The 143,180-nt window shown below is 45.8% G+C and overlaps 1 protein-coding gene across 1 annotated transcript; it reads left to right on the forward strand.

Moving 5' to 3' along the window:
- The first annotated feature begins 61,523 nt into the window (after positions 1-61,523).
- Positions 61,524-118,122, forward strand: PLCL1 (phospholipase C like 1 (inactive)). Its single transcript, XM_037398186.1, has 6 exons — positions 61,524-61,640; positions 74,140-76,611; positions 78,820-79,023; positions 89,689-89,764; positions 93,619-93,728; positions 116,385-118,122. Exons 2-6 carry the CDS (start codon positions 74,191-74,193, stop codon positions 116,565-116,567), a joined length of 2,994 nt encoding a protein of 997 aa, XP_037254083.1. The 5' UTR covers positions 61,524-61,640; positions 74,140-74,190; the 3' UTR covers positions 116,568-118,122.
- Positions 118,123-143,180: the final 25,058 nt, after the last annotated feature.

Below are 143,180 nucleotides of genomic sequence, written 5' to 3' on the forward strand. Positions count from 1 at the left end.
ACACATATGAACATGTAGGTGCCTTGGTTTCTTATAGCACCTACAGTATTCTCTCATTCTTCTAGTTCAAGACAGAGGTATACACCAAGTAAACTGGAAACAATGGTAAGAGAGATTTTCACCTTCTGGCTGCAGAAAAGCAGTCTGGTTTGGAGTGAGGACAATGAAAAGACTTCCTGAAAAATCAACAGAGGAGGTAGCATAGTGTGCTATGTGTGGGCAGTTAATTGAGTGCTTTGAACACAGAAAGGGAAGCTCTGAATGCATGATGACTCCTAGAAGGAATGGAATCGGTCCCACAGGTTTCCAAGGGGTTCAATGTCTTTGGTTATCAAGTTGAAGAAGTTGGTCAGCCCCTTAATAAATCGGGAATGATCGGTAAATTTGGTGGGACTGAAGGTAGAGCATGCAAGAAGCAAGTGATCAGCCCCAGCTCTGGAAAAGAACTGTGTGGGTTCAGTGCCTGTGAGAATGATGGAGCCTTAATTATGAACTATAAAATAAATCTTGCAGGCCACCGAAGGACGGAAAACCAGTTGTAAGGGATGTACTCACATTTACTTACAAAGATGTGCAAGAAAGTTCATTGTATTCAAGCTTTAATTTTAAGACATGCTAATAAAAATGAATTATTTATGGAAAATATTTCTATCTGTAAGTGAATCTTCTTTTTATTATGTGTGTGTTTCCACATGTGCATCTCACATACCAATAAGTACAGTCTATTCGCATGTACCCCTTCATGTGTTATAACTCACAGCAACATACAATTTGAAAAAAATATTGAAGATGTGATTTGCTACATAAATAAGCCTTTTGTCACAGTAACTACTTTTTTCAAGTTTAAAAGGATGGGTTGTTTTAATAGAGCATCTTGATTCAGAATGATTGTTTTGCACAGCTAAGGTGTAAATGTGCTCAGACTGTGGCTAGTAATTAGTGTTTCTTATTATCAGGTAATAAATTTGCCTAGGGACCTGAGACACTAAATTGACATAATTGCCTTGTGATATGGAGATGGATATTTGTTTTTCCACAGACTTACCTTTCATGTTGTTGAAATGTATTATTGATCCATTCTCAAAGAGAGAACAGTAGGAAGAGCAGAGAAATTGGCCAGTATGGGGCTCTACAAGCAGGTAATAAAAGGCTCAGGTCAAAGAGTTTGAACTCTAAATACTGTTTGTTTTCATTGAGTGTCTACCCCAGGGTCATGATGCAGGATGGTGGCAGGAAAAGAGGAAGAAAGAGTAAGATCTTATGTGGAATTGCAGCGATGTATGTTTGTATTTGGTGTAAGCAGATGAAGTGAAGAGGGCTGTAAAGCTGCTGTATACGTGGCCATTACATTTTACTCAGAGATGCCAAGCAGAGCTGCGGTGCAGAAGGCTGTGAAATGATTAAAATTCTCAAATGGTGGTTAACATGCTTATCATCGGTACCCTTATTTGAGCTTTATGACTGTTAATCACAGGAGGCTGCATTGTGATTAAGCCCACTGCACTGGTTGTGAATAGCTCTCCAGCTTGAAACGGGAGGAGATGGAACGGCATGAAAGCATAGCTGGCTGGCAAACATAGCTAGCAGAGGGATGAGGTGACAGTTGAAGAGTCAAACTCTTCTTTAATCCAAGCAGGCACAGAATTAGATTGCAGTCCTGGAAAAAGTCAAGTAGACTGTTAGCATGGCTGGGTGCCAGGCTCTTTCTTTTCTACTTGCTTCAAAAAACATGGTAAAGTTTGAGTTGTTAGTGAAATGTTAAGACCTGTGAATACAATCTCATTCTGTTAGTCCCTGTATAGCTGGTATTTCCCATCTGGGATCAGAATGAATGGGTGTATGGTTATTAATATGTAATGAGATCTTACAGAAACAATAGCATTGCAAGCAAAGGAAGAGAGGGATTTAGCGAAAGGAATTGTTCATGTGGAAGTTAGGCTTGCTATGCTGGCACGTAAGTGATAGTAGGGCAGGCATGGTCCTGAAGGCTTGTGCCAGTGTTTTAAAAGGTGAAAATAGCAGGATGCTTGGTCCATGAAAGCAGGTGCCCTCCTGACATTATGCTGTATCAATTCTTTTGTTCTACTTTCCTGCCTTTTACCACATTTTCTCATTCCACTGTGAAGTGTTTGGGGCAGGGACCATGCCTTTCATTTGTCTAGAAGGTGCTGCTACTTGTGAGGGACATTTTGTTGATTGCTAGGGGACCAAGAGCATCAATAATAGGGCAAAATTCTTTTAAGTATCTGCGAAGATGCATTTTCCCCAATATGTGTGGGAGCCTGTAATCACTGGTTTTCTAAAATCTGAAGTTGCACACTAGATAAGGGTTCAGTCTGTACTCAGACCAAGATGTGTGCTGCTGATTGTCCCGTATCTGGGCTGGATGGGTGTTGAGTCTGACCCAGTTGTTGCCCTTGTGCTGTCTCACATTGTCAGAGCAACCCCATTAGAGCTTGTGTCTCTCCTGGGCGAGGAAAATGCCAGAAAACCTCCTGCCTCCATAGGACATCACTCTTTTAATGATTACAGTGTGTTCAGTGCATGCCGTGTGTTGTACTGTACTATTTATCAAACAGTTCCACAACTTCAGCTTGATCACCAAGGAGTTCAGAGGCTGATCGCTTCTGATTGAGCTCACCCTTACTGTAGCAACAGACACCTTGCACTCCAGTTCACAAACAACAATACATTGTGGCTTTTCTTATTGGAAGATGGAGAATGAATATTTTTTAATGCAGTTTAGCACATTTTTTCCAAAGCTTTTATCACCCAGAAACTGTACAGTGATAGAACCTGAACCTGCTGTGCCCAGTCTTAAAATGATACAATTTCCTATTAGTGGCCAAAGAATATCAAAGTGGTCAAGCATCCATCACAACAAATAATAAATCAAACAAGAAAATTTAAAATGCACCTTATGTAAAAACAAATAGTAGGCTATCAATGTAGGTAGTTACAGGTCAGTATTTACACACAACAGTAAAAAATGCACCTGGTCACACTGGGTTTTCAAGCCAGGGTAAAAGGAAGAGCAGCAGCTGTAGGAGAGAGGCTGCAATGAGGCATGAAATGATGTTCTGGGCCTGCCTTTCCTGTAGGTTTGGAGAGGTTCAGAGGTGGTATTTTGTCACAAAACTGAAAAGTTTGAGGCCCTCTGACGACCCACTGTGGAGGCATCCATAATGAGTCATGAGTAGTGCCTCAAGGAAAACACCCAAGAGCTTTTGCAGCCTCTTCGCACTTGTGTTTCAGTCACCAGATAAACATGGTGTTCCTTGGCATGCCACGGTGCTGGCTTGTGTACAGACATGTCCAAGCGAAAATCTGTCGTGTGAGGAAGATGCAAAGAGTAAGCAAATGAGGAAAAGGCAAATAAAATTGTTAGGTATTAAGCTTAGGATATAAAAGGGATAGAGTTCTTAGTTTGCTACACAAACTTTTCTGGTGCTATTTCAGCAGCAGCATTGCACAGCATCTGGGCTATTTGCACATGGTGTTAAATTTGTTTCCCAAACAACTTTTGCTGATCCATTACGGACACAAATAGCCAACTAATATATACCTGGGAGAATACATTGATGGTACTCTTAATAGCCTCTCGCAATACATTGCTGCGTTACTTGTGTGATATCTTTAATTCTTCTAGAGCTTTTGTGGGCATCTGCCCCATTCCTCATCTGCAAGGTGGCATTTCCCTTGCACAACTGAACCGTGTGCATGTAAGAAAGGGCACTGGAGGCTGAGCAGAGCCTCAGGTAGACAGGCACTCTGAATACATGGCCAAATAGGAAAGGTAGAAAACAGGCACAAATATTCATTTTTTTTTAAAAAAAATACTCTTTTGATACAGCTCTTGGATTTCAGCTTCCCTGCCCTCCATCCCTCGATGTGTTACCTTTCAAGTTTTCATGAGCTTCCAGGGTAGTTTCTCCTTCTAAGATCAAAAAGCTTTTCACAGTTGCACAGGTGAAGCTATGGTGGATTTGGGGTAGTTCAGAAAAGCCTTATGAAACGGAATTTCAAGAGCTGGATCATAAATATAACTGAGCAAAACAGATACGAAGGTGGTAGGCTAGTTCTTCAAAGTGTTGATGTGTGTGTCTCACACCCAGACCAACAAGTGAAACAGATTCAAGAATTAAAATGCACAATGTGTGCTCAGAAGCAGAGGAAATATAGATGCATAACCACGTAATGAGGACTGCTTCTTGTAAACAGTGCGGCATGAGGGCAGAGATGCTAATTAAGCATGTAAAACGAATTTGCAAGGATTTCAGAGCAGGGAAGAAATCTGAAAGCAGGCCTTGATTTTCTAGAGGATAGCATGAATGACTTGCCTTTATTAGTTATCAGGAAGACTCTAGGAATTCAGATTGAGCAGAGTTCAGAGCTCTTTAGGATCAGGAGGGGGACGTTCCAGGGATAGAGCAACAGTCTTGGCCCTTTCTGAAAAGGCAGATCTGTCCTATGTAATCAGAGTTCAAAAAAGAAAAAACCCCAAACCAAACCAAAATAATTTTTTTAACAATTATTTATTTTTTATTATTATTTAAATGAAACACTTATGACTTAGTTGGTGATTGACCTTCTAGCTCTCTCACCCTGATCAGTGCTTTGCCAAACTGTTAAAGGATCTTTGCTCAGCTGAGAGCTACTTGCATGAAGCTGTAATTGTGGGTTCTAAGATCTTTGCTCAGCTGAGAGCTACTTGCATGAAGCTGTAATTGTGGGTTCTAACTAGAGCCAGGGATGCTGACATGCCTCACCTGGGGGTTAAAGAAATCACAGTGTTTATAACTTTCCAAAGGCCAGTGGCAACTAAGAGAGTCTCAGCCGCAGTGATCTGTCACTGTCGTTGTCTTCCCATTTGTACAGAGCTGGGAGAGAGGGCTATTAATCATCCTGCCCGAGACCCGGGCGTGTGTGGAAGTGCACAGAGAATTACCATAGCTTCTGAACAGCCAACACGGCAGGCTCTGACAGTTGCTCCCTGATTTAGGTCTGAAGTAATGACAAATTCATCAGAGTCCGTGTTTTCTTTCTCTGGCCTCCTTTTTCCTTCTAGGCTGGTGTCAGAGCTTCCACCTTTTCTCCCCTTGAGAAGAGAACAGTCAATTTTTTGCTGAATCCCGCCCCCCCCCCCCCCCCCCCCCCCCCAAGCAGTCTGTGGCACAGCAACTAGTTTGGCAGGAGAGAATATAGGGCAGGGGTCCTCAAACCTTTAACCAGGGGGCCGGCGCGGATGCAGTGGCAGGCAGTCATCTGCGGCTGCTTGGTTTCCCCCCACAACCCCGGGCGGGGGGGGTTCTGTAAATACGGGGGGCCGGATTGAGGACCCTGGGGGGCCGTAGTTTGAGGACCCCTGCAACAGGGTATTTAGGTTTGTTGTATGTGTGAGCATTGAATTGAGGCAGTGGTGGTGGGGAAAGGGAGAGGAAAGAGCAGAGGTCCCTTTCTTCCTATATTCCTATATATTCTTTAAGGAACCAGCGGTGTGGGATGAGGGCTGGCGCTGGGCTGAATGTGCCACCTGACCTTCAACACAGCTGCTGGTGATCTGAGGGCCTTAAGGCTGGAGGTAGGGTTTGTTAAGGTTAAGTTTTGAAAACACAAGAGTGAGATTTTGTGTTTCTTGCTAAATCTGTGGTTCTCAGCTTTAGGACAGAGGTTGAATTGGGAAGAAGAGTTGTGCTAAACTTTGTGAGTGAAGTCAGCCACAGGCTGCAGGATTAGGAAAAACCTTTTTGTTGTCAAAAGCATGTAGGTAATGATTAATTCTGTTGCAGGTTTTGCTTCATCTAATTAATGGAAAGGCAACAGAGTCCATGATGGAAGTCTCAATTTTTAAAACCTACCAAGTGCATTGTGTTCACTGCACAGTATGAACAGGATTTCACCATTCTTGGGAGAAGTGAAGAGATATAAACTACTATGAAACAGTAGAAACTGTAATGTAAATAGAACAAACTGTAGATTAAAGGTCTCAGAAATATAAAGAATTAATATTAAACTTTAGCATATTTATGTTTCTGTCTGTCCTGAATTGTTATTCATATGGCTTGGTATCCTTGAAGCTCTGTAATTCATATAAAGTTTTGCTGTAAATTACTTTTTCATAAACAGTTTTCATTCCTGGCAACCAAGGATACATCAGAAGCTTTCTCATAAAAACAAATTTATTACTTATCGTACTGCTGGATTGGTTTAAAGAGATTAAGAAGTGAGTACGTGACATGATTAACAATTTAATTGAGTGTAATAGGAAGCCTGATGCTTTCTAGTTTCCAGCCTCATTGCTGCTTGCTCTTGTGCTTTACAAGGCTTTTTAGTTATTATTTTAAAGATCGAATTCAGCTATTGTTTCAGCAATATCCATTAATTTTGCTTTTATGAAAGCTTAAAAACATCTATTAATTTTGCTTTTATGAAAGCTTAAAACCACCTTGGAGCTTTAATGAATGTGTTGAGGTGAAATACTGTGGACTACTTTTAGGCTAGTGCTGAAAATATTACTCATCTTTTTTTTTAATGCAGCGGATTTTTGCAGCAGTACTGTACAATAATTTGTGCTCTGTTGGTGTAGATAGGATATTTGTGTGTATGTGGTATCTTACTTCCCGGAGGTAGCACATGACCACCATCGACTATGACTTGAGTTTCTTTAACATCTACAAATCAGAGGACAATATCCCTCATGCGCTGGAGGGTTTCAGAAGAGGAAAAAACAGACTTTCCCCTGTGTCCTTCAGAAAGTTTCCTTCTGTCAACTAGTCTCCTTTTCCAGTTTTTCTGAAAAAATCATATTGATTTGCTACTAAGGAATTCACCTTAAAGTACTAGAAATGTGTAAAGTTTGGCAAGTCTTTCAAAATTCCCGTACCAGTCTGATGAGCTGGGAGCTCCAGTCGTCTTCCCCAGTTTTGGGGATGTTTCCGCTCCAGCGTTAAATTTGGCTGCAATACCCACGCTTCCGCAGGATGCTCAGTGAGCTGTTCCTAAATCTTTGGATGGTGAGAAACCGGAGTTGTACTAAGCCATAGTGAAACCTGCCTGTGCACATGCCTTTGCATTCTCATGTCATTTTTCTACAGAGAGTAACAGCACGTTTCATCTTGACGTTGCTAGAACAACAGTTTTCTTTCTCTTGCACAATGTAATTTTGTAATATTCAAGACCTCAGTCTGCTCTGTAATGAAGTAAAGGCATGTAAAACGGTCTTTCAGCATTCCTGTCGTACAGCATGATATACGGTGCACAGTAAGAGGGGCTTTGTCTCTACAGAGCCTTTGGCACTTTTTTTTTTTTTTTATAAAGTAACAAAATCTATGTGCTGGATTGGAAAACTGCTAAGAATGATGGCAGTTTTTCCTCTGGCTGAGTCATGCTTTTTGGCATCTTCATTGTTAAGGGATAGGCAAGTGCTGGCTGAAAATGCAGAAAAAACATCACAACTTATCTTCACAAAATGCGTGAAGCCTTGGGCTTTCTGGGTGACTCCGGCTGCAGAGCTGAAAGTTCATGTGTCCCTGCAGAGCGCACAGGTAGTGCCAAAGGTTTATGTGCAGCATGTGGTCTTTTTTGTATATTCTGGTTAGTCTGTAGAGCAACAGCAGAGAAGGGAAGGTGGGTATGTATGTGTGTTAGTACAACAAATTGGATTATGGCTGTAGAGAGATGAGTTGGATTACTTTGCATCTTCCATTGAAGAAGCAATCAATTTTATCCTCTTGAATGCAGATCTTATTTAATGGTATTTTTGGTTGACATGTCTCAATTTTTGTCTCATGGGAGGTGAAGGAGCCAAAAGACTGTCTGCTCTGGTCACAGGCAGGGCAGAAAAACTTTTTTTCTAAGATGATGCTGGATTTCACCGTTGGGGACTGGGCAGAGTAAACTCTGGCAGGACACTTCACACCCCTCTGGCACCTTCTGAAGCACTGATGGCTAATGGACATCTGCTGTTCATTCAGCAGGTCTTGCAGGTTAGTGTGAGGTGATGTGGGGAAGATAGTTACAGGTGGTAGGTGCCTTCTCAAAGAGGCTTCAGATTTCTCTGGTGGAAGGTGTTGGGTATTTATCTCTACACACACAGTACCTCCGGGCTTCTGCAACACCTTCTACAAAGCCTACCTGTTAATTCCAGAGAAGCTCTAACTGGTTTTTGCTCATCGTTAGTCTCCAAAACAGAAATTAGCAGACAGAGCTTTTGAAAAGGAAGCTTTGGAAAGAAAGTCCTTTTGTTTTATGAAGTGTGCAGTAGCATTTCTTCTCATATTAAACCAGCCTAGGATTTTGGGATCACATTGAAATGCAGCGTGGTATGAATCGATGCTTCTTTCTGTGTTGTAGCTCTCCATTGTGCGTCCTCCTCCACAGAGTGGCTTAAGTGTTATATATGTGGGTTTGTCTTGTAAAGCTGGTAGAGTGTGATATCCTCCTGGTGATATTCTGCTTTCCTCCTGTGTGCATATTTTGGTTTTGTTTTTAATGAGGGTTGTTGATTTTGAAATTTATGGTGCCAGAGTAATTTCTGTTTAAGAGAAGTAAGGCAGGGTATTGGCATATCTGACCATCACATCTAGATGCTTAAAAGAGAAGCATGTTGGAGGCTGTAGAAAGAGAGTTGCATCCATTTAAAAATGGGAATGGCTATAAAATGCCACAGGTATCAGAATTACTTGTGTGATAAGTTTGAACTGTCTACTGGATCTGGTGCAGAAGATCTGACTTTAATTGTCTGTTTGAATTTGACAACCAACAGTGATTAAAGTTTTCCTAATAAATTTAGGAGGGAAATAATGAACAAGTAAACCATTTGAAAGACTGAAGTTCTCTTAGAGTTGCAAATGTCCTTGCAAAGTTGCTTTATAAATGGCCTTCGTTTGGTGTCACTAATGATGAAAATGCTTATTGTAGGTGTTCCTGAATTATATTCTTCCTAAAATATGGTCTCATTTTAAACTAAATTAAAAGATGGCTTAAATGAGAAAGCAGCTGTGTGTGCAACTAGAAAGTGGTAGGGGCCTGAGCAATTTGGAAGGTGAATATATTTAAGTTCTGGTCTCTGCTTTGTTGCAAAGCAACTCATGTAATTTCACCGATGCTTCCTAGCTTATGAAAGAGCAAATGAAACAGAGAAGATAATCAATATTTTTCTGACTACCCAGGTATAAGAATGTTGATTGAGTGAATGTGTGGGAAGTCACTGAGACGGAAAGCATGTGGAAGTGACTGTGTTATTTGGGTTGTCATTATTAATAAGACTGTTGACTAGAACTGCCCTTTTTGATGACCTGCTCCTTAATCCAAAGAGAAGGTTTTAACTGGGAAGAGTGAAGAGAACTGGAATTTATATCCACAGAAGCATAATACTAGCAACTTTAAAGAACTATTGTCAGATTCTGGGCAGGCAGTGCTGCCTGCATACACAGCCTGTTTGGGGAACATAAGGACATTAAATTCTGCAATTAATGCAGAGATCATTTTGCAGAGATAATGTTCAGCTTCCATAGAGCATCTATCATAGCTAGAATTAATAGGGGAAAAAAAGAAGTCTTGCTGTCTCCGAGTTATTATGGAAATTGTGTAAGGGGAGGAGTTGTGCTGCTGACAAGTTCTTCCTGGACCAAGTCCTGCAGCACTCACTCAGGCAAAGATCCCTCCCAAGACAGGATGAAATAATGATCAGAGTCAGTGGCAGATTTCCCACCAGTACTGCTGGAAGCAAGATTTCACCCTGCGGCTGTTGGAGAAGTATTTGGAAATTTCTGCAGGGAAATGTAGGAAGTAGGAAAGGAAGGAACAGTGCTTGTAAATCAGAAGTTGTACTGGTTGGAAGATAGTAATGCTTACGTGTTTTCTGTGCAGAAAGTCTCTGTTACCAATAGGTGTAACTGTAATGGAGGGGTTTTTTTGTGCGATTTTCTCTTACGTGCTGCAGTACCTACTTTTTCCCTGATAATGCAGGTGACTACTTAGCAATATTATGTGGTCTCAGCTCTGGGTAATTTCATGCAGACATGGTAAAACATGGAACAGGTTTTCAATCCTTTTTAGTTTGCAGACCTGTAACAGCTCTGCAGTGGAGAGGCAGATGTGGGTAGCGATGGTGAGCTTCCTGCATCAGGTGTTTTCTTAGTAACCTCTTGTGGACTCACAAGAAGTAGTCCGTGAGGTCTGCAGAGGATGCACGGTGCAGAGCACCGAGCTTCCACAGCTACTCCCTCATGTGCCAAGCATGCCCCTAAAATGATCATCAGACATTAAGGCCCAAAGCCTGCAAACACCAAACCTGAATAAAGGAGGGGCGAGTTTGTTAGCATTGCCCCTTTTGAGACAGAATTTAAAAGTACTTCTATGCAATTCTTAAATTCAGGTTTTCCCTCCTTTGTACAAGCAGGAAACTGTTCAAATAGTTGCCTAAATTGGACATGTATGTTACTCGATGTATACATGATTTAACAGTGTTAGCATGCCATCAAGTAACTGAAGTGTAAAAGAATTATTTTTATGCCACTCTGAATATTTTTAATTTGAATAGGAAAGCATTATTTTGAAAGATAAGTAATAGCCTTATGTAACCCAGCTATTAAAAGAGAAAATAAACCGGTGGCAAGGTTACATTCACACTGCATGACCATACCAAGCAGTGGCCTGTCTTCCTAGTGTGTCCTTTTATTTAGAAGCAACAACTAACACAAAACCCTAGAGAAATGTACACTTTAAATGGTTCCTCTTTGCTATGGAGGGCATGATTTAATTTTTGTTTTTAAATGACAGTTATTTGTCAGCGTCAGTGCCTAGAGGAAGGTGACAAGACTAACATTTTGATTCTGGATGCTGTCATAGAAGTATTGATGGTAGCCCTGTGTCTTGCACATTGCCATGTGAACGTTTTCTGCTGGGATAAGTAAGTGTAATGCAAGTGTAGCTCAGGTGGTTTGGGGGAATCAAAGGAGCTTATTCAAGGACCTTGGTGTCTCATGCTTGAATCTGCTCTGACCACAGCCATCCACAGGCCCTGTAATAGCGAACTGCACACTCAGTAGTTTCTAAATAGTTTCCTTGGCCAGCTGCAGTTTTTCTGGCATGACACTTCATCACAACCTTGAATCTGTCCCCATTATAACTGTTAAAGCTGTTTTATCCAGTGGAAGTTTCAAAGGAAAACTAAGAACTGCAGTTGTTCCACCCCACAAACATCTGTTGGGAAGCTCGAGCTGATGGATTTGGTTGGGTTTTCTTTATGCTTGCTGGGCCAAATCCTCAGCTGTTGTTTAAATTTTATGTCTAAAACCAGAACCTTTCCTCCTTTATGGGTACCACCGGCTTTAATTTGCTCCAGATGTGCTTTATTATACCCCAGGGTTCGTTGGCATTAATTGCAGCACGATTATTACCCTGCAAGAGCTATTATAAAGCTACTGTGTTGTGCAGGCCAATGGGCTAGATAACTTCCGAAGGAAAAGCAAGAGCACTGGGTTTAGTTTATTTCAAGGGCAGCGCCTCTCTGGAAACTGGCTCTGTACAAGTGACACAGCAGCATACTAGGACCGTGTCCTCGCTGCCAGCTTGATTCAAATGCATTGTACGGACAGGTCACCTGCAACCTCTGCAGCAGCCTGTCAGGCCAGTTCCGTGTCATCATCCTCGCCCTTTTTTCTTTCTTGTTTTCTGCTGGCTTGGCCATTTTCAGCAGTAATAGAGCTTTGGCCAGCCCTTGCAGACCTGTGCCATCAGTATGGCAGGTGGCAGTGGCTGGCAGTGGTGAACAGCTGCCTGTGTTGCAGCTGGCCCCGTTAGACACAGACAAGGTGCTCCAAGGGGTGGCACCGGGCCTGAGCTGCCAGGGCCAAAGTAGAAGGAGCAGCCATGGGGCCAGTCTCGTGGAGAAAGCTGAAATGTGCATTAAGTTCATCTAGGTATACTCAGCATAGAATTGTTTAGGTGGGAGAAGACCTTTAAGATAATCAAGTCCAACCATTAACCCAGCACTGCCAAGCCCACCGCTAAACCATGTCCCTAAGTGCCATGTCTGTGTGTTTTTGGAACACTTCCAGGTGTGGTGACTCCACCACCTCCCTGGGCAGCCTGTCCCAGTACTTGACCAATAATTTTTGCAGTTGGCTTGCTTTTGTTGCTGTAAGTCATTGTTGGTTCAGTTTCTTTCTATCACGTGGAGAGGTTAAAGAATGTGTGAAGACCTATGTGGGTGTCCTTCCAGCAACAGCGGCCTGTACTGGCTGTGTCCTCTTTTAGGACTGACAACGCAGGGAGTTAATTTACAGGAGATACTTGGTGCGTTGCACTGTTAGCTTCTTTGGCCTGTGTCCCGTAACAGACAGGAGATGGGAAAACATCAGAGGCTGGACGGGGCCTATAGTTCCTTACCTCTTACGCAGCCCAAGCTGTCTATTTTGGCTGTTTACCTTCAGGGATAGAGCTACCACTTGTGCAGATCCCTTCAGCTCATCACTCAGCTTGTCTATACGGCTGCGACTACAAAGGCCAGCGGATTGCCTTTAAAAGTATGCCAGAGTGAAAACAGATATTCCTAAAGGCCGAGGTCTGGTTTTCTTTGGTGAAAGGAAGGAGCAGATTTCTGTGTTTTGTGACACTAGGTTAGTACCTGGAGTCACATTCCCAGTGCTTGTTCTCACGTGCACTCGGCAGTGTCCACGTGCATTTCGTTGTAGTGAGTTCTCACTAGAAGCTGAGAAAGACCTGGGTCAGTGCCTTTTGCCATAGGTGTCTTGTCCCCCCCAGCCATGTTACACACATCATGTGGCTCCTGGTAAAACTGGCAAAATTCCTATTGATTTTCATGGAAATACGATTAGGCCCAGGTGAGTGAAGTCCTCGTTCCAGACATACAGCAGAACGCTGCCTATCTGGACCACTCTCCTTGTCCTGAATACCATTTCTGAAATGAAGGCTTTTGTTATGTATATGCTTTTGTAAATTGGCCTCTCAGTATTTTTATCTTTTTTTATTTAATCCAAGAAAATCCCAGTGAATTCAGCTGAATGGGAATTAGTGGGTGGTGCTGAAGGAGACTGGGGCACTGCCCTGAGGAGGTGATAGAGACGAAGTTGGCCAGCTCCACAGGGTCAGGCTGCAGGTGGGGCTGTGAGAAGAACCCACTGCTTGTGTCAGTAGGACTTTCTGTTTTAAATCTAGTAGAAGGATTAATTTCTGTGAATGAAATAGTATTCTAAAAAACTGCTTTAAAAACTTCCAGTGTTTGATGGAGAGTGTTGCTCTTCCAGCTGTTGAGTACAGTGTTGTAGAGCTCGGCTGGCTGGCTTAGATTTTCTTTAAAACTTCTCTTAGAAGGGTTATCATGCACTGTTAAATTCTGCAGGATTTTTCTGTTGCAGGAGGGCTGCAGATTTTGGTCCAGTCTTCATTAAAAGGAAGTCTGATAGTTCACAACTTGGAACTGGTCATGTATTTCCATAGCAATAAAAGCATCCAAATAGCATGCAACTGAAATAAAAAGCCATGGAAGGACAGATTCAACCAGCTTATTTTCCTGAACATATTTGGAAAAACAGAGGGAAGGGATCTGTGAATTTTTAAATTTGAAGCAATATAAAAAGAATCTTGAACTTTCAACCAAACAGGCATGTAATTAAATTTCTCCCTGCTCCATAATTTTCTATTGTACCCTTGTTACCTTTTTTTGTCATATCTATTTGCATCTTCACAAATCCAAAATATCTTAATTTGAATAAAACAAAAGCCTATTCATGCTTGTCCTATTCATGTGGTTTACAAAGTACAAATGTTCTTTGAAAAAAACAGATTTCATTTCAAGAGTCTGATAGTTGTCTGTCATATGTGGTCCTTCTGTCACAAAGAAGAAGCAACAGAACTAGACATAAATGGGCTTGCTTCGGCTTGCTTTGGTTTCGCTCCTGTTTTGGCTGAGCTCTCGCTGTTGCTCAGTGAATAATACAGTAGGAAAATATTCTTAGGGTTGTAGCTAATTGCACAAACGAAAATAGTTTTCCACATGTTAAGTTTAAATGGAGAACTGAAAATACTTCTCAAAATCTCCACTTTCCCATTGTAGGTAATATCAGCATGACCTTAAAGACTGCAAAATTTATTATGCTCTTGGAAAACGTGGGCAGGCTGTATTACAGTGATAGAAGTAATAGTGATGTACAGCAATGTCAGTCGGGTTAGAATGAGGTTCCAGTTTATTTTGATTTTTATGTGATGCGTGAGAGTGAGTAGCTGGCAAAAGGTAGTATGTTCTTGCATTCCAAATTAATTATATTTAATTAAATTTGAATTGAATTAAAAGTAAGAATTAGTTGAGGTTGTTTTCTGATATTTCATATGGAATAATCTCTTCAGTAATGACTTGTTAACATGGACCAAGATTTTTCACCCCATGGCTCTCAGTGAAGGCCAGGTGGAGCGGGGGATCCAGGCGATCGGTGGGCAGGCACCCCTGTTGCTCTGTGGTGATCGGGGAGGTGCTGCGGTGCTCACCTGTGCTCACAGGCAGGATCTGTGCTGGGTGACCGCTGGAGGAGCAAAGACTTTGCAGGATTAAGCTTCAAGTCAGTAGGGCTAATGAAAACTGAGTTTGAAAATCTGAGCAGATAAATAACTCCTTGTCTAGGTGTGTGTTTCTGTTTAAGAACACCACAGTCTTCAGGTGCATCTGAATATCAGCACTGCAGACATCTTCAGTGATCCCACTGCAGATGTGCTCCCGGTGGAGGGGAACTCTTACCCCTCAGAACATACTTCTTGGCCAGCCCCAGTGCGTCTCACCGTGCGGTGACCCTGCAGTCAGGTGCTGAGCCTTTGCCTTGGTCCCCAGGCATCATGTCCACACGCTGGGCCTTCTCTGGAAGGTGAGAAGAAATTCCCCTCACTGTGCCTGCCCTGGTTATCCGACACGGAACTCTGCAGTATCTTTTCTGCAGCTGCAGGTGTGGGAGCAACAGCTCTCTGTGTCTTCCCGTAACAGCTCTTCCTCAGCCAGAAGAGGAAAATGTTCTTGCTCTTGGTCTGTGCTCCCAGCTGAACAGTCACTTCTTGGGGTACCTGGGAAAGGAAAGGGAGGCAGCCCTGCAGGCTTTTCTGTCGAGGGAGGGACCTTCTAGCAGTAGCTGTATAATAGGAATAGGGCAATGCAGCACAGGCTGAACACCGGAGTGTGTAGGATGTCCGGTACATTTTGAATAACAATGAGTTATTGTAGAAAACTGTTAGTGAACTTACCTAAACTGACCGGGGGTTATCTGGAGAATTACATCCTCTTCTGAAGGAAGAACAAAAAACTGTTCTGCATTTTTATAGTATGGGTAGTTATTGGTCTATTTGTATTTGTTATGTGTTCTCCAGTGCCACCGTGCAGGGAACATCCGCTGAATGACACACACATTGTCTTTGGGGCGCACCTGAGAGTGTGGGAATACATGCAGGGTATTTCAGGGAGGCTGCCTGCCACAGAGGCGTCTTCAGTGGTGTCAGCTCCTCAGCTATGTGCCTGCATGAGACTGTACTCAACATTTACAGGCTAAACTTAGCAAGGGAAACACAGGGAGCTGTCAGTCATGTCTCTCTAGCTGTCAATATAATTTATGTTTAAGCACAGACTGAAGGGCACAAGAAGGAGCGTTACTGGCAAAGTAATACAAATCATGGTTGGCAACAGGTTGCAAATGCGGGAGAGAACTGAGAATGGATGAGCAATGGAATTACAAAGTAGAGGGAGGCCTCTGAAGGATACAGAGATCATAAAAATGGAAAATATTGGTTACTGGCAGCAATAATCTGAACCCATACTGTGTAACCTCAATGGGAAAGTACTTACATGTCGAAAGAAAGTTTTATGCACAGCCTAATGTGCTGGTAATAGGAAAAAATAAAAATATATTTGCACTGTCAGTTGTTGCTCTGTATCTCCATGAGTTCTGAGGCTACTTTAAAGAAAATATTACCTCTATTGAACTGCAGATTAATTAGTCAAGCTAATGAATAATTAAAGTCTTGAATTTAGCCAAAGCATCCCTTCTCAGTTTATATACTTTGCTAATAGGAAAAGCAAAGATGACTTTCTTGTTGCAATTTAAAGTTTTTCAAAGCAAAAGCCTCAGTTTATGCTTTGGTATGACGAACTAGATCAGGAATTCATGGTAATGGATTTAGCAACCTGCTGAAGAGGCAACCATTTACCATCTAGTGCTTTTGTTGTACAAGAGGTTCATTAGCTGAATCTCATTTAAGGCATTTATCTCTTGACTTCTACAGAAGAAAAAAAGATGTAACAACAAATATTTTTTATTTTGTTTTTAGTTGCCATGTAAAGAGGCTTACTTCACCTTTTCTCTTTTTATACAAAGCAGAAATCAACCTCGAATACCTGATCAGTATAGATTACAGAAATGTTTTATAGTGATGGAAGTAGAGTGGCTTACTTTATATTTACTGATGGTAGGAAGAGCTGATGGCATCTGGTCATCTTCATGGGTATAATAAATACTGCGTATGCCTACGGGAGAAGTGGAAGGGAGCAGGTCTGTACCCAGCCCCATGATGCTAAGGAAGCTCTGCATTATGCAGCTGCTGTCAGCTGCTGGTTATCTCCGAGCTCCTTTGTGTCCATTTTCCCTTCATCTGCTGCTAACTCACATGAACATAAGAGGCAGTGAGTCAGGGGCAAGTGCTTTGGGGCTGAGTCAGCCTGCCCGCCTGCCCCTGGGGGCTGACCTTGGGACACGTCCCTCTCCTTGACACCAGCACACTTCAGTACCTTGTGAGAAAAGGGCTCTGTCAGGGTTCTTCTCTTGTGGTTGTGAGTGAGGCTGCTGTGCCTTTTGGGGAGAAAAGGCAATGGGCCAGGTAGGTGGGGGAAAAAGCCAGATTCTGCGCAAGTACTGTGGCTGCTGAAGAGGAGCCAGTATCACATCTAGGACTTTGTTGAGCTGTGGAGGTTTTGATGACCTCAACCTTTGCTGCTTTGTATACAGATTACCTTCTGAGTGAGGTAATGAGTGTAATTAGTAATTTATGCAATCAAATAATTCTGTCCCTGCCTGGATCGCTTCTGTGCCATCTCTTCTGCAGAATGAGAAACTTCAGAGCCTGCTGTGTGACTGGAGCCAGCTGCTGCACAAGTTCATCCTGCATAGGATGGGGATGGCTGGCACTGACAGGATGACCTCGGCCTTAAGTATTGATCTGGAAGGGTAAATCTTGCTTCTGAAATTCTGGTAACCACCCTTGTTTCTTGATAACTTGGTGAGCACTGCTTTTTGGGGGAGGAGGGAGGACTTTGGTGGTTGGAGAGGGCTGGTGAAAAGCCGTGTCTCTCTGCCACATCTCTGAATGTGGCATATACGGAGTAGTGCCCTGCAGAGCAGAGAGGAATAATTTTTGCACATCTGAATTCAATTTGATCACTGCCAATGAAAAATAAGACTGTTCAGAGCCAGCTTTCAGACATCTTCTAAAAGCCTTTTTCTGGTGCAGGCAGATTTGCAGGAACATAGGATATTCTTGTTCCCTAAAGGTTTTCCTCCACCTGCTTAGATATAGTCCTCTGATGTTATACAGTTGCTATGGAAATAAATGACATCACCAGCTGGGGAACATGGCTTCATATGAGAAATCAATAAACTGGAGCAAATGACTTGTCAGACAGCTGTGTTTCCTCCCTGCCTTACTAACATGGAAAAAAGAAGGTGGATGGATAATGAGAAGGTGATAAATAATATTTTTTTCCACCAAGGAAGCGTGTTTTCTAAGCCAAATGCCTGTCAGTTCTTTTAGACTTTAGAAGAACTATCAGTAATCCCCTTAAAGATGTACAAGGAATTCAAGTCAGGGAGTTGGTACTTTCCCACTAGTTGCATCATATCTTGTGTTCCAGTTACATCCATTTAATTTTCTGGTTTTGGTACCAGTTGGACAGTAGAATACCATAAAAGGAGCTGGGACAGATGTAGTCAACTGACTCTGCAAGATAATAGGAACAGACTCCTGCAAATACACCATTGCCTCCATCTCTCAGCCTGCCTCCCAACCCCTTGTTCGCTATCCTCCCCCTCGCTAGGTGCCTCCGTTACTGCCTCTGCCGCTGGGCTGCAGGCAGCGTGCTCAGGGCGTGCACAGGTGCTGGGAACACGTGAGAGCAGGTAAAGTCTGTGCTGCAGTGTCATCTAGGTAGTAGCAGTGCAGTAGCCCTCAGGAAGAACACAACCAAATGAAGGTCCGAACATAAAGCATGTGTCCTAAATAACTATTTCTGACACAGTTCATAAATTAAGGAAATTAAATTGCAAGTGATTTAACTACTAGAAAAAAGCCTCTAGAGTAAATCTTCTGTAGTTAAAATAAAACACTGAACTGTTTAAAAGCTTAGATAAATTAAAGTCTATTTTATGTGTCAAGTGTATGAAAACAGCTATTACCATCAGAAGTGACTAATGTTTTGCAGATGACAACTTTTTTTATTGTTATGGCACTGATCCTTTAATAGCTGACACATGGTGGACAGTCTTAAAAGGATTAAAAGGAAATTCACTCCTTCCCAGGAAAGCTGAGCAGGGAGACTGTCCTGTCTAGTGGATTTGCTGTCACTTTCTGAGGAATTAGCCAGCTCTTGTTGTGACTGGAGCACATTTGAATCCTTGGATAATTTCTGAATGAATCAGCCATGCAAGGACAGCACTTTAAGAGGTGAAGTATACCCGTGTTGTACATACCCATCTGTGCAGCAGTGGGCTGATTTCCAATATCTGCCTGAACAAAAAAGCAGGCCTGGACTGAAGTACATGTAGAGAGGGAGTCCAGCTCCGACGGGCTGTGGCCTTACGGCTGAGTTGTCAGTGTAGGACTGCTGTGGTTTATGGCTGAATGGAGGAGTTCTGCACTGCCTGCTGTGGTCTTAATCTCTTTGTTTGTAAGCATTAGATTTATCACTTAGGAGTTGTACAAATGCAAGGGAAGCAGTAAGAATATTATTACTCAGGTGTATCCATTGTGGCAGCCTAGCTGGCAGGAGAAATATGTTGCATATATGTGGTTTTGAACTAAGATATTTGAAAAGCTGGCAGGTGTTACTTCTATGTTTGAAGTCATGCATCTGTGCAAGACACAATGGCATGAGGGTTTGGTGTAAAACCTGGTTTTTGAAATACCCCTTAAGAGACCGCAGATTTCCCAGCTGATGTGATTGGGCTCGCCTTACAGTTTCCCTTTTGGGGTAACTTCCCACCCCACGTCCCAGCACAGCACAGCAATGACTGCTGTTCACCAGCCTCAGACTGGTATTGGGAACCCCACGTGAGAGGGGTGAGTTTGTAACATTTGCCTATTTTAAGCACTGGGAAGAAAAACAGTATTAGGAGAAATTTATCTATGCAAAACAGGCATTGAAATGTGACAGACAAATTTTGGAAAGAAAAAGGTCTTACGCTTTATTGTCTGCTATTCTCTTGTGACTGTTGTCTTTAGAGTTGCATATGCTAGCAGGAACTTGTTTTCCGTAGTGTGTTTCTGTTTAAACTACTGTACTTTAAAACTTCAGGGTGTGGGATCACCAAAGTGTCAAGAGCAACCTGCAGGGACATGGCACGTAGTTACTGGCAGAGGTCAAGGCCTGTCTGCTTCGCACAAATAGTTCTATTGAAGTCAATAAAACTATTTGTGTGACCAAGGCAAGCAAGATTTGGCTCGCTTGGGAGCTAGCTTTTAATAGCAGATGCTCACTTAAGAAGCAATGATCCTGTTGTCTACAAATGTCCTTAGTAATAAAGAAGAGAATGGAAACAAGAAAGGTCTCGAGGAGCAGAATAGCTCCCAAAGTGTATGTTTTTCATGAAATACCAATTATTTATGAGGGTCTTTTTCTGTACCGTCCAGATGAGGAGTGCTCATGCAAATATGATCAGTGAGTTCAGAGAAACTGCCTAAATAAGTAAAACTGGCAGAGTTTTGCTTACTAAATATTGCCTGATTTTCAGCTTTTCTCCAACACATCATGGAGTTTGAGTGTGCTCCTCCAAGTGAGAGGAAGGAAAATAATAGACGAGGGTGGAATGTGAGAAGTATCAGATGGCACAGATTTAGGTAATGATAGCAGTGGGTGCAGGTTGCTTGCCATCTTGGAAATGACAGATACCAATATCCCTAAGTTTGTCGGCGAGAGCAAAGATTTAGAAATTTTGTGCTGCAGCTCTTCACATTTAATTGTGTACTTCTTGCTATTTTGGAGCATGGAAGAGAGACTGGAAGTTTTCTGGAACAAGAAAGGAGTATTGTTGCTTACATAATACAAAAGATGGGTCTGAAATGTGATACATGATTTGCTGTTTATTCCTATGCCTCTAAAACTAGCAGAAAGGTGTCTGTCACCCCTTTTAGCTGCCTGTAAAACTTTTTTTAGACCACAAATGACCAATGAAGGCTTCAGGCAACATCTGGGAGTGTATACAGCAGTAGCTAGTGCAGCCGTACCCAGGGGAGGGGGCACACTCCACTCAAAACAGGTGAGCGGGCAGCTCACACTTGGCTGGTCAAGGTGCCCCGTCACCTACAGGAGATCAGTCCCCAGCCCTGCACTGGGTCTGCTCTGCTTGGTGACACCCCACCAAGTACCCGGTGAGGCAGCACAAACAGACCTGGCAAAGGTGCAGCCATTGCCGTGATCGCAGTGCAGTGGCTTCATGTCCTTTATCAAGTTACCTGATAAGCTGTGCAAATTGTTCTGCAGGATGTTTGTGTACACACACACATGTGCGTGCTTAGAGATTAAAGCTATCTTGTGCAAAGAGCAGCTTTCTGATGTGATAGCAAGAAGTGGTGGTGCATGGGATGTTAATTAAATGTCACGTTTTGGAAAAAATAGATGCCAGACCACTGAGTCAAAATGCTGGTGCTGCGTAAAACAGAAAACATGAGCCTTGAGATTATTTCTAGAAACATTATCTTTATAATTTATTTATATTCTGCTAGTGTCTGGAAGCCCCACTCAGGATTCAAACAGCATTATGTTAAGTATGTTTGTGAAGTACTTCAAAGCAGTCTCTTATTTAACGAGCCTGGGGTTAATCTCTCTTGCATATCCGTATGTGAGAAGCCACAATTGCCTGTTCATGTATGCACAGGACTGTATATACACTCACAGATTTATGTGCCTACACGAGAGGATAATGTGCCAGTACACAAGTAGCTGTATCTGTGAGGTAGTATTTATAAAAATTACATACTGAAAACTATTTTGTCTTCTGTATATGTGAGTAGACACAAGATGGAGATGAGGGTTTGTTATAGGCCACTCTGTCTCAGGAGAGAACAGGCTCAATGGCACTTTCTGGAGTGCTAATTAACATGTAAGGGGCGATGCTTGGTATAGTTAGGTAATAATAATAATGATACAGAAGCAGCGAAGATGCTCAGGGGTTATTTCTCTTGGGCACTTGAGCTGAAGGGCAGGATGTCTCCCCTTGTGTGGTGGGATGCATGGAAAGGGAAGGTGGTTTCACACGGAGCAGAGGGGGGGGGCAGTGTCTGCTCAGGTGGTTTGAAATCCTCTGGTGCTCAGAAGTGATGCCCAGGAGAGCTCAGGAAGCTGGCTGCAGCACTCTCTGAAACACAGTAATGTTGGTTTTTAACAAGTGTTGGAAAACTGGGGAGATTCTGAAGGCTTGCGGGACTCTTGGGCCCTTCTGGTGTTTAAAAAGGGCCAGAAAGCATAACCCTAGTGAGCAGGTCAGGTTGATTTGATGTTAGCTACAGGCTGGTGGGGTATTAAAGGCTAAAAATATAACTCCTACTTAGTATGGTTTAACCACTGGTAGATTTGTCAACTTGTTTTTCTTCTGATAGGGTTATATGCTTTCATGATAAAAAATAATAGCAATTTATAATATGCTTGGATTTCTCTAAATCATTTGAACTAAGTAATATTTTTGATTAAAATCAAAATCCAGAAAACTCACATTGTATTGAAATAACCTGTGAAGTGGATTTAAAACATGAGATTTTGAAACGAATTTTTTAACATGTACACATGAACAAGGAGACCCATTCCTGTCTTCCCATACCTATTGTTGATAGTGCAGGGGTTTGCTGGTAGAGTTTGCCTACAGAAGTGCGAGCAAGTAATGAGGATGCCAGCTTACAGAACTATGTAAATGACTTTTGTTTCCATTCAGCCAAAATGAAGGTAATGTAACAAGGAACTAAGAGCCCCGCTTACATAAATTAGGTAAGAAGTTCTGTAACTGTTATTGATATTCACCAAGCAGGTTTTAGGTCTAGCTTGAGCTATTATAAAAAATCTGCTCCAAGCAATCCAGCAAGTGAAGCCAGAAGCACAAACCAAAACAGAGGGAGAGAGGTGCTGAGGTAGAAAAGGAATCACATCTGTACCATATGGAAATGCACAAGTCAATCCTAATGTGCAAGTGGTTCAATTTTATACCCCTTCCTGAGAGCAGCAACTGAACTGCAAAGAGCATAGCAGCACAGGCAGCGTGGTCTCACAGTGCACAGAAGCTAATGGTTGGCAGCATGGTAGTGATTGAGGAGGTCAAGATTGCTTCAGTTCCCCACTGTGGCTCCGAAGGCATGCTGACCAACACGGGTGCATGTTTTGTGAACAAAACAGCTGTGAGGGAGTGCAAAGTACATTGTTCTTTAGCTCAACAGACTCAGCTTCCATGGGTTGAAATGCTTCTCATTGCACAAATTCTGGAGAAGGTGTTTAGAAAACAGGTTGTCATTTCAATGGCCATTTCTTAAGCCCTGCTAGCAGCCCTCACCTTCTTGGAAGGGCAGCATCCTTTTGTGCCACCTTTAATTAAGCACTTCCCTCTTCCCCCATTTCCTCTCTGACTTCTTATGTGAGGGAATTTCTGCTTGCTGTCCTGGAGCAAAATTGTCTTTCTTACTTTCAACAACTCTCTTACTTTCTTGGGTTCAATATTTTTTATTTTTTTAGTAAATCTCCTGGCTTTGTTGGCTGGGGACATCCATGATGAGTGTGTATTAGTGTCTGCTCCAGAGTAGCTCTGTGTACCAGTTAGCAGGGCAGCGGGGAGATGTTTGGCAGGCTCTTCCCATCCCGCCTGCCTGGTTTGGCAGCTGTATGGACAGCAATGGGCTTTCAGTTGTGGGAAGCCGATTTAACAGAGCGAGGAGCCCAGCATGCTGCTAGGCAGCCATGGATGCACTTGCAGCTCGGTGGGTGCCTGGTTGGGAAATAAAATCTTCCATTCCATGGCTCAGCACTGATGTCAAAATTAAAAAAGAGAGAGAGAGAAGAACGAAGTGGTAATTCCACCCTGTCATGACAGCCACATTGGGCCCTGAAGTACTAAGATGTGCAAACGCTGTGCCTCTGCATGCTCTTTGCAGGAGTGAAGGTTTAGTCAATAGACTTCTAAGAAATTGTTAAACAGAACAAGCCAGACTGTCATGGGTGTAATTTTATTAAGTCAGCTGGAACTTTAGATTGGTAGAGGAAGTGGCCCTCAGGTGCGGGTGGGCACTGATTGCTTCCAACTATTAGTAATGGCCACAAGGCATTTGTTAATGTTGCTCTGAGGGGTGTGAAGTTGTCAGCTCTCACTGTGCTTTAAAATCTTCCTAAGCAGGGATTCAGCCTGTGACCGTAGCTGGCCATCTCATCTCAGCCAGGTTGGACTGGTCTTAGTGGTACTAGAGGTGCACAGTGCAGGGTGACAGGAATGGTCCCAGGTACAGGATGACTTCTAAACAGCTACAGACTTCCAAGATGAAGGTTTTTTGTGCCAGCAAAGAGAATACAGAAAGGAGATGCCGAGCTCTACAAACTGTGAGCATCATGAACAAAAAAGATTGGAAACAACTGCTTATTTTTGCCCATAATAAAGCTCAGGTACCTCAAATGACACTGCCAGGTGGCAGTTTCAGGACCAAAGGGTATACATTTCTCGTACACAGACTACTTAAGCCTAAATATATTGCTAAATATATTTTGATAAGAATGTCAAAATCAGAGCTTGTTCCAAAAAAAGCAAAATCATGATATAAAAATTGATTGGGAGCAATTAAACACAAAAATGCTGTTGTTGGCCGGGGAGTCTCAGAGTCATAGATATCCAGAACTTGTCTGGAGAGCCTGTGGCAGGAGGGCGTCACCTAACGCTCTCCTATAAGTCTCCCACGATAGCAGCTGTCAAAGAAAGCATAGCAGGGAGATGGACCTTTTGTGTAACCTACATTGGCCACTGTGTTGTGAGATTTCTGGGTGCTTGGGAAGCTTAAGTGGAACTTCTATTTTTTTGGTATTGATACTTCTCTCCTGGATGTGCACTGTCATTAGAGAAGATTGTACTCCATTTGCTTGTGTGGGCCTCATGGACATGAAAAATGAAATTTAATCCAAGGTGTAAGCATCCTGCCCTCAGGAGAAAGGGAGCATCCTTCTCTCTTGTGAGTTCTCCCACTGACTTCAGTGAGATGATCGTCATTGCGATCAAACTAGGTGATGCACAGATGCTGGAGCTTGAAAGGGATGCATCTGCGCAAAACACATTCTGGTTTTTCCCCTAACAGCAGGGTTAGTACAAATATTTTGGTTAACTACAGGGGCCTGAAAAAAGACCCTAATTCTAGGAGGTGAGCATTTAGATCATTGAAGAAGGAAAACAGAAAGCATGACACCAGAGAAACTTGGTGTGGCGGTTCTTTTTTTAATACTGACTTTTTTTTTCCCCTCTTTTTTTGTCTCCTGGCTGCATACTTTGAGAGGAATATTTTCTCCCCTGTTGTGGAGCTGTATTAGTTTTTCAACAAAAGGCACAAGGGGCCTGACAACACACAGATAAAATCATACTGAACTGTTCTTCCTGGAATGTGGCACATCAAACAGGGCTTTGTTGGGTGGTTAAAGAGCCGGTTCTGTTTGGACGTTATTTTGACAGAATGCATTGTTGTCAAAGACCCTGGGAATTATGCCCATAAAATGCATTCAGTGGCTACATTTATGAGGCTCAGTTCAGCACTGGTATGGGCGTTGTCTGGGGACCTTTAGAGGCCAGACATGAAAGCAGCGCCGTAATCCTCACGTGGAATCCCATCTGTTGTACCGCGCCGTCTCTCCCAGCGCGGCACGTCCACCACTGTGCAAAGAGGGCTGCGGGTCCCGGAGTCCCCCTTCCCCTCCTGCTGTCGGAGGGAGGGAGCTTGTCTTCTGTTGGGCGGGTTGGCCGGGGGCTTAGGGGTGGTGGGTTGTGCCGGACACCCATCCAGAGGAGAGGCGGCGGTGGTGGGGAGGGGTAGAGGCCCTTTGTGTCCTCCCGAGCACAGGGCAAGCTGATGCGCAAGGCACCAACCAGGACTGCAGCCCTCTGCCTTGGCCAGTGCCCCAGGCACAGTGCCTGGGGTCTGTGGCTAAAGACAACGGGTCTCTCCAAACACCCCCAGGGCTCAGAGCTGCAGCCTCCAGGGCTTCTCGTCAGCTGGCTGTGTGTCTGGTCGGGCGCATGGTGGTAGACCTGACCAGCAAGGCCAGGGCCTGGGCAGGAGAGAGGGGGAAGGTCGGTCTTACATTTAATTCGGAGTAGGCTCTCCCTTTATGGATGGTATTTTCCATAGAAATCCTCTCTGATGTCCTTGCTGCTGCCTTCTCTAGCCTGTGGTGAGACGTGGTTGAGGGTACCAGTTCACAATTTCTATGTAACACTTTATAACAACATTTATAATTATCTAAGCCATGTTTAGTTGTGCAGCGTGGCATAAACACTGTATAGCATTGCACATGTTCTATGTAACGGTCTTAAATCCTTCCTCATGCATTTTGCTGACTGGCTCTGCTGAAATGAGGGCCACAGAGCGCTATGCAGGCAGATTTTCTTTTATGTTCCTCGGTACTAATTCTTGAAAGATGAGAATAACAGTGTTTGACAGATTTAGGGAAGGACTGTCATCTAATCTGTTGATAAATACTGGCGATGTGTTTTGTGAGTATTAGTAAGTAGGAAGATATGTTAAATACAGATGAACAATTCATGAAACTCCTAGAGAAGTTCTGTGGGGTAAAGTGTCCCCTGATACTCCTTCAGGGATGTTGCTGACTCTTACATGCAAGTTTGCACCATCAGTAATTTATGTGTATTTTATCACATACTAAAAGTGCATGTGGAAGGGTTTGGTTTGGGGCTGGGAGCACGTGAGCATGGGAACACCCTGTGCGGGGGAAGTTTGGGCTTGGGTCCAGTTTAAGCCACCCATGGAACTGCACCCTCTGCCTCTATGGTGTGACCACCCCTGTGGGGCAGCGCCAGCTGTTGAGAGGCTGGGGAGAATAAAGCCTTTCCCTTCCTCTCTGCAACATTTCAGAGCCTCGGATACCTGGGGAAGCTCTGAGCTGAAGAGCAACACAGGCCTCTGAAATGACTTCATGCTTTCCAGGGTTATGAGCTAAACAGAAAACTAGCAGTACGTGCTGATGTATTTCTTACAAGATTTTAATTATATGAGTCTGGTTGTACCAGATGCAGATGTGCAAACCCTTGCTGTGTTAAATTTGCCCTATTGCAGCTCTAAGTTGCATATATGATTGTTTTCTTTTTACTTTTGACACTTTGAGTTCGAAATTGTCCCCCAAAATATTTTTTTTAGCTGGAATGGAGTTATACTTTCAAAGAAAAAATAAAATTGTTTTGTTTCTGGCCTAGCTTTTTTCATTACCTGAACCGATGTGTGCCACACTACTTGTTTGAAGCTGTACACCGGATCTCCAGCCAGCACTGCTTCAGTGGTGCCCCTGCCTAGAGGTATTTCCCTAGTGTGCACAGAGTATCAGTGTTCCTTACTCTGTGTCTGTGCAGTCTGCCCACGTGATTTGACTAAAATCCAGGTTTTCCTGCTTGCATTTCTTAGGGCTGTTTTTTATTTTTGGGGGTTTTTTTCTAGGATTTTTTTTGTAGGCAGGTGTTGTAGTATAAAACCTCAGGGTTTCAGATCTGTACAGCCAATTCCTTTAGCAGTGGTGAGAAATGCAGCTTACGCTCTCGGCAAAGGTGGGTGCCCTTTGGGCTTGGGGACCTGGACATGCTATGTCCATAGTGTTCCTACCCAGTCTACGCTATGGAAGGCTGCAGCCTGCAAACTGGCTGTTGTCTTGTAAATACTGAGGACGTAGTGTTTGTGCTCCAGCAGAAAGAGGAGGAGAGCTCTCTGGATGCCACAAGCTGGAGGAAAGGTAGGCATGTCATGTGGTACAGGGAGCCAGCTTCCATGCTCAGAAACACGCAGCTGGGAAGGAAACGAGTTGGTTGGGATTTGAAGATGAGCGCTGGCTACATGGGGTGTTTGGCGTAGTGCAGCCTGTGCTCTCCAGCATGACCCGCGGTTCTGGCTGGCTGGGGGAGCTGCAGCAGGAAGGGGTCTCCTGGGGAGAGCACGAGTGGCGGGTACTTCATGAAAATCAGGCCCCTCTGGGGGGTGGCAGGGAAGGTGTCCTAAAAAGCCCAAACTTGCCCGTCACTTTTGAAGTTAAGGAAACTAATTGGTTTATATTAATTTGGCCCCACTTCTTAAAACGCGTAAGCATGTGCATAAATAGATTGTAATGAGAAGCCTTAAAGCTAAAAGTAGGCACCATGTTCTGTAGCGCTAATTGTTGAATGGTAGGGCGGAAGGGCCGTGTCTTGTCTCCAGCACACATCTTAATTCTGGTTTGACAGTACAGTCTCCTTCCTTTTCTGCTGGTCACCTTACTTTCTTCAGATAGTGTGTGCGGGGGGAAATACCTCCTTCTCCTACCTGATGCCAGTCTGATGGATTTGAGATCAAGCTTGAGGTATGCCTCCTTTGGGTGGGAATTAGGTCTTGGAGCTGCCTGGAGCTTGCAGAGTGACCTGGAGGTGCTAAGCACTGTTACAGCACTTGGCCTATCACGATATGAACATGGATAGAATTATTGAAGTTCTTCTAATTGCTTCCTCATGGCACTGTTGTTAGCACCACCACACTAACTGACCTCTCTACATAGAAATCCTGTAAAATTACCAGCTACAAAATACTTCAAAACTTTGCAGTCTCTTCATTACCAGTGGCCCAATACAGTGCTTCTGTCTGTCTGTCTTGAGCTGGGAAGTAAAAGGCTATATAGTAAGATGGAATCTTTTAAACTATAGCAAGTAGGTGGTAGGGAAAATGAGTGATGAAGTCTATAGAAATCCTGAATGAAAACAGTGACAGCGTGTGTTTACCACTGAAGCTGTAATGGGCCAAACAGATTACAAGTCATGTTCATAACTTGCTTTCTAGAGGACCTTAGTTGCTGAATTCTTCCTTCTCCGGGTTTTTGTTTCAGTGCTGCACTCGGATGTAGTGTTGCTTCATATTAAGTATGTAATTTACATCTTCTCAGCTGTTTGTTGTGTCCTTTCAGCTAATAGAAATAAAATGAATCAGCTTTATCTATTTTAGCAATGCTTTCTCTATGCTAGCTAATGAGATTTCTGGGTAGATAATTCTTGAATTAGTTAGCAGTGTTTATAAACCACAGACCTGGGTTGGATACCTGAGAAGATAATGAGGGGAAAAGAAAAAAACCCAATGTACTGAAAGGTGGATTAAACAGCTCCATGTATTTTGCAACACATGCATAAAATGGGCTGGAAAAATGTTGGCGCTGCACAGCAAAGCATCCTGTGGGTAATGAGGGCCTGTGTAACTACAATTCACCACCTCTGCAGTTACACAGTGTGGTATTGTCATCCATTCCATAGTTACACTCTCTTTTTCTTTTTATTTCCGGTTGGAATCTTGCTTTTTCTTTTTCCTACCTTATAGTTTTATGTTGATTCCTGTTGCTTTAATACTTTACTGTCTGCTGTGATAGTAATGATGGTACAAGCAGTAATCTGATGACTTTGGATAAACAAATTTGTTTCTCTCTGGCTCAGTTAATTTATCTGTAAGAGAAGTTAATTGTGTTTCTCAGTAATGTGATGCAGTTTACTTGAAAGGGCTCTCTTGGAGGGATTGCCACGAGCTTGCTGTCACCTGTGAGTGGAATGTGGACATCTGGAGCAGCATTAGACATCAACCTGTGCACAAAGCCTCCCAGGTTTGTTGAGGGGAAGTGAGAGGTGGACCACAGTCAGATTTGCTTTGCTGGAGGAACTTAAATTGCATAAAGAGATGGTGATGCTTTGTGCCTGCATATGAGAGGCTTTTTTTTAATTAAAAGTAGAATCTATTAGCATAGGGATGCCAGGAGAAAGCAAAGTTATTTTTAAAGCTTCCTTTCATTCAGAAACTATTTTAGAAATGCTAATGGTGGTGGTGTATTTGCCTTGTGCTGCTGTATCATAAGCAAAATATGCAAATGTTTAAATGCTGTCCTATTTTGACACTTGGCAACTTCAGCTCAAATTCTGCTGACATGTTTTTACAGCTTGTTACTACATGTATTGAAGCTCCAGCCTGGATAAATACTTAGCATTGTGAATGCACAGGCATTTAGTGTGTGAAGTGTCTCTTCAGAGCCCAACAGAATGGTTCAGTTGTCACTGATGCGAGATGCCTGTGGTCTGCAAGTTGGAGTTTTAGCAGAGGACCGTTGGACTGTGCCCTGTGGTGTTTGTTCTGAGAGCAACTAAAAGGCCTTACGTTGAATTTTAGTCTGGAAGAAGAGTTATAAAGATGTACTGATTATTTTAAGAGGGTTTTGTGCTTTGCTGATTCTGGGCTGATTGGAGAAGCCACTCTGAACTAGAACCACCCATGTCCTCGTGGACTTGCGCATGCCTCGCAGTGGGCTGTTCTGCCAGGGTGATGACTTCTGTACCAGGGGATGAGAAGTCCTCAAAAGGGAAGTTTTGTTGCCTGATTTAATGTCTTTATTGGAGAATCTTTCCCTGGTAAAACCAGGAAGTTTTCAGTCTCTATAGAGCTGAGCAAGCGGCAGATTTGCTCCCGCTTCACTCTGGAAGTTAAAGGCTGTTTCTGGGGAAGCATTAACTTTTAGAAGAGCAGGCAGCCCACTGAATCACAAGATGATGAATGCACAAGTACTTTACTGAGTTGGGGCTTAAATAGCCCTGACTTGGAAACCAAGGTACGTTGGCTCTCTTACCTACAGTTGCTGCAGCCTGGTGATTATGAATTTGCAAAGCTGAGGCTTCTGCCTGAATGGCAAGAAAATTGCGAGAGCTTTCAGCATCCTATCAATCTCTGAACACTGGCAAGGAAATGTCTTGTCTTTTGCACTGCCCTCTGCTGAGTCCACAGTAATTTTTATGACATTACTGCCAACATTTAAGCCTTTCTCACCAGGAAAATGTATAGACAGATGTGTTATAAGGCACTTGATGTTCTCCCAGCTGTCATGGCCTTCTTCACCACCAGGGAGCTGAAGTCCTGCAAAGAGTATAAGCAGTAGTGTAGCTAAAAATGCTGACAACTTGATGATAGTAAGAATCTCTCTTTCAATTCTATATTGCAGATCAGAGTTAACTGAAGGAGAAGAATCTGGCCTAATCTCTCTGATAGTAACAGGAAGTTTTTCCTGACAGGGACCATTTCGGCCACGTGTATCTGTCGCGAATGGTGCAGGTACTTCCAGTGAACAGAGATACATCTGGGCTGCTGCTCCACCTTTACCTGGCAGCCCAGGTATCTACCATCTTTGGCTATTGTTGGGCTCTGCTAGTTAGTTCAGTGACAGTAATGCTGGAAAAACTTGCGTGTGGAGCTGAGGGGTGGCATGGTGATGGGGAACCCGAGTGGCTTTTGAAGAACCATCTCTGCATGGCTCAGCTGATAGAGCAGTGCTGTAGTTACAGGGACTTTTATTGTATAAACCAGTCAGGTTGTCTTCATACCCTTTAAGGAGCAGCTGCTGAACTCATCCTGTATCTGCCTCAGGGATCTCGGCTGCAAGGTGTTTGTATAGTGTTCATGGGTCATTCCAGCCCCTCTCTCACTGTGGTGGCAGGTTAAAACTCTGTGAAATGTTCTTCTGTGCAGTGCTTTTGCACGTAAGCAATGCTGAGCATTTTGCAGACATGAAAAGCTAAAGCAGGTGAGGGGAATGGTCTTGAGCATTCATGAGTTGAGGTTAAAAAGGGCCCACAGGAGATTTTGTATGTTAAACTGCAGTCACTTCCATGGAAAATGGGGAGAGCCAGGCTGTGTAACTGTGGGCCAGTGGATGTGGAAAAGTCAGAGGAGTATCAAGTGGGGTGCAGAGAGGAACAAAGAGAGTTAAGTGCTTGCTGGTGAGTTATTTCCGAATATGTGTAAGATCTAAGGAAAAGGGTGGTACCAAGAATGTGATGGGGAGGCAAGGGGAGATAAAAAAACCTCTCAAGCCTTTGTTGAAATGGTACCGCGCTGTGGAAAACCAAAGGTTTCTTATCTTCTTACTTAGTTAAAATATGTAGTTGTTCAAAATTCACACCGTCACTGGAGGGTGAGTCATAAGATAATTGCAGTTGATCCACAGGATGGCTAGCATTTTAATATAAGAAAAGGATTCTGGTATCCTTTAAAAATGCTGCTTTCCAGTACACTGAAATGTACAACTCGCACAGTGTGGCCAGCCTTCCAACAGTAACGAGGAATATGTACTTCTCATATAAACGTGTGGGGACCATTCGAAGGCAGCTGTCCTTTGGCATTGCATCTCCCTGGGTGGGCTCCCTGCCATGAACAGAGGCAGTGCAGTTCCCCCAAGGAGCAAGGGGCAGGGAGCAGCACAAAAAGGAGCAGCAATTTCTGTAGTGACTACTTGTTCTGAAAAGCTTTTCCCACCTACATGCTAAAGTAAAAATAGCTCACTCTTCTACTGAGCACGGTAGCGTCTGCCTGCCGCAGATAGACAGTGCCAGCATCTGAATTATTGTGAATGCTCGTTTGTTGGGCTGGAAGAATAATTTAGAATGTTCTTAACGTACATAATGTAAATATGGAGGAACGTTTGTGGATGATCAGGAGAGTACAGGACTGCTAGGGGTGACAGTTTGAAAAATGTGGCTTTGTGTAGGGGTTTACTGAGGTTCTGGAGCCAAGCTCTGTTTGTAATAAACTGCAAAGTGAAAAGCTCAGGAAAGGGCGAATGTGAAGCGTTTAGCATCGGGATGCTTTGTCAGTGATTAATGGAACTTGGCTACTTTTGCTGCTTGGCAGTTCTACTTCTGCGCAGTGCCTGTTATCCTGTGGACCATCTATAATCACACTGTCTGTAGCCATTTGGACCCACAGCACAAACCAGGACAGAGCAAACAATTCTGGTGGCCTGCTGGTTGGTCAGCTTTTTAATTGAGTACGTATTCACTGTGACAAAGCAGCAGACATTTTCAGCAGTTTTATATGACTTAAAAAGGCATATTTTTGGAGGTGCAACATCCTTTTGGACGGTTATTAATCACTGCATGGATCTTGGATGAAATGAGTTTTTTGGAGTTCAGCTGCATCCCCCTGAAGGTCACCATTTATTTATTGTTATCCTGAAGCTTGTCTCCATTGGTAGCCTGGTGTCAGTCCTGGCGTAAATACGGGGAACTGCAGTGGCTTCATTCAAGTAGGGCAAGCCTCCAGGGAAGCGTTTTGAAGAAGCCTGCAGCAGGACACGTGAGCTGCAGGGTGCTTGCCATGGCTGTGGCTGTAGGAGCATGCTGGCTGCACAAGGAGGATGTGCTTGGGTGCTGGCCGAGAGCAGCAAGAAAACTTGTGGAGGCCTGAAAGCTTGGCTGCACCGCTGGGGGGGCACAGGCTCACCATGCCGAGGGACCTGCCTACCCTTCTTCGGTAAAGGGAGGAGCGCACTGGCTACGAGCTGGCTGGGGAGGCTTTGGATGAAGCAGCAGGGAGCCTGACAGGAGCAACAGTCAGCTGGAGCCACAGCAATGTCACCTGCCAGAAATTTATATCCCTGGGGAATAGGGATTCCCCAGCAATGTTGATGGGGTGGTCCCACACTTCCACATCCCCAGCCAGTCATGGGGGCTTTCCTGAGTTTCGTCATTATCATTTAGTCTTTGCCAGTCATGACTGGTAAGTACAGGTGAAGCCCGATTTTGCCATCCTTTCTTGACAAATTTCCAGGTTGTAAAAGAATTGCTCTTTTCTCAGGATTTCTGGCCGTGGTTACCAAAAGCAGTGGCAGTGTGTGGAGGACCACTCGGTTTTCACGCTCCTGCTTGAAACAAAAGCCACATTTTTAGCAGGTGTGTGTCTGTGGAAACAGCTGTATTTGTGCTAGGAGAGAACACTTTTCCTCCTTGCCTGCTTCCCCCAGCAAAGCACTCTGCGGCTCTGCCAGCTAGGCTCCTCGTGCCACCTCTGGAGCTTGTGGGGATGCTTCTGCTGTCAAGGGGAGCAGGAGGGTGGCTGGGAACCAAACGTGTCACTGTTGGTTGTTTTCCTAGTATGTGCCGGAGTAAGTCCCTCTGCAAGTTTGGGGCTTCTTGTTTTCTGTGGCTTTGAAAACTTTGTGTTTCCTCTGGACTACAGAAGGCATGTGTAATGAGGAAAACCAGAGGAGAAAAAATTAACTGCCCATCATGCTACCTTGCAAGATGGCTGATCAGTCATGCTTATGTTGAGAGCACCTGGAACTGGAGAGGACAGGCATCCACATCTCCCAACACACCTCAGCCCCAGCTGGGTGACCAAAACCATCAGCATTGCATTGTCCTTGCCAAACAGCAGAGTGTTGTCCAGGTGCTGGAGGTGGACAGCTGGTGTCTCGGGCATTGCAGTCCTTTAGGGGAAGTTTGTGTCTGTCATGCCCACCCTGTGTCTGTCTTACTTGCCTGGGAGCTACATTTTGCATTCTCCTTATTTGACATGTATAATGACAGAGTTCAAATAGCATCTCAGATAATTAGCTGTGAATGCATAATGTAAAGCCACTGCTATGACTATGGGAAAGTGCCTTGCCCTTGCTTAATTTCATAGGTGAAAGGCAACATATTAAACTCAGCATGGTGAAATCAACGTCGTTGTTTTAGTTGACGTTCATATGAATCTTCCTCAGAACTTGCTCTGCTGTCATCTGCTGGTTTGTACCATAGTGGTTATAGTAGATGTTGGTACAAAAGGAATAGCAGATCAAAGTCCCGGTTAGGGCTCGGTGGTTCCAGCTCCTGCCTGTAGTGGTCTGAATGTCAGTAATGGCAATAGATGTGTCGGCATGCATAAATGGCAAAGGACCATCATGCAGCGTGGAATGGTTTGTCTAGGAGTGTGCGCTGGCATAGTGCCAGGTGTATGCGGGGTGTCTGTGCGTGGGGCACTGGGGTGGTGGAGCCCAAAGGTGAGGCTACGGGCTCTGCTGACCGCCTGCAGGGCAGCTTGGCGAGCATGGCCTCCTCTGGCCCTGGCGACCAAAGGGTTTCCTGTGGCATCATTTGGTTTGCAATGAAGGTGTTACTGTTTGTTCAGCGATGCAAGACGGTGAGAAAATACTCCTGTGTTTTGTTTCTAAGCTGATTAAAAATGTGTGGGAGAGGCTATTCCCTGCTGATTTTGGCAGTTCCAGAAATAACTGTGATTGAAATCTGCATGGCTTTCATGTTGCCTCTTTGAGGTTTGGTTGTCTCAAGCAGTGGAGTGCCAGGGTGTAAGCCTGACTGAATACGAATAGCTGTGCTTTCCAACCACGGTGGCATGTCTCCTTTCTGAAGAGACACACAGCTATTATACAACATAGCGCTTCACTTGCGTTTTTTCAAGCCAGGTTTATTTTTGCTCCTAAGCTCTGGACATGTGAAGTCCTCTTGGCTGGTCTACCAGCTTAGAGGTAGCAGTTTAATTTGCTTCCATTTGAGTCAAAAGCCATCCCGACCTCAGTGGGAAGGGGATGCTGTTCTGTACAGCTTTGTACGTCAGTGGGATAAATACAACGTTTAGGCACTTGCGGACCGTACAAATCCTATCACTTTTCTTTATGACTGAACAACATGCTTGTTCTTTGATTCAGGGCCGCAGTAGCTGAAATAGCATTTATTGTATTTAGAAGGAGCTGTGCTGTCTTCATCAGCAATAACAAGTTACCATTTACTGCTCTAGGCAGCAATTTTCTCATTAGGTGTTTTAATGAACACAGAAAGGTTTAAATTTATTCTTATTTCCAGCATTCTTGTGGTAAGTGCAGCTTCTAGGTATACAAGAACCATGGCTTCTAGAGCAGGTTTTGGATTTGAATGTAGGCTGCATTAATGAGTGGAGGAAATGCAATACCAGGCTCATCAGCTGAACTAAAATACCATGTAGACCAAATGGAAAAGGTCTTTATTTCTAAAGCTTCTTAAAAAAAAAGTTGCGTAGCTAAGCACTGTTGTGGGGATTTGTGGTTAACAGAGTGATTACAGTATCAGAACAGACTTGGCATCTGCTCTGCTGCCATGCTAAAAAAAATGCTGTTGGCTGTTGCCTCACCATGCCTGCAGGAGAGATCTTTTGGGGATGTGCTTTAGGTCATAGGGAAGACCCCTTCCTATTGTTTTCCACAAATTTAGCTCCTTTCCATTTAAGTTCAATTTAAGGAAGTTGTCTCCCATATTTTTGTTAAAAATCTTCCTTTCTTTCCGTATTCGGTCTTTCCCTGTCTTCCATATTGGAGCTGGAACTAAAGGAGAAATTTTTCTGAGGCAAATTAATGGAAATCCCTTAAATGTTGAGATTTCCTGAAGAATAAATTGCTGTCTTCCAACCCCCTGGTGTTTTTCATGCCCCTGAGCCAGAGGGAGGTGTCAGGCTTCCCCAGATGACACCCCCAGAAGGAGCTATGGGAGGGACCTCCACAGCACTGTCCCTTCGCCTGTGATTTTGGGGTGTTTTTTTTTTTGTACCAGGCAGATTCTTGTGTAGTTTAACCCAGTTAGTGGCTGGTTGTCCTTTCCCCTGGCTCACTCGCTGCAGCCCTTTGGTAGCCAGCTTTGTCCTCTAGCAACACTGCAATTCTCCTTCCACTTTTCCAGTTCTGCCTTCTCTGACTGCTGCTCCTTTGCTTCCCTCCCACCACTGTGGGACCTGGGCACTGCTGAGGTGGACGTGGGAGGGTGGAGGTGTAGGGTTAGATACCTGATGTGCTTGTGGGCTGTAGCAGGGAGTGGGATTTCATGACTCAAGGGAACCTGTCGAGGCTCTGTGTTAACATCACCCAATGTGTGGGGAGAAACACTGAAGAAAGTGCCCTGAAGATTAATTTCTTTCCACCCGTGTACAGTATCTGTTAATCTTTTTTTTTTCCGGAAAAAACTAAGCTACATTGTGTTGACCAGAACGTAACTCTGTGGTGTTTTGTACAGGTTAGTCTTCATACAGTCTTTGTTTGTGGTCTGATGTTCCAGTACTGTTGTCTGCTGTGCCATGTGATGGGACTAGTGATGTTGAATTATTTTGGTTCTCCCAACTGAAACGTGTGCTTTTTCTTAATCTTTGTTTAAACACCTCGGTGCCTAATGCAACTTACTCTTAATCAGCCAGCTTCATTCCGTTACTCTTAATCCAACTCAAATGCTTTTGAACACTGCAATTTCGCTTCATTTCTGCAAGAGACGAACAGATTGCTCTTACTGCTTGTCAGCTGGGTAAACTGAAAACATAGATCACATCGACCCTCTGCACTCCAGCGAGGGCTTCCCTGGCCTTTCAGTACAGCATCAAACTTGTCCTGGTTTGCGAAGGTGTGTGCAACTTCATTCTGTCCTACCTCTGCTCACATGCCTCCTCGGTGCTTCTGTCTCTGCACCACTGTCATCCACCAGAGCAAGAGCCATCCCTGTGCCACTTCTGCCATCAGGAAGGTGATTTCTGTGTCACAGAGAACTTGATTGCAAACTGTGTTGTCTATGCGGCAGTGCTTAACCATAATGTGCCAACTTCCCTGCTGCACCAGGAACAGCAGGGAGAGCAGAGGGCTGCGGTCCCCCAGTTTGCATCCCTCTGGCTGCTGTGTCCCTGATGCCTGCCTGATGTCTGCCGGGCTGCATGGGCATGAGTGGCCTTTGTCCTTTGTGATCTTCACTGCTGAGACCCAAGTCAGCCACAGTTTGGCCAAAATGAGCTTTGAGACTTGATTGCTGAAGCAGTGCCGTAGCTCTGCCGGGGCACGGCTTGCTTTCAGTGCAGAGCTGCTGACATCAGGGTGTTGCAGGTTGATTGGGGAAGAGATTGGTCCTTTCTGTGTTTGGCATCTGTAATTTTTCATGTGTATCAAATAAAAATAAAGGTTGCTGACAGCAAAAGGAGGTGGACCAGCAAAGAGTGGCTTTATTGCAATTTCACACCCTTTCTTTTTCCTGATTCAGAGTGGTGGAAGGAAGGAAGGGGAGGTTGCATGGCTTTATTTCTGCTGAAGAGTAATAGGAACATTGCAGGCAATGGCTGCTAAACACAGGGGTCACACTTCAGGTATAACCTTGGTACTTTCATATTGCTAAGCATTTTCCTGTAGCAATTTCAACACCAATGTACCCAGAATTAGTAATGTATATTCATTTCCTGTTGTTTTTTACAGAATACGTTCTAAAAGGTCTGATACTGTACTTGTGAAACGTCTAATACAGCACCATAAAAAAGTATGGCCATCCCTTCTGTTGCCACTCGCTCACCGTGGCGAGGGGGGCTCATTTAATCAGCATTGCTCAGGAGCCTGATGGTGTAATGGGCCTTCAAGGGTAATACTGTCATTATTTATTCTAAATTTTTGTGGGTTTTTTAGGAGGGGGAGGCGATAGTCAGTGAACAGGAGCCTCATTATGCCTCTGGTAATGAAAACTCAGTGATACTTAGTAAGTGAAAACAGAGGGGTTTAGAAGAGGTGCAGATAATGAGAATTCACCTTTTCAAGAGACCACATCAGAAATAAAGTTAGTGTCACCACTGCTGCTTCACAGGTCCTACTGAGGAAGACATACCTCAAGGATGTCCTGAAATCCACTGCGAATCTCCCATGGGTTTCAGTGAGGTCAGAGCCACACCTCAGTGCTAATGGAAATTTCTACCATAATCAGGTGTGCGATTTGTGAGTCATCTTTAAAGACAAGGTTCAGTCTTAGCTGTTTGTCACCATTCCTGCCTTTGCTGTGGTTGCAGAGGGTGGCTGGATCAGAACTGAGCTCTGTAGATTCAGATAATTGCTATGTTTCCAGCTTATTTGCCTGAAGTCTTTTTCTTTAGGCCAGAAGAAAGCATCAGGTACCTGTCAACTGCAGAATTGCTTACTGGTAGCTATTTAATAGCAAAACAAATTTTTGTTTACCAAGTGGTACCATAGAGAGCATTGCTATAAAAAGCAAACATGTTTTAAATCATTCCTCTCTGTTGACATGGGCTTTTGTTTCCTTCCAGCAGCTGCCTGAGCAGAGGCTCTCAGCCTTGGTGGCTGGTTAGGGCTGCAGGTATGAATTATCTTCGGGCTGTTCAAGTAAGAACTGGCTTTGCAGGTTGCTCTTGGGAGTGTGATACCCAAAGGAGCCTCCTTAGCAGGAATAGGTGAGGTGCTATGTTGGTTCTTAGGCAGATGCATGGCTTTAATGGGTTATTAAAAGTGGTTTGAAAGGCTTCAACTGAGGGAGGGAGAGGGGAAACATGATAGCACATCTTGAGGGTGGAGAGGTTGCTGCAGCATGATACCTTTCTTGTGGTGTGCAGGAGACAAAGGACATCAGCAGTATTAACCTCCCCTTTTTTGCCTTATGGAGCTCTCCTTTAGCCAAAGGTATTAAAGCTTCTATAGATAAAGCCTCTGTGAGGCCCTAATAGGTGACGATTTGTGTGGGTAGCTGCGCGGAGGAACAGAGATGTTTCTGTAGTTTAAGGTGACCATGTAACAATAAGCTGGGAGGACAGTGAATATGGAGCAAAACCTGTGACACCAAATTGTGTCTGTCTCTGCAGCCAGGTTTATTTCAGGGGGGTCTTGCTGCCGCTGGCTGTGAGTACAAAGCACAGTCACCATTTGTTTTCAGAGAATTTCTAGGTTACATTCAACTTTCAGAGTCACTTACACATTCAGCGTGTCTGAACTGTGGTGTTTCTTGGCTGTTGTCAAAGGTCTGTTTTTTCTAGAGCCTCAAAACACTTCTAAATCTCTCAAGGTTTTCGTCCTCTTTTAAGATATCTGTGCTCTGCTTTCAACCAGAGGGGAACCAGTTTTCATGGCTTCTGCTGTGCAGCAATCAGTTTTGGTATCGGAGAGGCTTGGAGGTTGCTGTGCTGTGAGGGATGACTCTCATTATTTCAAAACAATGTCAGGGAAAATTTAGGAATGCTGAAAGAAGCAAAGAAATACTGGCAGTCTTCCCTATGGCAAAAATTAGAAACCAGTCCACTGGCATTTCAGAAATGTCAGCTTCATGTTACAACTAGAATGTGTGGTGGTTTTTTTTCTTTTGCATATGCTGAAAATCAGATACTTAACCTCAAATGAAATTTGGAAGAAATTCTTTACTTGGGCATCAATCACCATGCTACCTCAGATACGGCTTATAAATTAGAAGAAATGCTTTATGCCAGAGTGTAATTATCTCATGCTTCTGAACATGTTGACCATAGGATGGACAAATTTTGAATTGTTCTGTAGTCTTAAGTATGTGAGCAGAGTCTGAAGTCAAATCTAATGTTAGCTGAACCAGTTTTTTTTAAACAAGTTCTGAAGTGTTGTACAACCTTGGTAAACCACTTAAAAAGGAGTTTTAGAATATGAAAATGTGAAAATTTGGCTCTGTGAATAAGGGACCTGATTTCTTAAGCCTCTCAGTATTTGCAGCTCCAGCTGTGGACTGTGGTTTCAATATGGGCTTATAATATAAACTAAGATGCATGGCTTTGGCTTTCCAGATGTGAACATGTCCATCTTAAATCTTTTTCCACATTTGTGTAAAAACAAAGCAAACCTCACCTAAAACTAATTTTGGTGGGTTTTTTTTTTTGTTGTTCTGTTGGTTTTTCCTTTCCCCAAAGCTGCAGTATGCTATGTAATGGACTGCCTGGTTTACCTACATGTAAGTTCTCCAGAAGCTGAGTTAGGCAAGTATTTGTAGTCGTGGTGTTCCTTGTTAACTGAAACAGGGGTTTTGTTCCTTTCTGTTTCTAAACGGATGGGGTCAAAAGACTAATTTCCTGCCAGGAGGTCGCATGAATGAGCATGGGAGAAGAAGCTTTTTCTAGTCTTCCTTTTTTCCTCGGTGTGTGTGTTTATCTGTTTTAGTAGCAGCCCAATAAACAGATCATTTTCCTCATCTGCTCAAGATACAAGTTGTAGCTGTCTGGGAGGTCTCATCCATCCCAGCCCTGGTGCAGAGCCTGGTGCTGGCAGCTGCCTATCTGAGAGCACAGCTGGCTGGATGCTGGTGACCCTGAAGACAAGACACCTGTTAATGTGCTGAGAGCTGCACTTAACCTTGTATTTATTCTGTGCGCTGCCACGTCTGGGTTTGCCTGCAACTAAGCCCTCTGTGGTGGCTGGTGCTTATGACCCTTTGTCTGTCTTTCATAGCAGACACTTGGCTAAATTTACACAAACTTTTCTTACTCATCCGTTAACCTCTCAGGAAGTTCCTACAGATCTAAACTAGAAAAAAAAAAACAAAAAAAAAACCCACATACAAAATGAGCGGCGTTTAGCTAACCAACACCTCCATGCAAGATTTTACACCAAGCACACTTCCCCAGAAATCATGTATTTGCAAGCAATGAAATTCTTGGAAAGAAATACTAATGGCGTACTAACCACAGGAAGCTCTGTGTGTGTGTGTGTGTGCCTTGAAAAGTGAGAACAGTCTTTCTATAAATCTTCCTTTCCTTGGAAATTAAAACCATTTTAATGCCTCACAACTTGAGCTCAAGCAGAATTTAAGTAGGTGAATGTGTTCTCAGAGACGGCAGCGGTGAGAAGGAATAAAAGAGCAAGGGAGATGAATCTGTGAAGTGTAGTTCTGAGCAAATGGAGACTCAAGGAATGGATGCCAACCCCGTTAACATAAAGAAAAGCTTTTCTTTCTTTCTTCTACAAATGCATCCTGGAGGGCACTTGCAGTGAACAAGAGGAACCTGCAACCATGGTAGCACCCAAGGAGACTGTTGTAGCCTAGAGAAAACACTAGGTTGTTGGTTTCTGTAAGAATAAAAATGGAGGGAGAATATGCCACGGGAGCAGGGGGGAAGAAACCCAAACTATATTTAAGTGAAGTGTTCCCCCCCAAATTAATTTTCAATTTCTTAAGTTTTGGGTTCAAGACTACTTTAATACTTCATATTCTGCCCTTGAGAAGGAGGCTAGCAGAGCAAGTTCACTTTAGTAACTAAACATCTGGAAAATGATCCTATGAATAGATAGTTTAAGGGTAGTACAATGACATCAAGCAGTGTAGCTATTGGCAAGAATTGGCTAAAATAATTTTAAAACTTATGCTGCTTGGAAGGAGAAAGCCCTGATTCATGTGGTATCTCTGTTGTCCGCCATGTGGATGTGGAGTAGAAGGACACACGTGGTAGAAGATTCAGACTGAGGGACTTCTGCTTTCATCCTGCTGCAGCAGCATAAGGAGAGGAAGGGGAGCAGCAGCCGCCTGCCCAGGTGGAAGCCCTCGAGGGCAGGAGCCCAGATGAGAGGGTGGGGGAAGGGGCCTCCTTCCAGGTAGCTAGAGGAGCAACGTGAGCGAGCTGAGCTCTGGAGGGAACTGCAGTTTCTTCTTTCTGGCTCCAAAGAAGGTTTCTTTGACATAAGGGCTGAAGATATGCATAGGAGGGGAAAACATGATCCTAAGCAGAAATGCCTTGAATCTTTATTTTCCATGAGATATTGAGTGAAGGTCAGAGGTTCTGGGAAGAAATGTCCAGCGTTTTGACCATTTGTGGGCTTCTGTTTCATTTCCTGTTTGATTACTAAGGGATTTGCAGTTAGGAGATGCATATTCCAGCTCATTTTGTGACTCTAGACCCTTGGTGCTGGAGGTAGGCTCTGTTTACAGAGCTGCAGTTGACCTTTTCTGAATAAAGTAAAAGCACTGGAAATTTATTTCTGGCTTAATAGAGTTCAGGATGACCCATCTATAATATAGAGTCACTTGAGTAGCCCAAGCTGTAGTAGTAGCTGTCATTTTTCAGCTTCCAGCAGACATGTTCTTTTGAGAAGGGTTTTTGAGGGAAGCTGGGCCTATATAATCTCTTACAACAACAAAAAACCTGACCAAAAAAACCCAGCAAACCATGACTTGCAAAGTTTACACTTCAAACCCGAGTGCCCTGATGTGGGAGGGGTTGGGGACAGATGTCAGGTTTGCATCCTCCTCTAGCCTGTGTGCAGGTGTCCAGGACCTGTAGCTCCCACTCCTGGGCCGAGAGCACCCTTCTCACAAGGCTGTAGTGTCCTTCCCAAGGAAGGGCCCTGGGGTGGAGGTCTTAAAGGTATTTTCCAGCCTAAACAATTTATGACTTTATGTCTTGTTCCTTTGCAAAATGAGGAACTAGAGTAAGGTCCTTGAGAAGATGTGCTGCCTCCACGGTGCTGGCCCTGCCCTGTGTGGTCAAAACTGCATTTATAGATAGCATCAGCCGTGTCTCAGCAGAGTTTGCAGATGTGCCCTGTGAGCGCTGAAGGTCCCTGCTGTGTTTTGAACTAAGGGGACCGCAGCAGTAAGGGAGACGCATCCCAGAGCATCTGCGTGGGGAAGAAGGTCACGGCTGTGCTAACCAAAGCAGACCCTTTGGCAGGGTGGAGGAAGGCCCATGTGAAGCTGCAGGGTCCCTGGTGGAGTGCTGGTGGCTCCTGTCCAGCGGCCAGCGCTACAGAAGCGTGCTGGGCAGTGCTCCTGCCCGGAGCCCCAGCTCACAGAGTGCCCTCAGGCCTCCCTGCCCCCGGCCCCGGGGGGGCTGAGGTAGCAGGCTCTTTTTGATGTTGGCTCCTTGGGCAGGCCCTCTTCCAGTGCAACCCTAATGAAATTTGTCAGGGACGTTTTCCTCCTGTGTGGCTCTTTCTTTTTTAACAGTGTGTGCCAGAAAGTAGTTTGCGGTAAAGACAACCAGTTTGCTGTTTTGGTTGATGCTGTCTTCCCAGCTCTCCTGTTCCCTCCGTGCTGGTCAGAGGTACAAGAAACTGGCCAGTTTGAACAGCATTCAGAGAGTGGACTTTAGGTTTCTGTAACTGGTAGGGATTACCTCTTTAGCAAATTATCAAGAAATGGGTGTATAGTTCATTGAGATATTTGAGTGCCCCTTCCCTGAAATGTTCCTAAACAAAAAAAAAAAAATTTGTAGAAAGTTGTAAAAATAATAGTAAGTCACCTGGCAGGAATTATTTGTTAGAGGAATGTGAGTGGTGGATTTTATTATGCTAGAAGAAAACAAATAATTTTGACTGTCATGGGCTTTCTGAGGCTGCTGCTGCCCTTGCATCTTAGGGTGTGTTTTTTTTTAGCAAAACTCCTGAGAGTTAAGTGTGAACAGAGTAATTTTCATGCAAACTATGAAATAAAGGACTTGAAAACATGTTTTTAACTGACTTTTTTTCCACTTCAAAGTATTTGTGTTGTATGCTGGTCAGATCTATGAAGAGTTGCAGCAGCTTAGAGACAACATTTTCTCAATGCATTTTTAATTGCAAACTCTCAAAATTATATGTACTTTTTTTTAAAGGAAAGGAACCTTTCATTTCAAGGTGTATGCAAAGACTTTGTGTGGATAGTTAAATAATCTGAAGTCCCCTGGAATTTCTTTCCTAGTGACATTTTGCTCTAACAACTTTCCACATTTTAGAGAAAAATGATGTGTTGCCTGCAGATGAACAATCTCTTTCCGCTCCCATTAAATTCTATGTGGAGGTGTGAATATATATAATTAGAGACTTGGGGACGGGCTGTGAAACAGAAAATGAGAGAGGAAGACTTTTACGCTTCCAAAACCATCTCTGTGTCATCTGCTAATTAAATCGACCTTCTTGTTCATGGAATGTTTTGTGGCTGTGGTAGCACTGCAGCAGCTCCAGATCAGCACGGGCCAGAAACAGCTTAGAGGGAAGCCTCTGCTTTTGGCTCTCGCAGGAATGGAGTGCTGAAAGATGCATGATTCAGGAGTTGCTGTGGCTGGTTTCAGCGAATCTGAAATATATTAACTATAATAAGAATATTAATAACACTGTAGTTCTTCCCAGAAGGTGCAGCTGAAGATGAGGTGCATGCCAAAGCAGGCGATGGTGTTAGGCAGAGGCTAGGGTACACCAGCTCTTGGTTATTGTGGGGTGAGGCCAAATCCATTGGGCCCCACGTGTGCAGCTCAGCAGGAGTTACTTTTATAAGTGTTTGCCCGCAGACTCTGTTAATCTTAAGCATACTTCTGCTGGTTTGAAATTAACAGACAAAATAAAACTCAAATGGCTACTTGACAGTTGAGAAAGGCTCCTCTGTTGTATTTTTAATTGTTTGTGTAGACTCCTGCTGGAAGCTGATGCTTTCTGTTATGCATTGTTTTGAAATAAACTTTAATAATCTGACCTCGGGGCCCAGATGTTGTACTTAACTGTTGTGTGGTAGAAGCCTGAATCAGATTGAGAGATTAAAGTTGCTTTACAGAGAACAAAATTCAGAATTACAATCTGTAAAGAACTTAGCAGTAAATGCAAAACCAGGTGTAAATATACTGGGGCACTGTGCAGGGGTATAGTAAGCAGCAGTTACAATGGAGATGCTGTAGATAGGAGTATGTAGCTGCTTTATCTTGCGGTTCTCTTGAGACTCTTGGTACAGTAACAGAAACCTCAGACTGCGCTAAAGGGAGAAGGGGTTCTTTGGGACTACGCAGCAAATATTTTCAGTGCCTTCGAGGTGTTAAGCTATCATCTATTCAGCTTGGAAAAACAAACTGAAAGTTTTTGAAGAGGTTCCTGTAATCCCTTCTTGGGGAAGATGGGGATGCTGACATGACAGATGACCATCCCTGAAGCTTGGGTGGGTCATGGCTGTCCTTGGAGGAAGGCAGCATTATTATTGTGGCAGAGTCTCCATCTGTTCTCACTTTTCAGCTGTGTCTTCTGGCTTCTTCGTTGCATTATTGACAAAGTGTAACAGGGCCTGTCGCTACTGCTTGTCTTGTGCTCCCTTGTCCCTCAAAGCGGTGTTTGCAAGGAGCAGAGGACATCTCCCAGTCTGATGGACCTCCGCAGTCAGTCTGGGTGGAGTCTCTAAATGGCATGGGAATGACTGTTTAGTTGTGTGACAACTAAATGCTTTATTTTTATAATCACTCATTTACATTTGCATTGCAGTTTGTGTCTGTGTCCCTGCCGCAGCAGGAAGCACACTTACCCTGTAGGAATGGTCGGGTGCTGGGAGGATGGGAGTGGGGGGGCAGGGGGGGAGCACAGGGCGACCCTGGCTGTGCCCTTCTCCATTCTGGCTGTGGCCTTCCCATGCCTCCCGCCTGGGCTCCATGGCCTCCCCATCAGGACCAATTTACAGCCTTCTCCACTGAGCGGAGGAAGGCAGAAATTAATCCAGAGGGGAAATTGTTCTGCCTGAGTGGGCAAGTAGAAGGAAACTGTCTCACTGACTGTGTTGCTTTAATCTCTCTTTCTGCACTACCTGGAGTGCAGAGCTCTTCATCTGACCCACCGTCAGGGCTGGCAGGGGGCCCAGCAGGATCTCTGCTAGCTTGGGCTGAAGGATATACTGGCTTTTGCCAGCTGCCTTCCCCTTGGCACATCTCCCCGTGAGCAGAACCAAGAGCAGGGTGTCTCGGTGCGTGCAGCTGGATGCAGCCCTGGGAAGCCTGGCAGCAGCTGTTACCTGAGAGCTGCACGCCGGCACGGTCAGGCTCCTGCTTCTCCTGCTGGTCTTTGAAGGCCCTGTGCACTCCACAGCAGATGGGTGGGAGCGATGCCCGCGTTTCCCGGAGGTGCAATCCTGGGGGCCGAGCGCTGCCTTCCCCTCGTCACACACTGGCGGTACGCCTGGTGAAACTCCGCTTTGCATGTGGGCTGCGTTTAGTCCCCCATGGAGAGGGATGCGCATGCTTGTCTGCCTTCCGCCTCCCGTGCTCTCCCTGCAATTGCTCCCTCATCGCGCTGAGCTGCAGCCCTCGGGCTGGGCTGGCCGTCACTCTGGCGGGGTGTTCCTGCTGCGGCACCACTAGGTGCCGAGGTCTCCATCCCTGCCTTAGCCCCACTGGGCTGACAGGCTCCCTACTCCTTCCCTTGTCTCTTCAAGGCATGGGAAGAGGCTTGGATGTCCTTTCTTAAAATATTCACCTTGTTGTCCTTGACCGTAAGCCCTTATTTGCAGCGTGTGCCTAAGCTGTACCTCTTGATCTCCACGTGTGGCTGGGTAAAGGCCTTCTGTCCACCAAAGAGACTGGCTGTGGGCGCACTCAGCGTGCTGAAGATACTGAGGTTTAGTTTGTAATAGAACAGGTGGTGCACAAAAAGATTAAAATGGCCTAATGGAAAATCAATTATGGGTCAATGATCATAGCCAAATTCGTGATTTAATCCTTTGCATTTTGTATCTTGCAAATGAATACAAAAATTTGCATGTAGCAATCAGTTTAAAAGGAGATACTGAACAACCTAGTACAAATGTTAAATTTAGCATGAACAGCATCTAGGGAGACTGCTGTGAACGGTCACGTTAAACACCCTCCTGCTGGGATGAGCCGCCCGCAGCGCGAGGGCCTGAGCTGCGCAGCTGTATGGCAGGGGACCTCGCTCCCACAGCCACAGCACTGAGCGCGGGGCGGCGTCCCTGGGAAAGCTGAGGACACGCACCCTTCGTCAGCTCCTGGTGGGTTTGTGACTCTTCCCGCAGAAACCTTGAACCCTTTGTTTAGAGTACATCAGTGGGAAGCTTAAAGGCACTTGAAACTGCTTCCCACCCACTTTCCATTTTTGTTGCTGGTGAGAAATACAGATGAATCGAGCCTGATAAGATTAGTTGATTTAGTGCACATCTTGAGTTCATTTTGCAATTAAATATACTTTCATTTTTCACAAATTGTTTTCCAGTTCAATTTAAAAATTACTCCCAGATAACATGGGAAATGTCTTAAACCCTCCACCCCGTTCAACAAAGAGTGCACGTGTGGTAATGTGGACAAGGAAACTACTGCTATGATTAGGCTTTTTCTCAAAGTATGTAATTTATTGTTACTGCTCTAAGTAATTTGTATTTATTATTAATGCAGTATTTATTTTTAATTATTATTAACACAGTTACTCTGTGTTGATAGCCTAACTGATGAGCTAATGTGTTTTCTTAGTACCTTTTAAATTTTCCTTCTCAGTGAGATTCACACACACACACATCCCCACACCCCCAACAGGAATAATGCAAGCAATATTCACAGTTAACCCTTTAGGCCAACTGTTGCCACTTTTTATTCATACGGTACCTACCCAGTGCTGTCCAACATCTCGTTGTGATATGGATGCTGCCATCACACAAGTATTTACTAACCACTAATTAAAGCAGTAAGCAATAGGAAAGAAAATTTTAAGCAGACTCAGTTGGCATTTGTAAGGGTAACTAGCTGTTTTTGTTTCCTGCTGCTCCTGTAGCTGCATGTTAGCTAGCTTGCACACCAGTGTGTTCTGCCAGAGGTTGTTTGTTTCTCCCATGCTGATGTCTTGTCACTCTGTGCTTAATGTTATGTTTCTGAAGGCAGGGCTATAAATTCATTTTGAATTGGACAGCTCTAGCAGACAAAAACCCCACGTGTAAACAGTGGTCCATAGATGGGTGAAGATTTGGGGTTTGAACATTGACAAGTATTTGTTTGCAGTTTTGTTTTTAATTTAATAAAACCAAAACAGAACAGGGTTGAGCGTCATGCCTCTGAAAAGGAGACAAGTTTCAGCACAGGTGGGTTACTTGGGACACAGGAGGTTCCCAACCTGAGGAAGCAAAATCTCTCAGATTAGCCCTAAAACCTGCTGGGCTGCCACTGGGGAGGGCTGGCAGTGCGCAGCTGGGGGATGTGCGATCTTGGTGTCTTAAGAGCACATCTGTGCTAACCAAGTCATGCGTTTTTTTCATATCAAGGGTTTGCCGGTCCATCCTCACACCAGTGTGCTGAGCTGTGCGCTCACGTGAGGGACTGGTGTGGTTTTGTCAGCTTTTGCACCAAGACGCTGGCAGGCAGGTTAGCATGCAGCGCTGGGGCTCACCCCTGGCTGGAATCTGGCATATGCCATTTCTGCGATGCTTCCCTTCCCCTTTCTGCATGGAGCAGTGAAGTCACACATTGAAATCCATTTTGTATTACTGTCAAATTTTTGTAGGAGCCAAGGGCTCATTAAAAACAGAATACTCCATCCCCATACAGCACCCCCCCCAAAATCCTTAGAGGCCTCAGAAACATAAAGGTGAGATTTGCATGGGACCTGTTCAGCATCAGCTTGACTTACACAATGCAAAGAGGGTGTTCATGTGCCGGTACCGCTGATTAGGGAGTTGCTTTGGTAGGTGGGGTTTCCTTACTGCCGAGATAATGGGTATCACGAAGGTTTCAGAGGGGTTCTGTGGTTGGCCCTGGAAGCCCAGGTGTGAGCGCCGACCTTTCCAGTGGTGACCTGTTGATTGCCAACACACTGTTAACTGTGAGCGCTCTGGCAAAAAGTGCCTGTGAGGCAGCAGCAGTCCTGCTGCGGTCCCCGGAGGGGAGCAGATCAACCGTGGTTTCTAGCAGCGGCCACTACAGCGGCGTTACATTGCGGTGGTTTGCCCAACCCTGTACCTGTAGACCCGGAGGGAACCTGCCTGTGAAAGGGGAATGGCACAGGCCTGTGCCTGAGTCCTGGGCTGCCGTGTCTCACTCTTTCATCTTTTTTCTTAGTATTTTTATAGAAGAGAAGGACTTGCCAGAAACATCTTCCCTACAAAGGGGACTTGTGAGGAACATTATGTGCTTTCAAATAAGGCATAAAATGTACTGACTGATCATTTTCTGTCCTCATTAAGTCTCTCAGAGGTGAGTTCAAGGGAAAGAATAAAGATGGGAAGAGCTTGGAAATGAGGTCTCTTTAGAAAGAAAAAAAAAAAAAAGAGAACTCAAGAATACTGAAAAAAGCCGAAACGCAGTGGCTTGAGAGGTGGAAGACAGACTCAATTACCATAATGTTGTGCAGCTGTATTATTACCACATGTATCATTTTAGTTTTACTATCAGATATCTAATGTATGTGGGTAGCCAGTGTTCTCTTTTTGTTTGTTCGAAGTATTTCATATGTGTGATTCAGCAGAAGATGTAGTTCCCAGTTGTTACAACAAAACAGAGGTTGACAGAGCCAAAACACCCATCAGTGTTTGCACACACTACAAATTTAATGACAGATACAGAGTAAAAATAGAGTTTTTTTCCTGTAATAAAGGGAAGAAAAAGCAACCAAACTCATACCTTGAATCTGTAACTACAGTTTAAGAAAAAAACCCAACCTGTAATAGCAATCCACTTCAAGTAATTAGTTGTTTGGACTTCTATCTAAATTTGCATAAAATGTGAAAGGTGAGTAATTTTCTGTTGTTCCTAGATACACATGTGAGATTATTTCTGTATCACGTACCTGGAAGTGACGGGGCTGCACAGAAGAGCATCTTTCTGGCTTCTAGCATGCAGGAAGGCATCTGTAGCCAGCAAGCTCCTGGCTTCTCTGGTGTCCCAGAGGTTCAGAGCTGAAGCTCTGAAACTCAGTTTTTCACCATACGGGGTACCCTGCTGTGGGGCCCAGGGTGTTGCATGAGATTTGGGTCTTGGAGGTTAAGTGACATTGTTCCCTGTTTGAGGTGAGGTTTGTTTTCTGGATTTGAGCTCGTGGTGAGACCGGCAGAAATAGCCTTAATGCATGGCTGTATATCGTCAGTACGTGTTTCCCATTCACCTGACAGATGAAGCTACACTGGTGGAGTTTAGTGAACTAATGTATTAATCATGCATTATCCTGTGATGTAGTCCTTACAAGAAAGAGAAGTACATAAATCTATAAACTGCATGAAAGAGGGAAGGTGAGGGAAAGCACTCGGATTATTCTGCTGGTTTTCCAGCGGTGCGCTCTTTGCTATTTTATTCTTCCCTAGTAATGTTAAATTTAAAGAAATATCCTTTGTTAAAAAAATTCTTCTTCCATTAGCAGTTTCTTATGTTTGCTGGTGTTTCGGAAGACATGTAAGATAATCATAATTTTTGAGTTTAGGGGTAAACAGTTTACTTTCTCCTAGTGTATTGTCTATGTTTTGACAGATGCGCTGTACATTCATTTCACTGTTCCTTCTTGCTTAGGATTTTCACAGAGCAAGAGGGGAAAAAAGAAAATGGGGTAAAACATCCTTTATAATGTTTGCTGTTGGGGGGGAATAAAAGAAGGATTCAGTATAAAAAGCCCTGATTAGGTGCATACTGTTGCACGAGCAATTTGGTTTTAGTTGATGGTTTCCATGAGGAGGTATCTCCAGTACTTCTCAGGTTTTGCAGGGAGAAGGCAGCGGTTAACGTGCCAGTCCTCGGGGCCTGGGAAGCAGGAGGACTGTGCGCCGCTTTCCACCTGGTCTGCTGAGTGCATGCAGACATTCGGAGATGAGTTTAGGTTACGTGCGTCCCTGAGATTGTCTCAACCATGGCTGGGATGAGAACAAGACTTGGCCACCTCCAGGACCCAGAAGGAATTTAAGATGATGCACAGTCAACGTTTGCTCGCTTGCTCTTTATCAAGCCCAGTTCTCCCTAATCTTGACAATGGCACCTTGAAATAACAGGTTACAGGTTAGGCCCACTCAGCAGTGGTGTTTTTTCTTTGTCAGTCAGCATCGGGGAGGTGAGGGTCAATTGGATCGATCCTTAAGCTCTGTGTGCAGTGAAAGGTCTACACCTTCCTTTGTCTTCCTCCTCTCAGTAGGCCTGTGGGTCAGTGTCTGTGTTAGGGGGCAGTGGGACTTTTTATGAGGGGAGAGCAGTGGTGTTAGGGCAGAGTGGGAAGGTGAATGCCACCCGACGCCTGGCTCCTTGCTGCATGTTCTTTGTTTGGACTTAGCAGTTTGGTCTGTGGGATGTCTGCATGCGAATGTACACTGGAAGGTGTACGCCAGAACCCATTTGCATTGGGAAGGCAATTACAGGTTGAACACCCTAATTTTTTCGTATGCTTTGTTGTGGATATGCGCAGAACAACACTTACTGCTTTTACATAGGCTGCTTTTTGATTACAGTAAGTGTCTCGACGTTTCTTGGGGCTCAAGAGCTAAGCAATTTTAAACAGTGGTTAAAATCACAGCCGAAACTATTTAACTTGTGGATTGTGATATGGCCTCTCCACGATCTTTGTCTTCTCGCCTAGTTTTATCCATTGCAGCGTGGCAGACGAAGGGCTGATGTGCGCTGTGCTGTCTTTGTCTCGGCCCTGAGGATGCTGACTTCCTCTCTTATGTTTCAGGAGGTCATTAGTGCTGATGAGATTAGAGGTTCATAAATTTAGGTCCAAGTCATTATTCCTAATTTAATCAATGCATTTGAAAATGTTTCCTCTAATAAAACTGTAATGACTTTATGCGATTTGTCATGCTTATCAAAAACATGGTTTTAACATTTTCATATTTAGAGGCACTGAGCTTCTGGAGAGGAGTATACATTAGTACATCAGTGCGGGGCCAATTTCCTGCCTCTCCGTCTCTCTCTCCGGTAAATCAGAATAACCTAGTCAGGGTAATCACAGTGATGTACAGCCAGCATGGCACTGGAGTCAGGCCTCCACAAACAACTTAAAATCCTGGGAGAGGTCCCTTGTGTGAGCAGGATTGCTTTTCTGCCACCGCCGTCATCGTTCAGCTGTGTGCTTTGCCTCCACATGAAATAGACTATTAGTGGGCTTATGATAAAGGAGAAAATAACCATCTATAATGTAGAGGTTTGACTGGAGAAATGGCTTTTATGTTGCAAGGGGAATGAAATAGATAGCCCCCCACAGTGGGAACTGAATTACTGAGGTGAGAGCAGCAGTGGTACAGCAGAGCTGGTGTTTGTTCACAGGCTTTTGAATAAAATTAATGCAAATGCTTAGTTTTCAGGAATGCTTGCAGAATGTGTTAGGACTACTATTTCATTCAAATTACCTCTGTTTTTAAACAGTCTGCTGTACACATTTGGGTTCAGGCAGGTGAGGAAGGAGCAGGGACATGAACTTACTGCGTGCCTGGCGTATTAGCTGGCTGTTTGCACACACAGCCCCCGGTTGAACACGCAGCCACTGCTGTTTCATGTGCTGCTCCCCCAGCTCTGCTTCTGCGGGGCGAGGCAGGGATGGAAATTGCGTGAGTGATTTTGGCCTTGCAGGTGATGAACTGATGCAAAGAGGCAGAATTTGACTGTGCTTAGGGTCAGGTGAGGGGTCAGTGGGAGGGCTGATATTTTTATTAGCTTTCAGGGGTCTTGCTCAGTGTCCAAAAAGCAGGGCAGAGGAGATGCCGAGGTGGATGCAGTCATGACAGAGGGGCTGGTGCCAGGCAGTATCTGCAATGCTAGCAGAGAGATGTCTGTCAGCTCGTTGGGATTCCCTGCTTGGACTTTGGTGGTGGTGGTGCTCCTTTGCCTCTTCCAGAGAGGAAGAGCCTACCTGTATGGCAACGCCTGGGATATAAATGACTGAGCCCTCCTGCTCTAAGCCACTTGCTCCTTCTCAGGCAACAGCCCAAAAGCAGCATGTGGGTGAAAACAAGAAGAGAGGGTTTTGTCTGTGTTATAGCAGCGTGGCGGCAGCAGCACGATGGCTGGTGTACCGCAGCGTAACTGGCAAATTGCAGTAGGCAGATGGCAGGTCTCACACTAAAAGAGAGGATGTGTAAACGACCAAAGATAGGTTTTAGCAGTCTTTTTCTAAGCCAGAAGTTTGTCACTGTATGAGCTCTCAGTCTAAACATCCCTGTGAAATTTCAAGCCTGAAGTCTACTACTGGTTTATTAAATGGTTTTGGCCACTGAAATGAATGCTGTGAATCACCGTGTGCATGCCTGAGTGCAGGGTGTCCTGGCTGTCTAGGGCGGGCCAGCCAGGCTGTGCCCGCTGCCTCTGTGCTGGCCGCTGGGCTCCCCCCGGCTGGCCAGCCCCCCTGGGTCTGCAGGGGACGAGCAGTAGAGCCGGCCTCCGAAGCAGTTTGGGTCTGACAGCCTAGGGCAGAGCCATCGCTGGTGAAGTGGTGGGATGCTGGGTGTCACTGTGCTGCTGGTGGGTCTCTTGCGGGGGGAGGTCCGCCAGGGCCACGTGCCTCTGCCGCTGCCAGAAGGGTTGGTTCATTCTGGCCTTTGGTCTCAAGAATGAGAACTGCTGATTGCCTTCTGCATCTTCTGCCTTTGCTGGGCACAGCTGCGTGCTGCGTGCACCAGGGGTTAGCGGGGACGTGCCCGTGCTCTGCAGGCAGCTGAAAAGAGCAGGTTGGCTTTTCTTCCATTCCCACCTCTATTCTTTCCTTTTTTTCTTTTTTTCCTGGCTGATCTGTTGTTGTTTTTTTAACAGCGACGCTCAGTTAAAGAGAAGATTTCCTGCACAGCGCAAATTGCCATGTGCAAATATGTAATGTCATTCAGCCCAGTGGAACTGCTGTATCCTGTACGAACAGCAGCGCTGGAGCTGCCCGCTAGTAATACCCATTTTCTTTTTTCAGCCTTTTTAATACTGCAGGGAAATAATTTTCAGTTCCCAGCACCTGACAGGTACAGTGACATTAGATACTTCAGCAGCAAGGAAGGGGTGATAGATGCAGTCACTGAGAACACAGAAACAAATTGTCAGAAAATCAGGCTGCAAGTATTAGTAGCTTGAGCAGCAGATCCTCATTGAGTCGGTAGGAACCCAAAACCAGCTCTGGTGATTAAACTGCCCTCCTTTTATCAATGTCATCAGTGCAGCTCTCCGTAATGTTTGTTGAGAATTAAATGTGCTCCCCCAAGAACAGAGATTTCCTTTTTCAGGTGCTCTTTTAATGAGGATGGAGAGTTGAACTGCGCGAGGTGTCAGAAGCTCTTCAGCTTGTCCACTTCTGAAGTGTGCTGCCCATGCCTGAGAGCCACTTCTACATGGGCCACTGTTTATGACTTTTCTCTTGTATTTAAAATTTCTTCACCTCCTTCATATATTAGTATTTTTTTCCTTTTTTTTTTTTTCCTTTGACTTGCTCTCTGTGACTCATGCCTTAATTTTGTTCATGTTTGCATTCTGCTTAAGGGCTTTCCATTCACTGTAAGAGTACATTGCAATATGCAACATTTTATTGTCTCTCTTATTTAATTTGTAGCCAGAAAATGAAGTTAAGCCATGGAATGGGCTTTATTTGGGGAATCAGAGAAAGTGTTTCTGCAAATGGTCAGCAGCAGCAGTGGAGCATGGTTGTGTGAGGTGCTGGGCTGAGCCAAACCGTGTGTGAACTTAGACATTCAAGCTGAAGCTGGTGGTTTGAGGCAGATGAGCAAAGTTTGTAACTCTGAGTCCACTGAACCACACAGAAGAACCTCTGAAAGCATCGGAAGAAGCAGCTTTGGAGAAAAGAGCTGCACATCTCACTTCATGCCAGCGATCCCATGGACTTTGGATATAGATGGAACATTCTGTTGATTGAAATAGTTGTGAGTTCGGTGGTTGTAGCAGGGCCAAAAGGGACCTCGGGGAGCGCCCCTTGGAAGCTGTTGGTGCGTCAGTGCTGGTGTGTCAGACCATGTTAGCTTGTTCGAAGCAACTAGCAGTCAGAAGAATCATAGAACGATTTAGGTTGGAAAAGACCTTTAAGATCATCAGATCCAACTGTTAGCCCAGGATGGCCAACTCCACCACTAAGCCATATTAGGCTTCATTAGAGCAGCAGCCCTGGGAAATGGATGTCGCACTCTGTGGCTCTGCCATTATCACCTCTCCCAGCGAAACTCACGGTCAAGTATTTTTTGCGAGGCAGAAGGTAGTGTTCAGCCATTGCATTGGAGTCTCACCCCGTGCAGGTCTGCAGTGCCTTGGCTGCGGGGAAGCCGAGGCAGATGAGCACGCACCTGCCTGTGTCTGCGTGGGGTGATGTACCAGTGCTGGAGTTCAAGGCTTTGGTTTTGCTTCAGGGCCATCTCTTGTCTGATGAGCGAAAAAGCTGTTTGGAGTTTCCCAAGACTTGCGTTAGGCACACCCCACACTGATACACTGTGTTGAGCAGCTGTTTGCTTTTATATTCCCCTGCTATCTGAATGCTAGAGTTCAGCTGGGTAGTCCCTGATCCTGCAAGCATGTAACTGGCAGCAAGACATAGGTTTAGACAGAAAATACAACCCTAGGACTTAATTCAGTGGTGCTCAGTCCCAGACACTTGCTGAGCAGAGTATTGCTCGAAAGTCTCACTCTTAGGTATTTCCTCTTTTCTTTTCTTTTTTTTTTTTTAATTTACGTTAGGGGGAATATAAATCTGTTCAGCAGCATCTGTGCATCACCGCTGACATTTTAATTTTCAGTTAAAAGATTTTAATTAAAACCTGACATCGTTTTCTGTGAAAAATGAGAGTGAGTTGAAATTATACATGCAGACTGAACTAATGTCAATTTATGTATCAGTTTCAAGAACAGCTCTGTGTGATTAATCCAGAATGTATGCTGGAAGGGGCTCTAGCTGCTCCTTTTGTATAACTCTGCCATTGTTCCACCAAGGCAATAATAAGGAGAGAAGTTTTATGCTGGTTTTCCCAGTTACTCTCTGCTGGAGTTCTTCCTGCCTCTCATTCCCCTTCTAGATGCTGCGTAATCATCACAGCAAGACATGACTGCTCTCTGGGCTTCAGCGAGGTATTTGTGGGGGAGAAAAATGTTTGCTCTTGAAATGGCTCAGAATGTACCAAGATTTTTATAATTTTCCAGGTTTCACTTGGAAAGGGGGTGGTGAGGTCCCTTCCCAGCTCTGCCTTAGGTGTGCGTCAGTGCGTGTGTGCTTGCCCAGCTGCACACTCCGCTTGTGCCTCGGTGCTCCTACCCGCGTGTCCTGTCTCGAGCCCCTTTATGCAGCTTTATTCCAATTCATGCAGCTTTATTCCAATTGCCTATGTTCTTTGCAAATGGAGTATAAACATGTCCAGGATGTGTATTTAAAATACATTTATTTGCCAAACATCGTATGTCTCTGCACAGGCTTGAGCAGGAAAACAAGAGACAATTTTCCAGGCCTTTTAGTCCCATTCTTCCCTGTAGCATAAACCCTTGAACCTCACAGGCTTAAGAGACATTTTCTGTCTGAAAATTCTTGTTGAACTGTAGACACTGTGTCATTTTCTTAGCGAGGATGTGCTTATAGACTGCTTGTGAACCTGCTTTTGGTTTTGCATTGGACCAGCTCTGCACAAAGCTGCTGAAATAAACATTTTTTTGTGTCATCACTGCTAAAGTGTATAAAAAGGAAATGGAGAGGTAATGGGGTGCTTCTGTGTATCTTTTCTGGTATTGCAGGAACAAGAAGGCTCAAATACAAAAAGGAAAAACAATTACACTGAAACTTTTTAACTAAGAAAACAACATTTGCTTTTATCCAAACTGAACCATTTATTACATCTCGTTAATTACTCATGGTCAAAGGGATATGGTTTAGGTTAGGAGGTTTCAAGCCCATTTCTCCTACCTGCCCTGCAGATCATATTTTTTGATCAGAAATAAAACAGATTATCTTTCAGATATGTAGTCTGGGTTATTGTAAAGGTATCCCAAGCAAACCAGTTGAAAAAACATTCACATTCAGGAATGATGTGCAGTGTCTTTTCTGCACTTGCAAAGAAAGGCCTTATTTTACGAAGACAACTGTTTGACTTATTTTTACTGCATGCTATGTTCCTACCATGAAAATGCGATTCACAAAACCTGTAGGTCTGATGCAGATCTAGGGCAGTCTCTGAAGACAGAGGGGTGGCTTTCTGGCTCAGCGTCACAGCGTGTCAGCAGTGTCCATGGCCCCGCTGTCCTCTGCTTCCCGCATGACTGTGGGTGGGTCTCCGAGATCAGCAATGCTTATCTTTTACGTTTCACTGAATACAGCAGATCTGGGTTTAAACTTTTCATTGACTTCAGCAAGAGCTGGGGATGTATCATCAGCTGCGTGCTTTGTGCAAAGCGAGGTAACTGAGCTTCTGCTTGAGTGGATGTTACTCTGGAGTCAGATCTGTTGCTTCAGTGGTCGATATAGAAGCACCTCTTAACTGTATACAATGATGTGTGACATCTGTACTTGAGCTTTTCAGAAATGGGATGCAAGAAAAACCTGCTTTATGCTCGGTCTTGTATGTTCTGCTACTTGGATTTCCAAATTTTATTTCAAACCCTGTGTTTTCAGGCAGCAGAGAAAAAGAAAACTCTCCAAGTTTAGCGTTAAGGTGTCCAGAATGAGTGTGCCACCAAAAGTAAGCTATAAACCCTGGAAGGTAACAGCCCAGCTCAGTGAATACTCTAAAAATGTTCTACCCTTCAGCTCTTCACAGGTTTAGTTACTTCCCTACTACCACTTCGGATAGCCATGTTGACCCTGAAATGAAAGGATGTATTTAGACCCCTTCTGAATTTATCCTTTAATTTAGTATTTGAGCTAATTTCTGGATGGTGTGTTTTTCGTAGTTTCACACACTTTTCTAAAATGTTGCATGTGAGTTTATTCTGAGATATATTGATAGGAGAAAATTAAGTTTTCTGTCAGGGTTTAGGAAGGAATCAATGGTTGAGGTTGGATTGTGCCAGCCTTTTAGCACAGAAGCAGCACAGCTGCAGTCTCTCTGTGTCGGTGTGGTGGTGCACAGCGCTTGCTGAATGACTGCACTTCACTGGGAGCACTTAGACCAGTGTTTGCATTTTCAGGTACTGGCAAATGGTTGCAGGATGAAGCATTCATTTTTCATGAGGGCAATAATGCCATTTCAGTTTGCTGAGCTACAACATTGTACTTTGATCAATAGAGAACATTCAGCAATTACAGATTATCTGACATGCCTCAATTTACGTAGGTGCTGAAGAACTCATTGACAGATAGTTTAATTGGCTTTGGAAAATGAGTTAGAAATGTATTATTTTCCAAAGTACATAGTTACAAAATGTTTACCACTTTACTGCATACAAAGAATTGATCATTTTTCTTCTCTCAGTTTATAATGATCCCATCTGAAAACATTGTTTGGAAAAAAATTGTAATTCATTTTGTTCGTGTATAGGCAGAAGGAGGAAAATATTTTCTGTAAGCTTCAATATTGATTCAAAATTGGAAAACAGCAGAGGCAGAAGCCACTGAAATTAATGAGCTATGGAGTTTACCGGCTGTGGTAGTTCTGATAGATTTTAATTTTTTTAAATCTACCTGTAAATTATCTGGTGCTGGTACAGTGTTTTTGTACTGTTCTCCTGACACCAAATACACCTTAAAATATGTAGCCAGAAAATATGGTAAAATTAAGAATGGCATGAACCTCATACATTGCTCCTAGGGGCTAGATTCTGCTTTCTTTACATCCAGGTAAGCAAAGTGTGCGTTGTGTGAACTAAGAGAATTTAATCTGATCCAGATTAATAATAGCATTAGGGCATTCATATTTTACTGCGGACCCCCTTGCTGAAGTACGAGACTGAAGCGTGTGCATACCATTCAGTATACACAAAGACATTGCCCAGACTGTTTTCTATGTTTTCTGTATTCTTGCTTTAAGAAGCATGACAATAGCGTTAGAAATTGCACTGAAAAAACAGTGTGTGCCATATGCAATAAGTAGAGCTGTTGTGCAGTTGCATAAGGTAGTTCAGATGAAAGAGCCACTATGTTCTGTGTCTGGGAGAGGAGACTTAATTAAGACAGACAAATTCTCCTGGGTACGACAAAGCAGTTCTCTGGATACGGCCCTGATTATACTGTAGTTCTTTTAAATGCATTACCAAAGTCTTCATTATTATAATTAAACAGATATAAAACATGTCTGCCCTTCATAGCATAAAGCTTTGCTTTAGGGTTAAGGCTGGAAAATCCGTTAAGAGCTTTGAAATTGAAAGCTGACAGGCAAAGCAAATGAATTCTATAATTTTTGGAAAACTGTCATTTTTTAATTATTGTTCTTTTTAGTCTCTCATTAAAAGACAGGCATATTAAAAAAATAGCTAACTAGCATATTTGCAGCAATATGACTTTCCTGCAGCCACCGCTAGGAAAAAAAAAAAAAAAGCAGTGTCATTGCAGAACGGCGCTCAGAAGTTGGCTTCTCCCAGGTGTGCGGGTTTGGAGCAGAGCAGCCCCAGGCCGAGCGTGCCCCAGGGCACGGGGCAAGCCCTGTTGCCGGCTGCCTGCCGGGCTGCCTGCTTGCCCACCTCTGGCCGCTTTTTCCAAGAGCTAGCAAGTCCTGCAGCTGCAGGGAGGTGTATTCTTTTACCTTTTCTTTACCTTGGAGCAATGTGTTGGGGAGCGGTTATTGCTCGTAAGCCCACCTAAAGGAACTGAGCATTAATAAGAAGAAAGACAAAAAAGAGGGAACTAATGCTTCCAGAGCAAGAAAAAGGCTTTTCCTTAAAATTTCTCTTTTCACCATATCTGCTTATGTAAAAACAACACCAACAAACTTAGAATCTATGATACCCTGGTGAGAGGGATCGGCCGTATGAAAAGCCAGAGCACTGATGATTAAAAGGGACGTGAGGAGACGCTGGATGAACAAATGCACAGGCGCATTTCTTTTATGCTGAATAGGATATTAACAAATGAACAGGGGTGATCATGGTGACTGAGTGTGTGTGTAAGTGTTCTAAGACTGAAGCTTAAAATGAGCAACTGCTAAATCACACAGTTGTTGCGAAGCATCATCTATTTTAAAGGGCCCATTTGATGGGCTGTGAGTTCTGAGCTGGATTCTGTCCATGGAAATAGAAGTGGTTCCTAGTGGTTAGCAGCATCTTCCTGTGAATATCTTTCCTTTGGGTATTTTATGCTTTTTGTAAATAGCTTCCATCCTTGTCGTGATGCTGAAGTAATGTAGAAAGCGTCATGTTTGCTTGGCAGGCACGGCTTTTGCTTAATTCTCTGCAGCATAATTCTTCTGCCATGCATCTCACCCCCAGGTGAGGGGAGGGATGGAGACCCCGGCATGAACTGCCTTCTTTCTGAAGGTACTGACGTTTGTGCTCCAGAAACATTTCTGAGTCTTACAGAAATCATGAGTCCAAATCCAGAGCAGACAGTGTTTCCTGAGGGGCCTTCCCAGGGTCATGAGCAGAACTAGAAGTCAGGGGCTTCTCACTTTTCTGGTTGTAGACCCAACATTATTCTTCTTGCTTGACATTTTCTAAACTTTGCAAGTATACAAAACTATTGGAGATTTGTGGTGTTATTCTCATAAAGTACTAAGTTACGTTGCAGTTACAGTATAATTGTGTGGTTAGTTTGGGTGTGTGTGTGTGTGCTTCATTTTGTTTTGTTTTTTAAGTACCCTTATTGCCACTAATTCATAATGTTTAAATATTAGCTGGATGGAAGCAATTACGCCAGGTTGGTGATATACTTAAACTGTAAAAATGCATGTGCTGTGTGAAACCCAAGGGACCGTAATATTCAGGCATGCAGCTGATTTACTTGTGAGACAGAGGAATTATCATTATTTAGCAAAATGTATGACCAGAATAAAATTACATTACAATTGCAGTTCTGTATTTATTAAGGAAGACCACAAATGACCAGTTTTTTTCTCTCCCTAAGACTTGAGCTCTGGGAAGTGGGAGAGCTCTTCCCTTCAATGTGGATAGTTTTAAAGAAACGTGATAAAAACTGTAGCACATCACCATAGCAGATCAGTTATTCTTTAAATAAATTGGATGTTTATGATGCTGCAGTTTGCAGCTTATCGAAGCACTTGTAACCTGCATAATTTACTCCCGATTTTGATGAGTAATGCAAACATTCAGCATCTGCACTGGTAAAAATTTGGAATGTGCCTGCTTATTAGATTCACATAATATGATTTAATGAGGCTACCGCAGCTGTCTCTTGGGTACTTATTTCCTTTGTATTAATGGGGAAATCTGTGTTTTGCTTTTAAGGGAGATGTTTAATTTGTTGTACTGTTGCTAAGTAGACCGTTGAAATCATTGTTCCACTTGTATGTTGGTCTTAGCCCTGTCAACTCCTTCATCAGTGCAGCAGCATGTTTCATGGCTTGGCGCAGTCTGCTGTTACATCAGCAGGCATAATTCATACCTCCAGCCTAGCTTGTCAGCCTCAGGATGTCCAAGGTGGGTGTGTTGTATGCACTGTGTCCATAGCTGCAAAGCTAAAAAACTGTAGATGGTAGTAAAATACTTCAGAATTTTTTTGGGTACGCGTATACATACAGACACGCCTCGGTACCCCTGTGTACACTTTGTAGAGGAGCGATCAGAAATTTTCCCCTAATCTGGTGTTGTGATGAAGCTTGTTGACAAGGGGTAGTGCCGCAGAGAGAGGAGCCGGGCAGCCACGCGCGCAGGGGGATGGAGCGCACTCCCACCCACGCCGGGCGACTGGGCCGCGCTGGGGCTGCCGCAGGGATCTGTCTCGTGGGCTGCTGTGGAGGTGGTGCCGGTACCCGCACGGAGAGCCTGACACCAGCTGTACAAACTCCTACACCTCAAGGACGCTTTCCTACATTGGTAAACAGTTTCCTTGGAGGAGCTAATGCATTTGTCAGGTATGCTGAAAGAGGCTTTTTTCTCTCACAGAAAGCTGGGGCCTTCAGGCAGCACGCTGGGGGCAGAATTTCACCCCCAAGTGCATTATAGACCAGCTAAAACAATGCTGCTGTCTTGCCCCCATAGTTCATATTTGGCTTTATGTATTCTGTCTCAACTTATTTAATAATTCAATTATTAATGACAGTCAGAATTCTTAAAATATATTCCCATTAAACCAGTTTCATTACCTTATTTTATTGATTTTTTTTTTTGTAACTTCCTTGCTAAATGTAAGGATTAGAGTTGATCTGAATCAGCATAAATGTGATTAATGAAGAAATAATTTAAGTTGATTAAAAAGGGCTTAAAATAAAGTGATTAGACTATGGAGATTTGGGTGGCTTATTGGATTACACATTTTATTCCTGGAGGATTGTTGTAAGATTTAGAATGAAAGTAAATTGGTCATCCTATTTTGGGCCCTCAGTGCCTGGTAATCTCCAGTGCCATACCAGACCAGAAGGCATAGTCATGTTGAACAGGTTTCTCTGGAAAAACACAGGATCAAATTTTTGAGCCAATTCCTAAATAATCAGGCCAGAAGATACCACTGAAATCTGGTCCATTCTCCGTTATGCGGGGCTTGAATGAAATCCCATCTGACCTCACGGCCCACCCTTTCGGAAGGAATGAGGTGCTGATAAATACCTTTTAGGTGATGGAGACTCTCTTCAGCCACCCTTGGGAGGCTGTGACCATCGTCAGCTTTCCTCGCTGCGGGTTGTCTTTGCTTTGGTTATGGTGCTTTATATAATCGTTTATAGTCTGTGATGATGTCAGTCTACATCTTGAATTTCTACGTGGTCCTTAAGGAAATGTAATTTGAAGGGCTTCTTAAAATACATTGATGCAATGGAAACCATTACATTCTGAATAAAACCGCCCGGATACACCTTTGCCAGGGCGTAAGAAGTGTCCTTTAAAGTTATTCCTTACATAAATTTGGACTTATGCAATTGCGTATGGGCAATGTGTGTATTGAATTAGAAGAATCTGGAATCTCTTTCTTGAATGTGTTTTCCAAAATATTCTTGATTCTTGTTGCTCTTGTGAGCTCTCTCCAGTCCTTTCTAAATGGAGGGTACCACGTGATGGACAAATACAAAGATATTAGAACTTTACTATCTAAAGTAGATACTATGTCTGTACAACTAAGTATACCATCATGATGATCTTTTTGTTACATCATGTGCTGATCATCTGTGATGACAAAGTAGGGTTTTTTTCCCAAAATTACTGTTTCCTGGATCAGAGTCCTGTAAATAATCCCTGCCCTTTGTGTTTCCAGATTTATGACCTCATATATTGGTCTTCTGGGAACGGGCTTTTGTTTGGTTTTTTTTCCCCATGCATTGCTTGTCAAGCAGTCTTTTGGCTTTTGGTCACTGACTCGTATTCTTTGTTTTTCGTTTCTGTTCAAATCTTGGCTTTCTATCATCTCTAGACTCCATGTATATTGATTTTATGCTTTCTTCCAGGTCACTCTAAAAATGCTAAATAGCACTGCGCTGAGAATGGGTTCCTGCAGGATCCCATTTGAAGCATATCTACATGACGAGTGTTCCAGTCTACTGTTGCATTTGAGACATGTCCTGGTTTTGGCTGGGATGGAGTTCATTTTCTCCTTAGTAGCTAGCACAGTGCTGTGTTCTGGCTCCGATGTGGGAACGATGCTGGTAACACACTGCTGGTTTCAGTTCTTGCTGGGCGATGTTTATACTAAGTCAAGGACTTTCCAGTTCCTTGGGCCCTGCCAGCGAGAGGGCTGGGGGGGCACGGGAAATTGGGAGGGGGCACAGCCAGGACAGCTGGCCTGAACCAGCCAAAGGGGTATTCCATACCATGGGACGTCATGCTGAGTATATAAACTGGGGGGTGAGCTGGGGCTCGGGGCCTGGCTGGGCACCAGGTCAGCAGGTGGTGAGCACATGTACTGTGCATCACTTGTTTTCCTTTCTCCCTTTCCCTTTGGATTTTATCCTTTCCACCACCTTTTCCATTATAATTATTTCCTTTTAATTCTGTTTAAATTGTTCTTATCTGAACCCTCAAGTTTTACATTCCTTTCCGATTCTTCTCCCCACCCCTCTGGGTGAGAGGAAGCGAGCGAGCAGCTGGTGGTACTTGGTGGCCGGCCGGGGTTAAACCATGACAGACATGTAATGTATCTTGTGTTAGATCCATTTAATGTCTTCTGAGTTTATTACTCTACCTTCTTAATCAAAATGTCATTCAGTACCAAGTCCAGTGCATTGCAGAAACCATAATACATTACAGAGTCTAAGTATATTGTGATGACTTTGTGTGTATCAACCAAACTTTTAATCTCATGAAAGAAGAAATATCAGGTTAGTCTGACAAGATCTGTTTTCTGTAATGTTGGAAATAGTTAGTGCTAATTATCTTTTAGTCTTACTTAATCAAATCTTTTTTCAGCTTTTCCATTATTTTGACAATGAAAAATACACACGCACAGATCAGCTGCAGATCCAACATTCAGAGGTCTCATGAAGGGGAGTACCAGTGGGGCAAGCTTTTCCTTAGCCAGGTCTTTCTAAACTCATTTGGCTTTTCCTCCTGAGTTACTACTGGAATTCTTTTGCTGTCGTGTAGTGAATAAATGCTCTTTTGTACTATTAACACCACCAGTGTTCCCACGCAGTGACGGACTGCTGGTGGGATTCAGCCTTTTCCTAGTATTTTCAGTTGAACTGTCTGGACCTTCTCTGCTGCAACTTCCACCTGCCACCAAAGCCTTGTCCTGCATGTATCAGCTCCACCAGATGCTGAAAATAGACTCCTTTGTTTATTTTCCTCCTTTACTAATTTCTTAATTCTCTTTACTTTGTAACCCACTCCAACAACTTCTCTTATTTTCAGTTTGTAATGTATTGCTTTGTTATAGCTGGTTTTCTTTCCTGATTAAGAGAGAATGTTTTTAACTAGCATAAGCTTCTTTGTGGCTTGTCTGGTTTGGATAGCGTTTTCCATGGATTCATTGAAGAAAGTTTAGATGATTTACCTACAGATCATCCTCTTCTGTCAGGTTTTAAGGAGGACTTCCCACAGATGTAATGGGAGGTCTCTTTAATATTAAAAAAATAGTAATGTTTTTTTGAATTGAGGCAGGTCAGATTCTTGCAATTCTGTCTCAGTTCAAGTCCTTAGTTTTAGTTGTGGTTTTGCTGTGTTTTTTTCTCTAGACAAGGGATGCAAAGAAGATCTTGCTCTGATTTAATGTCTGTATCTGAATAACTAATTTCTTATAATGCTTAAAGCGCATGGGGTTTTTTTGGACAAGATGCAGAAATGAACAAAATCATTGCAGCTAAGAGCCCACGGAAGGGTGTGTGCATAGTGTGTTGTGTTCATGTTTCAATTTTTGCAGCATTGCAGGATGCTATGCATGATGCTGTTCTCCCAGGCGCCCAGGTGATGTGGAAATAAAAAGCCCATCTTCTATCGTTCCAAAGGCTTCCAAGCCCAGTAGGTTCTTTCTGGTTTGAATGCTCGCACTCTCTGAGCCCTGTGGGTGGCTGGGGTTACTGCCACGGCTTATTCTGCAGCCTGTGCCATCACACCGAGACTTGGATACTATGCAGAGGGTTGCTGCGGCAGTACGCACAGCCAGCTGGGGCTTCCCTGCTGGCAGGACCGTGGGTGAGGACCTGGAAGCTGGGTCGGGTGTCTCGGCGTCGGCTTGCAGGTGTAGGTGTGACTGCACCCACGCCTGTGCAAATGTACAGAGCAGCTTCTAAATCTTGTTTCAGCTAGTGACAGTGGGAAGTTGCTGTGGTCTCTGTGTTTAGGAAGGACATTGTGGCAGTGCCCTCTGCACTTACTGTGGAGCTGTCATGTCTCTGACTAGCGAGAGAGATGAATGCTGTGCTGAGATGTACAGATCCTGCAGTGCTCGTTTCCCTGTTCCCTGGAGCCACGGCAGCCCTCGTGTCAGGGTCAGGCTGTATGTAACTCTCAGTGAGCTTGCGCAGTGTTCGATAGCGGTATTTTAGAGTCCTCCTGGCCGTGGTGCTCAGGGCTGTTGGGAGGATGCTGAGACACTGGATCTTTGGTGTTTCCCAGCTCCTGACCTTAGATCTTCATTTATTTTTCTGCTGCAGGTTCAGGCTGGTTATATGCCCTGTGCTCTTGTAATGCCTCTGCTCCAGCTCTGTGTGAAGAGTGGGTGGAGCACAGCTCCAGTCTGTTCCTTCTGGGGGGCACTGGGCTGTTTTCTCCAGATGCAGCTTTTTCTGCTGTCATCCACGCTTTGGACAGCACAAGGCCCCATCACTGCAGTCGCGTTTGTAAACCTGAAATCAATGCAGAAGTTTTAAGCAGGTATAAATGAGAGTTCAAGTTACTCTTGGTGCTGGCTTGTCTCCAGATGGGATTTAAGGGCATGCATTTGATTTATTGCATCTAAGCAACTTGGGACCTTCTCCAACCTGAGAGACTCTTTTGCTGTGCCACCTACTAAGAGTGGTGATCAGCTCAAATACTTAAAACAGGTAATTAATAAGGACCCCTGGTTTGGTTGCTGACCTCTCCTCTCTGGTCTGAGGCAGCACTATCTGTGGACTCTGGCGTAGACTGCTCGGTACAGCTTACCTACCTGCAGATGGAGGCTGACAGGAGCTGTGGACTGCTTTGCTTGGAGGCAGGAGCTGTGTAAGGCAGGTCTGTGGTTGCTGTAGGGGTAGCTGCATTAAGCAGACACTTCTTTTAAGTTTTGCCCCAGGTGCATTCAAAAGAGAATCTGTACAAGAACAAGAGTTTGTACAGTGGAGCTCTCCTGGGGATGCTGCAGCCGAGATCTCATTTTCACAGTGCTTGCTGCTACTGTTTCTGCTTGAAGACCAAGTGTCTTTCTGTCTTTCTCAGGTTTACATTCCCTTAGAGCACAGGGATAAATTCAATCTATGTCCCAGGTGCCCTCAGAGACTCATAAGCATTACAGCCTGTGAGCAACCAAGTGCTTGGAAGTGAAGGGAATGTTTGGGAGCGGCAGTGGTTGAAGGCATTCATTACATCCAGGGGGCTGTGTCAGTCCCTTCCAAACTAAAAGCCTCCTTCCAAATGGAGATCAACTGGAAGTAGATCTGGCACTTGGGGTGTCAGAAGTGAAAGTTTTGTTCCACAGGGAGAACAAAGAGGAACCATAAAAATCTTCTGCATCGGTTGGGGCCCTCCATAGGGTTATATGGAGTTGTCTTGTGTATGTATTGAAGAGTCATACAGGCATTTGTTTCTCACTGCAGATGATGCTTAACACATGAAGGGATAGGTACTTGCACCGTTATTTAAGGACTGTCCTTGTAGGAGGCAGTTGGTTGAGAAAGCATAAACAGAAAAATTCAGGAACGATGCAGAAGGAGCCATGAAGTGGTAGCCTCATTAGAGACACTCCTGGTCTTGTGCTTTTGGAAGCTTCTTGACTTTGGCTTCACAGTCCTAATTATAAAACCAAGCAGAAGTAGTAACTTCAGTGTTGTACCATGCCAGAAAAAAAAAAAACCCTTCTTGAATTGCGTAGTTTCCATTTCCAAAAAGTGTTTCCAGATGGAGTCTTTGTGTGCTGCTGCTTTTTTTCTTTTGCTCTTATTTGTCATTTAAACAGCAGAGGTAAATTCTCTTCAAGGTAAAATTGAATAAATTTGGCAGTGTTAGTGATTTTAAAAAGCAAGAAGAAAAGAAAACACACAACAAAGCATTCCTTGAACAGGAAATCATTTTGGTTCAGGTGTTCTTTTCGAAGATCTCCTCCAGACATCCTTCTGTATCCCCCTCCAGCCTTACACTCCAGTATTTGAAAGTGATTTTTAGTAATGGAGGATAAGAGGAAAGCAGACAAGCCGTTATAATCTTGCCTCCTGTGGAACTTCTCCAGTGGGGACTATTCAGCATCCCTGTGGTCCTCACTGTTTTCCTGCCTGTGGGGTGCCCGTTATGTGGGGCGACGTTTCCTCCCCTTTTGATGAGAAGCTGACTGTAAAGTCATTATTATAGGTCTTGGTGACAGTCCACTGCCCATGCCCGATGTCGAGGTAATCCTGGGGAGTGGAGAAAAGCCTGTAAACGCTGATATTACTGTTCCCCATGACAGTGTGTCACAGTTTCTCCTGTGTCTAAGTTCCCTTAGTTGTTGCTTTCTCATGAATGGTGAGAAATGGTGAGAAAGCTTAGGCTTCTACATAGAACTTAAGCTTGAGTTAAACTGCTAGTTAGTGATAACTAGCTGGATTTGCAGACGTGCCAGCAGGACTATTTTAGTATTTGGAAAATCATTGGACACTGTGTTCTGAAGCTATTTCTCACGTATCTGTCCATGTTGTATTTTTGGTCTGCCTTAAATTTTCTGTTTATTCCATTACGTCTGTATCTCAGCTTTTAAGAGCATATGTGTTAAACTTTGGATCCAGTCTTTATTCCACATGTGCATAAATCCCTGAATTAGCAGGAATTTTGCCTTGAAGAGGCTACTGAGGTTGGTCCCACAGTGTTAACATCTGCTTTCGCTATCTGTTGAGCCGTGCAGTTAGCCCAAGGGTGAGCGGCAACATCCCCGTGGCTGCCTGTGCCAGTGATGAGGTTGTTTGCTTGTTCATGCGGAGGTAGCTGCTTTGTGCCACGATTTGTCAGCCTGGATGAATTTTGAGTAGGTAACCTTTTCTTTGCTGTCCTGTGAGTTGTCACAGTGGATATCTGATACTTGCATCCTACAGGCCTAGACAAGAAAGATTAGAGGGAGTTCAGCTCACTGATCTGTTGTGATAGCAGAGGCTCTGAGGAGAGCCAATAAAACCGGCGAAATGAGCAGTCCTGGGATGCTCGCTGAGGATGGCCAGAACATGGCAGAGAGTCACAGAAGAAAGCTTTGTGTGCCAATAATGGATGCCAGTTTCCAATGATCATTGCTACCTGTAGTAATCACGTACCAGTACTGTAGGTTCAAGCTTTGAGTCGCATCTCTGATCAGGTGGACTAAGCCCCACATGTGCATGGGATCCGGTTGCAGCCCCGACCCCAACATTGCCTTTCTGCGTTCTCTTGGATAGTTTATATAAACCTTCCCTGCTCTGACTGACTTCATTACAGAAAAATTGCACCATTATTTGTCAGCCTGCTACATGGTGCTTCGAGTGCCACCAGTGACTCACTGACTTATTTAAAGTTTAAAGGTAGATTTTGCCACCAGAAGTACTGTAAGACTTTAAGATGTTCAGGGGCTGGGCTTCTGTCTGTGTATAAGTGAAATATCTAGAAGCATCCCCAAAAAACCTCACCCTGTAGAGCTAATTAGTTTCTCCTGGAAAAAAAAATAAAACAGGTAATCAGTTGGCCAATTAAGTCGATTATGTGGAGTTTCCAGAGCAAATAGTTTTTTAGGATACACCATTTATCACAAGCTATTTGTGAGGACAGGTTAAGTTGTCTGTTATTGATTTCTTAGTAGTAGGTTCTCAGGAAACGGCAAAGATCGGAATAAAGCCTCTCTTCCAACAACAGTGATACTCACCGGTGAAAATGTATATTGGTTTTGGGGGAAATTGCTCTTAACCACAATTAACAAGTTTAGCTCAGCATCATTACTGAATTTCGCATCCTTTCACAGAAGCCCTGCAGCTCTTAAAGGCCTTCTGATGTCTTCAGCTAAGTGATGCTTTTTGCCCTCCTGTCCTCCTTAGCAGGATCCTGGAAGGCTGTCAGTGCTTTAGAGGCCCTTCAGGTAACTTAATTTCAGACAAATAATAATTCATGAGCTTGACCTCTGTGTGCAGGGTTGCTATACAGCTCTTATTACTGCCCTGTTCCTTAAATTCAGATCAATTCATGTCTTACAGTTTTGACAAACGGGGTGCGATGAGGTGGAGAGCATGTTTAGTCATTTTTTTTTTAATCCCTTGTATTTATTTCTGTTCGCTTTTTGATTTAAACAGCAGAAGACTGTGTGGTCAAAGGTCAGGGTGGATGGGGTGGAGTTTTCCCACAACTGCTGATGGCTTGCTGATCCCAGTGTTTATATATCCAGTCCCTCTGACGAGGATGATGTGTTCGACAGGAGAGCTTCTCCTATTTTGGGAGCATGCTTAGGTTGGAGTTCTGAATCCCTCCTTTGGAAACGTTTAGAAAATGTTAGGATGCGGTCAGGTCAGCACTCAGATACATCTCCTCAGTGGTAACTGATTTCAGAGCAGCTGTGTGTATGTTGAAAGCTAAGCATGTGTTGAAGGTGGTCTTGAGGTGTTTTGCATAATGGTGTTATGCAGGCTCAGGAGCAGGAGACGGAGCCAGCTGGCTAGGTCGCCTTGTAGGGGGTGTCCAAAGAACTGAAGGAAACCATAGTCTGAGTCACTTTGAAAGAAGTGTCCTGCCTTGGAAAGCACGAGGTTTCCCCTGTAAGTAGGGATTTTTTGTACGTGCTTTTGTGTGTGTACGTTGCATGCAAACTGGCTGTGTTTGTTTCCAGTAACAGTGTTTTGTATAGAGCTCGGTCGAGAAGGCCTTAGGGTAGAAAATCTGTAAGTTAGTCGTTTGTTTTCACACTGATGTAGACTCTCTGGCAAGCATCGCCCTTTCCTTCTTTCATTGCCACAATAAATTCAGTGTCATCAGTATAAGTGACTGAGGGTAAGGGCAGCCCTGGGCCAGTTGCTGTGTGGTAAGATCAGTTTTGATGGACTTGGCATCATGCAGAAAGATAGATTTTTTTCACCTCCAAGATTCAGGGGTAAATCCAACTGTGCTTTCTGGTTCCTTCGGTTAATGGTGGGGAGCAAGTGCTCTCGTGTGGGAGAACACACACTGGTTTTTTGCTAATTGGCATTGTGCATCTGCAGGTAGCACAAGAGGGTAGGTTTGCTGTTTAATTTGCATAAGATGTTGGCAGCTTTTAGTTTGCCAGGGGGCTGTACTCATTCCTGTTCTTGGTAGCCAGTGAAAGGTAAAACACAGCAGGAATTTAGCCAGTGGAGACACTGCAGCACAGAAGTGTCCTTAGCTGGATGTCTTGTCTTAGAAGAGCAACGTGTCAAAATTGGATTAAGGCAGAGACTTGAAGAAAGGCAAAAGCTAAACTAAAACTAGCAACCTCAGCCTGTAGGCTTAGTTGAACTAAGCTCAGAGGGGAGGCAAGGTGTGTTTAAATCATCTTCTCCAGGCTCTGATGTGAGTGGATCCCAGTGAAGGGAGGATGCTTCTGGAAGGAAACGCTCCTCTGCTCACTGGGGTGATCCCTCAGACCTGGAGGTGTGTGGCCTGGCTAAAGCGTGGTGTCAGGATCTGGAGCCGCGTGTTTAAGCAATGTGAACGTGGTAGAACAAAAGCGAGCGCCTGGCTTGTCAGGCTGAGAAGACAGCATTTGAGCTTACAGAAACACATTTTGAGTTTTTGCAACACTAGAATAAATAACGTCTTGATAATTATGAATGGAAACTGTCACATTAAATCTAGCAGCTCTCACATTGAAAGACTGAGTGTGTTCGTATTCTGTAGAGAGCAAGAGGGGGATAGCTGATGCATTAATAAGCTCAGCAATTACAGTTTTGCAGGGTTTGTGTGTGTCGTATAGTAGATTGGGAGATTGTTAGTATCGGTTAAAATAAGCCTACCAATGTCAATAATACTAAAATCTCATTAATTTTAGGCAATTAGCCTGTGGATTAGACTTGAATCCTATTCAGTTGGTTAAAAGGTATGGGGAAATCCTACTCTGAGATGAACAACTGCTGTTGTACAATTCTGATGTTCCTTACGTAGCACCAAGTCCGAAACCAGATGTAGCCATCAAAAATTAAAGCAGGGAAAGAGTACACAGAGTATAATCTGATTCCCTCCAAAATCCCTGAAAGGTTAAACATGAATGTTAAAAGTCAACTTTTGTTGATTCTCCACGAGGCTAGTTAGGTTTTTTCCCCACCTTAATAATTGAAAAATAGCTGATTAATTCCTTATATGTCTTATTTTCATCAAAAAGCACAAGTATTTTAGAACTAAAAATAAATGGCTTTTATTTTTCCACAGAAAAAAATATTAGTCATGTAACAATTCCCGCCTCTCTAGCAAAGACAAAATGGCAGACCTGCAGCTAAATCAGTTACGCTGCTCTGATGAGTTCTCCACATCTGGCCCCGAGCAACCCCAGTCTGTCAAGGAATGAATCACTGCAGAGTCAAAGGCCATTAATACATCTTCCTATATGAGAAAAATTATCTTAATTAATCATCAATCTTAAATCTAAACATTGCTCCTGTAAACCTAAAGGCGTAAGAAAGAAGAGGCTCTTCTTGGACCCGCAGGGTAATCATCTGCCTTTGTATTTATTAGGATCCATTGCTTGAAGATTTTCATTGGCCATAGCTGTGTATTAAAACACAGTATGTTAATGCAGGATCAGAATATTTTAGCAGAAAACTGTAATTAAAAAAGTAGCTGAGCTGAGGCACTCACTTCATTGACTTCCTTCCCATTTTTTTAAGACTAATTCTCATAATAAGTACTACAATGAATGGCTAGAGTAACTATTCTTGTCAGTAGAAGCTGCTGTATCAGTTTAATGAGAAAGCTTTAGCATAAGGTGTTTAGAGGTTTTGATTTTGTTCCCAGCAGATCCCATGCCTTGAAAGCCAGTTTGGGGTGGGGAGGGCCACTGGGGTTTTGGAAATATTTTGTATGTCATTGAGTGAAGTGAGTGAATGACAATAGCAATTAGAAACAGAAACAGCTATACTGACTAATTTGCCAAAAGTGTCCATACAAACAGGCAAGTCGTGAGTGGAGATGTTCCTATGAGCACCAAGAGTGATGCTCTGTGGCTGGGAGAGCTGCGCAGGGTCCTGCTCAGGCACGGCCAGGCAGGACAGGCGGGGGGGTGGAGGGCACTGCTAGACCAGGGGTCACGGTCAGGATTTGCAGGGGAGTGTGACTTGAGGAAGGGTGAATGACATGGCAGATAGACAGGAGCTGCGGGGAACCAGCTCCTGGGGGAGGGAAGGGTACTCCAGGTTGTCCTGTAGGTAGTCCTGTACCAGGCATCGACATTTCCTCACCTTGGGACTCTTCTCAAAATCCAATCCAGGCAGCAAAAGTCCCTTCAACAGCAGAAGGCAGAGAACTGGGAAAATGTTGCTGGTGGCTAGGGAAACAGGAGGGAAAGCAATTTTAGCGAGTGTTTTGCTATTAATTACAGCCTTGAATGATGTTTTAAAATATTTTTGGTAGCAGTTGGATAGTTTGTGTTCTAATGGAGTAGACTGAAATAACGCAGACAAAAAAGAATGATTAGCAATTTATAATTATTGTGAAATGTTTTGAATTGATAATATGTGGGAAAAGATTTAAACTTAGTTGCTGCACTGAAATTACAGAAAGCTTTGCAGGCAGCTGGGTTTACATCCCGGAAGCAAGTAGGTAGTTGATACTGAAAAGACAGTCACATGTGTCTGGCGAAGTGTCTTCTCAAGAGCAGTTAGAACATACGCCCTAAAGACAAAGGCTTTGGGTTTCTTGCCTGGCTGTCCATTTTCCCACAGCGCTTTGTGGTCCCAGTACACAGAAATGACCAGAATAGCTACTTCTCAAAGCAGCTGGGGAGTCAAGAGTGTGAAGTAGGTTAGGGCTGAGCAGAAGGGTACGCAAGACTCCCGTGAGAGCCATGCAGTTGTACGTGCAGCAGAGATGGGCTTCTCAGCCTAGCGAGAGCATCCTTTGCTAAAGGAGACTAAAATACACAAATAAGAAAGCCCAGACTCTCCTGGGTGTGCCTGACTCATGACTGTTGCTGGGTTTTGGTTTAATCTTGCTTGAGGTGCCCCAAGGTTGCAGAAAAGATACGGAATTGAAACAGGACGCTCATCTGCTGAGCACCAAGCTGTCATGAGTGCCCTACAGGCGTTCTGACCCGTCCCAGGCTCTCCTCCCAGCACTGCTTCGGAGACTTCTTCCCCTTCTCCTCCCACATAGGCTGAGACTCTTTTTCTCACGCCTTTTTATCCCAGCGTTCCTCCTTTATTCACGATATCTCATAAATCCTAGTGAGATCCACCCCACTTCTAGTTATGCAGGCCTTAAACGGGTGCTGGAGGTTCCGATGAACCCTCTCTTTCCATGTATGTCTATTTTGAAAATGTATGTGGCACAAGCAGATACGACCTCCTCACAGCTGTAGCATATTGTTGAGATCTGGAAGGCAGTTTAATAGCTGCAAATGTCATTCATGAAAACTTGGTGTCTCTAATGCTGCAGTCAATCAAGTCGCTGTATAGCTCAGTATATTTTATAGCTCAGTAGGGAACTGAATTGTGGGAAGGGGTAACATGTTGTGTTTTGAGGTTCAGAAGAACAGGAATTATCTTGAGATAAACATATCTTCTTTATTATTTATGTACTTGTGGAATGGCCAAATAAAACTTACTGTTTTGTTTTGTCTTCTTTTTTTTTAATGTAATTATTCCACAGGATCCTTCAAACCAAAAATGTGGAAGAAAGAAAACAGTGTCCTTCAGCAGCATGCCATCAGAGAAGAAAATAAGCAGTGCCAGTGACTGTATCAGCTTTATGCAAGCTGGGTGTGAATTGAAGAAAGTTCGCCCAAATTCCCGGATTTATAACCGTTTTTTTACTCTGGATCCTGACCTGCAGGCTCTTCGTTGGGAGCCGTCCAAGAAGGACCTTGAGAAAGCCAAGCTTGACATTTCTGCTATAAAAGAGATCAGACTAGGGAAGAACACCGAAACGTTCAGGAACAATGGACTTGCAGACCAGATTTCTGAGGACTGTGCGCTGTCGGTAATTCATGGTGAGAACTATGAGTCCCTTGACTTGGTTGCCAATTCAGCTGATGTGGCCAATATTTGGGTGTCAGGATTAAGGTACTTGGTTTCTCGTAGCAAACAACCCCTGGATTTGATGGAAGGCAGCCATAACACCCCACGGTTTACCTGGCTAAAAGCTGTATTTGAAGCAGCAGATGTTGATGGTAATGGCATAATGTTAGAAGATACATCTGTGGAGCTAATAAAAAAGCTTAATCCCACCTTAAAGGAATCAAAGATTAGATTAAAATTTAAGGAAATCCAGAAAAGCAAAGAGAAACTGACAACACGAGTAACAAAAGAGGAATTTTGTGAAGCGTTCAGTGAACTTTGCACAAGGCCTGAAGTTTATTTCTTACTTGTGCAGATATCTAAAAACAAAGAGTATCTAGATGCCAATGACCTCATGCTGTTTTTAGAAGCTGAGCAAGGAGTGACCCACATAACAGAAGAAATGTGTCTAGATATCATACGCAGGTATGAGCTTTCTCAAGAAGGGCGGTTGAAAGGTTTTCTTGCAATTGATGGATTTACGCAATACTTGTTGTCCCCGGAATGTGATATTTTTGACCCAGAGCACAAAAAAATTGTCCAGGACATGACACAGCCTTTGTCACATTACTACATCAATGCATCCCACAATACATATCTCATAGAAGACCAGATCAGAGGGCCAGCTGATATCAACGGTTATGTCAGAGCTTTAAAGATGAGTTGTCGGAGTATTGAGCTAGACGTTTGTGATGGCCCAGATAATGAACCCATTATTTGTAACCGTAACAACATGACATCACCACTTGCCTTTCGAAATGTTATTGAGGTAATAAACAAATTGGCCTTCTTTGCTTCAGAATACCCCCTTATTCTCTGCCTGGGGAACCACTGCTCAGTACAGCAGCAGAAGGTAGTGGTACGACACATGAAAAGCATCTTCGGAAACAAACTGTACACAGAGGCACCTTTATCCTCTGAAGTCTACCTCCCATCACCTGAGAAACTGAAAATGAAGATCATTGTGAAGGGGAAGAAGCTGCCTTGTGACCAGGACATATTAGAAGGAGAAGTCACAGATGAAGATGAAGAGGCTGAGATATCCCGGAGACTGTCGGAGGACTTCTCGAGGGAACCGAAGCTGATCTGGCTCTGCAGGGAATTGTCAGACTTGGTGTCCCTATGCAAATCTGTCCAATACAAAGACTTTGAGACATCCATGAAAGCTCAAAATTATTGGGAAATGTGCTCCTTCAGTGAGGCAGAAGCCAGTCGGATTGCAAATGAATATCCCGAAGATTTTGTCAACTACAACAAAAAGTTTCTGTCCAGGGTGTACCCAAGTGCTATGAGGATAGACTCCAGCAACTTAAATCCTCAGGATTTTTGGAATTGTGGTTGCCAGATAGTGGCAATGAACTATCAGACCCCGGGGCCCATGATGGACCTACACACCGGCTGGTTTCTACAGAACGGGGGATGCGGGTACGTTCTCAGGCCTTCAGTGATGCGTGATGAGGTATCTTACTTCAGTGCAAATACCAAGGGCATTGTTCCAGGGGTCTCTCCCCAGGTCCTGCATGTCAAAATAATCAGTGGTCAGAACTTTCCAAAGCCCAAGGGTGCATGTGCAAAAGGGGATGTCATAGACCCCTATGTCTGCATAGAAATACATGGGATTCCTGCAGACTGCACCGAACAAAGAACTAAAACTGTTCAGCAAAACAGTGATAACCCCATTTTTGATGAAAGCTTTGAGTTCCAGATCAACCTGCCGGAGCTGGCCATAATCCGTTTTGTTGTTTTGGATGATGACTACATTGGGGATGAGTTCATAGGGCAGTACACCATCCCGCTGGAGTGCTTACAGCCTGGCTACAGGCACATACCACTGCGGTCCTTTGTTGGCGATATCATGGAGCACGTTACCCTCTTTGTTCACATTGCAATAACCAACCGAAGCGGAGGCGGGAAGGCCCAAAAGCGCAGCCTCTCGGTGAGGATAGGGAAGAAAGCAAGGGAGTACACCATGCTGAGGAACACCGGGCTCAAGACTATCGATGACATCTTTAAGCTGGCAGTGCATCCGCTACGAGAGGCTACGGACATGAGAGAGAATATGCAGGTATGACACTTTTGTCGCGTGTGTTGGTGTGTCCTGAACGTGGAATTGAAGGTCCTGGTGCAAGCTGCTGGTTGGGCAAACGTGCTGAAGCTGGTGGAAGCGGGTGAGGCTTTGGACCCACCACTGTTGTCAGCCTTTAATGGGGTGTCGGAAGGCTCATAGTTACAGGTGCTAACTAAAAAGCAAATGTGGGGTTAGGCAGAAATGTTTTAAAAAACCAATAGGCCCTCTCCAAATGCATGCTCTGCTGGTTGTTTTTGTCTGAGAAGGCAGAACTGAGTGTTTGTTTGCCCAGGCCTCTGGTTTCAAAAAACTTAATTTCATCGCTGGTGCTGGAGAATGTCAGCAAGCCTTAGTTCTGCTAACCGAGTGAGGGTTAGGCTTTTAAATTTTTTTGTTTTGATGAGCTTGAGAAACAGTCAGGGGATGTGTCATTAAGGTCTTGTCTACACCAGAAGATCCCAGTGTGCAAAGAGCAGCACGTTTCCCCGAGTGCCCGTTGCTGCCGTTTGCCCAAGGGCTGCAGGTGTCCACGCTGGCACCCAGTGCCGCTCGCCTTGCGGTTTCCTCCCTGCTAAGGAGCCGCGTTGTGTCGGCTGGCTGAGCTCAGGCTCGGGTGCCCTGAGCCTGCCTGGGCTCGGGGGGCTCCTGGCTCCATGTCTGCCTACCCGTGCCGCCCTGAGCGCCGCCGGAGCCCGCTGCGGCTGGCCGTGGCGGGGCCGGGCACACAGCCCCGGCACAGCTGCCCGGTTTGACCTTCGTGCCGCTGGGAGGTGAAGTGGCAGCGAGGCCCAAGAGGAGCCAGCCTTCCCGTGCTCCCTGCACGGCAGGGCACTGCCACTTGCTGAAGGGGCAGCTCAACTCAGGGGCCCAGGTGCTGCCTAGAAACAAAACTGAGTAGCGTTAAACAATGAGTTTTCTTCAATAAATAGCTGAAATCAGCCATAACTATCTCCTTGGTAAAGACACAGAAACAATTCATTTTTCTTTCTTGTAAACTGGAGAAAAACACATGGTACTTCATTGACCCCGCTCTGCTGGCCGGAGTCTAAAGCAAATGAAATGTTGGCAGCTGGAAAAGTTTGCAAGATGACTTAAGTTTTAAATCACTCCCAAGGGAATAGTCTAAGCATATTTTTAAGAATGGGAAACTCTTCCCAGCCTTTCCTTTCCTGCAGGCCTTGAAAGTAACTAGTTCAGACTGCTGACTCCACCTTCCGTACAGGCCAGGCACTATATGCACACTGGAAGTTCTATGTAAGAATCAGATAAGAAAATACTCTCAATCTGGCTCAGAAACAGCATTAATGTGCCTTCTAAGTGAAATTTCAGTACAAGGTCTTGTTCTGGGGAATGCCTTGTAAAAACACAGTCATTAGATTTAACTGCATGCTGATGTATTTGATTAATGGGAAAAGCCTCTGTTAATTAGCTGGGCATTTTCTGATTACTTTTTCCAGCAAGATGTGCAGGAGAACATTTACAAGGTACATTTACAAGGGCTGTTACAATGCTTACTTACACAGATTTGGTGCATCGTGGTCACTCGTTGTGTGACTCAGGAAGCTAAATGCTAAGGGCATGGCAGCCATATAGCCACTGACTTGATAAATAAATAAATCTGGCACGTTAGCTTGGTTTGACCTGTATAGCCAGTATTGATTTTCTTACATGTGACCTATGAAGGGGAAAGAGTGTTTGTGTTTCTTTATCATGTGGTAATGCAAGGCTGAAAACAAAGTGGTTTTTTCCTGCTTGCCTTTCCCATGGGAAATACAAGCTCTGTCGAACTTGTTCTTGCTGGAGGATGATAATGACAGGAGAATGAGGCTATTACAGCATCAAAAGCAATTGGAATCTGAGCAGTTGGGAAGAGAAATAGCATTTCAGGCTGATGGTTTAATATGCTGGGGACCAGAACTTGTCCCTCTCGGGGCTGGATTCGCCATGCAAAGTAGCTGCAGAGCTGGTAGCTTCAATACCTGGGCCTGGGGGAAAGCTGGGGCTGGCAGCGGGCATGGGGAGCTGGGAATAGGAATTCCATGGGCGCCAGCACCCCGGGGTCCGTGGGGAGCCCAGGGACAGCGGGGTAGCACTGCCCTACATCACAGGGGGGGAGCGGGCAGGCACTGACAAGGTACTGGCAAGCAGCAGGGACTGAGTGGCAAGTGGCAACATGTGCTCAAGTATTTCTTTTCCTTCCCCCAGAACGCCATGGTGTCCGTCAAGGAGCTGTGTGGGCTGCCGCCCATGGCGAGCCTGAAGCAGTGCATCCTGACCCTGTCCTCGCGGCTCGTGAGCAGCGACAACACACCCTCCGTTACCCTCTGCATGAAGGACACGTTTCCTTACCTGGAGCCTCTGGGGACCATGCCCGATGTGCAGAAAAAGGTCCTGGCGGCATATGACCTGGTAGGCACTTACCATGGCTACCTCTGCCTTTCCCCACCGTTGTGAAGGTGGCAGGCTATGCTGGCTGGCTTTCGCGGGCGCAAACGTTTTGGTTGATTAAATGAGGCTCTTCAAATGACTTTGGCTGTGCACAATTGTCCTTTAATCACCAAAGCGCCACACTGGGCTTTTTGTTGTTTGGGTTTTTTTCTTTTTTTTCTTTTTTTTTTTTTTTTGAACACGGTTGTGGCTAGCACAGGTGGGCGCTTGAAGAGGACTTTGTTTACAAGAATAGCAGCAATTCAGCTTGTACTGGCAGCTGTTAGTCATTGTCCTTGGGAAGCAGCAAGATTTGTGCACTGCCCCTCGCTTGCCTCCCTACAGCAGAGGGCAAGGCCATTAGGCAGAGAGCTGCAGCATGGGAGTTCCTGGGCAAGCTGAGCCATCCCCTTCCCAAGCCTTTCAGCAGCGCTGCTAAGTAGTGCCCTAGTCCCTGCCAGACCAAGTCAGTGCTGCCCTTGGGGGGGACATGGCAAAGTTGGAAGGGAAGTTTAAAAACATCCATTTTTTTTGCACGGGGAAGGAGAGGTCAATGTGGTACAGGCAGCAAGGTATAGAGGTGAACTGAAGTCATTCCAGGTGAGCACTGCTGCTCAGCCTTGACATATGTTGCTGCTGTGGGTGACTGAGCAACAGCTGTGCGTGACTTCCAGCAGCAGAAGTTGCTGTCACATGCGCCTCTTGGGCTGTGAGGCTGCCCCGTCGCTTCCCCAGCCTTACTGAACGGTCTGCAGCAATCGAGAGCAAGCCGCGTGGTTTTGCAAACCCTGATTTAAATATTACGCTGTGGCAACCAGGCTAAATCACGATGCATGTTCAGTGCACAGCAGCTATTTCTGCAGCTTATGTTCATAAGAAATAAAACAGTGAATAACTTCGGGGCTATTGAATTGCTTCCTGAGACCCTGAAGTGTTGCAAAGAATGATAGCAGCTTTGACAAGCTATTCAATGTGCCAAATGCTCACCTCCTTTCCCTCTCGTTTTTTTGCCTGTTACAACACGCTTTTCGGGAGAAAATCAGCTTGGTGGGAAGAGGGAGACACTGATGTTGATTAAAAGAGAAATACTAAAAATACTCTGAAATAACCCTTGGGTTTCTTTCAGAGTGGTTTATATTACTTGAAGGTGATTAGGTTGTGGAAATAAAATACCAGCTGTAATGATACCAGAATGAGGATTTGCAGATCCAGTTGATTGCCATATTTTAGACTGGAGGGGTTTTTTTGATAGATCTGTTACATGGTGTGATGCTGGTCTGAAGGAGCAAATACCACATAAATAAGAGATTTTTCTGTCTTTGGAGGCCTGCTTAATGGAGTTTTACCAAAATGAAAGTGTCACCTCTTATCTTTGTAACTATATACTGAAGAGTACACATGGGACGTTTCAAGGCCTCCTTGTGCTTTGGAAACAGTTTTTCAATTTCAGTAGGTGAAAGGCCTCTTTCAGATGCAGACAAAACCACTTGTGTAACTGTTTTAAATAATGTTTGCTCACACATTTGTCTCTGATGGAGGAAGATGTACCTTGGATGTCAAGAGACAGTACAAGGAGCTTAAAATCTGAGGGGAAGAAGGGAATTCTTCTGTGCCTATGTAAGGGTTGATTTGAGATGTAATTCTAGTTAATGAGAACATGATACTTGAAATTATTTTTAACCTTTGCCTGGCTGGGACTGCCTCTTACTTTGCTAAAACTATTTACTGCTGGAAAAGCCAAAGCCAGATTTAATAAGTGTTTTTGCTACATTTTGGATTTTTGCCTTTTGAGGCAATGCCAGCACCAGAATATTGAAATCTATTCAGCCGTTTCTGTGTTTAAAAAAAAAAAGAACTGTCTCTATCAATCTTGAGATTTGAAAATGCATTGTGGGGAGGGGTTTGCAGTTTTAATGTTGTGAAAGGGCTCTTCCTTGCTATGGTGTTTGTAATAACTTGGTATAATCCCAGGTCTATTTCTATTAAATAATAATAATTCCCCCCCCCTTCCTTTTTTTGGTGCAAATTGAAGCACGAGCAGATGTTGGTGGAAGCAATCTAAAACATTGTAGCTTTTTATTTGTTTGTTTTTATTCAAGATACACTGCAGTGCAGCTTTTTAAGTTGTTGATAAATATGGCTTCAAGGAATTGGATCCACAAGCATGTGCTGCATGTCTTTAATTCTCCAGAAATGTCTTTACTTCAAAGCACTTTTTGGGTGAACAGGCCTGAGAGCAATTTTAAATGCATAAAATAGAAGCTGTTGTTGGCCTCTCTCTTGTATGAACGGGCTGTATTTCTTAATTCCTTTTAAAGACCCTAAGCCTTGTAGCGGGAACTGTGACTGTAGGTCTGCCTCACTCAGGGGCTCCACTGCACAGGCAGCAAGATTGCTGGGCCACCCCATCCTCGCACCTCCGAAAACACCACCTATTTCACATTCTTTAAAAAGTCTGCTTAGAAAATAATCTCTGATAAAAACAGCCCTAATGTGCTAGAATTTTTTCCTCTTACAGGAAATTGCCAATAGAACGTACCTTCCCCCACTCCACGGAAAGTATAACCTCTCCCTGCCTGTTTAATGGGGCGTATCGGGGCTGCTGGTCCAGGCAAATGGAGGTGCAAAAGCTCAGAGACCTGCCACAGTGCTCTGGGAAACAATTAACTGTCTGTTCCCTCCTGCTTGGCCTTTGTCAGCAGGCATGATCGACAAAGACCGCTTTGTGCAGTTTGTTTGGTTTTTTTCCTGGGCAATTAATTTTACCGTTGTGTTCTGCATTAAATATTTTCTTTTGAGAGAGGCCTTATTAGAATAAAATCTAATGTGCTTTGTTTAAGGAACCAGAATGATTTTTCAAGACTTTTTTTTTTTTTTTTTTTTTCAAATGGTCACATTGCAGTGGTTTAGTGGAACTCAAGTGCTGCTGTGCCTTGTGAAGGAGCGGCTTCACTGGTGATACTGGGTTGTATGGAGTTTCTGCAAAGGAGAGCAGGGAATGGTATTTACCAAAACTGAGAAAATAAGGTGGACCGTTGATAATACACAGAAAACATTTTTGAAAGTATGCCAGCTGCCAAAAATACAGTTTAAAATAGCTTATTTCAACTTACAGCTTTTGTTGCTACCATACATAGAGTATGATGAACGGATTCTGTTCATGTTGTCATTGATTCCCACCCTTACATCCTGGGACGGTGTGGCATGTCACTTGGAGCTGTTTTTCAGACCTTTCCCTTCCTACGAGGAAGGACTCTGGCTCCCCCCCTCCCCCCCTCCCTGTGTGCTCCCCCTTGCTGGTGGCTGGCCATGGGAGGATGCTCGCTCAGGTGGGCAGCACGTGCGGCGTGCCTTACAACCTGTCAAACTGATGCCAGTGTTCTTTGATCACACCTAAAAAAAGAGGATGCTCAACGTGAAGAAAGGGGACGGGGCCCAGCTGGACCTGGCAGATGGTTGAATTATTCATTGCAAACAGTTATCTTGTGAAGTTAGGATTATTATTTTTTTTTGGTTGAGAATTGCTCAGAAACAGATTGTGGTTTCTCTGCACAGTGTATCTATGTGCTGCTGCAAGCCTGCATGAACTCAGGCACGCTTCTGCGCTTTGCTTTTCATTTATTGGTTCAGCATTACTTTTCCTCCAAGATCCAATGATTGAATCGTTTGCAAATCAAAAGCAATAAACAAGTGATAATAAATGTTCTTGGTTTTACCGGATCTCCTGTGCATACAGAAATTTCTCTAGAAAAGAAAAGAAGCTCCCAAGTATTTTTACATGTGTTTTACATGAATTGTAAACAACAAAAAGTGTAAAAAGGGTTGAACAGAGAAGCTATTTTTTAACTCCTGTTGATATTGATGTTTTTCTCTGAATTCAAACTTCTTTATTGGAGCTGATCTTGTTGCTTTGGAGCAGACAGGTAAGGAAGGGCAAGGTGTCTGTAGGTAGTTGAGAGATGGAAAGTTAGTTAAGAATGTTTCAGGCAGCACAGAGATGGATTGGGGATTTTTGAGTAGAGAATTAATACCTGTGATGTTGCTGGGGAGCAAGTCAGTGTGTTTAACGGCAGTGTTTTTGTTGACACAGGCACTGGTCCATGCATGCTAGCAGAATTCTGTTGAGGTATCTGTGGAGAGGGACTACTCTTTGTTGCTTTGCCTACTTTTCTTTCCAATTCAGTCGTTTGGAGTTTCTTCGTCTTGATGCAGGCATGATGGCTTTTTATTCCCAAGGAGAAAGTCCATTTTCCAAGTTTATGTCAATGCAAAATGACTAAATAGATTTTTGTGAGCTTTTCCACTGAAATTCATATTTCAGCTGGGATAGGCTCATCCCCAAAGGAACATTTTTCACAGTTCTCTGAGCAGCAAAAGACAAGGGATATTGCAGAGCAGAGTCCACTGCCAAGGAAGTGTCATAACACACTGATGTCAAACACAGTCCAGTACATGGACAACATCTTGAATTCGTATCTGTTTTAAAGAGCTTTCTGTCCAAATTTTGACAGACTGGGAAAGCAGTAATCCTGGTTCTTTCTCCATTAATTATAATTCTCTCTATTATTTAGCTGCCACTCTCACTGTGTCTCTCTCTGATAGCCCATGTCCCATAGTCCCTTCTAAAACAGAACCTGAAAACGGTCAGATCAGAACTTTTCTTAAAGAATGAAGTTCTAGTTGGGTACCTTAGTTACTCTGGTTTAGCATAAGCGTTTTGGAAGCTGACCCCTCCCCGTGTTTCTCCTGTGCTCCTCTTGTTTTCTAGGGCACCAGTCCTCATGCACCACATCACATCCAGCAACACTCTGACACCATATTTCCCCAGAAACATTTGTAAGTAGAAACATTAAATTTGAATTGAAGGTGAATTTTACTCAGTTCCTTCTGGAGTTTGTGTCAATAAGGTATTTCAGGTGTTCCCAGTTGATGTAATCATCCATGATAAATGTTCCTTTCTGGGCTGTTGCAGGGGAAGGCTCAGATACAGAAGCCTGGCTTGGAGCATACTGGGACAGAGACAAGGTGGACTGGTGGCCAGCACTCCTTCCCACATCCTGGCACCATGCACACATCCTTCCATTGTCGCAAGGCTTGCTGGCACACAGTTGATGGCCTGGCCTGCGAGGAACGCTCCGTGCTTAGGAGGGAATGCTGTTCCAGTTTTCATGAGCCCAGTGTGCGCTTCACCTGTTTTTTCAAATTGGTTGTATTTTTGTAGCCTTTTTGGGGTTTGTTTGGTGGTGGGTTTGGGTGGTCTTGGGGTTTTTTTGGTAGTTGGGGGGGTTTTTTGGTAGTTTTTTGTTTGTTCGTGGTTTTTGTTTTTAGCAATGGAGGCACGACAAGGTACTCCTTCCCCACGAGAGGCGTAGGAGATTGGGACAACAGCCCTGAGGAGACACCTGAGAGAAAGCTGCTTTTCCATTTGATGTTGTCAGTCTCTGTTCTAAACTTTGGAATATTTATGAGAGGATTCTTTGAACTATCCCTTTTGTATCATTTATCTTCCCAGCAGGACAGTGCATTAACTTGCCACCAGGAGTTTTTCATGTCTTTTTTTTGGTCTTTTTTGGTGAGACTCTGCTGTGTTAATTTCCTCTCCCCTTTTCAGTTTGTCGAATAGTTTGTAACAAAAAGAAGAAACTGGTCTCTAGCACAGGAGTTCATAAAAGTAAAAAGAAATAACATTTTCTGCTCCGTTTGTACTGGTCCTGTGGTTAAAATGTCTTTGGTACAGACAATAAATAAGCCTGTTAATTTTTTGTGAGTAAAAATACGATGCCCTCAGTCTTAAGAGATTTTAAATTTCACTTAAAATGTATTTTTGTTTGTAAATAGCACTTAGCAGAAGTGACAAAATCAAGCATCATTCTTGCCACGAAGCAATGGGATTTCAGATTTTATATTGCATCCTATATTTAGAGGCTTAATGAGACAGGTCAGTTATAGTTTCAGCCCATGGTCTGTTCTGCTTTCGTGGTCGCGTGTACCGGACAAGAGAGAGCTCCCAGGTTTGTGCCAGCTCTTGCTTCCCATGCCGTTGTGAGAAGCTGGCATGATTCTAACAGGGTGCTTCAGGTAAACTGATCAAGTTTAGGCTTCTTGCTTTCAGCATTACGTAAGAATATCTAGATTAAATGGGCTATTTTGCAGAAAAAACTAACCTATGCAGATAAGGCTTTGTATTCCTCATTCTCATTAGTTAATTAAACGTGACGTGTACTTCTGGGACTTGTGCCATGTGCATCTTTTGTCAATCTGAACAAGCCCCTTATTCACTTGTTGTGAGAGCATTTCTGGCGCTGCAGCCTCTCCAGGAGGGTTAGCACCTCCGGGACTCAGACAAACCCTTGTGTCCCTGCTCCCACGGAAAGGTGGCAGGGGTCCCAATGGGAGGATTTGCTAGGGTAGCTTTTTAATTCCCTGTATCAGAATCAGGTTTCACATGCTTTACTCCTGCTTTTATCCATTTCCCCCCTGTAGTTACGTTAAACAGATCACTCAGTAAAGTCTGATCACCATCTTTCTGACGTGGGAAATGCACGCTGAGCAATCCTGCCAGCTTCAGCAGCTGCTAAAAATTTCCTCACTGACTCCAAGTGGACCCAGTTACCAGCCTCTGTCCTCTAAAGGTTGCTTTTCAGTATGTGTTGCTTGGAGGTTAATCCCTGGAAGCTCAGCGTTCAGGAGCTAACACTGGCGGAGCATCCGTCTCCTGAGGGAGCGGGACGTGCCGTGCTCTTTGCGAGTCGCTCACCGGAGCCAGCTGCCGTTTGGGAGCCGACATACGCAGCAGCCGGCTGGGCTGCCGGCAGGTGACCGGGACTTACCCAACTTCTCAAGAGCGCTGCTCGGCACAGGTCTGAGCAGAGTAATGGTGCATGGAAATCTGTGCTGCCAACATCAGAAAGCTCGCTCTTCACAGTTGGGACGGGTTGGTGGATTTCAAAACGTTGCTGGCAAAGCTGGACTTGAAAATCTCAGGCCATGGTGTGATTTATGGGTTCAGCTTCCCAGCAGAAAATCTCACAGCCTTCCATGTTGTGTTCAGGGCTTCTGGTTCTTGTCTTGGCACCACAAGAAGAAGGTGACATCCCCAAGCAGGGCTTCAGATGTGATGCCAGGTGGAAAAGCAGAGGACCATGCAGACGGGGAGACCGTGGACTCATTTCAGAACCATTTCAGCCAAAAAAGAAAAAGCGTAGCTAGATGCTGTGACACAGGACTGTGAGCAGGAGCTATAGATGAGCAGAACCACAGTAGCAAAGTCTTCCCTGGGGCTGTTGGATGGGACCAAGCAAGGGCATCTGTGGCCAACATGTTGCAGCCCTGGCCAGCATCGTCTGCTGTGGCCAGGAACCCTGCCAGAACTGCTACCACTGTCCTGTGTCCAGCAGGAAAGCATGGATGGGGCACTAGCTTCTAGCTGAGTCTCTCCCCTGCTTTTACCTACATTAGATTGAACACGGACAAATTGTTAATATCAATTCCACTAAACAGTTACTAGTAACTTAGCTTTTTAGGTGACATTTACAATGTTTACGGAGTAAGTATCCCTGAAGCTGCTACCTTGGGTATATGTAAAAACCTGGGGGGGGGGAGGGGGGGGCAGGTGGGCATTAAAGTAAGTTTTCAAATTAATTTGGTTATTTTTTGAGGGTTTTAGCAGTTCTGTTGCCAGGATTCGCACAGAATCCTTTGAAGAGTATCAACTGTGATGTGATTAAAAAAAAAAAAAAAAAAAAGCCGAAATAAAAAGCCAAACCAAACACAAGCCTGCTGTTCCTGGGTAGCAGTTCCTTGCCTGTTGTGCTCCTGTCGGTATGAATCAGTCTCTGCTTCTCCACGGTGAAGACCCAGGCCTCTCCCTCGCACTGTCCCACTGTTAGGGTCCTTCACCACAGCATTGGGAAGCAGGATCTCGTGCCCGCCGAGATGGCGTGTGCAGTTCTTGTTGGGAGCAGTCTGGCCTGTCACACAGAGATGCCAGTCCTGCATGCTGTGCTATCGCAGGCGGCGGACACCCAGTTAGCCAAACCCGTCTCTCCCAGTTGGCCCAGGGTGTGTTATTTCTGCCTAGCGTGTTGTTTCCTAGGGGGTCTGTGCGGGCGAGTGCCAGCTGGGGCACTAAGGGCATCCCCTAACCCAGCCACGGAGTTGAGGAGCTCTGAATCCATTCTCAGATTTGTCATGGGATAAAGCTGCCATAAAAAATAATTTTTGCCAAGATTACTGCCAGGCAGGAAGGCAGGAACAGGTTAAATACTGCTATATGATCTGGTTTAAATTGTTTGTTCTTGCTGAGCTGAGAGCTGTCAGACTTTGATGTCAGCATCAAAGGAACGGAGGGCTGCTCTACCTACTCTGCAGTAAGGGAAAATTGACATCCTATTGCCGCTTTTCTCTTAAAAAAAAGAACGTAATACCTTTGTGTGTGAGAATCCTAAAACAAGCATGCCAGAAACTCCTGGGAGTGGGTCCAGTAGCTGGAGGAAGGTACGCTCAGACTTAGATTACCAAACTGCACGGTTCTCAAGCTTGCTTTTCTGTGCGTGGTAGGACAATTTCCTGTGGCCATACACATATCTATATATAATGTATAGCTACATCTAAATATATGTATGTATATATATTTAAAAAAACCCTCTCACAAGTCAAGTTCTGTTTTAGATATCTGAGCACCGGAGAGTGGGACACTTTGGCTATACTGTCCCAGCTGAGCCGCATTGACCTCCCTGGGCACAACCGTGCTGCTGGGCAGGGAGTGCAGGCACAGGGCCGGGGAGGGGAGGGGGGGCACGAGCCCACGGTGATGGGTGCATGGGGTGCACGGACGCTGGCAGCACCTGGCTGGACAGAGCGGTACAGGCACTAGCTCATGCCCCCGTGTGCAAGAGGCGTACCTTTGGTCGCTGGCTGCCTCTGCAGCAACTTGCAAGTTTTTGAGATTCTCACTCTCTTTTCTGCTCAGACCAACTTCAGCACTTTCTAGCTGGTGGCTGAACGGTTCCTTCAGCATGAAATAACTGTGTGCTGTGGTACAGAAAAGCCAGACGGTGGATAGAAATTGTCATTTCTTTCTAGATGACAAGTGAAGATACCAAAGAGGAAAAAAATCAACATGATGCATGAACAAGCAAGTAGCAAGAATGAAATGGGAAGGATACCACTGAAAGTAATTTCAATTTCAGGTGTATCCACTGGGCATGGTCTGTTAAAAAACGGGTTTGCACTCTATATATGTATCAGGCCTTTTTCTCTCTGCCCATGAAGCTGGTGATAGATTTTGTTTTTCTCATAATCTTGTTTATATCAAAGAAAAGGCATAGGTATTTTTATTAAATGCAGCCTATCTTCATAGGTTGAATTAGAAATGAAGATGGCATGAGCAGCAAAATTTGGATCTGAATTTCTCCAGAATTTGGAAGTTCAGGTGTAGAAGCATCTCTGCTCCCTTGTATCTAATTAAAACAATGAGGCATGCTAATTGGCAAGTGTTAATGTAATACTGTTATACTGTGTCTTTCAGTAAAATCATGGAAACTACTGGCTGTGTTTTCATATTTAGTGTGTTTGAAAGTAGGAAGGCTTTTAGCAGTTGTAGCACTTTGGCAAAGCTTTCAGATGGTGGCTTCTGTAATTTCAGGATGTAACATTAGGCAGCGTTCGGTTTGCTTCATTTCTAATTGGCACCGCTCTCATGCTGCTTGGATTTGATTGGGGTTGGTGGTGTACATCCCGGGAGAGCGAGATTATTCTCAGGCGTAGTTTGTTATACAGCATGTTCTTGCCTTCTGTAACAGATGTATGTGCCACCTTTTGCAGTTCTGCAGATTATAGCATTGGAACAATTCACTTGCTTGCCCGGGCTTCTGAAAGGTTTTGGAAGTTTGTTACCATCAAAGGAGAATAGCATTTGCAAGGAGGGAGGCGCGGGGAGCTTGGCACGCAATGGGCCCTTCATCTGTTGGCTGTTAGTGGGCTACCCTAGGAAGACGCGTAAATATGAGTATCTCTTGAAACCTGTGAGTAGGCTTGTTGAAACTGCCTGCCTCTTTTGAGTTTTGGTGGGGGTTTTTCTTTTTAAACTTCAACAGAAATATTGAGGATAGGGTAGGGTTTTGGTCTGAATTTTTCCGAAGAGAAACTCAAGAAATACTGTCGCTGTCTGAACCACTGTAGTGCATAAAGTTCAGCACAGGCTGAAGCACCCCTTGAAATCAGCACTGTTCATGACTTGGTGACATTTTTGATAACCCTTTATGTCAAGGACTATACTTACTTCTCCTTTTGTTTCAGGAAAACTACTAATTAGAAGGGGCTCAGTTTCACACAGAATGAACTTTGTTTGTCTGCTAACTCTGCTTTCTTCTGAAATCACTTGTGTTTCCCTCATGTTATTTGCAATGGTGTCTTGCTGGTGGAAAACAGCGGTTCTTTTACCTTCCAGAGCAAAATGTTTTCTGAGCAACTGTCACTTAGCTTGATACAGATCTGGGAGCCCCGATAGGAGGGAATGATCCAATCGTTACAGTGTTGCTTGCAGAGCAGACCTCTTTTTCAGTTTGAACCTTTGTACTTTTCTGTGGAATAGATGTGGCAGGAAACTCTAGTAACGCTGGGGTTTTTTCACTTATTTTCTGACAGATGATTCAAGAGAGCAGGGTTCTCATTGAGACGGCAGACATCACTCACGACAAGATTGTTCAGTGCCAGAAAGCAGGTAATCCTTCTTTATTGCATGGTTCTGGATGGGAAATGGGAAAGGATGTGCCATAATTTACTTACAGTTTGTGACTAATGCAGCATCTTTCACCCAGTATTGAAGTGAGCATCCTGGCCTTTCCCTGGCAGCCTCCACCCTCCTGAAGCTTCATCCTCCAGTAGCAGTGCAGGCATGGGATCAGGGAAGAGTCCTCTTTCAACTTTAAAGCTATTTCTCCATCTGCTCTACAACTGAAATGTCTGACAGCATTTAAATTAGTCAAATGACAAGAAAGGCATTCCATTAAAAAGAGAGAGTAAGAAAGCCTGCTGCCTTTACTGAGCTCCATTCCCTGCCAAAATCGTTCCCTTAAACACAGGGTGGGCAAGAGGTTTTGAAACCCCCAGGAGCAAGCTCCGCTGCCTACCTTTACTTACTTTTGCTGTTTAGGTTTGTTGTAGACCTTGGAAACTTAGGCCAATAGAATTCCATTGTATCACAGCAAATCTGCGTGGCTGTGCGTTATGTATGCCAGGTGTACGGGCACAAACCGCTGTAAGCAGGCTTAAAGCAGGTCGTACGTTGCTGGTGTGTTGTACTGGATGTCTTTGTCTGGACTAGGGCTCTGTCTCGTGTGCACCAGCAGAAAGGGAAGAGGTGGTTTCGGAAGTGGCCGCCTGCTGTCTGCTCTGCCACAGCCTCACATTTCTTTTTCAGGGTGGTAGGAATCACCAGAGTCTGTGATTCACCATTCAGTTTAGTCATGCAGCCCCCTCCTCGTCACTTGTTCAGGCTAGTGGGCTAGAGCTGGAACTGGGACGTCTCCTGTAGTTTCCACTGATACAGAAGAATAAGCCCTGCTAGTGAGATAGGAGGCCACGTTTGGCAGTGGCAATCCTCTACAACTAAATCCATCAGCTTTCATGTATCGGAAACCGTGCCAAATAAGTATTTGCAATGCATTTCTGTTAGAGGTTTACACTGCAGAAATTAAATCTATTGTGAGTTCATTTAGGTGTACAGCTGCACCTTTCCTAACCTGCAGCAAGCCTTGAAGGTCAGTCATGCAAACATTTGCTACCGCATATAATTTGTGTTGTTGGCCATAGTCTTCTGGGACCACGACCATCAAACTATTGTTTCTGATAGGCATTTTTGGATTTGGCAAGTGATGCAGGCTACTGCCATTTGCTTCAATTAAATGTAAATAATGAATGAAACTGGTATTTTGTAGTAAATCCTTTAATTCATCTTTTTAATTAGAGGAAATCTGGAAGCTGTTTCAACAACGGCATTTAACTGATTTTTATGTGGTGCAAGAGCAGGGTGGAACCTAGTCCTTGCTCTTTGAAATGCAGAGCTCCAGAGCCGTGCTGGCGCTGGGGTAGCAAAGGGAAGAGAGGCAAGGAGCTCTGTCCTGCCGGGTTTCATGGGCCTCATCTTGTGTCATGCCTTGGCTTCTGTGCATCTGCATAAGCAGCATAAACATCCTCAGCCCAAAGCCTTCATCAGGCGCAGAGGGTTTAGGAGTGGGACAGTGAGGGGAAAATGCAGCAGTAGAGGGCTTTCTAGGTTGTATAATCTAAGAGCAATACTTTGCACTGAATTATGCAGCCCTTCAGCAGCACCAGCACTTTCTGCCCACCCTGCGCTGTGCACAGAGAGAATAACTCATGACACTTGCCTGGGCTCTGGTATCTTTGTGAACAGAGGGCTGGAGATGCTGCAGAGAACACAATGCGGGACTGTGCCACCATGCCCATGTCTGGAGTTCCATGCATTTTCCCTCTCTTTTCTTCCCCTAGCAAAAAGATTAATTTCTCAAGTTTGTTCTCTTTGTTGCTGTATCTGCTTGTATTTTCATTTGTTTTGCCTTAAAATATAGTTTCTGATTGGGAAAAAGGCTGGAGAGATATGAAGTGCTCTTTGAAGCCTCAGGAGTTAGACAGATGAAAGGGTAGGAGAGAACCCCTCACCACGCTCAATTGCAAGTTAGTTTGTTGCAAATGTTACCCAGGCAAATTGTGAAATAACATTTACCATGTGCCAAGATGAAGCCCTCAAAATGAAGAGGTGTCAGAGGTACAACTAACTGCCTGTGACATTGTCCTTCGCCTCGCCCTGGTCCTGCTCCCTTTGAAGATGTTTCCCACCGGGCCTCTGCCTCACATCGTGCCTGTTTCAGTCCGGGCTGCCTGTGCCCAGCTCCTGCCTGCGCCCCGAGGTGGCTTCGTAGGGGGCTGGTTTTGTTGGGGTTTTCCACCTGCAGTCTCCGCCCAGTGCACAGTGGTCAGCAGCAGCTTGGAGGACTGAAATGCTATTTTTCATTGGTACTCCTACTGCAGCCTAGCAGATGTTGGTGGCTCCCTCTCTGCGGGGCAGCGCTGTCTCCAAGCTACTGCTGGGGAAGTGAGGTCCAAAGGGAAAAATAACTAGGACGCTGCGTAAAGGTGGGGCTGTCCACATGGAGCTGAGAACCATTAGCCTTCATTTTTTTTGCAGGACTAAGGGAGTCATTTGAAGGTTTTCTTTAACTTACTGCACTGATTTATAAGTCAGCTGGCACGAGGCACGCCTGCAGGGGAATCTTGCTTGGGGTGCAGTTGTTTAGACTGTTTTCCAAAGGAGGTGCTGCAGGAGCTCTGTGACCCTTGAGAGGCAAAACCTGTCAGTGGGTGAGGTTTTGGAAAATAAACAGTAGAGAAAACTTGCATTATGTGGGGTTGATACTGCCTCAGTGTTATCGAGCTCCTGGAGTCGGTGCAAGGCAAGAAGAAACCTATTGTTAGTCTTCCAGGAGTGCTTTGGGCCAGCTGTGCCGAGCACGCACCTGCCTTGGGCCATCGAGGGCCTGACTCCTCCAGCAGCCCACGGAGCTGCCCTCCGCGCCTGCGCGGCAGGTGTTCTCTCCAGGGGCATTTCTTTGATGCAGGTTCAGTGAAGCTCAAATCTGCAAGTGACGTTTGCCTTAAAACATTAGGGGAGGGAGAGCTATGAAACAACTGGTAACAGAACTTGGTTTGTTCAACCGGGATGGGCTTCAGATGCTCTGGAGGGATTTGGTGCCCATTTGGCCTTTGCAAGGTACAGATTAAGGGAGCACAAACAGCTCTGTCTCTGTTTTGTCTCTTAATCCACACCGGGCTCAGAGGCATGTTGGCATACACTGTGCAAATCTTGTGGAATCGGTGGGCTAATTGTAATTGTTAAGGTTTTTAATCTGCTTCCAGATTTCCTGAATTCTTATATCCAGCAACAGATTTGCAGACACTTGCCGCAGAAACTGGCAATGAAATTTAACAATTCCCAGGGCTGGGGTTGGAAGTCTCAGTTCTCCAGGCTGCAGGAATAGCAATCCTGTGATTAGTGGTATGTGTTTCTGACATGATTTATCATTGTGAAGTACAAGAGCTTTCTGTATGGCTGATTAAGATTAATGAGGAGCTGTGCGTTTGAGCCTGTATTTGCTGTGCTGAACCAGGTATCTTCCACATCTGTCAGACTGCCTTCCAAGGTACAAAATCATGTATTCAAGCAAAGCGACAAGCGATTGCCTTTTGGTGCAGTGCTGCCAGCAACGCAAGCTGCAGGCAGGGGTGCTGGGAGGGGTGTTTGTGCAGGGACCAGGCACGTGCCTGCGGGGGACACCAGCACTGGAAAGGACAGTTACGTACAAAGTGGAAGCACAACCACAAAATTGCACGTGCCCCTTTTATTCTGGAAGATGCTTTCCAGGGTGGAGTCATACCAGGGAAGTGGGGGAAACAAAAAAAGTTGCAGGAAGTACCTGCTGCGAGACTGAAAATGCTTACTGAGCATTTTATATGGAAAATCAATTGTGCACTGGGTGATGTAGCAATCTGTATTTTTAGGAATGGAATTCCATGAAGAGCTTCATAACCTCGGGACAAAGGAAGGTTTGAAAGGAAGAAAATTAAGCAAAGCCATTGAGAGTTTTGCATGGAATATCACAGTGCTGAAGGTAAGCACAGAAAGCACTACCTCGTGTCTCCTATTAACTTTATAAGCAAACCTTTACTCTTTCAGCAAATCTATTTGTACTGTCTTACTAATACCGGAGCAGCATTTTTTTTATGGGATGTATAAATTACCCCCAATTATTGAGATTTATCAACTGTATCTAATTACTTGTCTGGTTTGGAAGCTGTGGAAGGGAATTTATCTTAAGCCTGAACAAAAGGGGAAAGATGGCTTATGGTTTGTATGCCCAAGAGCCTGGTTTTGGTTGTCTGTTCTGCCCCACGCAGCCTGGGTGTGACTTGTTCGCTATCATCATGTCTCAGATACTAGTTTTGTAAAATGAGAACTAGAGCACCTCTTTGGGAAGAGGTGGGGGCTATCATGAAAAAACATGAGTAATATTGTAGATCCTGTAGAAACGTTTCAAAAGCTGAGTGCTATCCCAACAGCTGCAAAAGGGGTTTTCATCCCTCTGTCCTGGTTGCGGAGTGACACACTGCACAGTGGTCATATTACTCCGCAGGCTGTAGCTACTGGTTCAGCACCGACCAGCCACAGTTTATCGTGGTAGCTGGCTGTCTGAGCCTGGGGGAAGTTACTCGAGGACAGCTGAAGATGGAAAGAGAGGGTCCGGTGCAGCCATAGCAGACAGCAAGGAGAGGACCTGAGCCAAACATTGAGGCTGTTAGCATTCAGCTCGCACTGTCTTTCACAGCCTCGTTTCCCTTGCTCTGACAGATCACACTTTGACTTCCCCTCGCTCTCTCCCTGCTGTTCCCTCCCTCCAGCTCCCATGAAGCAGGTTGCTCTCTCTGATAGAGTCTCCCTGTGACCCCCAGTGCCTTTCCTTCCGCTAGCATCCCAGGGCAAGCCAGCTGATGAGAAGAAATTTTTACCATGTACTTCATCAAACAGGCACCTAAAGGTAACATGCAAGAGCAGCAGGAGGTTCATGTGTCAGTGTCATGGAGCTGGAAAGAGCACTAACACGTCTTGAGCAGGAGAGGGAAAAAGAGGTTGAGAACAGAGAGACTGAGGGGGAGAAATGGGATGGGTGGGAGAGGCTGCTGGTAATAGGGAAGGGTTCGAGAAGACCTGGGGGTTACCTGTGGTTCCTCGCATGCCTGGATTCACCGTGAGAGAGGGAAGGTGAGTAACGGAGGCAGCGTGGGCTCAGTTCCCAGCCCCTCGGAGGAGGAAAGGCAGCCAGTTCAAACTTGATGGAAGGGACTTGACCCGTTCCACACAGCATAGCTGAGGCAAGGAGCTACATATCGGGGGGGGGACATGGGGACGGGACAAAAAGCACTAGGCAGTTCTTTAATTTGAATTCATTAATCTGAATACCTTTAGCTGTGTGAGGTAAAATAAATGCCTTGTGCGCAGAGTCACTCTAAACACAGTTAGGTTTACTCTAAACTTTTCCATTTTTAGATGTTTGTCAAACAAGGAGTTCACACCTCCAAGGCTGACCTGTGATTAATGAAGGTATAAGTAGGGTATCAGAGAAACATTTTTCCACCAAAAATAATTGCTGCCTAGTACATACTGTCAACATATTGAAGAGCACTTCAAACATCTGGCCAAGGTCAAGGAATATTTTACATGTTTCATTTCTAAGTCACAACTTCTTTTTCACCTTTCTCACAGAATAAAATATTAGCAGAGTTTATAGCAACTACCCATGGGTATAAATGCCCATGAAATACCTTTTCATTCTGAGTGAAGACCGGCTCAGCATTGACATTAGATAACTGGGAATGTGGTGGTAACTCAGGTGTCTGATTGAGGCCATCAGCCATTGTTCTCATTTTTCAACTTTTTTTTTTTTTTTCCTTAAAGAATACGGTGCTTCAGTGACCCTGCCCATAACAAACCTATTTGCTGGTTAGAGCTGCATCTCAGGGTTGGCACGGACTCTCCCCTCTGTGCTGGCAAGAGCTCCCCAGGAGGATTTGGTGAGGAGAGACCGACAGCCCTGCCCCACTCAAGCCATCGGTGTCCTCCGTACATCTAGTGTCAGGGTGGCCACTGCAAACAGATTTAACTAGATGTCGGTGTAGTGATGTAAGAAAAGAAAAAAAATGTAGCCCATAACATCTCGCCCATACATCAGCTGCTTTACACTGGGTGAGGTGAGTGAGTGGCACGGTGCTGACGGGAGAGAGCCTCTTTGTGTGCTCGGAGGCAATGACATCACGCAGCAGTGGTGAGTCTGTGTGAGGTGCCCATGAGCAATAGCAGGTATTATGTTGTGCTTGTGCCTGCGAGATGATTAATTGTCTTTTCCTTGGCTAGTGAAGTCAAGGCGTATTTAATTAATGTATTTCTTTATAAAGACTCATTGCAATAGGCAAGCTTTGAATACAAAGAGGGGTGGCAATAAGAAATTGCTACTGGCAAAACCATTACATGGTTACAGAGCACAAGATTAAAGTATATTTTACAAAAATCTTAATTGTGGGCATTCTTCATGTTTAAAAATTCCCTGAGGTACTTTTAAGAGGAACTTGGTGAGAATGAATCAAAATAATATGTAATTTTCTTCCTTAGTTTATATAAACTTAATTATGTATTAGTAATATCCACTGTAAGGGCAAACGGTGCCAGAACATAAACATGTTAGTAAGGGCATGGACGTTATAACTTAGTTGACTTGCCAGACTGTCACCTTGACATTGATGCATATTTTTAAAATGTCATGTCTTCCTGTTTGGTCCCGTGTCATGCAGAATGCCGTCAGGCTCACAGTCAGTAATGCTGAGAGCCATATTGTGTAAGCACGCTGGGCTGAAGAACCACGTTCTCACAGTAGCATTACAGGAATGGCGATGATCCTAGATTCAGTCTCGCTTTTGTTTTTATTTCCATGCAGCACCGTCTCGTTGCCTCTGCTTTCCTTCCTGTATTTGGTTACGTGCTGGTGAAATGCAAAAGTAGCAAAAGAAGTTTTGCGTTTGCCACCTTATGGGGACCACAGTGCTAGGGACCCTTTGTTGCACCCTAACAGGCATGCAAAGCCGCTCGCCTCGGCTGAGGTAACCATTCTGGTCTGACCTCCTCTTTTGCTGAAAAACTCACTATTAATTTTCATGAGATGTTTCTTGGTTTTAAAATAGATGACTACCCGTTTCACTGAGTGGAGGGTTTCACCCGGGTGCGTGGGCTCATGCTTGTTTCTCCCCCGATGCTGGTGTTCCTCCCGCCGTCCCCCGGTGAGGCCATCTCCTCCAGCACGTGTGGCCAACTGGGCAGGTGGGCACAAGCTCCTCCTGCCTGTGCTCGGGGCGGGGGGCACCGGGCTCTGTAAGGCAGAAGCTGAGAACCCTCATTAGGGCAGTTCTGGCCTTGAACTAACAAGGTGGCTCTGGGTCAGGTACGCTCAGGGATGCACGAGCGCCGTGCCCACAGGCCAGCTCGGGTGTGCCGCCAGCCCTTGGCACGGGGCAGCGCCGGCCATGCCTCCCCGGGGCCATCTGCCCTCCTGCGGGGTCTGCGCTCAGCACTCGCCAGTAGCCGAGGCACCCTCAGCATCCGCCACTGGTGCGAACCGCTGATTTAGTGACTGCTTTAGAAGTGTCTGGGTGTTTGGGGAAAAAAAAAATTGTATCCTGCAAGACTGCTCTCCTTACTGAGGCAAGACCAGGCAGTGGTTACTCGGGCAAAGAAGTTGGGATCTGCCCGAGTCCCAGGAGCCTGGCAGGTAAGACATGCAAAGTTCAAGTGTGTCAGCTGTGGTTCGGATCTATTGCTCTCACGTGGACATGCTTCGTGTGCCTGCAGACATGTTTTCCTGGGCTACCACGCTTTGGTGGCCAGTGCATACCGGGGCTAGGGACAGCACTCCCAGGTACTTGCCTGCATGCTGCTGGTAAGTATCTAGGTAGTTAATGTCCCGACATACTGACTGACTTACAGACGAAACACGGGGAGACAAAGATAAAGTGGCATTTACTATTTTGGTCTTACACAGAAGGGGGAAACACCCACGTGTTTGAATCTAGTCTGCTCCAAAATGCATTCGTGTTCTCTTCAGTCTTTTTTGTTGCCAGTGCCAAGATTTCACCTCTGCTGCCCTAAGTGCGGTCTGTCTTACTAGGACTCCAACTGTTAGTGCATACCACAGGACACCAAGTGGTTAAATTTTCAGGGATCATTTCAGCACCCATCCACAAGTGTGTCTGCTAATTATCCTGCTTTTAAATTAACGCTGATTAGATGTGTAAAGAGAGAGGTTGCTGAATGCGGAAGGCATACAATTATCAAATTGCTAATGCAGTTCACTCTTCGGGGGAGAAATCCACAATTTTATAATGTAGTTGTGATCGATGTTAGCTCTGGTGTAAGTGGATTTACGCAGCAAAACTGCGCACAAATAGCACTTTTGGAGGAGGGTGTTCACAAATGACCCGTTTCTTCATCACAGTCATTTTTGACAGTCAGCCTTCAGTTTCCTGGGAGACCTGCAGCATCCAGACTTCTCACTTGGGTGGCAGAGCCTCAAAGGCTCACGCTGAGGCTACTTAGAGGGATAAAAGCCAGATTTCTGGAAGATGTATGTACAGACTGTCTGGCTTCACCTAAACTGAGATGAATTTATCGTCGCTGCAAGGTAACAGTTTTCTTTAGGAAGAAACGCAACGTATCTCAATGATCCTTACGAGTCCCTTCCAACCTGAGATATTCTATGGTTCTGTATCAGACAGCAGCTGTTATTCTAAAGCACCTTATGCACAACGGTGCCACACAGAGTTTCTGCTGGTGTTTGGAAGAACTAGGTCCATCACAGCCTTAATTCAAGGCTTATTATAGTGCACTATGGGAGTGTTTTTTAATGGATATTCTGCAGTACACAAAAACTGTCTTGTAAGAAAGATTTATTTGGGTCTTTTCACATCAGTCCCTTTTCCTGAAGTTAGGCAAGAGCCATGGCTTCACTCCTTGGCATGCTACAAAGTGGACAACAGAGCAGCATGGCAGAATCTTAGAGACGTTTCATGTAATTAAGTACAACGGTAACGTGCTATTCCACTGCATGGCATAGAATTGCTGCCAAAGGATTTGCACGACAATTTCCGCTATCGAGATCTTAAGTCAGAGCATGGTGAATTTGGGAGCCCCCATAAAGCTGCTGTGTTCCATGTACCATCTATTTCTTTCCCTGTAAATGTCAGTTAGCCTTCCCTATGAAAAATTCCTCATATCTTATGTCCCTCCTTTTGCCATCACGTCTCTGTGGACGGAAGCACATCAGTGCTCAATTTGTGAAACTGCAAAAATAGATTAAATATAAGCCATAGTGTCTTAGCCATAAATTCTTGTGATTTGCTGTCATCTTGTGACAGTGATAGTTCAGCAAGAGCAGTAGGCAGGAGTGGTTTGCGTGGCGTGGAGACTTCATGCTTGCCTTTAAATGCAGGGCTCATTGTATTACTCCATGCCTGCTTGTCTCCAGATCTCACTAGATAAATGTGTTTTGAATGTGGTTACCCCAAAGGCTCTTTTTCCGGAGAGGCTAAATGTCTCTCCAGCTATCTAGTCGCCACATTGTTTGCATTTCCTTTGTTGGTGCAGTTCAGAGTGGTGTTTCTAACCTTTTAAACCTCTCCAGACTGTGTGCCCTGACTACTTTTGATGGATCTGCTGCCTTACTCCAAGACCAGCTCAGCCGAGGCTGGCTGAGCTGATCGGTCTGTGATTGAGTGACAGCTTTTAAAAAGGTATGAGGAAATACAAACTGATCCGATTCACATAGTTACTAGATGAGGTTGGTTTCTTACACATGAGCTGAAGGACAAAAAAGAAAAAAAAAACGTGAAACAGCTGGCTTTCTGGGAGGTGCTGAAGAGAAGGTGAAAAGGTCCAGCAAGGTCAACATGTGTTTAGTTTTGTAATTACTGACCTGCTTTGCTTGAAACAGTTTATTTAAAAGTAGGGGGAAAGGTGGGGATGGAGGTTGTTCGAGGTTGTTTCTTACTGAGCGTGTGAAGAGTCTGGAGGAGCAGCACAGAGCACAGCTACCTCCCAGGCCTTTCGTGTGCCCTGACCGCAGTGGTGAGTGTGGTGGAGGCTCCCAGCTTCCCAGCTCCCTCCGAGGGCAGAGCCTGAGCTCCTGGCCCTCAAGCCATCTATGGGGAGGTGTTGCAAGATTTTTCTGAGATAGGGGGATTTAGAGTCCTTTAAATGATACTGAGGTACAAGATAAGGAGGTGAAAGTATGTGGTTCACACGCAAAGCTGTGTTTTGTAAACAGACAGAACCAAATGGCATAATAATTAGGTAGGTGGATCCTCCTTGTAGGCATCGGAGCGTGTTCTGCGCTGGCTGGGGTGCTAAATGCCTCCTGGAGCTGCCCGCGTACCACTCACGGCACTGGCCTTTGCCTTTCTTGCCCGAGCCCAGAAGCAGGAACCAGCACTCTCTGAAGGGCACTTAGTCTTGGTGGATTTTGTCGTTTGTATCTGGCCGTGGAAATTCTCAAGTTACCTCAGCAGTGTGGATGGGGGCGAAAGAGCATTCTCCCAGTCTCTCAGCAGCGCTAGTTAATCAGCTGGAATATCCTGTTGTTCCTGGCCACCAGCCACGCTGCTGGAGCGACGCATCTGGGGAGGATGCAGTGAGCATCTCAAACGAGTGCAGCACGACCTCTCCGGGTACCTGGCTGCCCCCTGCAAGTTTCTGAAGCCCTAATGGTGTTTCTGACAAGGTCTCTGTTTTCCTGGCCAAGGAAAATTTCAAGACATGAATTGGATTTAGAGCAAATCAAATATTCATGGGTGTTTAAAATATAAATGAAGGCCACCCAGGCAATCTGAAATCTGCAAGTACCAAATGCTGGCAGCAGCAGGGACTAGTGGGGGAAGGAGAGCAACCATCACCAGGGTTCACAGCTCTTGCTTCTTCATGATACTGTGAGTTTCTGGAGAAGTGTTAGGGCATGGAGTCCCAGCTTGGCTTTACAAAGAGATTTGTCCCGTATTAGTCAGTTATTCCTGAGGGTTTGTCCATTAATGTCACAACAGGAGTGTTTCACTGACTGGTAAGCAGCAGTTGTCTGGACACGCGGCTCGGGAAGAGTCGGTGGTTAACTGAGCGGGCACCGGGCTGCACGGGCGCCTGTCCGCCTGCCTGCAGTGCTGGTGCTTGTGCTGAGCAGCACTCACCGTCCTACCCCGTGTCCCCCGCAGAACCAAGCCCAGTTAATAGTTTCTGTTCATTCAGGGAGCACACCCCATTTTCTGCTGTTTCTGCAGCTTTTAAACAGCTATTTGGTGCATAGAAAATAGGACCGGAAGGGCCTTTGAGAGGCTACGTTGCTCCTCCTGCTGCCCCGCTGCAGGATCAAAATGAATATTTAGCTGCTGTGGATCTAAGCCCTGTGCAAATACTTGGCATAGAAGCTGCTTGGTATGAGGCCGTGGTGTTCTCCAGGGTGACACCCCGTGCCCAGGGATCCTGAGTCACTTGGCACTTGGGGAAAGAGCTGATGGCCAGAGTCATCTGAGCAGAAATGTGGGTCTCTGTCATTTCTCTCACTTCCTTCCTGCTCCTCCAGTGCCAGGGCTCTGCTCCCGCAGGTGTTCCGTGACAGTGGGTCTGGGGGCAAGATTCCCTTACAGTCAGCGTGGGACCCAAGCGCAGGACAGACCAAAAATGGAGGGTCACCAAAGTTCATCCAGAAAACGGGGTGAAAGTACTGTGAGCTGCCTTCCTGTGATGTAAACCGTTTGTTTGTTTGTTTATTTTACTGCAATCCAGAGTTCTGCATTTCAGATGTAAATATTATTCCTTCTGTTCCACTGTATGTGTGCAGACACACATGCATGTATGTATACAGGAGGTGAGGCAGGCCATCAAATATATATGCAGAGCAACAGTAACTTTGGGACAAAAAGAACAGATTAGAGAAGTGAAAGATAGTATGAAAAGCCTCAAGCGGTATCTTGCTTAGCCCATTTTCCTTGTGTTTGGCCAAAATAAGCCAGAGATGGATGGCAAGCAATCTTGTGATGTGCCTTTTCTTTTGAGTGATGTGCCAGATTGCCCAAAGGCATGGCTCTGACGCCAGGCTGCTGGCTGCGCCCACAGGGCGAGGTGCATCACAGTGCAGCGATGGTGGTGGGAGCCAGGGCCAGGGGCATGTCGCTGTGGCTGGTGCCCCTTGTGCCAAGGCCACCTCAGCAACCCGGGCTTTGAGCCCCGTGGAGGGCTGGCACACTGTGGTGCTGTGTGTGGAAAACAAATTTTAGCGTCACCTCACAAATGGAGGCTTGTCAAGATGCTCAGATAGTGCTAGTCTCCAAAAACAGGTACCTGGCTCCTCAGGTTAGACATCTACAGGTTCGGTGGAGGCCCCTGCTCGGCCAGCTGTCCTGTTACCCCTCCGTGCCTCACCATTATCTTGGTCTTTCCTGTCTCTTCTCCCCAGCCTCAAATATCCCCCTTCCCTGCGCATCGCCCCAAGGGCGCGTATCACCTGAATCATGTCAGAGCAGTGGGAGAACCACCATGCTCTGTCTTACTCACGTGTCTGACTCTCCTCCATCCTTGATCTGGACTAAACTTCTCGTGACTCCAAAGCTGTCCCCACCTGCCATGCGGTTCGCGTGAGTTCATCGTTCCGCATTTGTGCCAGCTTCACCCTGGGGTGGCTGTGTGGGATGTGGCGCTGGTGGGGCGGCCCCGTCGCAGCCTGAGCCCCAGCTGACTGCTGTCCTCTCGTCTCTGCCAGCCCGGCAGGGCTGTTGGCGCCTGGGTGCGCAGGCCAGCTTCTTGCGAGGGCGTGTGTCAGCCGGTCCGGACTGTGCAACTGGAAAAGTGATTAGCAACGTTCAGGTGATGGGGTGTGAATACAAATAGAGTTTGTTCCCCAAATGCTGTTCTGAGCAATAACAAGTTTATCGCCTATAAGGGGGTTATTTGAAAAATCAGCAGGGAGGATTACAAGTTCCTTGAAAGTACTCATCTTTTGAGGAGAAGGAGTTACTCCTGCACATACGTGTGTGCGAGAGAACTGAGCTGGAAAATGGGTAGTACTGGGGGGCCGGGAGGGGAGGCAGGCGCAACGATGACTGAGTGGAATCTGTTTGTAGATGGTTCCCCACTAAAGGAGGATTTCTTGAGTGGAAAAGCTGGGTCGGTGTCGTCTCCCATCCCAGCAAAAGCAGAAACGGCAAGTGGCGTAGGAGCTTTGGCAACTTCTGCCACCGTCCCCTCCCCTGCAACAGTGACATTTTCATTGGAGACGTGGAGATCAAAGACTGCCATACCTGGCCGTGGAGTTAATTAACACAGCCTGGAAGACATGGAAGTTGCGAATCTTGTTTGTGCCCATCTGACAACATGACCTCATTCAGAGGAATTAAAAGGGCTGTAATCAAAGTGTAGGTTTCAGCAGGAATCCACACATTTCTTGCTTTTATCTGTCGATGGCTGTAATATCAAACAAAGAAAGAAAATTAGCAGCTGTCTCCGTGAGGTGTTAGAGGTTGTGTTGTAACCCAAGGCAAGGCGCCAGCCCCGCCACACGCAGCTCAAGCAGCGAGGCAGCGTGCCGGAGGGGCAGGAGCCTTCCCTCCGTGTCCTTTCGCGGCCCGTGGGGTGGCACCGGCTGTGCGTCCCGGGCAGTGCGCCTGCCCCGACGCCTGCCACCGGTGAGGGGCTTGGAGGGACCTCTTCTGCCCTGGGTTGGCAGCCCGGTGGTGCCTGCCCTGGATGGTCGTTCATGACTCCAAAGACCTCGGTGGTCATCTTTGCTGCCTTACATTCACTATTGATGTTGCTTCAGGGCCATCACTTCAGCGAAATGGATGGTTTTTTCTTGGACTCAGGGATGGATTATTGCTTAGAAAACTTCAGTTACCTCTTTATGCAACTTGAACGATTCCTTAAATTGTCCCTTAAACAATATATGAGAAAAGAGATTCAGTTGCATGGTTACATGTTATTGAAGACACGTTACATTTTTAAATAATTTCAGTTGTATTTTGATCTCCATTATTTAGCAAACTCGCTTTACAACCTGGAATCTGCCTTTGCTGTTGATCTCGTCCCTCCCCAGCTAGCGCGTGTTGCCACGTCTGGCCTGCGTAGCAGTGATACTGATGGTGCCTGCCAGGGTGTTTTGTCTTCCTTGTGTTTTAAATGGTCGGGTGCCATTGTGAATCAGCGTCTGTGTCCTTGTGTCCTGGTAAGGATCTGGCGGAGCTGTGGTTGCTTCAGGGCTAACAGGATACAGGGGGAGAAAACTCACTTTGTTTTCGTCCGAACGTAGAGCTCCTGGGGGTCAGCTCAGCACCCTGCCCGTCGGGGTAACCCACAGGCGCTGGGAGGGTTTTTACCCAAAGCAGTTGTGCTGAATTCCCAGGTTCATTTGGACACGGGTCTCTGTGGCCCCAAGGAGCTTGTCCTTCCAGCAGCCCACGCACTGCTGTTGTACGAGGGAGCGTGCGTGCCAGAGGAGCTCCGTTTCTAGGTGGCCGGTGGCAGGACAGAGCAAGGGGGATTTGCTGCCTGAAGCCTCCACCCACGGGCATTTTTCCGGAGTTCGTGTAGGGCCGTTCAGGGCCAGGGGAGGCCGGGGGACTGGTTTGTGCGTGGTGGGAACACCGAGAGGATTCGCTTGTATGTTGTTTTCTCTCCAGCATTTGCTGCCTGTTAGGTCTGAGTTGCGCCGCTCTCTGGGAGCCATAAGCTGGTGCTAGCCTGAAATGGTTACATCTGGATGTAAGCTTTGGTGTCTGCCAAGAGGTTTAACGTCTTCTAAAAATTACCTTTGTGATACGTTTTGAGCTCGTTACAGCTACTGTCAGCAGATCACAGACAGTTTCCCAGCACTTAAATGATGAGAAGTTGACTGCCCTTTTGTTATGTGAGCTCATGCCAGCGTCTACAAAATCCCGCTCCCTTGGGGGGAATTGGGTGTATAATTTAAGCTAATTCCCTGGGGGAGCTCGGGAGGAGTGAAAGCTGCTGGTTGCTCCCTTGAAACTTCCTCCTCTGTGGCTGTGAGGTGGCGGGTGCGTTTTCCCTGGCACTGTCGGTGGCCTCGGCCAGATCCAGTACTGCACTTTATAACCCAGCGATACCTGGCCCTTGTGCTCTCTGAAGCGAGGGGCGAGCCTGTCTCTGTGAATCACACGATACCAGGTTGGTGGGACCTCAAGGATCATCTGGTCCAGCCTTTCCTGGCGAAGGCACGGTCTTGACAAGATGCCCAGCACCCTGTCCTGTTGAATCTTAAAAGTTCACGATGTCAGGGAATGCACCACGTCCCTGGGGAGATTGTTCTTATTGTGAAAACTTTCCTTTTCTCTCGGTCAGAATTTCCCTGGCAGTAACTCGTACCTGTCGTGCCTCGTCTGATCCGTGTGACTCCTTGTATGCCGAGTGCTCCCCCTGTCCCTCCCCAGCATAGGTAGCAATCCTCTCTCCACGTGCTGGGGCGCACAGAAAATACCCTTGCCAGCCTGGACCGTTGGCTTGTCTGCACTTGTGTGAGTACAGGACTCGGGGGAGCCCAACTCGGAACCCAGCGGGCAGCAATCTGCTGGTGTGACCTTCCCCGTTCCCTTTTACCGCTCCGGCTTTCGTTGCTGCCCCCAACGCTGAAAAGAGAAAACGTTCCTCCGTGCCGCTGACACCTTCCAGGGGCTGCAGCTAAAGTAAAATGTGCTTAACTCAGTGGCAGTATCGATCCGGGTTTGTAGAATGGAGCCAGTGGCAGCAGAGGGCCGCGGAGTAAAGCCCTCTGCGTGAACGTGTGTGATTGTGCGCGGTATGGATCCGCGGGGAGGGCTTGGGCAGCGAGTCAAATGCCACCGCTGCGTTCAGTGAACGCTGTAGGTGCCGGTCAGACCTTTTTTTTTAACTTTTTTTTTAACTTCGCCTTGCAGTGACTCTTCCCCAGCAGCCCGCGTGGGCCCGGTGAGCCCTGCATGGCAGGCGCTCCCTAACACTCGCGCAGGAGCTAGGGAACAGGGAGGCGCGGGCGCCCGTGGGTGGAAGCGAGCTTTGCTGTGGGAGCAGCAGGCTGGGAAGCTCGTACCGCCGGCAGCTGCAGCCATCTCTTACGGGGTCAGGTGAAATAAATGCATGGGGACGCACCCTGCGGGAGCGGAGGGGACCTCTCCTAGGGGGCATTTCCCCAGGTACAGGTGGGATCCATTTGGGGAGCAAAGCTGAGACAAAACCAGTAATCCCATTGCTGTGGCAGCTGCTGTTTATTCTTAGATCACAAGAAGAGAAAGACGGGCTATGTATGTGAGAGAGCGGCTAAAAGGACGCAGCAGGCAGAGCAGTGGGTTGAAAAGGCCCGTATGGTAGGTCGTCTTCTCCAGCGTCCTCTGTGTTACAGACCAGACACAGGTCCCGTATCGGCAGGAGGAGCCTTACTGACTGCTCTGAGCTGTCGGAGCAGGGAGTGACGATAGCTGCAGGTAAGTGCTCTGCGTGTTCTCACCCGGTGTCACCCGGGCTCCTGCCCTGTTGCACCAGTGACCTGGCAGTGCCGGGGCACCTAGCGGCAGGCAGCTGGGGAGCCTCGTGAAGGCACTGCAAAGCACCCGAAGGTTTTTTTTACATTTTCAAGCAGTGACAAAGGTGGTGGGAGTTGCAGAGGTCAGCCAGAGGGGCCTAATGTTGCAGCTTGGGGTGGATGAGCTGAGGCTGGAGGCTGCCGGCAGCCTCAGGACTGTTTCCTTGAGAAGGTGGCCTGGTGATCTGAAGCTGGGCTGTCTAAATTCGTCCTCTCTGACCCACACCAGTAACTGTGGAGGTATTACTACAGCCCTCTGTATCAGGCTTAAAAATTGAGTTCAGTTTTGCCAAAAGGTCTCTTTATTTTCCGCAGCATGGCACTGTAAGGGGTTGGAAATTATGTTGACATTTTGGGATAATGAATGGGTAAATGAGTACTACAGTCCTTGTCCTGCACCGCTTATTTTTCTGCTTGGCTCACTTGGTTTGCTTTTTGTCTCCAACGTCCCAGCTAACAGGGATGAACTGGATCAGAGCATTTGCTGAGGGGTCTTCTAAAAACCTGTTCCCTCCTAGCCGTTAGACAGCGTTTTGTTTTATTTTTTTCTTTCTTCACTTAACCTTTTATGTGATTTGGAGTTTTTGGGACTCGGCTTAAAAGCTTTCTGCTTTAGCATGAAGTTGTTTGTGGTCTGTGCTGCTTGTGAACAGGTTAGAAACTGACTGCTGGCACCTCGTGTGAAGGGAGGAGAGCAGCGGGGGCAGTGGGGCGTCAGGTCCCCGCGGGGGAGCAACAGTGGGGAGCGCAGGTAGTTCTGCAGCTTCCCGCGGCCCAACCAGCTGCCAGCGTTCACCAGCCGCCGCTGCAGCAGGAGGGATTGCAGACCACATCGGTGCCAAGAATAGGTGTTAGTGCCAGGCAGTTACTCAGCGACAAGGAGAGTAAGGAGCTGTTACACAGGAGCGAGCACTGCGTGAGTATGCTCTGTTACCTGTCCAGAAACACCGCACTCTGACTGGCATCATTTAATTTCATCTTAATTACGTTATTTCAGTTAGCATTAAGCACAAGCTGCAAGTGTTGGGGTTTTTTTTTTTAGCTACTGCCCTAAGCAGTAGTCTAAGGAGAGCAGTGAGTGTTTGTGCTGCATCTCCTGTAACACTCCCCCCACCCCCTGCAAAAATAACCCCAGACCACCGCAGGTGCCAAAACAGGATCAGCCCGGAGCTGGTCAGCAAACCCTTTCCCGGTTCTGACGAACTTAAGGGATGTTTTGTTGTCAATACTTGCGACAAAGGACATGAATTTGGTGTTAACCCTCTGCCTCGCAGCCTGGGCGGCTGTGAGTCAGGGCAGAGGGCACAAGGGTGGGGGGGTGCCAGCTATTCCCAGCCAGGAGCGTTGCTCAGGGGTTGCTTTGCACGGCTGTTTTGTTAGCTGCAAAATGTATCTTTGCCCGCAGCTGGTTCTTTTACTCAGAAAAATGAAATGCAAGAAAATTGTGTACTTTCTCCTTCGTTGTTCTTCCCCTTGCTTTGTTTTTCTGGGACTCTATGGACTTTACTGGAGTGACCGGCTGGTGCTGGTACACGTGGGGAACTGGGTTTTGTGACCAAAGGAGGGCTAAGAAATAAATGCCTGGACACATAGCTTTGATTTCCATCTGATGGCTATGTATCAAAAATAAATAGTGCCCCACTTTCTTCAATGATGTGGGGTTTTCTTAGTATTGATTGTACACTCCTGGGCTCCCCGCCAAACCTTTGATTTCAAACCTGTCACCAGAAGAGAGGCAGGCACCTAGCATGGAGGGGTTGACTGCGAGCATCCATACATTTGTGGCTGTGCTTGCAAACTGTCTGCTAGATGTAGTGCCTGAGAGACACGCAAGCAGCTGAGCTGCTCAGCACATGGCTAACATCAAATTAATAGCATTATTTCTGAAAGCACATTCCTGCTGCAACACAGTTAACAGACAGTCGATGTTCACATTCATTGCTTTTGACAGCCTGATATAAGGTAATTTAATTTAAACGCCTAGATGAGAGAGAAGCAAGAGGCATTTTTAGAAAAAAATGAAAATAAAAGCCCACTCTTTTTATACATAAAATGCCTGCTTGAAAGGAATAGATTAGTAGCCGTACAGTGCAATTGATTTGCAAGAGCCCATGGATTTCAGTGGAGGGCTCTGTTTAAAGATCAATAGAGAACGCTACAGCAAGAGTGCTTTTGCCGCTTAGCTATTCAAGCAAACGCTTGACGTTAATTCCTTCTCAGGCTTTGGTCCAGGGCCAGTACGGTTTGGGAGGGCACTTGACCATGTTTCAGAGAGCAAGCTGGCTGTCTGTGTCCTTCGCCTTTATTGCGTTAGGCAAATCCTGTAAGAGAATTATAAGCACAGACCCCCTTTCTGAAGTTGCCATGGCTGCACGAGGCAGCAGTACTCTTGCTGGCAAGGCCAGCAGCCAGAATCAGAAGTTATTTCTAAGTATTTGCTTCTTGGTTGATTGCATGACCGTCTGTGAGGTTCTCCTACAATGGAAGCGTTTCGTTCATTTCCACCTCCCAGGCTGCCCTCCAGGTCTGCCTTTGGCTGTGTCACGTGATTTGGGAATATACAAGCGGTGGGCTGGCAGTTTTGTAGTAACCGGGGAGCCTTGCCTGGTGCGGTGCCGAGGGGCCTGACTCCAGTATCCAGCATGGCCATTTAGATTCTAACTACGCCTTTGCAAGAGCTAGAAAAGAAGGCAGAAAATGCCACGGGTGTTTTTCAAGGGAGTGCCACAGCAGCAGAGGCAGCGGCTCGTGTCACTGCCTTGTGCTCTGGGACCGATGGCTCGGCTGTGCAATGCACGGTCACTAGCCTCCTAGAGAAGTAACCAGGCTTGTGCAGAACACCTCTGTAGATCCCTGTTTAATCATCCTCTCCAACGCAGACCCAAATGGCAAATAAAATCAGTTTAAAGTTTTGGGGTTTGTGTGGGACAGCCTAATGATGAACAACTGGCAGACTGAGCTAGTTTTGGAGTTTAAATATGAGTAGTTAAAATCAGATGGAACTGGTTTTCAGGTAACCTGGATATTGTTCTTAACACAGCACACATACAATTTTAGCATCAGGCTCCATCCCCGGGTCGGAGTACCTGTCTGCAATCACACCACCATCAAGCGTGTTATCAGAGTAGTCCAGCCCGTGGCTGCGATGTGAGTAGTCACACTGGAGCCACGCGTGAGGTTAAGATTTGATCTGTATTACAAGTTAGGGCCATTCTGAATGCTACTTTCATGATGTATTTATTGCCATTCATGTAATTGTTTGTATTAATCTCTTCTGTGGCCCTTCGCTATGGTATCTGATCACCTGCTACGCTTGCAGAGGTCTGTGCCTCGGAGAGTGCTGGACCAGTGTACGGGACCTGCTGGGTGCTCAGGGCAGGCCAGGGCCGAACAGGCTCTGTGGGCAGCTGTGATCCAGGTTGCTTTGGGGTCGCCACGTGATTTTTACCAACCACCTGGAGAGATGCTGGCGTGGTTCTCTCACTCTTAAAACTGCTGCACTGGAAAAGTGACCGTTCTTTGTAAACGGTAATCGCAGAGATGGTTACTCCTTAGCTCTTCACCCAGCAGTTGTCCTTCAGTTCGGTGCTCCTGCGCAGGAGGCTGCTGGCTGCGACGTACCACCTCAAGGCTGCGTGGCTTGGCCAGCTGGTGAGTGCCTTCGGGGCTGCCCGTGTTGCTTGCACATGTGGGTTCACTTCTGAGACGTGCATAAATATCAGGTGTGAACAGGACTTTTTTCCCCTGCGTTAAGTAGTAAAACAGTTGGGAAATACAGTGCAACCAAGGCCGGTTCTGCGCTCCCAGTGCTTTTCTTGGAGATGAGCTTGAGTTTCTTTCTGCTTTCTGAGCCTGCTCAGTCTGTGTAACAAGAACCCTGTGTAGCAAGAGACAGGCAGGAAAGTGTGGAGCCAGCATCCCTATGGCTGGTCCATGAAATAAATGGAGAAAGGATGAAGTGAGGAGCAATTTGGTTTAGAAGCAGAAGTACTAGGAGTTGTTCCTGTTAACTATTCCTCCTCCTCTCCGTCATCTTCCTCATCCTTGCTGTCAGGTGTCCCAGCTGCTGGCTACAATACATTGAGCAATCAGCCCTAGAGCTTCTGACCTCATTGCTTGGCACAACCTTTGATTCACCTTTAACGCTCATCAAAACACTCGTATTCACCTTGGGTTTTGTCACAGAACCTTGTGTCACAGCTGCACACGGCAGTCTGTTTCCACAACAGTTTCTTTTTCCTGCTCTTGCTTACAGAGATTTAACACTTTATATAGTGGTGGCTGCCTTTCCCTGGGTGGGTATGTTCTTCTTCATACATCTCAGATCTGTTCTCTATGTGATGTAATTGATTCTCAGCTGTGTTTCCTTCTTGCAAATTTTTGCTAGACCCTGGTTTGGGAAATGGGAGAGGAGGTCTCTGACTGTCAGTAACATGCTGATACACCAAAAGGAGATGCTCATTTTGATGTCTGAAATTACTAGCGAACACTGAGGAACACGGTGACCGACCTCAGCGAGGACTTTGTCAGATCGCCCAATTTACTCAGGGGCAAAGCTGTTGCTGGTTTCAGCCAGGTAGAAAGAAGTTCTTGCGTTTGGTTCAGAATTGGGTAAAACCCCAACCCCCAGACCTTAGATGGTACGCCATTTCAGTGGAGTGCCATTTCAGTGCCATCTTTTATATCAGTGGCCTTTTTATTTTCCTGACAGGAAGAAAAATTCTGCTATGCGAGGGTTTAAAGTAACTTGGCAAGTAGTGCTTGGCCCCTGCCTTTCCTGTGGGGTAACTCACTTTTGCAGTCCTTTGTTCTTCAGTGTGCGAGAAGTGATTATACGCTTTGTGTATAATCCTTGTGTACAGTAATTTTTCATGCCAATGTGCGCATTATGATCTCTAGCGCAGAGAGTAAAGCAAAGCTCTTGACAAACTATACGCAGTAATAACGAAGAGGGTGGGTTTTTAAAGGCTGCACTGGTACAGCAATACTCGGTATGTTTTCTGAGTACTCTGTTCTGAAGAGTGGGTGTATCATAATCAAATTCATGTCATTTGTTTCCATATTTAAGTTGGAAGGAGGCATAGAAAAATATCTGCTTTTTCTAATAATTTTAACACAGCTGTCTAATCGTTTCATTAATGATTTCCTCTTCAGGGTTACATTTTCAAAGTCACGTGTGATCATTTAATTGTGTGCCTCCTTATTAATATTAAACACAGTTAAAGTCCCACTATGAAAAAGTGCACTTTGAAAATGCACCCCTTGCGGTAAGTGCCGCCTCCACGCAGGGTATCCCAGTGTCACAGCAGCTCTCCAGCATTTCTGCTTCCCAGGTCCCGTGGCGGAGCGTACCGGTGCCATTACCTTACCCGTGTTACCTCTGAAACGTGGAGCGACGCAGTGCTTGTGGTTTTGTTTGGCCATGTCTGGCTTTTTCAGCCAACCGCTGGCAGCCTCTGGAGATTTTATTTTGTGATTAAATAATAATGTAAGAGCCTATTTCTTTGAGAAAAAGTTTTAAAATAACAGTAATACTATGAGCGTGGTGTGGCATGGGCGGTAAGACCTCTGTTATTTATTTTTTGTTTACTCAGCCCTGAAGGAGCGGAGAGGAAAGCTCCGGCAACGCGCTGCCGGAGAAGGCGACTGCCAGGAGCCAAGCGGTGGCGATGGCGATGCTTTGGTGAGCAGCAGGTCACCAAATGTCCCTCGCGGCCCCTGCTGCAGCCTGCCTGAGCACACAGCCGGTCTCCGGTGCGGGGCAGGCCCCATTGCTCAGCGCGGGGTTTTCAGCTTGGCTGGTAGCAGAGCACGGTGCTGGTGCGGGGCAGCCTGTGGGCGCCGTTCGCTTCTGCACGGGCCACGTGGCGGCCTTCAGCGTCCTCCCACAGCCCCTGCTGCTGGTGTGGGTCCCGCCTGGGTGGCAGCCGGGGTCCCCCGTGTGGGTGGGTGCCCAGAACTGGCGCTGCTTCGTGACCTGCATGTCACAGACTTTTCTAGAAAGCAAAGGAATAGAAATAGTAATTATTAATATACAAACCCATGCCCATATATTTATATCTCTGTAGAAATATGCATGCAGTGTATTAAAAAAATACATATATTGCAGAGTTGAACACAAAATGGTGCCGCTTACCTCACCCACCTTCTCCTTTCATTTCCCCAACCTCAGGGACTGGGTTGTTGTTGGACAAAATGAGCTGTCATCTTGGCCCATAAAAAACTTAGGAGTTTGATTTGGCAAAAAAAGTAAATAATAAGAAACAACCTACAGAATCCATCCCATCTGTGGCCATTGCCAGTGTCTGTCTAGAACAACTTGGGCTCTTTGAAGCCTTTCATGCATTGTCGCTGAAACGGAGCAATATTTAAAGCCATGTCAGATTATCCCCATTTTCTAAGTATTATTAACCTGTCAAGGTAAAGGCTTATAATCTTACAGTTGCTTGACAATCTGCATTATTCGTTCTGTAATGTTAATTTGTGCTGAGGCTCCGCAGTTAGTTGTGGTTAGGTGTATGAAACCTGACATGTAATGTTCCCTAGCTCTAAATAAAAGCAGGCCCCTTGATCGGTTTTTCAAGTAGAACACTCAATTAATCTCTTCTGGCTTAATTTAGTGTCCTGCCAAACGCTGAGTTTAACCTTTCTCACAAGCGTTTATTTTCAGGAAGGCTGATAATATCAATAGCAGAAGGGAGATAGATGGATAGATGCTGAAGCGGACCGTCGTGATCTCTCTGTCTGGAAGAGGGATGCTTTGTTTGTAAGGGCAGAGGGGGCTGGGCCGTGCGCAGAGGTGATCACAATGACTGATTTATGAAGGGTGTTTCAATGCAATCATAATTCTAAAGTTTTCTCCAGCTTCTATCCAGTATTTAGTTCATTAAGGTGTTGACACAATTTTGCTGACATTTTTCTTAAGTGGATTATGCTCACAGCCAGTTTTTCAAAGCAAACAGATGGCTTTTCAAACAGAGCATGCCCACAGATTTATTTTTTTTATTTTTTTTACGGTGCCTCTAGAATTATGACAGCTCTGTCAGAGGGGGCTGGTTTCTCATTAATTTTCTTGTGACAGATGATTCAAAATCATTTTTGCTCCTTCAGCATGTTCAAATGAACCAGCTGTTTAGAAATAAAAAATACAAGGAGACTTAAGACATAAATCAGTTGGCCTGTACATGAATGGAATTGCAGTATTTTGATAAGTCCATTTCTGGTTTTAGATCACTGTAAAATAAGAATGCCTTCATAAAGTATTTGAAGTATGCTGAGGAGGAATGTTTCTCTTCCTGGAACCCGAAGACATGTTGTGCATTGCCTCAGACGAAATCTGTAATCTGAATTGCCTGGATACTGAAATGTGAAATCAGAATATGCATAAGGGGGAGCGGGTGGCTCGGCACCCTCACGCGGGGTGTGAAGTCCCTTGGCTTCCGCGGACTTGAGACGAGTCTTGGCAGGGCGGACTTGGGCTGTCATCCTCCAGGCGGGGGTGTACCACATCCCAGGCAGCTCCCTTAAAGGAGCGTCTTAGAGTCCCTCGGCGAAGACACAGCTGGTGGGCCACCCTCGGGAGAAGATTTCCATGCTTTGCCCTCACCCTGAGGAGGAAGAGATGTGAAGGTGGCGACGCGGATTCAGCTGAAGCTCTTTTTGTGCCAGCTTAACGAGCTGTACCACCTTGTGCTGCTGCATGACGGGCACTCCTCCGTGCACGGTGTGGGCAAGCGCTCCCGCCGCGGGGACACGCCAGCCGTGCCGCAGCAGGGGGCTGGCTTCTAGCAGCCTTCCTGCAGGCACCCCAGCCGAGGGGCAGCGGGCGCTTCGGGGCAGCGGGCCTTCATCATCCTCACTTTACCTCTGTTGCACTGGCTCTCCCAGGTTTTGGGCTTAGCTGGTCTTGGTGCTGCAGGAATGGTTACTTGGAGCCGCTCCTTGTGCTAAGAGGGGTTTTCTGTTCTTGCACATCAATACGTAGCACCAGGTTTTGACTTAGAGAAGTCTAAGGCCGCAAAGCATCATCACACCAATTTTGTCTGCTCGTTGGTGCAGCCTTTGGTGTCTTCAGTGCTGGGTCCGTGACAAGAAAAAGCAGCAGCCCTGCTGCAGCCAGGTCTATTTCACCCTAAAACCAAACTATTTAAAACTGCTCCTGTATACTGAGGAGCCTACCACCCCTTTTTATACCATTGCCATGTCGTTAACGATACTGCTGTTGGATCTCTTTGCTTACGCTGCAGTGGGTGTCCTTGTCACTGCAGCACCAACACGGTTCCTGTGCCACTTGCAGACAGGGAGGGAGACCGGGGCGTGCCGGGTGCTCAGGGCAGCTACGGGGCTCTTGGAGTCCTGCCTGCTGCCTTTAACCATAAGCTCAACCTTTGTCCTGAAAGCAAGATCACAGCTATGTGAAATATGTGCTATGTAAATTATTCTTGTTTTGTTTTTTCAAGCCATGTCTGCTCACTGGATCCCAAGTTATTTGTCTCTGTATTCCCATAACTGTCATGCTGCCGAGATACCGATCTCTTCAAAAGAGCTTCCTACCAAACAGTACAGAGCCACTCGCGTGGTCCCAGTGGTTTTTGTTAATTCTCGCATTGAGTTGGGTTCCCAGCGTCTGGGTGGTGATTTGCATTGTTCAGCAGGGACAGACTCATGCCACCAGGAGATGAGGCAATCCCGTTCTCGGGTGCGGGCCGCTGGCCCTGGCTGACGTGGTTTCCCACGTGGTGTTTACCAGGGCAGCGGGACTTGCAAGCCACCATTGTTTCTTGGGTTGTGAACGTTGTTTACAGGGGCTGAGGTGGTGCAAGCCCAGTGCCAGGCACTGGTGAAAAGGGAGCTGCACTCATCGGTGTGAGATAAACCCTTCCTCTTAGCTCTGGGGAAAGGGAGAGCAGAGAGATGCTCCCACAGCTGGAAGGTGGTGTGCTGCAACTCATCCAACACATCTGGTTTGTTTGGAAAACCGAAGGGGGGTTGGTGATCAGTCACCCCCCCAGTGTGCCACAGGTCCTGCTGTAATATCTGTTGTTTCCTCCGAGAGCCCGCGGAGCATCTGTGGTTCGCAGGAGATCAGGCTGGGTTGCAGGGATGCGCGTGTGACGTTTCACTCAGTGGAGGTATTCCTTCTGAATGCGTGTATAACCAGCTGCAGCGGGTGGTGTACTTCAGGCTGTGCTTTGGGTGGTGTGGGGTGAACAGCTCAAGTTCTTAGGGATACTGAAATGTAATAACCAGATGCATCTCCTGGCTTTTATTTATTTGTATTTGCTAGGACCAAAATCTTGTCACTTCACAGCACTCGAGATATCAATATTGCATAAATATCCATCTTGGCATTTCTGAACACCAGCTCCACAATACAAATTTCCTGTAACACGTTTCTCCTGGTAGTGACAAATGGGGCTGACCCCCTGTTAGTCACGACACCTTTACGTGCTTTGAGAAGCTGCGGAAGCAGGCCTTTGCTCAGGAACTCTCTCATCCCCATTCATCTGCTCAAAGGTCCCAAAGGAATGGTTCAGCTGTTGTTTCATGAAGACATGCAGCTCGGCCCGCCCGCGCTGAAGGAGAGCCCGAGGCCGGGTAGCAAACCCGAGTGCAAGGAGGGCTGGGTAGCGGGGGTCTGGCAGCTCACCGGGGACACGCAGCTGTCACCGTGTGGGATCTGACGCCAGGGCGCGAGGACAGAGCAGTGGCACGGGGAGAGGGGTACCACGTGCCATCACTGCCCTGTCCCTGGCAGATCCTTGCTGCTGGCTGTGGGGGAGGGGACGCCTTCCCCCTGCGGGCTCCGTAAAGCCAGGCCCGAATCACCTCCCGGGGGGGACCCAAAGTGGGGGCAGGTGGGTGCCTGGCCTGCTCACCCTGCCCGCTGTGCTGGCTGCTGCCTTCCTCACCGGGCTGGGTGCCAGGCTGCCGGAGGGGCTTCAGCCCCTGCCCCGGGGGCTGGCGTCCGTGGGGGGCAGAGGGGATTTGAGGCAGGACCTGAGAGCTGTCCCACAGCGCTGAACAGTGTGGCAGAGGCACGAGAGCAGCATTGCCGCTCTTGTCCCGAGCGATGTGTGCGACCCCTGACTCTCTCCTGCATGTGTGTCTGTACATCCTCAGGGCCAAGGAGATCTCCTGAAGAACGCCAAGAACGAAGCCCTGGAGAACATGAAGCAGATCCAACTGGCGTGCCTGTCATGCGGACTGAGCAAAACTGGAAGCGGACATGCAGACGCCAAGTCAAAACGGTGCCTGGAGGCGATACAGGAGAAGGATACCGGAGATGAGAACGGGAGGCTGTGAGGGGAGGCAGAGCTGTCGCATTTGTCACAGATTTCAATAACTCTAAACTATTTTTTTAAAGCATTTAAAAATTCACACAGGAATGCCCTCTACAGGGTGTTGATAGTATTAAAATCCTCACAATGTCAGTATTTTAATGCAGTTAATTTATCTAAGTTAAACTCTGGTAGTGAAATTTCTAATGAAGCCAAGCTGTCTGTACGCAAGTGCGTGTGTGCGCACACATGCAAATCCCGTAGATGCCCTTTCATGCATTACATTAGCCGTTTGCTAATTTATTCCTTTGTCATCTTTGAGTAGGCCTGTTCATTCTGAAGATCAGAACAAATAGAGTACTTGTATCAGTTTTGTGCTTTATTTTGCTTTCCAGCTTTTATCATTTAACTTATAGGTTGCATTACTGTTACACTGTTTAAACAAAACACAACAATAAATGCCACCAACAGCTGTTTCTGCGAGGGCAAAACCAGTGGTTCACGCAGACCCTGAACGTGATTCTTAACAAACAATTCAAACCACGTAAACGAGATATTTAATGGTCAGCGTTGCTGGATAGATCATGATTAGATCCGAGGTGTGTATTTCACTGAATTTTAGCAAACCGCTCTTCAGGGTACACCCATATAGCACGTACTAACAGGAAAACTGGCTCATTTATTTCATTCCAGTAAATCATTGCCCCCTTGTAGATCCGCAGGACAGCAGCAGCCTTTGCTGGTAGGCATTAACCCGTCTAGTGACCAGCATAGCTAGTCAGCCCCGTAGTTACGAGGAGAGCTGTGAATATCCTTCGTGAACCCCGAAGGTGAGCTTCAGGCTGCTCTGGATCGCTCAGTGGTGCATTATTGGGAGGCAGGTGTTACGGATTTCACAAGCTGTGAGCTCTAGCGCGAGAGGTGTGAGAGGCCAAACTGCCTTGCCGCCTTCTGCCTGCGTGTTGAAGTCAGTAGGATGAGGCAAGCAGGATCTGACCTTGACGTCGCTGTGGTTAAGAATCATGCTCTGCTAGAAATTTGAAGCAAGGCAGTGGAACTGCTGCACATGTAGGGTAGAGACACAGCTTGGGGGAAAACCAGGGTGCCAGCATTTTTGTGCAGCAGTTACAAATACCCTGACATGTGTCGTATGTTCAGGGCAGTTCTGAGAATTGGATGCCTCTTCATGCCGCTGTAGGAAGGAGACGGAGAATGTCACAAAGCAACGCATCCTCGTCCCTCCCAGTGTCCAGCTCATGTATGCTCACAACATTTCAATCGTTTAAGTACTGTGCTTGAGTGTAGTATTTGTGTTACCTTTAACAGGACTAAGTGTTTTATGGTTATAAAAAAGACTATATTTATTTAAAGCATTGCTTTTATTTTGAAAAGCTACTTTTTAAATTAATTTGATTAACAAATATGCTAATTTTCTGAACTTAACAAAAGGTAATTGCTGAAAGTTTGACCATTGGAGAATCTTATATAGCTATTGTGTTAAGTTATTTTTGACTTCTTAATAACACTATTATGTTCATGTTGCACATTACTGAGAGAGTAAAGCTATGAAACAACTTTGACCCATGTTTTTAAAGTGATTTAACACAGAAGGTAACCGGTGAGACCTGGGTACAGGTGGGTTAGAGTGGGTAAGTTGCTTGAGAGAAGGTTCTGCTCGGAAAGAAGTGTATTATTGTAAAGGTTATGACTCAGGTGCTTTAAATACTATTTCCATAAAACTTGCCATACTGGTTAAGATCCAGCCCTAAGTCCTTAATCTCTCCATTAGATTACGAGTGTGTATTCAGCTAAGGTCTGGAGAGGGGTGGGTTTGGGGTTTCAGGCAAGGCATGAAGCCCAGATCAATCGTCTAATGTGCATGTTCACCTTTTGCCCTCCTGGGTTACCTTCCTGGTTGCATCACGGCTTGTGTTTATAGGAAAAACAGCACTTGGCCTTCAGTATGTACAGTCAGGGAGAATGGAAGCGGTTCAGCTAGCAGCACCGGTTGTGAAGGACCAGCCTTCAGAAAGCACCTTTCTTGGAAGGGGGAGGTACTTCAGGAAGGGTGAATGCTTTATCTCTTGCTTCATTTAAACTAGAAACAGCTTGATTTTCTCCATTTAAAAGGCTACCCTAATGTCTGTACAGGAACCGCTGGCAAAACACCTTCTAGTCCTCCTTCCTTCCCCGGTGTTGTAAACAAGTGAACATAAAGTTGCATGGCGAAGGGCTCGCTTTCTGTGCTCACATGGAAGGGGGTACCACATAGCTCTCGCGCTGTAGCTATTTGCAGACCCAGAAGATCGTGGCCGGACAGAAATCCCACAGCATGCACGCACACACCTTTCATGCCATGTTTACCTGGGCCAGGGTCGTGCTGCGTGGCTTTCTGTGCCAAAATACAGGGAGCAGAAAACCTCGGGCACTCCGGATTGCCTGGAGCAGCCAGGGCCACTCCTGGCACTGGTGCCCCGCGGCTGAAGGAGCAGCTCCACCTTCCCTCGGGCACGGGGAGGGCTGGCAGCAAAAGCTCGTCTCACCTTCCTCCATGCCCCTTTGAAGTCACTGGGAGTGGAAGCGCATGTTAAAGCGGCAATTGGTGTGATAAAAACTTAGCCTTGAAGGAGAACACATGGAAAAAACTTACGTAGCATCAACAGCAGCAACACAGGGGGGGCTGACGGCCCGGCCTTCGGGGAAGTGTCCCATGGTGTGCCTGGCTTCTTGCAGCGGCACAGGAACCTTCTGTGGGCCCCGTGCTGGTACGATTTGCCTGATGTTGCACCTGAATGGGTGGATATTATCTGTATCGCTTCTGGGGAAGTGATGTCTGGAAAGTGTCACGGGTATTTGCAGTTGTTTACAGTGTGTTTTAACAACTGGAAATCAGAGAAGCTCTTGGGGACTGGCGTGTGGTGGTGGCTGCCAGGAGTACAGGAGTGAATCTGCCTGGGTTCTCATTCCGGCTCTGCCAGTGTCCTGCATCTTCACAGCATTCATTGTCCCTGTATCGCTCTCTTATCTATAGATAAGACTGATGATGATAAGTGATTGTCCCCCTGTACTCGGCACTGGTGAGGCTGCACCTCAAATCCTGGGTTCAGTTTCGGGCCCCTCACTGCAAGAGGGATGTTGAGAGGCTGGAACGTGTCCAGAGACGGGCAGCCAAGCCACTGGGGGGGCTGGAGCACAAATCCTGTGAGGAGCGCCTGAGGGAGCTGGGGGGTTCAGCCTGGAGAGGAGGAAGCTCAGGGGGGACCTTCTCGCTCTCTACAGCTGCCTGACGGGGGCTGCGGGGGGGGGTGGGTGTGTGTCGGTCTCTTCTCCCAGGTAACAAGCGACAGGACAAGAGGAAAGAGCTTCAGGTTGCACCAGGGGAGGTTTAGGTTGGATGTTAGGGAAAATTTCTTCACTGAGACAGTTGTCCAGCACTGGAACAGGCTGCCCAGGGACGTGGAGTCACCATCCTTAGAGGTATTTAAAAAACACATAAATGCGGTGCTTGGGGACATGGCCGAGTGGTGGGCTGGGCAGCGCTGGTTGATGGTTAGACTTATGATCTCCAAGGTCTTTTCCAACCTAAGTGATTATACGATTTTGTTTTACTTCCCATGGCCAGATTAGGTTACGCGTTTTGGAAACCCCTCTGAGCGTGCTGGTGCTCTGGGAGAACACCCAGGCACGGTGTTTGGGCTGTCCAGTAACACCAGTGCCTGCCGAGCCCTGCCGCCAGTGAGTGCAGGTGAGCCAGTGTGTGCAAGGAGCGCTGAGCCGCGACCTGCTGCCCTCTCCTGAGGGCACCGGTGCCTCCAGTGCCCAGGGGTCCCTTGGCCACCTGCTTGTGTGTCTGGCCCCTACCAAGCTGCACCTTCAGCCAAGTGTGGCAGAGGGGCAGCCACCGCAGAGGTGTCGAGTTCCTGCACGTTTCCCAAGCAAGGACAGGGCAGGTGGCTCAGAGAGACCCCAGCAGCGGCTGCCCTGGGGCAGGAGGCTGCAGCGTGACCCCTAGCTGTGTGTGGGGCTCTGGGGCCAGGGAGAAAGCTGGATGCAGAGGTTTCACTTGAATTTTGCTTCTTATGTACATGAAGGAATCCAGTCGTGAGGCATGGGGAGAAGCTGAATTAGTCCGGCTGTTCACAGACCTGGTTAATCTTAAATCAGCAGGAATAGTTTTTACCAAATTTCATGTGCTGGTACGACTGGCAGGAGCGACCCCTTCCCCCTCCCTTTCCTGAGCCCAGCACGAGTTCAAGCACTATGCTGTTCTGCTGCTTTCTGTATAATTTTTCATGCCTTTTATTCCCCATTTTTAAAGGGATAATGCAGCTTCCCAGTGCAAACAAGGTGAGAGTTTTCCATGTTCCTCCTCCTGAGATTCACCTCCCAAAGTACATTGTTATCAGCTAATGGCATGCACAAGAAACAGCTTTCCTGTATAACAATCCATCTCCCCTGTCTGTTCAGACTAAAACATCAGGTCGTAGCCTCCTTGGCCTCTGTCCCCCTGCTATAGCAATAGCAGCCTCACACAGGGGAAGCTTCAGGAAAGAAGGTGAGGGGGTCACAGGAGCAATCTCTTCTTGCTGCCACCGCTTGCTGTGGGGCTGGGTGTGGTGGCCCCCGGATCATGTTGCAGGAGCAGTAGATGACGATGTACGTGTTCAATAAATCTGAGCTTTTCTTGTAAAGTGCGGTGCTTAGCAGGAGGAAGGTGACTGTGAAGGCTGAAAGCGTCTGGGCGCAGTGAACGTGTGCTTGGGAACAGAGCGACCACCAGCACCCGAATGCCCTCCCTTGGCAGCCCCTCTCACCTCCCTGGGCAGGCGTGAAAATCCAAAGGTTCCCATAATATGGTACCTGTAAAATTGTCTACAAATTGCCACGCCGCACCCGAGGTGGCATGTTTCCCCGGGCACTGGTGAGGACGGCCAGGGAGCGTTTCCCGGTCTGAAGCATGACTGCTGTTCGAGACTCTTCAGGCATGGTCCTTTCGGGTTGCCTGTGCACAGACTCGGGCTGAGCAGTCTTGCATTCACTTTCCACAGCAGGTGCCTAAAAATATGTTTCCTTTTTAAGGTAATGTTGAGGAATATGTGAGTTCAGTAATCAAAATGTGAACGACCGGGCCAGAAATGTGATGCAAGTGCCGTCCCACCAGCTGTTTGTCTGCAACAGAGTACTGTGTGAACATGTCCCTGATCAAGTGGGTCATGTTTTAAATGCGGGTTTTCTACTCTGATTGTTTGAAACAGTTTATGAATAAATTGCTTTTGCAGAAAATACTCATGGAGTAATTTCAAGAAAAAGCGCAGAAATCAACATCTCAGCAGACAGCGCATGAGCAGAATGCAGTGTTACATTTGACAGCTGTTTGCTGTCCACAGTCCACACCACCCTGCTCTGGAAACTGGAAGAAAAATGAATGATTCCAAAGGCAAGTTTGAGTTATTGGTGGTGTTAGAAGTATTTTTCCTGTTTAACTGCACAGCAGGGACTCATTAATTTATTAAGATATGAGTATTGTAGGGTTGGGAAGCAAAAGTGATACTTGAGGCCAAAAGTAAATCAGCATGGAGCAGAGGTGGCCTTTCAACATGTCACATGTGGGGAGGCATACTGGGTTGGGGGGGGGGCCTGTGTGAGTGAGTGCTGCCCAAGAGCCCCCAGCAGAAGCCGTCAGCCTCCCTGCAGTGGCAGTGAAGGGCTGTTTGGGCAGGGAGCGCTTGGTGACCGGTGGGGTTGGTTTCCACCAGCAGAAGTTTGCACAGACCTCCATGAGAGCTGGGGGCACGGTGGCGATTGGCCTTATCCTTGACCCATGATTAGTGTGGTAACGGGGTGGCTGTGGGAGAAACCCTCAGTGGATGGGAGAGTCTATGGCCGTGGCCCCGCGACCCAGCAGCATTCCCACCAGCAGAGTCCTCCTGGAGCTGGGCAGGTTCACGGTGGTGGGGGCTGCAGTGCTGATGGCGCGGGGTGAGCAGCTCGTCGCTGTGGCCAGGTGGGTAGGAGCACTGTTCAGCCTGGTTTCTGGCTGCAGGTGTCAATCAGTTTAAGTGACATCTCATTAAATTACCTCATTTGACTTTGGCATGCAAAATCACAAAATTGCTTTGCTTCAGTGATATATGTGCCACCAAGAGCATCGTAGATATCGCTGCTTGCTGTAATATATCAGGTTGTGGGTCTTTTTAAGACAAAACCGATAGACTTTTTTGACCCAAAAGTATTAGTCCTCAAAGTCAACCTGACTGAATGCCTATAGTTCATCCTCAGTCTCTGAGGTATATTTAATCAAGAGTTTAGAATACGGGGAGAGATTGAATATGGCAGATGAAGCATTAATTTCGGATGGCAGCTGAAAATGCAGCTAAATAAGACGCTAGGTATACAAGATGGAGATGAGATTAGAAGTATGCAAAGACCAGTATTAATCTGACTTGTCTGGAAACACGTATGGGGAGAACAGAGGAATACAGATAAATTACTTGTATGCTTCCTCAGATAGGGTCTGGTGGACCAGCTGCACATAATACAATTAGAAAGGAGATACAAATTATGATTCAGACAGCAGGAGCTGCTATGATTATTTGTGATGCTGATGGATGGAAAAGAGTACTGGCAGCAAAGCACAGCAGGGGTTTTGCAGCTTTGCAATTGCAGCATGAGTGTGCCATGTGCAGGGGAGAGGGCGAGTGGTGCTGCGGCTCCCTCCTGTGCAAAGCAAATAGACCAAAGTATTGGTTGCTGCTGGGGTCTCCCAAAATGAAAAATTAAGAAATAGACTGTGCCAGAGAGGCTGAAACAAAGTACTGAAGAACGTACTGATACTGGCAAGTCCATTGCTTGCTGGTGATGTACTGTCCTTCCTACCTTTGCCTTTGGGATTCAGGGGCCGCAGCTCAGCCCTGCTTTGCTGGTTTGCAGCAGCCTTCCTGCGCAAGGTGTTCCCGAAGCCAGGGCAGCACGGCTACGGCTGAGCTGCGTCACCGGCTCCCCCTCGGCACCAGCAGACGTCTGATTCACTCCTTTCCTTTGTGTTCCTCCGTTGTCTCTAGGTTTTACGCAGTCCGAGCAGTAAGAAGGAAATAATTTGTGCAGGACTGGTGGGCACCTGGCCCAAGGCCACAGGGAGCCGTCTCTGGGATGTGTGGGGCTGCCCCTGGCCGGCGGCAGCTGCTGTGGGGCTGCTCACTCAGAGACCACCTGGCAGTGCCGGTTTTAGGAGGCTCAGACCAACTGCAGCATGAGTGGGCTCGGCTCCCACCAGAGCCAAACTGTAACTTCGCGTGCTAATGCTGTGACTACATTTCACCAGGATCTTGTCTGTAAGTAGCTGGGCGCCCACACAGACTGGTCCATTGATTTCTGCTGAGGCCTGTCCCAGCCTCAGGACTGCCATTAGACTGTGCTTTGGAAACAGAATTATTCTGAGGTATTTGATGCGCTGGCAAAGAAAACAGTTTATAGAGGTATACGGCAATGGGCAGCGGATGAGGTGGTTGGATAGCCCCTTGTCAGATCAGCCAAAACGTTTTGGAAGTGAGTGAGCGCAGAGCTGAAGAGCTGTCATCTGAGTAAACCCAAAACACCAGCTCCATGAGATTGGCTCAGGTTTGCAAACTGTGTTTGAGGTTGGCTAGGACTTGCTGCAAGGCAAGCGGGAGCTGATCCCATGTTTCTGCTGTGCTGTTTAGGGTCTGAGTGGAGGCAGGATGTGTGCGAGTAACCGCCTGCAATCCAGCAGGCTGGGGGGATCAGCAAACCCAGGTGTACCTGTGGGTCAGGAGTCGTGAAAACTTCCAGCGTTGCCGTGGCCTGCTCCTCTCTGGTGTTTCAGTCCTGTGCCATATCAACCATTTTGCAAAGGAAAGCTTTTCCCTGGGTGGAGGCTGTCTGCAGAGCTCAGCCCCTGGGGCAGCCTGGCAGGGCTGACTGGGGAGAGCCCTCCGGGAGCAGCCTTTGCGTCTCGCCGGCACTGCTCCGTCTGCCAGCCAGCGTGCTGGGACGGAGGTGTTACCTCGAGCTATTTGTCGGTGAGCAAGACACGGCTGTTGGCACAGCTGACCTCTTTGCTGAGATACAGAAAACCACACATGGACTTGCGCCTAGATTGTTTGTCTTTTGATACTTGCATTGCTCGTCATGGCCTGCTTGGCCCCTGCCACTGGGCGCTTTAAACACATTGCGACTTTTTATTTCGGCAATGTTCTCCTATCATGGGATGTGTTAGAAGACCTACAATGAGTACTGAGAATTAATGCCATTGAACGATACTACGAAGCACTTCTGCTTGTGCTGGGGTGTGTCAGTTGATAGAATACAATTATTTTTTTTAATTGATTCTAACTTGATATTTCCTAGCAAGGTGATTGCAATAAACCTGTATCTGTGATTCAGTTAGAATTGTCTCTCCCAGGTCTTGAGGAGAGATGTTATGTGAAAACTGACACTGTGGTCTGACGTACTCTCTTTGTGCATAGAGGCTGTTGCCAGGGGATTATTTTTTTTTTTGTTACTGCTTAAAGGTCATAATTAACATCAAATGAACACGAATGTCCACAGGAAAAATGTTTCTACCAGGCATCAAATTAAGGACAGCTGAAAGTCTCTGAGGTAGAGTCAGACGACGACAGCATTAATGAAGATAGAATGGCACCAGTTTTGATTTTTCCAATTATTTATATGAATGGGATGTGAAAACTGACTAAATACTATTTAGTAATGATGTACATGGGAAACATCCCTAGGCCTGGTGAGGAATTTTTATTGGATAGCCTTGCGTGCTGGGGCCTATGGATCCCAGCTATCCAGCAAGAAAAAACAGCCTATGTGCCCCTGGTACCCAAAGAAGCAGGAAGCTGTAAGACCTGGCTTTTCCTAGAAGTTACGCAGGACGCAGAAGGTACGCTGAGCCATATCCTGGAAAGGCTCGGTGCTGCAAGAGGCTTGGTGATCCCTGCGCAGTACCCTCCCGCCCCTGGGAGCTCCCCAAGCCAGGGCCAAGGGGCTCCTGCTGAGAGAAGCCGCACAATTGCAGCATCTCAGCCCAACGGGGAGACTGGGGTGGGCTCCTGGGGTCAGCGGTGGCGGTCACTGCCTGTGGCAGCAGCCCTGTGCATGGGGCTGCCAGCCATCCTGTGCCAGGGAGGTTTTCCTGGGCAGCTAAACCTTACTATCAGTGCTGAATCAGGTATTTTTGGGTCGTGGTTTGTCCCACCTGTTTTAACTGTATCCTTTAGGAGAGGATCAGGTTTATCCTAACAGTGCCTCCTTCATGCCATACCTTAAAAGTATTTGTAGTAGAAACCCTTGGAGAGAAACAAAGCCCTTATCTGCATAAAATACAGCTCGTCACAAGGTGCGCACTTGTACAAGGCCAAGTGATATATCTCTTCAGTCATTTCATACTTTGGCCAAGAGAGCCCAATAAAGATGGTGGTGGGGTTGTGGGGATCCAGGTTACCCTGTAAAGGCATCGGGGCAGATGCTGCTGTTGTTCACCAAGAGCGGTTTTGTGGTACTAAACGGTTTGAACCCTCACATCTGCAAAACAAGGAGAAAGGGTGGCTCTCAGCTCCACGGACTGTGTGCTCGCTGCCTTGTGCATTGTGGCCTGAGGTGGACTGTGGCCCTGCCGTGGGGTGGGCAGCCGAGAGTTCCCTGTAGCAAATGCCAGACACCGCAGTCCCGAGCAGAGCGGCATTTCTGGCAGGAGCAAAGCCACAGGGAGGAAACTGAGACCTATCAGGAAGGTAATGTGCCACATCTTCTTTTGTATGGTACTAACATTGCAACCTGGCCTGATGGGAACATGAAGATAATCTTCAGGAGACTGAAGCAGGCCCAAGGACAGTGTCATGAAGTTTGGAAGGTCAGCATCAGGGATCCTAGGGTGTGTCTGCTGCTCCCACATAAACGGTTTCAGCCCCCTCAGTGAGGCAAATGAACCTTTTCCCTGGGACTGGCTGTGCTTTTATAGCACATCGTGAATCCTCTGTTTCCTCCTGCACTGAAAACAGTTGCACCTTCTCCTGGGAAAGCCAAATTGATTGCAGGGAGTTCAAAGAACAAAAGTGGAGCAGGTGGCTTTCTAGGTTGTATACTTGGCAAGAGCTACTTCTCTGAGCAATGTGCCTGCCTGCAAGAGAGAGACACGGAGAGCACTGTGTCATTCCCTGGGATGGGAGCAGCAGTGGCTGGAGAGTGAAGGCTCTGCAGAGCAAAGCTGAAAGGATGAATCTGTTTAACTGCACATCCCATTAAAACGGGCAGCTGGACAGAAAATTGCCTCTAACGGCATCCAGGGTGGCTGAGACGTCAGGCAGGGATTTAGTACTGTTGCCTGTGTGGTTATGTCTGCCAGAGAGACTCGGTGCGAAGCACAGCTGCGCTTCTGCCTCCTGCCGTGGCAGAGGGTCAGCCCTTGTGCGTGGGCGAGCGGGCAAGTGGGGCCTGACGCGTGCCCTGCTCGGCACTGCGGGATGGGGCACAGGCGCGGGAGGGCTGCAAGGACACAGGGTGGCAGGGAGGAAGGCGTGCAGCCTCTGGTCTCATGCTGTATTTTAGCAAGTGAGTGTCTTCCTCTTGGAGAAGGCACCTCATTCCTGTGAGGTCCCTGCCGAGTGGTTGGTTTGTGCCAGGTGGCAGGGAAACAGGTGAAGAAATCACCATTTTTTTGTGACACCTATTCAAGGAATGGAGAGGTTTGTCCTCTTTTCCTGGAAGGGCTCCCATGAGTCTTCCGGACTCCCATGGCTGGGACTGTCATTATTTTAATGCTATTGCGCTATGCAGTATTTCTGCTTCCTGCATCCGTCTGCCAAGGTGGCGTGCCCTCACTGGATGCGTGAGGGACGTGGAGACAGAAAGCGCAGGGGATCGGCTAATGGGGACCCAAGGTCTGTGGCAGAGCAGGAGCCAAACTTCTCCCCGGGAATGCAATGCAGACCTTGCCTTCCCCACGCAGCCCACAGCTCCCTGTCCTCCATGAACCTCTAAGTCCAAGGAAAACTTTTAACTGGGAGGTTAAGCTTTTCTTTTGAGGCAGATGAGAGAGATATGCTGAGGGATAAAGGTAATTAATGGCATTGGTCTGCCTTTAGGTTGTTTTGTAAGTGATTGCACAGATATTTTTGAAAGCAGAGTTTAAGCAGGCATAAGATTAGCAAAGATTAGTAAGGATTTCTGCCTGGTAGCCTGAATCTCGTGTCTTTTAGTCAGTAATCCTCCTTTCAGGTCAATGAATCTTCTTGTAAAAAGAAAAAAAATATATAGGTTATACAAGAGAGTTCAGGGCTTTCACTTGTCATGTGAAAGGGTTTCCAGCACCTGAACTGCTTCCAGCATTTAAAGGAGCCTATGCTGTCCCCTTAGAGGAAGCCACAAAGACATCTTCTCTTGTTCTGTGCTGATGCTGGTATGAACAGTTGCCCAAAATACTTCAGTTACAGAATTTTACTGGTCCCTTCATATTATGGTATCTGAACTCACCATTTAGGACAAGAGATCATGGGTACTTTTTTTTTCCCCGGAGATTGTTCTACCTGGAAACCCTGATCTGAATAACATGAGCACAGGCTACAATTCAGCAAAATCTATGGCGGCCGAGCAATCCCCTTTGCTTCAGTGAAACTACCCATGTATCACCCTGACGGTGAGAGTTTTGTACTGAAAGGGAGCACAGAAAATCCCAGGTTTCCTGCAACCGAAACCCCAGGGTTTCCATCTCCCACTACAGGCAGGACATCCATACGAAGGGTTCTGCATCGGCAGCAGTGCACTGCGAGCTGGGCTACACCAGCTGCATTCGCACCCTGACACAGGTTGAGAGGTCTCTGTGCTGCGTGCCCAGCTGCAAGATACACAGCACAGTCCTTGCTGTGAGGCTGCATCTCACCATCTCTGCTGGTTTTGTTTATCCACCTTCTTCCAGCTCATGGTTTGCAATGGTTTTTGAGCAAACACACCTTTTTTGGCCATGTTGGTGCAGGCTTGTCCTCAGCTGTTTGTTTTGGCCTCCCCGAGGAGCCTCATGCTTGTTATTGCTGCTGTGCCACAGTCCTCTACCGTACCTCTGGCTTTCTGCTGGTGAAAGGTTCCCACTGAGCTGTGTACTCCTGGTGGGGCCCAGGACATCAGCAAATGCTGAGGGAAGTCATCACGGGAAGGTTTCCAATGAGCATGTCAGGTCTCTTCAGAGGGCTTCTCCATCCCTGCTTGTGCTTTGGCTTGGAGAGCCAAAGGCACTTTAAGTCTCTTCTGTATCACCATTAACTACAGGCACTGCACTGCACCTTGTCATGGGGTTAAAAATCCTTTAAAATGCTGTATGAAGTGGAAAACAAAGGCTTTTCTGTAACAACTTCAGGTGCTGCAGCAGGACAACTGAATTGTTTAGAAGATAATTGCCTCGAAGCCTTTTGCTTTGCTGGTCTGTCCTTTTCATGCAAGTTTGTGCTAAAAGTGCTCCTTTGGGCTGCACGGCATGAGAAGAGGATAGAGAGGCTGCGCCTGCCCTGGCAGGCAGGGCCAGCGTGCCTGAGAAGATAAGGAGGCTTTTCGCTAATGCCTTGGGCACCCCTAAGTGTGTGTGGGGGGAAGACCAATTACAAGCTGCCACAGCTGAGGCTGTCTCCATGTGATACACGTGTGAGAGGTCCCGTGTGTGAGCCTGTGGGGACAGTGCAGAGCAGCCTTCATCATCGTGTCCCCCTTCCCAGGGAGAGGAGGAGAGCTAAAGCCTGGTGCTGTGTAGACACTTGCTTTGTGGAAAAGAGGTTTGTTTCAGTGTACATAAAGTGATCCCCAGCTGACCTGGCCGAGGCAAGAGTGTCCTTTCCACAGAGCACACGCATCATTTTATCCCACAGGCATTTACTGGGGCCATTTCTCTCTTCATCCTACAGGCTTGATCAATTCTCCTGCTTCCAAGAGCTGAGGTAATGCTGCAGGTTCTCCTGTCCTGCAGCAGCCGTGAGGCAAAGCTTTCGTTTAAACCTCAAGGAGACGTTTGTGTTGATGTGTCAGATGTCACGTTTGTGAAGGGTTACAGTGCGAGCGCAAGCAAATGCTGTGACTCAGCTGGTACGTTGTAACTTGGTTGTCCGTCTGTACCCCAAGAAAAAAACCCGAGTTCATTCTCCCAGTGATTGAATGGTGTTAAACATATGTGGACAGTTAAAATGGCCTGGATTTGAAAGTTAATTAAGATCTACCTAATTAAGGCTAAAGTAGTTATGAATGTGAGTATCCCCAACAGTGTTTGATGCAGTTCAAAAGACTTGCCTTAAATTCATACCTTTAACTAATGGAGCCTAAACTTCTTGTTTGACAAGCACTGAACTGAAGAACTACCTGTGGATACGGGGCAGCTCCCAGCGGGTTGATTCATGGCTGCTGCTCAGTGATCAAAAACTGGCAGCAAGGTGAGAGAACAGGGCAGGTAACCAAAAGGCTCTGAAGTAAAGGAACCGCAGTCTGTGAGGCCATGCTTTGTCATTATAATCCCTCGTGCTCTGTATGAGCCATATGGCGGTAGTCCCTTTCACAGCTCATCCCTGGGGCACAGGTGATGCCAATCTCCCACTTGTAAATTGGCTGGTGCATTGATAAATTGGATGGCAATGTGAGCTGCAGCAGATTACTGCACAGTTACTCCTCAGCAGTCCATGTGGTACCGTGCTTTCATTGCTCTTGTCTTGCCAAAAGGAAGAGAGGAGCTCAGAGGTACTGCCTGGTGGTTGAGGTTCTCTCAGCGTTCACCACCTTCCCTACTCCCGTCCCCTGGAGGAGCTGAGGACACCCTGCCCAAACCTGGCCCTCATCGAAGGGCAGCATCTCTCCCTTGCAAAAAGGCAGCTACTGAGGAGGTTGTAGCAGCAAGGACATAGCTTGGGGATCTGAGCCAGCCCATGGTCGTGTTGAGGGATGTGACTACCTTGGTCCCTCCGTCTCCTTGGCGCCAAGGCGAGGGCAATATCTCCCATACCTATGTCAGATGAACCTGGCTGCTTCCCATTGCCACTGGGGAAAAGCTTTTCGTGCCTTTGCCTTGGAGAGAAGTTGGGGGTAGTGTAGATGCACTTCAGCCTGGGAAGCCTCACTCTAGGTTTTGTGAGGAAGCGTGTCGTTCAGCCTGGTGTTTCTAGGTTTCATGTGATGCTCAGCCTGGAGTAAGTCTCTGACCTGCTGCTGAGCTGGCAGCCTGTCCTCTGCTTGCATGAGCAGCTGAGAGATTTTCTGTGCTAAGTGAATGTCCTCCCAGCCTGGAAGGGGCTGTGCTGTTAATTCCTCTGCTTGGCAAGGCTTCTGCACTCGTGTTTTCTTCTGAGTCCCAGAGGTCAGTGGTGCAAACCACTTTCTATTATCTATGTAAAGGGAAGTCCCTAGGAATCATCTTCCACCCTTCCTCTGAAATCATTCGGGCATATGAATGACTGCTGACTAACTGAGGGGAGATGAGTAGGGACAGAAGTCTCCTGGAGGCCTGGAGAAGCACACTACACTTCCACTTGGCAGGGGGGAATAACTTCTTGTGCTGTGGCTGTGTGGAAAGAAAGGAGTGAGTTTTTCACCTTGACTTCCAGATTGGACAGAATGGATGAGGGAAAGCTGAACAAATGTGGCTACTTTGAGTCAAAGCTGCTTTTTCGTTGTACCCTGATGCAAACACGAAACAAGTTGTACAGCTTTGGCATGATCCTTGGCCTGCTGTTTTTCAATATTTGTTTTGCATTGTTTCAGATGGATTTCAGTGGATATAATATATTCACCACCCATCTGGCATCTTCATCTGAGCTTAATATTCATCTGTGGCTTGAGTAAAATGAATATTTCAGACCTTAAATTATGTATGCACTGCAGTACTGCTGGCATTTCGGGCTTAAAGACCTTTGCGCAGTTATTTGAGTCTCACACATTTTTTGGTGTCTCCTAGAAAATGACAGAAGTTTCACTGCCCTGCCTGAGAGAGGTGCCTGGCTGCAGCGGACTGTGTGCTGCAGGGTGCAGACAGGGAGGGTGGCGGAGCTGCCCCCATGTTGGCAGCTCAAGAGCCTCCTCCTTGGATGCCAGTCATGAGCCCTTTGCTTTTCCCCTTCAGCAGCAGTGGGCTGTGCTGCTCCTCTCCCACCTCTGTTTTTTCCCTTTGTTGTGGGTTTCTCCCTGCTAAGTGTTTTCTTGGCCATACTTTCTGGGTTTTATTCTCCCCTCTGCCTTTCCTCCCTTCTTCCCTTCTCCCCTGGCGAGCATGGTGCAGCTCCCTGGCAGTTGCCATAGAGATAACAGAGCCTTATCTCTACCTCTGCTTTTCTCTCCCTGTGTGAAAGGCCTCCCTCTGTAGTTTGGCTGGCTGAGCCAGCTGCATCATCCCAAATGCACCAGCCTACTTTGCTCCCCGCCGTATGAGCAGGCTGTCCAACTGCGTACTCCCGTCCTGGGACGGATGGCTGAGCCATTATGTTGTGCTTCAGGCTCCCAGTAAGTCCCACTGATCTGTGCACAGCAGTGGAGGATACTGAATCTCGAAGTAGCCCCATGGCACGACAGGATGCGATGATCCAGCTGGCCCTTCCCAGATCTCTGCCCCTAAATCTCAATCCACCTTCCACCTTCAAGCTGCCAGGGACCCTGGTCCTCCTTGGGTACAATGGCCAGAGCAGTGAGAGTGCCAGTGCCTATGAACAGTGCCGCAAACCCCTGCTCACCTGGGTGGGATGTGTAGGAGAGAGGCAGGTGGACAAAGAAGAGGTAAGGGACGTCACCACAGCCAGTCCTTTCATTTCCTTCCCTCTGTGCCCTGGCCGTGACTTTAGATTGCTGCGATCCGTAGCTGACTCAGTAGCAGTACTGAGAGATTCAGTGCCGATGACTGGCTGGGAGATGCGGTAACTAGTTTTTCTGCCCATCTAATCTCACACCCCAGGGGGAAGAGGTCATGTGGAAACTTAGCAAAGTGCTGAGAGTTAGTGTCCTCTGCTGACCTCATGAATATGATTATCTGAAAGGATGACTTTTACTTGGCAGCTTTGTACATGCTGTTCCAGAGTTATTATCCTGTACGTTGATTCAAAATGATCAATATGCCTTCAAGAAACTTGTCCTAAATCCTTCTGACAAATTATTAATAGAAGTCATTTGAGCAGTTGGACTATTCAGAAAACTTAGAATTTTTACTGTTCAAAGGCTTGGCTGCTGGGAATGCAGTATGCAAAATATTAATTTTGCTTTACGCTTTCCTAAGAAGAATTTCTGACAAAAGAGAAGCTTCGTTCTTTTGAAGTGCAGTAGAAATAGCAACACATCCACTCCAAACTGAGAGACTACATTTGATGAGATGAAGACAGAGGTACTTGAGGAACCTGTATTTTCCTCCCATGTTTGCAGACATTTAGAGGAAAAGTTGTGTCTTTCTATGGCAAAAATGAACAGAACAGCAGAGAACTTTAAAAAGTACAGAGAAGGGAGTGTATCTGAACAGTTTCTTAAACACTGCAAGATAAAACCTGTCCTGCTTCCACCTAAACTGGAATACAGGGAGGAGATTATGAACTAAGTGATACCCCTAATGTGCTGTACCAGTAAACTGTTGGATGTTACAGAAAATACTACCTTTGTCACCTTCATTAGGGCACAAGGGATTTGACTAGAGGTAGAATCACAGACAGATGATTCTATTTTCCCTGCTGAGTCTCAGATGGAAGAGATGCTTTGACAGGGTAAATCAGGTGCAGGACAAAGACCTGGTCACAGCTGGCTTCAGTGGACTTATTTTAATGGGAAAACTCAGAGCTGAGAGCAAACTCTGCTGATGATGGAGAGTTGTGTATTGCAATAAAGGAACTGCAGGGGTTTTATTTTCAATAGTTCTGAGGTTTCGTGCTCCCTACTGACACCACTACTAAAATGTTAAAAGATGTGAAGGGATGGAGAACAGCCCACTTGGAGCATTTGCTTTCCTACTGAGCGTCCACTAGCAGGCAATCTTACCAATCAGTCAGAACCCAAAGAAAATTTTGCTGCAATTTTGTAAAACCTGCCTCTGTCATTCAGAAGAGGAAGAATTGCCTGTAGCAAGGGCACTGGCTTGGCCCTCTGAAGCCTAAAGCTGAGTTTGAGACATCCTGTTTTGGGAAAGTGCCTAATCCTTCTTTACCTCTTTACAGTGTGACTGATACAGCGAGGCTAGGCTGTTCGGGTCCAAAACAGTTCCTGGCAGTGGCAATACTGTATGTTCGATGTCCAGCCACCACAGGATCCTGATCTTGTTTGGAGCCTTTTTGCTCCGACTGAAGGATAGCTATAAAAATTGAAATGCAGGATGTGGAAGGTACAAAACTAGTTCATATAAAAACGGCTTCTGTCATCAGATTACTCTTCAGTACATCGGATTGTGGGCCAAGGTCATTCAGCCGTGTGCCAATGACACTACCTCTGAATTTCAGGCTCTTACTGCTTTGGAAGATTGCAGCCTGTCTTGTGGCTGACGGATGAGTTTTAGGCCTCAAAACTCTCCCAGCAGCACTTCTCAGCCATTGGGATTATAACTATGAAATACTAAAAAAAACGTTACTACTTTCTCCCCATGATGACTCAAGAAAATAGATCAAACAGATAACAGCTTTGAGATAACCCAGGTGTGGATCTGTTTCCCCCAGAACTGGAGCCTTGCATGCATTCATCGTCGTAACAGCTGCACGGTGCACATCCCCTCCAGCGCAATCAACCTGGTACCCGGCGGAAGCAGCCAGCGGCTCAAGCAGCCCGTCTGGCACCCGGTGCACCGGCTGCTCTAGCAGCACCAGGGTGGGGAGTGACAGGTTTAATACTGTTACAGCTCTGCTGAACAGTGTTGCTGGAGCTGAAATAAAACTGCAGTGGCTGAAGCCAGCAACTCTGCTGGCTGGGTGAAGGATGTTCCAGCTGTACCGATCACTGCGTAGTTTCTAGAGATATATCTGTGTTTCTTCTCCCAGAGTATTCTGAAATAAGCTGCAGGGCAGCAGCAAGGAGCACAGGCGGCCAGCACAGCCCCAGTCCTAAGGGGAAAACCAGTCTGAACACGTGAAAGTCTGTGTGCATCTGCGTCTGAAGCAGACACTGAATTTTTCACTGCTTTCTTATGCCAGTGTGCCAGAGGAGCTGCCTATTCACTTGGCTCACCATAAGCACTAGGCGAGCCGCTGGGGCAGGCTGAGCACCGGCTTCTCGAGGGCTTGTTTTGGGAAACTGGTGGTGACCTTGCCTTTGCAGGTTGCACAGTTATTCATGCCTGCGGTATCTTCATTGCCCCCACCTCATGGTGCTTATGGATATGGCCTGGCACAGCTGTCTGTGGTACCGTTACCCTGGCTGAATGAGTATGCACAGTGTCTGGTTCTGCCAGAAACAGTTCAGAAAGCAAACAAGATGAGTATGTCTCATATTAACACATCATCAGTAACCAAGTATACAAAGGAAGATTATGGTGGCCTCGATGGAAATCATCTGAGTGAAGCCAAAGGTGCTTCTGAATTTCCATTTCTTCTTGTAAAGATATTATTTGCGAAAAAAAGTTGCATTTTAAGCATAAATTCTGCCTTGCTTTAGGGTTGGAGGATCCTGGGGGTTTTTTTGCTTGTTTGTTTCTTCTTGCATTGATTTCCTGGCTATTCCTGCTTGAAAGCTTTACTGGACGACTGAATCCTTTTGTCTTGCCTGCCAAATAAAGCAGATCATCACAAACAAACATTTAATGTATCATGTTTTGCAGGCAAACTGGAACAGAACTTGGATGCTTCACTTCCTCTGAACTTGCTGCCAGATCCCATCGGCCATCATGTTCAAGCTATATGGCAAAAGCCTGCTTTGCAGAAATTCCATAGGAGCCTCACTGAAATATCTTTAATAAAAGATTGGGCCATACTCTGAGCAGTAACGTAAGTTGTGCTGCCTTCGTGCACAAAGATGTGGTGGTTCTGTCTCGTGGAGGATCCCACAAAGTTCAAAGGGATTATCTGGTGAGTAGAAAGGTTTGTGTGACCGGGTGTGCAAGGCTCAGCACTGATGTTAAATGCACCCTTTGTACACGATGTTTTATGCCCCAAGATGTATTCAAATGCAGATTGTAACAATAATCTGTCTTCTGCAACAAAAAAAAGGGACAAGAATTTGGATCAAAGGTATTTTTTGGACATAATTACTTACAATATTCCTCCTGACTCACTGAGTCAGAAACAAGGTTTTTCTGAGCACTCTGTGCCCCTGGCAGCTGGTTGTCCATCACATGAGTACAGACTGTAGTGCTGTTTCAGAATCTCTGCTCAGTGCTTGTTTCCCAGAAGACTGGGGCAAGGTGTTGGTGACCTTGAGGTATGACCTAGCCCCAAAAGCTGAGGTCTTTGGGTTGTCACAGTTTCTAAAGGGATATTGGAATGAGGTGCCTAAAAATGAACCTGTTTCAACTACAATGATCTGTAAAGTCTTCACGTTTGTCATTAGGCATTGTCCTGCTGTCAGTTGGGTCACTGCGATGTCTAAGCCTGCTCTCTCAGGCAGGTTTGCTCACTGCCTTTCCAGAGTAAAGAGGTCTTGCCCAGGTGTCTAGACCTGTCTGGAGGCCTAAGTGTATTTGACCTCATCCAGGTTTGCTTTTGTCTGTGGCTGGGCAGAGATGTGACCTGGGCAGCCCCATCTGCTAGTAAGTATTCTCAGCTCAGCTCTTGCTAAATGGGGTGTGCCTTCACAGCCGCAGCAGAGCTGGGCTACTAGCCATTGGTGTGGGCAGAAATCAGGCAGGCTCTAAGGCTTGGTGAGCTCAAATATGCTCTTGAGATTGCTTTTCATCCCAGAGCATACATACAAGGCATCACTCCACATTTGCAAAGGACATATACCTGCCTCCCCACTCAGTGCAGGGCTGAGGAGTTTGAGTTTTTAGGCCACTGGAATTTGAGTATGAGGCTGGTTCTTCAGAGGCAACATCTTTTCTTAGCTCTATCTCAAAGATTTGTGCAAATTCTCTAGATAAAATTTTGTGAGGCAAGTCTAACCACAACTCAGTAGAGGTCATGAAAGGGAGTGGGTAGGAAAGAAACCTGCTCCCCTCTGAACAGTCTATTTTAATCACATGTTGTGAAATAATGGGGCTTTAAATATGCCAGCCAAGTATTCTTAGAAGAATAGAACTATCTGCATGTTTTAACTTCAATAAGACTGGGGGTTTTTTCACCATTCTATAGGGAATCAAGCTGCTGCTTCATGAGGTGGATCTGTGGCAGTGTGTGTTTGTGCCCCAGATTCTCATTAGAGGGGGAGGAGTTGTGTAAGTGGCAGGAGGAGATCAAAATTCCCACTGTGCTGGGCTCACTCAGTAAAAATGGTGTCAGAGGAATGGACATGCCAAAGTAGGCTTAAATAAATAGAGCAGAGTCAATGGACCTGAATGACATATGGAAGGGTTACAGGAAGACAACAGTAATTTTAGTTGTGATTTAAGAGTTTAAAGGGGCAAGGGCAGATCAGGGGTAAAAACAATTTTCATCTGTATGTTACGAACAGCCGATTATTTTCATTGAAAGGTTTTTTCTTTTACTTCTGTTTTTCAATCCAGTCTTAGCTGTCTTGTGTGAAATCTGGCAGTCTGCGTAGGATCAGAGCTTGTTCCCACTGTAACCAGTGTAAAGGCTTCCATGGGCTTGTCAGCTTTCCAGGGTCTAGTCAACTTTGCAAATTTTTTATCAAGCAGATACACTTTTACAACAACTGATTCTAAATTATTGAAATTATTTCTTGGAAAAGATAAAATTTGTTAAGAAAAGAAACCCCCCTAAAATTTCCTAACAGATAGCACTCTGATGACCACTAGGGTCCTATTCCAAGCATAAAGGGAAGAACAATGTGGCATTTGATTTCCTGAGTGCTAAGAAACTAGCTAAGAACAAAAATTACTGTCCCTGTTTGGTTTGAAATGGAGCCATGCACAGGCTGTTGCTCCTGCATAATCTTTGTAGTCCTGCAGTGTTTTCCCACCATGCTTGCAGCCTTTGTACAGGCAGTGTGTGTGTGTGCATGTGTGTGCGTGTGTATCTATTTGGAACTTCCCACAGGGGTTCACACTGCTCACCTTCCCTGCACTCCTGATGTAAATACAGGTGGGCTGTAGGTCCTTTCTAAGAAAACAGGTTTGGTTTCACCAGGCACTTGAAAGAGTTCTGTTATGTCTGGAAAACAAGAGAGGAAAACTATAGTCTCACCTTCTGTTATTTTTTCATGTATGATAGCTTATATATGTGCACTCTAGTTTCTTGCTTTCTCAGAACTTGATGTAACAGTTACATTTTCATTGCTCAGATCCTCCACTCTTTTCTTTAAGCCTAAAAAAAGCTAGCTGTAAAGCAGCTGTATAGTGCTTTCACAGTGTTAGGGCACACCCAGAGAGGAGGTCTGATGGGCAAATGTAGCTGGTAAAAAGCCAGACTAACTTGAAGGAATTCCAAGTTAAACAGAGACTCTTCAACAAATTCCCATTGGGCTCTGAACTGGTTAGAGCAGGACGTGTGAAGGGCAAAATCATGTCTCAGCACTCAACAGGAGCAGAAGGTCTATAAACCCTGGAAAGTAGTTGCCATTTCTTGCTCTTTCCTTCCCATTTCTGGTCTGAAAATCAAGGCCCCAGTCTCCTGAGGAACAGAAAGATCACTGGAAATTCTCCTGGTGCACCTCAGTGGTGGTACTTTACTACAACTGATTCCAATTTTTTAATGTCCCCTGCAAAAACTAGAAAATGTTCACCTTCATTAAATATAAAATTTTTCAGAGAGACAGAAAGAGATACCAAAGAATGAGAGGAGGTGGGAAAGAGAATGTTGCTCACTTTTCCATTTGGGATTGGGATAGCTGAGTCTCACTGAGCTCTTCTGAGTCCTGCTTCTCTGCTTGGTAATGAAAAACAGGGCTGGAAACGATGGCTTGGCGATAGCAGCACTGCAGCTGGGAACTGCTCATTGCAAACAGCTTGTGCCAATATGGCGCTGCGGAAAAACCCTTCAGTACCTTTCAAGCATTCCTTATTTTCCTTCCCTCTTCTCCGCTTGCTCTTGCAGTCTGCTGCTGGGAGGCCTTGTGTGTCCTGCTTTGTGTTTGGCCTCCTACTCCTGGTCCTTGGCTCTTCTTTCAGCTTATTCCAAACAACCTTTCATGCCAATCTAATAAACACTAGACATCTAATTTTAGAGAAGGAATGATCCCAGATGCTTTTCTGATTTGTTCTGTAATACATTTTTCTTGAACAGAAGTTTTTTTCTTAATCTTCCAGAAGTGATATAGCACTTGGAAAAGCAGCCATGTCTGGGCCTCCCTTACCTGCTGTTTCTCATTTCCGTGAAGTGAATTATAAGTAAAATCACATGACAAGGTCTTTAATCACAATCTAAAGGTTAATACCAAGGGTTTATGCTCTGCACTTCCCTTAAAGCTTAGCAGAAATACTTGATTCCTATGCATGATACAATTGCTGTTCTATGCCAGCTATTGCCCGGTTATTACTGGCTTCATAATAAAGAATCACATGGTTGGAGATAAAGCTGAGCTGCGACATGGCAATGCATCTCTATGGAAGGGGAAGCCTTGATAGAAAGCCCTGTTTAATGATGTAAATATTCTCAAAATTTGCTTTAGGAGGCATTCTTGCTTTCTTTTTATCAGCCTGAGATAAACGTCTCCACACCTTATAAGGAGTTTGCCCAGGAACTAGTTCTCAGTGCAGTAAATATTTGCATGCTCCCAAGTAAAAGTGAGCTGGCGTTTGGCTGAGGCAGGGACAGAGCTGTGTGGTGTGCGGGGCTGCAGGTGTGACAGCGGGATGGTTCGGCTCTGCAAGCCTTTCAGTTCAGCTGGGCAAGAGAGCCCTGTTGGCCAGCGGGCACCGGTGTGGCCCACCTGTGGCTACCTGTGCTGTGTGACAAACAGCTCAGGGAGTCACCAGCTGGGCCAAGGTGGTGAAGCCCACTTTATTATGATATGACAATGTCAGTCTGTGACCAGCTGGACACACTGAACTCCTGGTAGTGAATGTAAGTGTAAACACCCTGCACAACTGGCCAATGACTCTATTATGTCTTTCGTGGAGATTTTTTACCAGAAAACTGAAGACTATTCGCTTTGCCTTCCTCAAGGGAATTTGTTGCTGTGCATCTTTGATCTGCTCATTTGGAAATGTGATGTTCAAGATCAGTTGTCTCTAGGTAAGTCCGTATATGTGACTTCTGTAAGTATTTTCTATGCATATTTTAAAATCAGGAAGCAGGAAGAACATCTTTTTCTCCTCACACCCACTGCCCAACAACAGATTGAGAAAGACAGATGTACACACACACACTTACAGTCCGTTCCATACAGTGTTTCATCTCTGTCTCTCTAATATCAACAGTGCAAGGTTTTCTGTGACACAGAACAACTGTTTAATTACTAAAACTGTATTACTTCTGTATTTTTTAGCTCTGCCCACCCCATTGTAGATTAAAAAATTAAAGCCCCTGGCACAGGTCCCTCCTGGGCCTGGCCTGCTGTATCATAATAAGTTTGGCTGCTAAACGTGGTGGAAGAGCAGGGAAGAGTGTTGTAGCTCAGATAAGCCTGACAATGATTAGACAAGCAGTGCTGACCAGTATTACCCATCACACTATCTAATACTTCTTGGCTTTGCCTGCAGGACGTGAGGGAGATGTCCAGGATAGCTCTGAGGAGAGCAGCTCAAGCATTAGAAGCTGTAGCTGGGGGCTGATCACACCAAGTGACTGCCCTTGTTTGGGCACCTTAGCTAGTGCACTGGGAGCTAGTATGATCCGCTCTCCGTAGCATTGCCCTGTTTCTGTAGGCACACGTTTTTTTCTGCTTGCCCATTTGTCTCCATCCACCTGTTGTCTCTTACTTACACTGAAATTGCAAGCACTTTCAAGCAGGAATGGTCTTTAGTTCTGCTTATGCCTCACTAAACATAAAGGGATCCTAGACCCAAGGATGCCACTGCAATAGCCATAAATGTTCTTACTGGAAGTCACAGTTAAACAAAAGGTTTTAAATGTGTTTGTTGTGGTGTGATTGTCTGGCTTTGCTTCTAGATTCTGTATGAGCATAAGTCCTAACCTGCTACCGTGTTGTTTGAAAACAGACACCAGAGACCCTCTTGTTGCAGACTCCAAGAAAGTGCATTGCTCACTGTCTTGAAATGTGAAGCCATGATGGGAAAGTACAATGCAAGAGTTGTTTTGGTATTTTGCATGCTTCTGGTGATGAATACTTGGGGGTCTGCCTTACTTAATTGGGCTAAAGTGGAGTTCATCCCCATCAAGACTCCACAAGCCTTGCTGATAGTTTGTTGTTCCCTTTATTATTCCCTCTGAATAGCAAGATGCAGTAGTGACATAACACTGAAGTTTTAACTCCTTTGTACAGCAGTTTTTACTCCCCATCAGCAAAAAGTTTTAGAGCCACCACCAAGCAGAACATACCACTTTCATGTTCAGTGAAGGCAAAAGATTTCAGCAGCTGTGAAAAGCACACCCAGTCGGTATTTCATACGCAATATGAAATAGAGATAACTGTTATGATAGCCAATGCAATAGTGATAATGTAGATGAATGGGTTACAATCAACAGAAATGTATTCATAAATTGCTTTTTTGATGGTTATGCACATGCAACATATGTTGAATGCCAGTAACTGCTGAACGTCTAACCTCTACTTGTGCCCAAGATAACAAGACCTTTTGTAACGACTAACTCCCAGCAGCGTGGAGAGTGCAATTTGAAGCTTGCCAGATCATGGGCTATATGTGTTGTTCAATCTTGTCAGACAGAAGTGTGAGGCTAAGATCTGACAAGAGTGATGATACCAAGCTAAATATTCCAACTGGGGGGGGGGGGGGGGGGGGGGCGGGGCGGGGGGGGGGCGCAGGGCGGGGGGGACACACATCATGATTTTATAGCTATTTTATAGCTGTGTGGGATCTAATTGTATTTTTTTTGTCTCCTACCTGAACTCACACACGTAAGGATTACATTTTTGTTGTTGACTCCATCTTCTCAGCTGAACTTACAGCATCTGTGCAGAGTCCTTACAGCTTGATTCAAAATCAGCACAAAGTGATAAAATATTTTTTGAAAACTTTTTCTTTATTTTAATGCCTGTGGTGTCTTTTCACAGAGAATTTGCAATGATTTAGTAGCATCCTTATAACTAGCATGATCTAGTTAGCTTTGTAAAGAGATGTAATAAAAAGACAAAATTGCATAGTCTTGGGAAAAAGAAAACAGGGGCTTTCAAGTACACAGGAAGGCTGAGAAAATTCTGTTTCTTCCCCGTTATATCAGCTGGTTTAATGAGAGGTGTAACTTCTCCAAAACCTGTCTTGACTATAATCACCGCAACCTTACAGAACAAGACACATGTTCCAGAAGGATGTCTTGGAACATCCCTTCTTGCATTTCTTTCCAGAACTAGAATTTCCTGTTCCTTTGTTTATATGCAGTATCCCTGGGAATGAAAAAGCCTGACCTTCATTTACAAAATAGTCATTGATGAAGTGTCTGAGCAACAGTTAAAAAAAGAAAAAAGGTACAGTGCATGTAAAAGGTACAGTGCATACTTTGATGGCTAGTCAAACAACAAATCCAAAAGAGTCTGTCTTGCCAGGTATGTGTCATTCTAGTCTCACTCTGCTGTCACCCCAAAGGATCAGTTGGGTTTGTAAATGTACACAAATATCGGGGAGTGGCAGACTCTCTTGCAATATACAGCCCCTCTAACCTCTTTGTTCTCATTGCCTGTCAGCCAGAATCAACAGAGTATAACAAGCCCTTTCATTACATTCATTTTTCTCTTCCATTTCAGGGTCCTCTTTTTAAGCCTTTTTTGGTTTTGCTGTAATGTTAAGCTAATTCTATTGTAATTCAAAACGTTGACAGGCGTTATGCTTCCTCTGTAGGTTTAGAATTTGTGGGTGAATAGCGTGTCTCTGTACCACATTTAGCTTTGAGCTTTGCTGGAACAGACTGTTCCATCACGTCAATTTTTTTTTCTCCTAGACCTCACCTTTCTGCCCATATGAAATGCAAGCTGCTTGCTATTTCATATCTTGCTCCTGTATAATGAACTAATTCTCTTCCTACGCTGTCTTTCTTCTACTGTCACATCTTTTCTGCGCTGCTGTGATCCAAGCGGAAATGGCTATCTTTAAGCCAAGTGCTGTTCTTGATTGCTGCTGTGTGTTTAGGGTAACTATGATGCTCTAGTGACCTGGGATCTCTGGAGGAGACCATGGAAGGAGATGGTCATGGCTCCCAGGGAACTGAGAGGCATTAGATCTGCATCCTATGTTTTGATGCCAAACTGTGGAAGGAGATTCTAGATGTTTCCTAATGTCTCTGTTTTCTTGTAAGCAGTAGCTGCAGTTGCCATGGATATGTGTTGTGATCTTGAATGGAAGGGGAAGTGGATGAGAAGGCACATGCCATGGCGCAGTCTGTGCGTTTAGACAGCAGTCGCTTCAGACTGCTGTAGCCAGTTAGACCCAGACCCAGCAACGTGAAGTCCAGACTTGTCTGCTGCATGGACGGAAAGAACATGGACAAACAGCAAAGAAGGACTGGCTGAACAT

This window comes from Falco rusticolus, chromosome 8, assembly GCF_015220075.1.
Source record: "Falco rusticolus isolate bFalRus1 chromosome 8, bFalRus1.pri, whole genome shotgun sequence".
In the NCBI taxonomy this organism is placed as follows: domain Eukaryota; kingdom Metazoa; phylum Chordata; class Aves; order Falconiformes; family Falconidae; genus Falco; species Falco rusticolus.

What these genes read in the sequence shown, in the direction of transcription:
- PLCL1 (XM_037398186.1), top strand. Translation starts at nt 74,191, where the DNA reads ATGCCATCAGAGAAGAAAATAAGCAGTGCCAGTGACTGTATCAGCTTT. An exon ending in ACATGAGAGAGAATATGCAG is followed by an intron (nt 76,612 to 78,819) that starts GTATGACACTTT and finishes TCCTTCCCCCAG; the next exon opens with AACGCCATGGTGTCCGTCAA. An exon ending in TCCTGGCGGCATATGACCTG is followed by an intron (nt 79,024 to 89,688) that starts GTAGGCACTTAC and finishes ATTTTCTGACAG; the next exon opens with ATGATTCAAGAGAGCAGGGT.